This window comes from Orcinus orca, chromosome 3 (genome assembly GCF_937001465.1).
Source record: "Orcinus orca chromosome 3, mOrcOrc1.1, whole genome shotgun sequence".
NCBI lineage: Eukaryota > Metazoa > Chordata > Mammalia > Artiodactyla > Delphinidae > Orcinus > Orcinus orca.
In genome coordinates this window covers 80,832,766-80,976,944 of record NC_064561.1, presented here as the reverse complement: position 1 = coordinate 80,976,944, position 144,179 = coordinate 80,832,766, and the positions used below count along the sequence as shown (strand labels likewise).

General features: G+C 41.1%; 1 protein-coding gene, 1 long non-coding RNA gene and 1 pseudogene across 7 annotated transcripts; 2 read left to right on the top strand and 1 right to left on the bottom strand.

Moving 5' to 3' along the window:
* The first annotated feature begins 26,385 nt into the window (after positions 1-26,385).
* Positions 26,386-26,796, top strand: LOC101278752 (60S ribosomal protein L27-like; annotated as a pseudogene).
* Positions 26,797-36,890: 10,094 nt separating this feature from the next.
* On the top strand, positions 36,891-142,005 carry GRAMD2B (GRAM domain containing 2B). Of its 5 annotated transcripts, XM_049707264.1 has the most exons (15): positions 74,029-74,317; positions 116,883-117,002; positions 119,669-119,788; positions 119,886-119,997; positions 122,047-122,113; positions 123,221-123,324; positions 127,597-127,692; positions 129,580-129,651; positions 129,766-129,846; positions 132,563-132,674; positions 133,326-133,448; positions 134,057-134,144; positions 135,051-135,155; positions 137,644-137,737; positions 140,751-142,005. In XM_049707264.1, the coding sequence occupies exons 1-15, from the start codon at positions 74,235-74,237 to the stop codon at positions 140,790-140,792; spliced, it is 1,419 nt and encodes a 472-aa protein (XP_049563221.1). In that variant the 5' UTR covers positions 74,029-74,234; the 3' UTR covers positions 140,793-142,005. The 5 variants fall into 5 exon arrangements, with proteins under 5 accessions (XP_004279902.1, XP_004279903.1, XP_049563221.1 ...); XM_004279854.3 differs by lacking the exons at positions 74,029-74,317; positions 119,669-119,788 and adding an exon at positions 36,891-37,075; XM_004279855.2 differs by lacking the exon at positions 119,669-119,788 and having other exon boundaries at positions 73,805-74,317.
* On the bottom strand, positions 118,553-125,816 carry LOC125963809 (uncharacterized). Of its 2 annotated transcripts, none has more exons than XR_007476219.1 (3): positions 123,788-125,816; positions 119,860-119,933; positions 118,553-119,756 (listed from the first exon to the last, which is right to left on the bottom strand). It is a non-coding gene; the product is annotated as an uncharacterized LOC125963809 (long non-coding RNA). The 2 variants fall into 2 exon arrangements; XR_007476220.1 differs by lacking the exon at positions 123,788-125,816 and adding an exon at positions 120,294-120,839.
* Positions 142,006-144,179: the final 2,174 nt, after the last annotated feature.

Below are 144,179 nucleotides of genomic sequence, written 5' to 3'. Positions count from 1 at the left end.
TTTCATCCAACTACTTCAACCCTAAAGGTAGTAATCTACTTTGTTGCTGTCTGGTTCATTTAATGTTCCAAAGTACCTTATAACACTGAGCTTCCCAGAGTACACAGAAAAGGACATAGTTTAAAATTATAACCACATGCTAGGAGAGTGACAGGTTGGAGATGTATGTAGATAAACTTACAGAAGGGACAGACTGAAGGGAAGGCGATCAGACCATCACAGGACCCCTCTGGGTATGAGGGTTTACGGTTCTGAACTAAAGCGAGATCCATAAAAATGGACAGAGAACAGCCCCAGTGGTACAGAGACTATAACAGCCACAGAGTACAAACCATGGGGCAGTTTGTACTCCCCCTGTTTGCCTCCCTGTTCCTGAGACCAAATATGAATGGACTGAGATGAAGCCTTTTTCTCTCTCACAACAGCTCACTAAGCACAAATTCTGTATGACCTACTCAAAGTCATTGTGCTGTTCTGGTTCCCTTCATTCTTTTTTCTTTTGTTTTGCACCTGGAAGAATCCCTCTTTCCCTCCCACGTTACATACTCATTTCCTCCCCCATGACATCCAAGTAACAACATCCTATTGGTTTGGATTATTTGGTTGAATGCAACAAAATGTTTCTGGCTAACTTTAGGAAAGAAAATAATTTTTAACTTTTTTTGAAGGAAATGAGGTCGTACATCAAATGGAAGGGCAAGATGAGCAGCCAGATCTCAGGAAGGATGAAAACCAGGGTAAGGCTGGGAAAATAATGGACGGTCTCCTCAGAATCACCAGAAGGATGAGTCAAATCCAACTATTTTCGATATTATGTCATTCTGCTCAGATTGAGATTCCCATGGAGACTGCATGGAGTGGGGGAGTGCAAGGTCCCCAAAGCTGGTACCAAAGGAAGGTAGACTGGAGGCTGGGCAGGCATCACCAGTGGCCATCCACCACAGCTGTACGTAGACGCACTTGTACACGGATGCACTTGTACATGCAGCAATGGCATGAAGCTTAGAGCAATGACATATCAGGGTCTGCTCCTAAAAGCATAAGGCTTCATTCTGTGGCGAAACACATTCTGCTTCAACACCTGCATTTGGTGCATTTTGTTCCTTCCTTTAACATAGAAATTTCTCACTACCATATCTAACTTTCAGACTGAACATCCCCTGGCTTTAATTCTCCACTCTCGCGCATTAAGTAGTTCTGATTAATTCTATTTATCATGAAGAAAAAGCAATATAAGGCTACGGGAAAGGTCTCAAAAATAGGCATTTTCAACTACATCAATGCTGCCCATAACAACTTTCTATGATGATGGAAGCATTCTATATCCGGGCTGTCCAATATGGAAGCCATTGGCCATATATGGCTATTGACCACTTAAAATGTGACTAGTAAGACTGAGAAACTGAATTGTATTTATTGATAATTTCAATTAATTTAAATCTAAATATCCAAATGTGGATAGTAGCTACAATATTAGACAGTACAGAATAGGTATATCATCTCCAAGAAATTCCTTGTTCTATTTATTTGTAATCTATGTGGCTTTTATGTCCTGCCACACTCATGTGTGCCACGCATGTAGGATGTTAAAAGCCAACTTAAATTTTTTTCTGGGAAAGTTAAAAGGAACTCTGAACCCACTGTATAAATATGACAAGTAAGGCACCTGTGGCTAAATGACTTGCATCAGGTCACCCAAAATTGAAACCATTCCCAGGTAAATACACAAAGCTGCAGGAAGTCCTGAACTCTCGCTCTAGGTCTCCCTAAGCATGTGACCTTGGGCAAGCCAGCTTCCTCTTTCACTTCTTGGAAGGAAAGGGGGTAGACTAGATACTTTCACGTCCCTTTATCAACACTAAAAGCCTTAATTTCAGTTTTTCTCCCATTAAAATCTAGAAGCTGTAGACACAGTCCAGGCTGGTGAGTAAAACTTGCCTGGTGAGACCTGGAGCAAACTGAACAACATACACTGTAGACAGTCCTACAGCTGGGAATGTTAGCCCATCATCTGGAGATGCTGATTTCCAAAAAGACCTCAGAAATCCTTTTTTTATTGTTGGAGTCTAAAGCAATTTTTAACAAAATCTCTGTGAGCTAAACAAATCTCATCTGTGGGCAGGGTGTGACATAGCTTGCTTCAGATAGGTTATAGCTAAAAACCTGGAGCTCTCAAACTGTCCCTTCAAGTGCCCCCCCCTTCAGAATTTTCTGACGTTCTCCACACCCCCATATTGTTCTCTGTTTAAAGCTCCTATTCTCTATTTCCAAGCTCCTCCTCTGGGTTCCAAACAGGATTTAAGTTAAACTACCGATTGTTAGATCAAGCCATGACACTGCTCTGATTGTGAAGGTGGCTTTGTTTCTAATAACCAGCACAGAGAGAAAAGTTATCATAATGTGTCAATGATAACTGGCAGATGCCCCATCTCTCCTTTATCATTTGTGATGCTATGAAGGGAATTCAAGTCTTTTTTGATTCATTAACTTTGTGTTTTATGGGAAATACATTCAACTCATTCTCAGATAAAATTGCAAATAATTACTGTCTCGAAAATTTAACCTTTCCCTGAAGCAGTACTTACGTGTCATCTCCACATATCTTACTGCAGTAAAAGAGCATAAACACCAGGTGGCAGCATTGTATCATTAAAGCTGCTCAGACCTTGAAATTGAGGTATGTTTATAAATCTTGCCTTCTAGATCTCTTCTTAGCTGATAAACTTCTTTAGAATTTATTTTTAATCAATTATTGTTATTTGAAATTTATTGTTATGATGGATTAGCCATTAACCTGAAATAGGCCTTAAATATTTGGAATGTTCAGTTACCAACAACTTTGGGTTTAAATGGTATAAAACTGCCTAAGGAAAATTTTTTTAATGAATTTGTTTTAAGCAGTGCCCTTGCTTACTTTTAACCTTATTTGAGTTATAGCCTCCTGGTAATGATGAATATTGCATTTTGGAAGAGAAATTCTGGATGGTTAAGATTCATGTCTGGAATCCCAGTACTGCATATTAGCTCAGGAAACAGCCTAGATCATAAGCAAAGAATCTCTTTTAAAATCCAGTAGTTGCACTTCCATGTATTCTGGAAATAAAGCCTAAATTCAGATCTCAACTGTAATGCTTAAAAACTGCTCTCCAGCCAACTGAGGATCAGTCTTTTCTTCCATCCCCGCGCCATCACGCACTCATCCTCAACTTTGCTTTCAGTCTGCCACGGGAAACCACCTTCTCCTCGCAATTGAAAGAAAATATGTATTTTACCACAATAAAAAAATTGTGTATGTGTGTGTAAATAGAAAGATAGATATCCATTATGCCATTTTCTAGTTAATATCATCAAATATCCAGAAGGTATTCTAATTTTCAATTGTTTCATAAATGTCCTCAATTCTTTAAAAAAACAAAACAATTTTGCACACATTTGATGCTTGCTGGCCCTCCCCTTACACAGTTACATCTGGCTGAAGTCTCACATTTGGACTAGGGAATCCCTTGTTAGGAGGAGCAGGGCCAAGGCCAGAAGAAGGTTTTGCCTTGGGCTGTCTGACCCTGAGGGCTAACTCCCAAAGTGACCTCTCCCAAAATGAAGGGCAAATCTCCCCCATCTCCATTCTTAGAGGAGGCGCAGAAGCAAATTCCTGGCAATTGTAGAGGAGCCATTTTTATCCCGGATTCCAACAATCATGAGTCCAAAGATAACTCTCAGAGCACCCTGATACAAATTAGCAATATTTTAATTATAAAGAGAAAACCATCTCTCTCTTTTCTTCTTTTACTCTCCTTTCATTTAATGAGTCAAGAAGCTAATACATTGACTCATTCATTCTTGCCAGTCCTATAAGCCCCTTAGAAAGTTAAGGAAGTTATGAACTCTCTCTACACACACAAAAAAAGTTGATGTGCCCTAGAGCAAAGAGTACGTATTTTCAGAGGACTGAGGGATCAAGGACCCACCGCTGGCCCCAGGGTAAGACTCTTTAGCACTTTCAACCTCTGTGGCCCGTGAAAGCTGTGCTTTGCACATAGGACAATGAAAGAATGCATTAAACCAAGCAGACTGACAACCTCTCCTCAAACTAAACACCATTTCCTAGCAGGTTTGTTTGTTGTTTGCTTGTCATTTTATTTTGCATTGTTCTGTTTTCTCCACACAAGGTCTGCGGGGGATCTGTATCGTGTCTGAGAGCCATACAGAAAACCATATCCAGGAAAGCAAGTCAGAAAGCCAAGGCAAAGTGCCAAGCTCTCAGATGTTGTCGGTGGGTGACAAAATTGGGCCACACATTCCACAACGGCAGTTTGGAAATCTACCAAGAGACTTCAAATTCTGCACATGCCTTGACCTGGCCATCCCAATTCTAGAAATTTAGCCTAAGGAGATCATTGTGACTGTGCAGGTGATGTAGCCAAAAGGGTAGTCCTTAGAAATAAACTGTCTGACCATGTTGAAAACATTAAACTAATTATGCTACATCCATTACACAAAATAATATTCAGCCTTTTATACTGGTTTGATAAAGGTTAGGGATAATATGGAAATGTGTTTGCTATATTAAGTAGGAAAAGCAGATTCTAAAATAGTTTATGCGGTATGACTCTTTTTGATAACATATCCTGGAATGATATACACAAAATGGCTAATAAATGATGGATGCCTCCAGATGACAGAATTATGGTGGGTTTTATATTTTCTCCCTGTTTTCCTTTGATTCTTAGTTTTTCTCACCTGTATTTTTCTATCATACATATTGCTGTATAATAAAGAAAGGTTAATAAGTATGTTCCAGACATAAGTATGGTCTGAGGATCCTTGCTCATTAAGGTCAGTGGCCCAGAGAAACAGGAAATTTGGAAAGCAAGAGAGGTAGGCACTTGTTAAGCATAAGCAAGGAGATTGAAACCAAGGCAACCCCTATCCCAACACAGCAAGGTTTCAAGGTAGAGGCCAGAAAGGAGAAATCCCAAGAGCTGCAGGTCATGTCAGAGACCAGAGATGCTGCAGGTAAACAGATGTGATAATATTGACACCTACCCACCCCCTTATTTTCTCCTTCTCCTGAAGTGATTCTTGATACATAAACTCTCTTTGTGTGAAGCTAATAAGGAAATAAATCTGAGTTTCTAGAGCTTTATAAAAAGTGGTTCCCAAAGTCTTAGCCTGGGGAAAAGAAAATTTTTATTTTTGCATGCATATCCCTGCCCAAGTCCAGAGAAAATTGCCATGTATAGAGAGAACTCAGCCCTTTCCCAGATAAAGAAGATTAATAGCAGGCTCCAGCTTTTCTGTCAATGGTACTTTTAAAAAAGGTACTTTGTTTTATGTAGGAACATTTGAACCTATTCCTTTGTAAGTCTGAGCACTTTTAACTCAGACACGTATTAAATTCTCAGAATAGGTCCCTTAGATTTGTGGGCCTCGCTCCTATAATCCATGTTTCTAGTCTTGTCTGCCTTTTCACAATGGGCTCAGGTGCTCGAAGACTCCATCTTCAAAGCATGGACCTCTGCAGAGACGATCCATAAACCCATCAATGACACTCTCTTTTTAAAAAAAAAAAAAAAAAAAATCAAGAATTCCTCATTTCCATGAGTTAATGATTATCCCTTGTGAAAACATTAGCTAGGACCAAAAACTCAGCGTCAACATTATGGGTATAGTAATTTGACTTACATTTTGAGCTCCCATTTTGCTAAGATGGTAAAAATTCAGTTGTTATTAATTGGGAATTCCATCCTTTTCATTAGTTGTATCTACGGTTGGAAGAGATTATATAAAGCCAAGGCCGTGAGAGGCGTGCTCCTGGCTCTTGCATCATCCGCCATGAAGGTATCCCCCAGGCTGCTCCCAGCTGCCCCAGGGCTGGCAGGAAGGAACTTCCACAAACTTCGACTCACTTCGTCTGGGTTTCCAGAAAGTTCATCAACCTTGTGCCAATGGTTGTCTCCTCAAACCAAATATCCAATGGTCTAGCCACGTCTGATGAATTCCATGAAGGAGGGAATCTTTACCCTAGACAGAAAAAGAAAAAAATATATATAATTCTGTGGATTCCACAGCGAGTATCTATTGTTTTCTTTACCCACGTGTTTTTCCTAGGTCTTTCTGTGCCAGAAAGCTAGTTTTAACTCGTCTTTATTCAACTCTCTGAAATCTTCCAAGATTTTTACATTTTAATGATTCTAAATTACACACTCTGGAATATGATTAATTTAGACTTAGCCTGTACTTATCTGGCTTTAAGTCACACGGGTATGTATGCCATCTTCCCAAATGGATATATTATCCCAAGCCTAGCACTAGGAACTTTATAGGACATTTTTGTGCCTCTGTTCCCCTGTCAATCCACACTGTAGTAGATGTTCAATAATCACAGGCCATGCTGTGATTCCCTTGTGGCTAAGGCAGCAGCAGAGAGCACCTGTCCAGAGTGTGGCCAGTGAACTATGAGGGTTGGGTTTGAACACCAGCTCTGCCACACTACCTGGGCAATCTTGAGCAAATTACTTGTGTTCTCCCTGCCTTCGTTTCCTCTTCCGAAGAACGAAGTAATAATAGTATCCGTCACGTAGAGTTGTTTAAAGGATTAAATAACATAATGTACATCAAGTACATAGAAAAGTGTGCAGCCACAAATATAGGCCATTTTTAACATTTCCATGAAATCAGGTTATAAATCAGACCATTATAAAAGGAATCATGTTTTCTCACTCCACAGAAGTGCTATACACCTGTATACTTTTCTTGGTTTGGGGGGTTGTAAGGGATTGGGTGTGTTTTTTCATTTGTACAAAGACTAGCATCAAATGGACTAATGGCTAGACCAGAAAAATTCTACAGAAACAAAAATGTAAACCTTTGCAATTAATCAAAATAGTAATATGACTCAAATTCCATACTAATACACCAACCAAACCTCTATTTCTGGCGGTAAGTAAAACTTCATCTTAACAAATCTTGCCACCAACACCCCACTCTCACTAGATGGCAATGCCCATATATACCAGGAGTGTCTAAATATAAAAAGACCCATATAAAGGAAAAGGCAATAATCGTGCATGCCTTCACTTAACAGCACACCTCCAGAGTGGAAAAACTCATATATCTTATATAGAGTGTACCAGACTGGTGAGGAGGGCTTACCCTTTTGACAAAGACCCTAAGGAATTATAATTTGCAAGATATATTCCTTTGACAATTTGGATACTGACTCTTTCAGGCTTGCAATATACAACGTTGGGGTTTTTGTCTTCTGAACTCTCCTATGAAAAAGTCACCACTCAGAGACAAGCAAGGGCTTCTTAGCCAGGTAACTATGTGTGTGTTGATTTAAAATCCTTCCGAAGATAACCCTCTCTGCTGTGAAGATGCCTTCTTAGCACTGCACAATTCATTCATCATCCTTAGCTTCTGCTGAAAAAAAGTTAGCTGTTCACCTCTCTCTAAAGATCAAATCCACTGTGTTCAGGACAAATTGCTTCCTTCTTAGAACTTCAGAAAAATATAGTTACTTCTAAGTCCTAATGAAGATATATTACTTCAAAAGCTATAAAACAGAACTCCCAGATACAGCTTTTGAGTGAATCCCAAGAAAGGTCAGTTAGGTTGTAGACATAAGAGGTTTCTGCTGCCGCAAATCAATCCCTTAAAGTGTTCCTCCAAGATCTCTGCAGTCTGTGCTAACCAGCAGCCTTGGAGGGTCAAGGAAGGGCCATCCGTTGGAAACGACTTGCATCTCTGATATAGCAACAGAACAATGAGATGATTCTTTTCCTTAAAGGAGGACACTTCTACACTCCTTTCATTCAATATGTTCAGAGGGGAGGACCAAAATGGCAGCAGAGAATGCTTTCCACAAAAGATGCAATACCAATTCTCTTTACTCAAGCCCTTAGAGGGGAAGTAGCTAAGAGTTTTCTACCAGACAAGGAGACACTCAGAGACATCAAGGTCCAGAAGAGTTCAAATCTCCTCCACTCAATCAGGTACAAAGATACCACTTTGAAAGACATATACCAGCTCCCTCTTTTCTCCGAGAACTTCAAAGTGGTGTACATCCCAGTCGGAGGTCTTCACAGCACCTTTATGGAAAAGTGAGGGGGAAATAAAGGGCGATCCTGAGCAATTTTCAAAAGGCCATTCAGCAAGACAGTGGCAGATAAGGAAACAGTCTTCCTGATTCTGATAACTCTATTTCATTTTCTCTAACACAAAAACTGACCCTGGGGGCCCAACCATTAGATGACCACAGTAACACAAATTGTTCTTTTTAAGAAACCCAGCTGAAAATGTTATGGGAAAAGCAAAATATCATCTCAACAGGGTCTTTACTGTCCTTAAGATACTCCAGGCCCCAGTAATCTCTCCTGACTCCGGGAAGTACAGAGTCAGGTCAGTGGTTTTCAAACTGGGTTCTGTGGAGCCCCTTTAGAGAGCGCTGGGAGAGTAAGAAGAGCCAGATGGAGCTCTGCCTTTCCACCCCAACTTCAGCCAGAAAATCTCTGTTTATCTGCTCAAAGGGTTCCATGATTTTTAAATATCTTTTAACAATCTAGGATTACTCTATTCCTTTAAAAATGAAGGAACAGGGCTCCCCTGGTGGCGCAGTGGTTGAGAGTCCGCCTGCCGATGCAGGGGACGCAGGTTCGTGCCCCGGCCCGGGAAGATCCCACATGCCGCGGAGCGGCTGGTCCCGTGAGCCATGGCCGCTGAGCCTGCGCGTCCGGAGCCTGTGATCCGCAACGGGAGAGGCCACAGCAGTGAGAGGCCCACATATCGACAAAAAAAAAATGAAGGAACAGAAGCAAAAAGAAGTTAAATAACCAGAGAGAAGCACTGTTGAAAGAATGAGTGGTGAAAATCAATATGTAAATCAAGCAACCAATGCCTGGGTGTAAAGAAGAAAAGAAGGTGAGCTTGGATGGTCCTAAGACCCAGGAGGATGAGCACTTTCAAGAGGTGATCTTCACAAGGGCATAGTACAAACCCAAGAGGGACTTTGCTGATTGGCTTAACATTGCTTAACATTTGCTGATTGGCTTAACATTAAAAATCATGGAACCCTTTGAGCCTCTTCCTTTGAACCTCATTTTCTTATAACACTGAAATAGCAAACGGTACCATGACTATTGACCTCTTTCATCATAAATATATTTATCCTCCTGCAAATTAACCTCAGTGATTCTTTTCCTTTTCTTCTGTTTCAATTCTAAACTCCTCCTTTCCTTGGCTACCTCTTCAAACCCCAACCCTTCTATGAGGTTTTATTCTGAATTAGTAAAGCCAGTTTGGTCCCAGACAATTGCATGTAAATTATATTATCCAAAAGCATCAATTCAATCTTGCATCTGTGGCAAATTCTGTCTTGTGAAAAAGTCAGGAAAGAATACTTACAATAATACTGTTAGTTCCCTTCACACACTGGTACAGTGGAACCAGATGATACAAGGAATCATAGAGCTGGAAGTGTCCCTAAGAAACCATTCAAACCACCACCACCATCTTCAAAGAGCAACATCCTAGACTCTTGACAATAAGAAACAATTTGAAACACATCCAGAGGTAAACTTTAACACACACTTTAGATAAAATTGTTCCCATGCCTTCTCTTCTCAGTTCCCATTTCTATATTGTGTCCTCATATTTTTTTTTTTTTGTGGTACACGGGCCTCTCACTGTTGTGGCCTCTCCCATTGCGGAGCACAGGCTCCGGACGCACAGGCTCAGCGGCCATGGCTCACGGGCCCAGCCGCTCCGTGGCATGTGGGATCCTCCCGGACCGGGACACGAACCCGTGTCCCCTGCATCGGCAGGCGTACTCTCAACCACTGCGTCACCAGGGAAGCCCTGTCCTCATATTTTTATTTTTTATTTCTGTTTGTTATCTTTTGACCCCTCTTTATACTCCTCTTGGTTCTGCATATCCCCCCCTCCTCTTGAAATGCCAGACCATCCACCAGGTTTCAGTGAATAAGAACATTTTTCTAAGCTTCTACGTACTAAATTCTTAACTGGGCATCTGAGTTGCTTTTTCCCAAATTCCTTGAAAGCCTACTAGCAAGTAAAGAGTATTGGTAACATTTTAGTATATTCTATATAATCTTTCATTTTGTTTTTATGTAGAAGGACGGATGGATACATACATACATAGATTCAGAATCTTATTGCTCATGTTTTTGTAAACTTTTTTATTCAACAATATCTTTTGGACATCTTTCTATATTAATAAGTCAACACTGTTGTTTTCATGCTTTTATAGTATTCCATCAACTGTGTGCAATGACATTTAAATAGAGGATGAATTCTGCCTTCCAAGAAGTTGCTTCCTTAGTCTAGTTCAGAGTTTTGATTATTCCAACAGTTCCTAACTGACCTCCTTGTCTGCTTTCCCCTCTATAACCCACCACCCGTACCATTGCTGACCTTACCTTCCTAAAACACAGGGAGGATCATGCTTCTCCTCTTCTTACAATCCTTCTGCTGCTCTTTAGGTAAAATCCAAACTCCTTCCCAGGGCATCCAAGCCCCCAAACCTGTCTCTAGCCTAGGTTTCCTGCTCCATTCCCAGCCTCCCATTTCCCCCAGCCCCTAACATAACAGACTTTTCATCATTTACTGCTCACTGCATGGAAATTCAAGCCTCTGTGCTTTTCCTACTACTTATAAAGTCCTCCCCACCTTGTCTACCTGTTAAATTCCCGGTGCTCTTAAGATCTTCCTCTATAGCATCTGTAGCACCAGGATAGTCACTTTTTTCTGTGTGAATGAAGCCATTCCTAAATTTCTATATAATGGCACTTATATTGTGTTATAATTTTTTATGTATATGTTTATCTCTCCCACAATTCTGGCTTTATCCCTAATGTTTTATACAGTAACTGCCACTCAATAAAAGTTTATTGAACTAAATTCAATCCCTCAACCTGTGGACCAGTCTCACAAGATAGGATAAAGCATTCATTTTACCTTAAATTCTGGATCCCAGGGATGAATTATATTTCCACCCATCACAGTTGTATCCCTGATACAACAGCAGCAATTGAAATTGCTAATTTATTTTTCATCCTCCAATTTCCAGCTTGAAAGTAACACCCCAGATATGCAGGGGATAGAGTCTTAAGGACAGTGTCATTGATATTATTTCCACTCTTTCTACTAGTAGGAGGGAACAGTGAATTCAGGCATTATGTCCAACATTCTATTACAATCCACAAATGTCCTGGAAGAGGCAGCAACTGTGGGAGCAGTCAGTACTGTTCTAGAAAACAATAAAAGGACGTATAAATAATATTTAAATGTGAATTTTGGCAAGTATGAAGTATTTCATTAGTTTTATCAGTATATATGACTTCCTTTTCCCTTTCCCTTTCAAGAAAGAATATACACCTCTCTGCTGAACAGAATCAACCAAGAAATATCAAATGGCATCGTCTTAGATTATGTTTTCAGGGGGGGAACAAAAAGAGTGGTTGTCTAGATAACATTGGCTTCCGTGATATCAATGTTTAGTTTTCAGTTTCCTCTTAGGGCTTCTTGGCTTAGTGGAGCGCGGCGATTCTTCTTTCAATAAAATACAGTCCTACGGCACTGCAATACTAATCATGCTGTATTTTGCTTTGCTTTGTATTGTTTTCATTGTTTCTGATTGCCACTGATTTACTGGATGTTTGACCTCCTAAGTGTGGTTTAGATGGAGACCAAAACCCAATAAAATCAAAATCAACACTGCAATAAAGTGGGTCTGAAAAAATAAATAAATGTTGCCAACTTAACGATTCTTTCCTTGACAAACCACTAGAGATACCCAATCTCAGATTTCCCTTGAGAGTCAATGAGAACCATTTTTCCTTTAGTGTTCTATTTTTTAAAGAACTGTAACAAAGAAATAGCAAAGCGCAAAAATCATAAATGCACAACAAATTTTCACAAAGCAAGCCCACCAATGTAACCAGTACCTAGCGAGGCACCCCAAAAGCCCCATTGTGTAACCCCTATTCTGCTCAGACTATAGATGAACGTTGCCTATATTCTCATTTTACGTAAATGGATTCATACAGTGTATACTCTTTTGTGTCTGGTTCCTTTCACTCCAAGTTACACTGGTGAGATTCGTCTTTGTTTTCACTTGTGGCAACAGTGTGTTCACTGTCACTGCCATAGAAAACTACCCCTTTTTTGTTATTGTTTCAGGAGCATCTAAACAAACAAGTGCTCTGAGGAAAACACATGGATCCCAGGGTTAGAATACAAGAGCTTTAGTCCAAAGAGGAAACAGTGACTAAGATGACCTTTTGAAACAGCTTGAAGTCAATTGTCAAGAAGCAGCTGTCTGAGCAGAGAAGCAGAATAGTAAAAAAGCACCCTGTGAGATAAGCCAGAAGAGCAGGTTTGGAAAGAAATGCCCAGAACTGAGCCAGGGATCCTGGTTCAAAAGAAAATAAACGTTGACCTTCTGAAAAGGTTTTGATCTAGGCTGGTTCTGCCTCGTGTCTTCAGCACAGTCTTTCTTTCTCCACCTGTGGGGTTCTCCCTCCAGAGCCCCGTGGTTGTGAAGGCAGCACCTCTGTAAGGGGTCAGATTTTACCACACCTTTTCACACACTGTTTGATATTTAACCAAAAAGTCCTTGCATAAAAAGACATCTGCATTCTGTTTCTGCCTCTTTTAAACACAGGTGATCAAAAACTCTCTTTGCAAGTTTTAGATATTGCCATTACGGTGAACTCTCGCTTTATGAAAGCTTATAAATTACTAAACCATTGTTACCAGCTAATTCCGATATTTAAGATACTGAAATTTGGGCTTCCCTGGTGGCGCAGTGGTTGAGAGTCCGCCTGCCGCTGCAGGAGTCACGGGTTCGTGCCCCGGTCCGGTAATCCCACCTGCCGCGGAGCAGCTAAGCCTGTGTGTCTGGAGCCTGTGCTCCGCAACGGGAGAGGCCACAACAGTGGGATGCCCAGGTACCGCAAAAAACAAACAACAACAACGAAAAAAAGATACTGAAATTTTTACTAGTGCTTTTTTTAAAAACTTTTTTCTTTTGCATTTTCTTGATATGATAATCTTCCAATTCTCTTATTACTTCTGACAGCTCTTTTTTTAGGCCTCAACGACTTTTTTTTAAACATCTTTATTGGAGTATTACTAGTGCTTCTTAAAACTCCCTGCATTTAAAACATTTTCATTCTGTTATGAAGATGTTTATTAGAGCAATTATCAAAACATTCCCATAAATATTGATGCCATATTCTGAAAACAAAATATCCTTTTCTTCCTCCTTAAAAAAAAACAAAACCCAATTCACACACACACACAAAAATAGTCTAAAAAACAACTCATTTTAAGTACATTTGCTCTAGTTTTTAAAAGACAGTAATTGATTCCAGTGAATCTGGAAAATATTTATTCTGAGAATCTAAGAATTTCCCCTACATCTTTTCACGTTACACAAGTTTACCTAAACCTATCAGAGATTTCAAGGGTCCTGGCTTAGAATATTTATCAGGAACACGAATAGAGGCATTGAGGGCTTCCCTGCTGGTGCAGTGGTTGAGAGTCCGCCTGCCGATTCAGGTGACACAGGTTCGTGCCCCGGTCCGGGAAGATCCCACATGCCACGCGCGGCGCGGCTAGGCCCGTGAGCCATGGCCGCTGAGCCTGCGCGTCCGGAGCCTGTGCTCCGCAATGGGAGAGGCCACAACAGTGAGAGGCCCGCGTACCGCCAAAAAAAAAAAAAAAAAGAATAGAGGCGTTGGAATATTTGCCAAGGTATTAGTAAAAAAGAGTAGAAATGATTTGTGCCAGAACATGACTAATATGAATTCTAGTTTTAAAACCAAATCCACATATAAGAGGATATGACACCCAAAATTCACTTCAATGGCTACTAAAATATGCTAGATTAAATTAAAAGTGGTTTTAAGTTATTTTAGCTCCTTCAGATGGGAGTCTCGGGCTTCCCTGGTGGCGCAGTGGTTGAGAGTCCACCTGCCGATGCAGGGGACACGGGTTCGTGCCCTGGTCCGGGAGGATCCCACATGCCGCGGGGCGGCTGGGCCCGTGAGCCATGGCCGCTGGGCCTGCACGTACGGAGCCTGTGCTCCGCAACGGGAGAGGCCACAGCGGTGAGAGGCCCGCGTAACACACACACACACACACACACACACACACACACAAAGATGGGGGTCTCTTTCCTCACAATGAGAGACTGAGTCAGCTTGTGACTGCTTTGACCAATAGAAGTAGGCAGAAGTGACACTGTGACTCTGAGCTCAGGCTTCTAGAGGCCTTCTAACATTGCTCTCATTCTCCTGTACCCGCTGATTCCACGGGAGATTCCATTTGAGCCCACCTGCTGGAGGAGGATGTCGTGTGGAGCAAAGACAAGCCCTCTCGTCTGAAGTCCCTGACTGTGATGGGGAAATCCTGGTTGAGTGAAATCCATTTCTCCTGTCTTCACTACTCAAGGTCATTTTAAAACTTGCATGTCCTTTAAGTAGCACATAACCTAAGCAGTAAGACGTTTGCTTGCCTCACACTCCAGGAACGTGCAGCCAGCTGTGTCTAATTCCAGCTGAGCTGGTTAAAACTGGATAGGACCTCCTAACCTCCAACTGAGCCTGCGCCGGTGTCTGCTCCGTGCCCGTTTGAACGTGCAGAGGGGTGGAGCTGACTTAACGCCTGCGCAGAATGGCAATTACGGCACGTTTTTCCTATCAGCGCTCCCCACGCCTCAGATCCAGCCCATGAATACCCCGTTACTTTATCACATAAATACCCTCGGGGTGGCATATTTAAGATTTGTTTGGTCTCCTTACTTGGCTGCCTTTTGAATAAACCCAGTCCCTGCTGCAAACCTCACTGTCTCAGCATTTTGGCGTGCTGTGCATCGGGCAAAACAAACCTGCTTCGGTAAGAATGATTAATGTACATGTCAACTCAACTGGCCTAAGAGATGCCCAGAGAGCTGGTAAAACATTATTTCTGGCTGTGTCTATGAGGGCAGCTCTGGAAGAGATTAGCATTTGATTCAGTAGACTGAGTGAAGAGATCTGAGCTCACCAATGCGGGCGGGCATCCTCCCCCGTTGGAACTTAAAGGCAAAGGAAGGGCAAATTCTTTCTCTGTTTGAACTAGGACACCCATCTTCTCCTGCCCTCAGCCTTCAGACTCAGATTGAATTATACCACTGGCTTGCCAGGTTCTTCAGCCTGCGGGTAGCAGATTGTGGGACTTCTCGGCCTCCATGGCTGTAAGCCAATTCCTATGGTAAATCTCCTCCAGTATGTTTATATATATCCTATTGGTTCTGTTTATCTGGAGAATCCTGACTAACGTACAGTTGATCCTTGAATGATGCGAGGGTTAGGGGTACCGAGGCTCCACGCACTTGAAAATCCACGTATAATTTAAACTCAGTGCTCCACATACACTGTTCCTCTGCAGCCGAGGTTCCTTCACATCCTAGGTTTAACCAACCTCGGACACGTAGTACCATAGAATTTACTACGGAAAATATCCACGTATTAGTGGACCCCCGTACTTCAAATCCATGTTGTTCACGAGTTATCTGTACTAACAAGCCCTCAGAAGACTTCTTGAATATACCCCAGGTAAGAGCAGCAAAAGAATTGACTAGCTGAGCCCAGCCCAACTTTTTGAACAAATAAGTTTTTGATTTAAGCCACTAAATTTGAGGAAGTGTTGTTTTGCAGCAAGAGATAACTGAGACTAGTACCCACAGCCCATCTCAGTTACCTCTTGTTTTGTTATGTAACATAACAAATGAGTAAGGAAACTGGCTGGTGTATTTTAGGTTACTATCATGTCTCCAACTTTAAATTTCTACAACACTTTGCTGCCAAATTTAGGCCCAATTTATTTCTAATCAGGACAACTCTAACTGACTCCTGGTATCTGTGTCTGCCCGCATTTACTTCCTATACCAGTCGAATCTCCGTGTTGCCACCAAAGTATTGAGGATCCAAATTAAAATTCTCCCTGCTATCACGCTTCGTTTAAACACTTCTGTCTGGGGGATAAAATTCTGAGCCTGCCTTTCAAAACCCTTTATAATGAAGCCACTATCCCACCAGCTAGGGTTGCTCCCAAAGGTGTTAGCCTCACTGTGCTTCCATGCTGGGCACATACCATGGCCTAGAAAGTTCCTCACAACACGTGTAACTCCAAAGAAAACCCCGAGGCATTAGGTGAAGCACTTAATGGGAGACAATGTCACCTTAAAATTAGTGGAAGCCTGCATGGAATTGTCCAGTACAGCCACAGGTGAAATCACAGGGCAGCCAACCAAATGTGAATCAATGTGCCACTGTCGCTGCTGTTCCATGTCTAAGGTCATATCTGAAGATCCATTTCCTTGGGAAGTCTTAGGAAGCCTTATATCAAAGGTCTCCTGGGAAATTCCAGGAGCTCCCAAGGTGGTTGTGCAAATGCCAGATTCTCATGAATCAGTAATGGGATAAATTGACATCATGTGTTTCATGATGCAATGCAGAGAAGAACTCATCTTCTTGCCAAAACATCACTTCTTGCCAAAAATGGATAACCTGAACTTAGTCAAGAGGAAACAAAAGCAAAAATAAATAAATGGGACCTAATTAAACTTAAAAGCTTTTGCACAGCAAGGGAAACTATTGACAAAATGAAAAGACAACCTACTGAATAGGAGAAAATATCTGCAAATAATAGGATCAATAAGGGGTTAATATCCAAAATATATAAGCAGGTACTTCCCTGGCGGTGCAGTGGTTAATAATCCGCCTGCCAATACAGGGGACACAGGTTCAATCCCTGGTCCGGGAAGACCGCACATGCTGCTGAGCAACTAAGCCTGTGCAACACAACTACTGAGCATGCACTCTAGAGCCCACGAGCCACAACTACTGAAGCCCGTGTGCCTAGAGCCCGTGCTCCACAACAAGAGAAGCCACCGCAATGAGAAGCCCACGCACTGCAAGGAAGAGTAGCCCCCACTTGCCACAACTAGAGAAAGCCCGCGCACAGCAACAAAGACACAACGCAGCCATAAATAAATTTATTTAAAATACATATAAGCAGCTGATACAATTCAATATCAAAAAATGACCCAATTTAAAAATGGGTAGAACACCTGAATAGACATAATTCCAAAAAAGACATGCAGATGACCAACAGGCACGTAAAAAGATGCTCAACATTGTTCATCATCAGAGAAATGCAAATCAAAACCACAATGAGACTTTGCCTCACACTTGTCAGAATGGCTGTCATCAAAGAGACCATAAATAATAATGTTAGAGACAATGTGGAGAAAAGGGAACCCTCCTACACTGTTGGTGGGAATGTAAATTGGTGCAGCCAATGGAGTTTCCTCAAAAAACTAAAAATAGAACTACCATGTGGTCAAGCAATTTCACTCCTGGGCGTATATCTGAAGAAAACAAAAACATTTACTTGAAAAGATGATCCCCAATGTTCATAGCAGCATTATTTATATTTGCCAAGATACGGACGCAACCTAAATGTCCATCAGCACAAATGGATAAAGAAGATGTGGTATATCTTCAAGACATAGGGGTAGGGGATTAAGAGGTACAAACTGCTATGTATAAATAAGCTACAAGGATATATTGTACAGCACAGGGGATATAGCCAATATTTTATAATAACTAAAAATGGAGTATAATCTATAAAATTTTTGAATCACTATGTTGTACACCTGAAACTAATATTGTAAATCAACTATACCTCAATAAGATAAAATTTTTTAAAAACACAAATTGATATTCTAAAAATAACTGTTCAGTATTTTTCAAAGGGTCAAATCAAGTTTAATGAAAGACTAAGACTAAGGGGCATCACAGATTGTAGACTAAGGAGACATTAATTAAATACAACATGAGAATCTGGATTGAATTGCAGACCAAGAAAAGAGCATTAGTGGAACAACTGAAAAATTCAAATGAAGTCTATGTGCCAGGTAATAGTATTGTATCAATGTTAGTTTGCTGATTTTGATCATTGTGGTGTGCTTTTGTAAGGTATTATCACTTGGGGAAACTGGATGAAAGATTATGAAAATTTTTGGTATGTTTGCAAATGTTTTGTAAATCTAAGATGATTTAAACCTTCAAAATGAGAGGGTAAAAAGTTTTAATTATTAAAATCAATAGGACAGAAGATGATGGACAATTGAAGAGGACCCTTGAAAATAGGTTACAAATGACATCTGTCCCATTTAGTTGGCTATTGGCTGACCAGAGCAATTATTAGCCACGCTGGTTTGGGGCCACCCTACCCCAACCCCCATACACACACAACTTCTCAACTCTGGTTTGATTTGAATATGTCACAAAATCCTCAAAATTTCACAACAGTATTGCTCAAAATTCACTTTGATCTTATCGTGTAAAATATCCTGTATAAATACTTCTTACAAGAGAGAAAGGAAAGGAGAGGGAAAGTCATACAAACAAGTGGCTATTTCCAAAAAGGTAGTTTTAAAACCATCAGCTAAAGTAGAATCACCTGGGTAACTTGTTTTTAAAAACTCTCATGCCCAAGACCCACATCGAACCTAGAGAATCAACATCTATAGGAGTGGAGTATTTGCGTGAGTTCACTGTATGATTCTGAGACATACCAGGGAAGTCTGAGAACTACCATTTAAGAAAATGACTGGTCTCTAAAACAGGATTCATTAACCACTAGATGGTGCCAGGATTCTGAAGATGGAACTTTCCGTGTATATTTCCCTTTGAGTAAACAGTATATTCATTTTCCCTTTTATCTCTCTCCTCCACATCGCCCCAACTTTTAGAAGAAGGGTATAACACACCAAAATCAATACTCAGCATCAGTGTGAAACTTTCTCCTTGAATTTATTTTAGCTGTAATAGTCTTGCTCTGAGTAGGTCTTGGGGAAGGCAGATCTAGGGCTTGTTTTTCCCTTAGCATCTTCCTTTCTGAGTGCAAATGTTTTGAAGAAGGAAATCCACTGTGAGTAGTGGCTTCACCAGCAATGAGTGATGGACTAATAAAGAATTATGTGACAAATTCCTGAAAGCTGTATTTAACCATTTGTAGCTCTTATCTCTGCCCTTTCCCAAAAAACCATGACTTCAAAAATATACCAGAATCATCAATTTATTCTGTCCTAACTCCCACTGCCTCTATGCAAAAGTATTTAACTTTTTTAACAGTTTATCCTTTTTTATTTCCAGAGTTTCTTCCCATTAAAAAATCCTGTGTGACAATCTCATTTCAGAATTTTTCTGAAGAGTACATTTGTTTGAAATCTGCTCGAGGACATGTACGTAGCCTTACACGTGTTTAAGTATTTTTAAATGTGTACTGAACAGAAAAAAAGCTGGAAAGCTGACCAAGACAACGTATTTCTTTTATTAATCCTGCAAATACCTACTGAGTAATGATATATAGCAGGCACTGTGATACCTACTAACGTAGATATACAGGGTTGACCAAAACAGACAAGATAGAAATCTCATGGACTTGCATTCTACTTGAGAGAAACATGTAAATCAACAAAATAATGAGAGAGTGGCAACTCTTTGAAAAAATAAAGCAGAGTGATGTGACAGTTTCTACACAAGGTAGGATTATTTTTGACAGGGTGGTCAGGGGAGGCATCCCTGAAGAGGTGCCATTTGGACCAGGAGTGAATGATGACAAGAAGAGCTGGAGATCCAGCTGTCTAGGCAGAGGATAGAGCAAGTGCCAAAGTCCTGGGGTAGGAACATTTGCTATGTTGCAGATCAAGAAGAAAGACAGTTGAGGGAAGCGTCAGCCAAATGAGGTTGAAGACGTGAGCAAAGACCTGATCAGGACCATACATTGCAATTTAAAGTTGTTTTTTGTTTTGTTGGATGTGGACCATTTTTAAAGTCTTTATTGAATTTGTTACAATATTGCTTCTGTTTTATGTTCTGGTTTTTTGGCCACAAGGCATGTGGGATCTTAGCTGACCAGGGGTCAAACCTGCACCTCCTGCATTGGAAGGTGAAGTCTTAACCACTGGACCACCAGGAAAGTCCCTAGATTGCAATATAGATTGCTTTTCTCACATAAAATGGGAAATCATCAGAACGTTTTAAGGAGGAAATCAATACTGTTTCTTTTTCTTTCTTTTTTAAGATCATCTTGGTTCCTGTTGGTAGAGGAGCACAGTGGAAGAAGAGAGAACAATTGCAATACTGCTGCAGTCATCTAGATAAGGGATGATGATAGCTGGATTAGAGATAAGAGTGGAATGGAGAGAAGTGGTCAAATTCTAGATGTGCTCTGAAAGTATGGCCAATCAGGCTTGCTGGTGGAGTGCTTGTGGGGAGTGAAGGGGTAAGAGAAATCAACAACACCTAAATTGCTGTCTGATCAACCAGATGGGTGGGGAAGCAACTTACTTAGGGTAAAATGGGACAAGCAAGGTTTGGAGGAGAGCTGTGACTTTAAGATTCTGGTTTGCTAACAGTAAGTCTGAGATCATTATTTAATATGGGAAAAGTTAGGAGGAGATTATAAGATTTGATAGTCATCAGCATACAAACAGAATTTAGAGCCATAAGGTTGAATATCACTTAGAGAACAATATTGATAAGCTGAGAATAATAATACTCCCTATGGTTATTGCAAGGAATAAATTGAGGAATATTTAAAATATCTAAGTGCCCAACAGAGTAGACAATCAACAAAATATTTTTCTTCCCTATTTCATTCCTTGGTAAAAGTGGACTCTGCAGTAAATTACAACAGAACTAAAATCTTTCCATTAGCTCAGATGTCTTTACAGTCAAAGGAAATCTTAATAATCATCTGTCTCCACATTTCCAAAATGAGGTTCTTCTAAGGTGTTCACAGGTTTCCAGGATCTCTGTTAAGCCTGAGTTAATAAAGTTTAACAAATTTCTTACAACAAGGACCTATTGTATAGCATAGGGAACTATAATCAATATCTTGTAACCTATAATGGAAAATAATCTGAAAAAAGATATAGATATATAGATATATATGTATGTATAAGTGAATCACTTTGATGCACACCTGAAACACTAAACTGACTATACTTCAATCTTAAAAAATAATAAATAAGGGCTTCCCTGGTGGTGCAGTTGTTGAGAGTCCGCCTGCTGATGCAGGGGACATGGGTTTGTGCCCCGGTCCAGGAAGATCCCACATGCCGCGGAGCGGCTGGGCCTGTGAGCCATGGCCACTGAGCCTGCGCGTCTGGAGCCTGTGCTCTGCAGCGGGAGAGGCCACAACAGTGAGAAGCCCGTGTACCGCAAAAATAATAATAATAAATAAAATTTTAAAAAATAAAGTTTAACAGATTTCTTAAATGTAGGTCCTCACAAAGCTCTCTAAGGAATGGAACTTGTACCCAGCATTTCCCAACTTTCATACAGGCTGGAGAAAGTGTAACAGGGAAGAACAAAATCTGACACCATGTTGGATCTGTTTCTTTTACTTTAATCTTTGCTCTCAGTTACTTTTGCTACTATAATCACTAAAATGATGTTGTCTATAGCTATTGGCATACATAATGGCCTCCCTTGGGGAACCCTGCCCCTCTACCTAAATGTTAAACTAAAGTGCCTTTGTTCAACTCACAGGGAAATATTTTGACCCTGCCCACCTGTGAATGGCTTCAAGAAAGAAGAAATTAATGTATCCCCTCCCTGAGGCTGGCCAAACCATGAGTTGTTTTGCAAGACTTATGGCCTTTTTACTTTACTTCCTCACCTCCTCCCCCTCTCTGTTCTATAAAAGAAACTAGCATCCAGACCCTGATAAGATGGTACTCTAGGATATTAGTCCAGCATCTTCATGGACGCCCGGCTTTCTGAATAAAGTCGTATTCCTTGCCTCAACACCTCGTCTCCCGATTTATTGGCCTGTCGTGTGGTGAGCAGAGTGAGCTTGGACTCGGTAAAAAAAGTGTCCATAGGAAAGCACGGATTTACTCCAAGCTCACATTTTACAGATGAGACATCTGAGGACAAGGGGGATAAAGTCTCCTAGCTTGGAACTCGTTATAACAGAATATACCATTGCTAAGATACTGCTATTGTTACTAACATCACCCCAACTTTCCCACCAGCCTTCCCCTCTGCATAGTCTGTTTATGAGGTGTCTATAGTAAGCATTCAGGTTGCTGAGATGCCTATAGAAGGCCTCAAGTTCCTTTATATGTCTGAATAGTACCCATGTGGTTTATGAGAAGTTGCCTAAGATGACTGTGTTTCATATCCATAATACAGAGTGGGAGGTAGATTTTTTTTTTTAAGTACCAAGTAGATGATCAAGTTGTTACTATATTTATGGCTTCACCTGCAGTCACGTGTGTGACTTTGGATCCTTCACATCAAGTAAAATTCCTGAACTTTCATTTATCTGGCTGTTAATAATAAGGACAGTAAAATGAGGGTTAATATTTGCCAAAGCTTTGGCTCATAACTCAAAGTTTCTAAATCAGTAGAAAGTATCTTTTACCAGTGGCCAAAAGTACATTGAACTAACTTTTTAAAAAGCAATAGCTTCTGTTTTTCCCTAATTTCTTTCCCTAAATGTAAGGTTAAGCCTTGGAGAAAAAGAACAGAGCTTTGACGAGGGCCCTTTCTCATTACAGTTTTGCAGAGAAGAAACCTGGAGCACACAGACATCAAACCTTAGCGTGTCTGAGGGCCCATAACATGGCAGGCATGAGCTGGCTTGGAAGCCAGCTTCGTCTTACACTGAAGAAGGCGTGCTAGACTCAATGCAAAAACCTGGAGAGCGGTCGAGGGAGAGGTGAGAAGCACGTCTGGAACAGACCTGACAAAAGTGAGTAGCCGGCTGGTGCTGCTGTAGGCTTTCCATGGAGGACTTTCCATAGGAGGACTGAAGGGGAGGCTGGGGAGGAGGGGCACGTGGTGGCAACAGTGTGCAGGTCTACCAAGTACGATTTTAAGATCTGTAAAAGATGTCCTCTACCCACCTTTCCTTATTTCTGATGACAAGAGGCTTCTGAAACATATTCAGCTGTTATCCCAGGAAGATTCCACTGCACTACCTAAGTTCCCCCTGCTCACTTACTGAAACCGAAGCCTCTCAGAGTGACTTTCGTGTAGCTCAAGCAGTTGACAACAGTTAAAATAAAATTGCTCCTAGGAGGCGCTGTTATCATCTTACCGCGTTAATAATATGAATGTAGAATCTGAAGCGGTTAGCTATTGCTCTATAACAAACCATCTCAAAACATATGGGTTCAAAACAACTACTTATTATTTATGGATCCACAGCTTAGCGGGTAGTTCTAGTCATCTAATCTAACTAATCACTAATCTAGTGATTAGTTCTACTGATCTAGACCAATTAGATTTTGGCTGGGCTCAGTCATGTGTCAGATGGCAGGTCAACTGGGAGCTGAGTGGTCTGTGAAAGCTGGAATGACTCATCTCTGCTGTACGTGGTCTCACCTGGAGCATGCCCCTAATTCAGGCATGTTGTCATGGTGACCATAGAGAAGCCAAAGGGGAAGCAGAAACACGCACGGCTTCTTGCCTCAGACCTGTCACAATATCACAGTGTACTGGCCAAAGCAAGCCACAAAGGCAGCCCATGTTAGAGGGGCAGGTACTCCAAAGTTATCAGACAAACAGTATGGATACAGAAAAGCCATTAATTTAATTGAGATCATCAATGCCTTCAATCTAACACAGGACAGAAGAGCACATTCTGCTTGAAAGAGTAGGAAAAGGAGGATAGAGAATAAAAGTTATGTGCATTTTTAATCATCTCATGCATAGAAGTCTCTAGTTCTAGTATCTAGTCTTGAACTCAAGCAAATTGCAGTCTGTCTTCTCTATGTAAATCTTCATCTTAGTATTTCCTATACAAATAAATCTTCTCCCCACATACAGTTTGTTTTGCAATGGTCTTAGATTAAAATGAATTAAATATTTAAAAATATTTACATTTGAGTTCAGCCAATTAGACTTTTGTTTGAAATAGAGTAAAAAGAAATGTTCGTGTCATTTTATTATTCTCCTGGTTAATGAGCAACTTCAGTGTTTGCATTAGTGTCATGGTGGAACAGCTAAAAAGAAGGAAGAATAAAAAAGATCAACTCCTATGATGAATACAGTATAAAACATGTTCTTTAAAAAAAGTATATTCTGATTATAGAAAGCACAGATGAGACATGGACGATAAAATATTGATATTTTATCAATATTTTGATAATATCCAATTTGTTATGTTGGGTATGTTTAATCCAAATGAATATGAAAGTTGTTATATTTGGCATGTTTAATTTAAATAATGTACAGTCGTGAACTTTTGGACGTAAACTGAGGACCATTTAGGGAGAATTAGGGTGGAACCTCTGAGGTAGCAGATACTCACTGTCTTCTAAAGTGAGGAAGGACATCAGGATTGTAGTAAGACATAGATCACCGTGAATAAGGGGTCAATGAAAGTAACCCCACAGCAGCCTCAAGATAAGATGAAGCTCCTGAGGTGAGAAGTTATTATCTTAACAGTCCTATAGAATGTCTCTGTGGTCAATTGCTCACCTTCACATATAGGTTTCAGGTGTGGCTGACCCGTCCCTCTGACCGTACCCTGAAAGCGAAACCTTCTGATATAGCACTTGTGAGGGAAGAACAGGCCACTTGGCTGAAAGGTTGTTATTGACCAGATCAGGAGTAAACTCAAAGTTCCTTCCTGGCACTCCTCAGAGCTTCTTGAAGATCAGCTGGCCTCTGGAAGATGTGGAAAAGACAACAGGCCCTGCCAGCAAAGAGGAGCACCCGGCAGACATTCCGAGCACAACGCATGCCCTAGGAGAGTAGGCTCCAGGTGAAAGCAGTGAAGCCCATGGATCCAGACCTAGAACTGTAAGTGACAGGTCCCAGACCTGGAAAAGGTAGTTGAGAGTAGAGTGTTGCCTCTTTGCTATGTAAAATGTCTTTTGGGTGTGTCAAGGACAGAAAGGCTCCACATGGAGATCTGTGGTTGCCCATTGCGGGCAGTTTCTTTTTTTTTTTGTGGTACGCGGGCCTCTCACTGTTGTGGCCTCTCCCGTTGCGGAGCACAGGCTCCAGACGCGCAGGCTCAGTGGCCATGCTCACGGGCCCAGCCTCTCCGCGGCATGTGGGATCTTCCCGGATCGGAGCACGAACCCGTGTCCCCTGCATCGGCAGGAGGACTCTCAACCACTGCGCCACCAGGGAAGCCCCAAATTTTGGTTTTAAGTTCCTTTTAATCTAGAAAGATAGGTTAGGTTTTAGGTTACCTTCTTTGACTTCCTTGTAAACAGACACTGTAGATTAGGCTTTTGGTTTTTTGGCTTTTACTGTGTTTTCTAGTTTAAAGTTTGTAAAGTTACTAGCAGCACACCATGTATATGGAGAGGTATTGAATTTTTTGAAAATTCCTTTACAATTCCAACTACAATTGCTTAAACATCCCTCAAAGAATTTTATCTGCACAAGATTCTTTTATGGGAAGGTGCTCAGGCTCAGCTCAGACGTGGGGCAATAAATAAAAGGTCTCCAGAATGACTTTTGAAGGCATCGCGGTAGGTACACACAGATACCGTGAAAGCAAACACTGTATGAGTCATGCAGAAAACATAATATAATATGTAAGTAGGTTGAAGAGACTAGGAACCATGTGTTCTATTTTCCTTTAGCAGAGAATGTGTATAATAGTGAAAAGACATATGGCTTTGGATTCTATACGCTTGCATTTAAATTTCAGCTCTGCTGCTGTTTAACTGAAGGTGTAAGCTAGGAAAAGAAACTGTTTCTCTTCAGGTTGGTTTCCTTATCTCCACAATGGTGAGAAATTACCTGTTTTCCAGCATTAGAGGAAGATTAAATAAGTTTCTATATATAAAGTGCTCGGCATATAGAAATTACACAACAAATAAGTTCGCTTCCACTCTTTACCCTCCCTCCCTGAAAACCTAATAAGAACCACTGGAACACAGTTTCTCAGAAAAACAGTCTGTTTCTTCAGCCCCCATGATGGCCCAGCCCAATCACCAAACCACACCTTACTCTGCAGAGTTTTCACAGGTGCATAAGGCAGAATGCAAACTCTGGTTGACCAGAAATCTCACCATGACTTCTAACCAGTCTGGGCTAAAGTCTCCCTGTGGCTATGGAGGGGTTGGTCAGTAGCTATACCTAGGTTTGAGTCTCAGCTTGGTGACGTACAAGCTGTGAGACATGAGATGGCTTCATGAAACTTGCTGAGCCTCAGCGTCCTCCTCTGCAAAATGAGGGTGAGAACTCCTTTATGGAATCATTTCCAGCATTGCACACATGCATGTTAAAAAGCCTACCACCGGCTGTAGTCCCAAGTGGTGCTGCTGAAATGGGCAAGTTCATGAAACCCAAGAATGTGGTTCTGATCCTGGCTGGATGCTACTCCAGACGCAAAGAAGTCATTGTGAAGAACACTGATGATGGTACCTCAGACCGACCCTAGAGCCATGCTCTGGTGGCTGGAATCGACTGCTATCCCTGCAAAGTGACAGCTGCCATGAACAAGATGAACATCACCAAGGGGTCAAAGATCTAGTCTTTTATGAAAGTTTATAGTTATAATCACCTCGTGCCCACAAGGTAGTCTGTGGATATCCCCTTGGACAAAATTGTTGTCAACAAGGATGTCTTCAGAGACCCTGCTCTCAAACACAAGGCCCAGTGAGAAGCCAAGGTCAAGTTCAAGGAGAGATACGAGACCGGCAAGAACAAATGGTTCTTCCAGAAGCTGCAGTTTTAGGTCTGTCTTGTTTCAGTTATTAAAAATACCAAAACAAAACAAAACAAAAAGCCTACCAACCATCATCACAAATGTGGTGATCTTTATAAAAAACTCTGCCAATTTGTTTCCCAATTGGGTCATCGTCTGCATTTTTTTATAACTAGTAGAGAATATTTTCACTTGTTTATTAGCCATGAACATTTCTTCCATAAATTGCATGCTTATATCCTGACTCACATCTTAAAAGATACCATGAAATAAATTTTTAATACTAAACTATCACAGACGGTACCATCACAGTCAGCTGTTGTAAATTCGGCCCAGCCTCACTATTCGTCACTATTTTTTAAAAAATTACAAGATGAATGCTAAATTGAAGAGAAGTAATCAACAGTAAATAGAAACATATTAGTAAATGAATCTCTTTCTCTTTGCCGGTATTTAAGAGATAGTAGTTCATGCTCTTCTAAATGCCTGAAGATTTTGTAGAGAATCATCATTATTAATATTCTTTGTTATACCACTGTTACAAACAGGTGAAATAAACAACCACCTAAAAAACATGATTTAAGGGTTACCAAGAAGGATAAAGGGAAAATACCAAATATCCTGGCCCTGGACTTATGTAGACTATGTGAAAAATATAAAAACACATGTCTTCAAAAGAAACAGTGGTGATCAAATTAACCAATTGTGAATAAGCTTCTAATAATATTGTTAAATAGTTAGCCAGAAATAAACCCTAACATTTATGGTCAATTCATTTTCAACAATAGTGTTAGGAAAACTGGCAAAAGAGTTAAGTGCTAGGACAACATGCAGAAGAATGAAGTTGGACCACTACCTCATAATACACTCAAGAATTAACTCAGGGACTTCCCTGGTGGTCCAGTGGTTAAGAATCTGCCTTCCAATGCATGGGATGCAGGTTTGATCCCTGGTCGGGGAACGAAGATCCCACGTGCCGCAGGGCAACTAAGCCCGCGCACCACAACTACGGAGCCCGAGTGCTCTGGAGCCCACATGCCACAACTAGAGTGAAGCCCATGCGCCACAACGAAGAGCCCACATGCCACAACAAAGATCCCGCATGCCGCAACTAAGACCCAATGCAGACTAATTAATTAATTAACTTAAAAAAATGAATTAACTCAAAGTGGATCAACGACCTTACACTAATGTAAATGCTAAAACTCTTAAAAGAAACTCTTAGAAGACCTGGGTTAGGCAATTATTTCTTAAGTATGACACCAAAAGCACAAATGATAAAAGAAGATTGATAAATTGGATGTTATCAAAATTAAAAACTTTTGTGCTTCAAAGGACACCATCAAGAAAGTGAAGAGACAACTACAGAATGGGAGAAAGTATTGCAAATCATATTTTGGAAAAAGAACTCATATCTGGAATATATGAAGGATACAACTCAATAATAAAAAAGATGACCCAACTTGAAAATGGGCAAAGGATTAAATAGATTCTTCTCCAAATAAGAGATATAAATGCACAGAAAAAATGCTCAAAATCATTTGTCATTAGGAACATGCAAATCAAAAGGATAATGATACACCATTTCAAATCCACTAGAATGTTTATAATCAAAAAAAAAAAATAGTAAGTGTTGTCAGGCATATGGAGGGATTGGAACCCCCATCTATTGCTGGTTGGACTGTTAAAATGGTGCAGCCACTTTGGAAAACAGTTTGGTAGTTATTCAAACAGTCAAACATAGCAATTTTACTCCTGGGTGTACAACCAAGGTAATTGAAAATATATGGCCACACGAAACTTGTACACAAGTTTCCATAGCAGCATTATTCATAAAGCCAAAAAGTGGAAACAACCCAAATATCCTCCACCTGAAGAATAGATAAATACAATGTGGTATAGCCATACAATGAAATACCGTTTGGTCATAAAATGGAATGAATTACTGACGCACGCTACAATGTGGACAAAACCTGTCAGCATGCTACGTGAAAGAGGCCAGCCACAAAAGATCACATACAGTATGATCCCATTTATATAAAATACCCAGAATAGGTACTTTCCCTCTCTATAGCTGAGATATGAAATGTCTCATATAGAGCAATTACATTAATAGATTAGCTGTTGCTGAGGGCAGAGGAAGGAGGCGGTGGGGGGATGGAGAGTAACTGCTAATGGGTACAAGGTTTCTTTTTGGAGTGTGGAAAATGTTCTAAAATTAGATGATGGTGGTGGTTGTGTAACTCGGTAAATAAACTAAATTATACACTTTAAACAGGTGGACTTTACATTCCGTACATGGTATCTGAGGCTGTTTTTAAAACCTTCAAAAACAGATAATTAGTTACTTTTTATAAGGCCCTATGATTTTATTATAAATGTTGGTAAAAATAATTATAAATGTTCGTAATAATTATAGCAACTTACTGAGTGCTTATTATGTACCAGACAATATTCAAAGTCTTTGCAAGTATTAACTAATTTACTTTCCCAACAAACCTATTAGGCAAATACTATTATTCCCATTTTACAGATTAGAAAACTGAAGCTATTAAGTTGCATCATAAGAATTCAAACACGGAGAGTCTGTGTTTTTAAATAAAATATTTACTAGCCCTGGAATCCAATAGCAAAATATGGGGAGAAAATCCCTAAAATTCAGAGAACTGGGGACATTTTTAAATATTATGATTAATGACAAAGCCTAAAAAAGTTAATACCTAAGAGTAAAAGAAAAATTGTTACTTCACACAATAGCAGTGGAAATGAAAGGCTGTAGATTATGTAATCGTGCTCCTCTCTTGTCCTGTATAAAGACAATAGTAGACACAGATGGGCTGTTGCTGAGACTCCCTCATATGTTTTCATTCTCCCGTGAGTGACAGGAGGAGGAATTCTACAGAGCCGCACGGTGGGAACAGGAGCCAGATTACCAGGCCAGGAGTGAAGAGAGAGCCAGGAGGGCAGCCCCAGCTCTGCCACTAATTATTCACGTGACCTTGGGTGGGTCATCTGACCCTTCTGAACACAAATGATACATCTATAACATGAAATATCTTTAGGTCCCTATTTCTTTCAGAATCTCATTATGTACCATTTAGTTTCTAGACTTATCTCAGAAACATTTTGGCCAGTGTTATGTTTACTCCCAAACAAATCTTGCTCAAATCTGTTTCATGGACTTCTCCAAACATGTCTTTTCTGGCCCTATGTCAACTCCTCTGGCCCCTGGTGCTCCAGCTGTGGGGAGGGAACTGAGAAGATTGTCTGTTCCTCACTTTGAGTGCAAGGCCCCTTAAAAATAATAAAAATCCGTTTAGTAAATGTTGGATGTATTTCCAGGATTACCAAACAATTTGACATTCCTTTAGAGTAAAACATAATTTTGATGATGATGAAATGGTCATTGTGATTATCTCTGGGAACTGAGGATTACAGATGATTTTTAAATTTTCTTCCTTATATTTTGTGTATTTTGTCTTATAAACCAAAAAAGTATGTTTTTAAAACCTTATGGTAGGGGCTTCCCTGGTGGCGCAGTGGTTGAGAGTCCGCCTGCCGATGCAGGGGACACGGGTTTGTGCCCCGGTCCGGGAGGATCCCACATGCCGCGGAGCGGCTGGGCCCGTGAGCCATGGCCGCTGAGCCTGCGCGTCTGGAGCCTGTGCTCCGCAACGGGAGGGGCCACAGCAGTGAGAGGCCCGCGTACCGCAAAAAAAAAAAAAAAAAAAAAAACCTTATGGTACAACATTATGAACCACATTATTTAACCACACTAAAAATAATACCAAAAAATCCCTTATGGGGGCATTAAAAAATCGTATGATGTTCATAAATATTTCTCTGGAAATTATTACCAATTTGTGTAAAATCAAACAAGACAGAATATACTATAACTCCTATGCAATTTGTCAGATGATAATGCTATTTAAATCAAAGGACACAGTTTTTTAAATATGGTAACTCTAGGGCCATATTCATACATTTACCATGCCCTGAAGTTGAAACATTTAAATGTTTACTGCGGAGTGAGGGAGTCAGCTTGTACTGGCTCACAAGAGCTAGTGGTCAGCACCTCTTCCTAAAGCCATGTTCAGTGGCATCACATTGGTAGCTTAAAATCAGCCATGGTGGGAGTGTTTACACTCTGGAAGTTGGCAGATGCTGCAAGTCAGAGAACTTGGGTTTTCAAATTTCTTTCCCTAATATGACAGAGACCAAATGCATGAAAAGAAAGATTGCCTTAAGTCTGATATGGCCATGTTTACTGGAACAGCAAGATCACCTTTCTGGAACAGCAAAATCAACTTTCTAATCTTTCTGGGAGCAAAACTTTCTTTAAAATGACCAAACTATTACTATTACTTTCTTTAAAATGACCAAACTATTACTGCAGACAGTAATAGTTTTCCATCATGGGCAACACAGTCAGTCTCTCTATATCCTCTCAGAGAAGGGCTCACAACTTTAGGGGAGGAACTAACCCCTCTCCAATCTTAGAAACCACAGAATAAAGGAGCTTGAAGCAAGAGGAAGGGACTTTAGATATGACATCATCCATTAGTTAGACTGGAGTATTCTAGGCTGCTTGGTGGGGCCATTAGCACCAATGTCAACACTCTCCCGCTGGAGTTAAGTCTTCCACAAGCCACGTGCAGACACACAGCTGATGTGACATTCTGAAAAGGAAATCATATCTTTCAATTATATTATAATAATCCACTCAGCTTTAGAGAAAATATGACCAGCTCAAATTGTAATCTTCCCTCCTCCTCATCAGTAGCATTTTCTGAATGCTTGCTATGCACAGGCTTCATGCTTGAAGTTTACATTATCATCAAGTTCTCACAATAGTCTTTTAATGATGCTATTTTCATTACCATTTTTACGGAGGCTTGGAAAGGTTAAGTACCTTTCCAAAGTAACACAGCAAGGAAATAATGGAACCACCCTTCTGATCCAGGCAACCTGACCCCCAAACCCACACCCTAAACCACAACATTACACAGCCCACTCCAGGAATGTGGGTAAATTCACATTACACCCAACACTGGTTTGCCATATACGGCTATTCCACGATGAAGTCTGAATCTCCATGTAACTTCACCAGGCCATATGTTCCTTTGCTCAAATGGCAGCAGTATGTGTGTAGAGTATACAAACTAATTTTTTTAATACTAGCCTGAACAAAGCATAATCCATCAGATAAATCTTAAAGCACAAATATTTATGTTACTTAATTGTAGAGGAAATCTAGTTTATTTATAAATGGAAATTTATATTCCATTCCTTGGAAGGCTGGTTTTCAAGCTCTGTTTATCTGGTAGTTTCAGTTTGGTCTTGTGCCTCAAAATCCAATTCCCACAGCTCTAGGAGGAGGAGAATATACAGGCATGAATCCCCATCTCCTATCTAGCCTGACACCAGTAGGCATATTTGTTCCTTATTTGTGGACTTCAGAATGGTTGGATGTAATAACTGTCGACTGAAAAAAACAACACGCGCAACGTAAAAGTCGAGAGTTAAGTTTTATGCAGCAGCAATTTTTAGGACTTCAAGCCCAGAAGGCAGCACCTCAAGTAACCCTGAGAGAACTGTTCCAAGGAGGCAAAGGGAGGAGCTAGGTTATATAGAAGTTTTGCAACAAAAGGCAGGTAGTCTGGACATCAGAAGATTATTGTAAATTAAAGAAAACCAGATATCCCAAGTTAAGGAATTTAGCACTTTTCTGTGTATGGGAAGGTGCTAGAGTCTGGGCACACTGAAATCATTCCTCTGATATGCACCTCAGCTATCTGGGGCCAGTATCCAGTGTTTTCACATCCTGAGTTTCCTCAGGGCTCACCAGCTCACCATCGGTGGTGGCTGCAATCTCTGATGACTGTGACATCCTTTGTTTACTGATATGGCAGGAAATATTCCATTTCTCATAACCAAAGGTTACCATCATTGCACAAGATGAAATCCTTGGAACTACGGACCTTGTTTCATTGAAGAAAGAAAAAAATCTTACAGGAAAACTTTAATGAGCCAGGTTTAAGGAGAGAAAACTAGAACTAGAGAAGACTTTCAACATCATCTAGGCTGGGGCTTTCAAACTCAAATGCAGGTTATGAGAGTAAGTGAAACAAAGCAAGCAGAGTGAGGCCCTGAGGAAGGCTGGAGACTGAGGCAAACTACAGAGGTCAGCCCCATCACAAGGGACCTCTACAGCTTAGTACCAGCCAACTATTGCCATACTCTTGTCAGGTCTGATTTTCCAGGCAAGGCCAGATAACCATGTTTTCTATGAAATGTATAGGAAATTTCTACTTACAAAACATGGTAGAGGCCAAACAGAACATGTCAGCAGGCCAGATCTAGCCTACTATCTCTTCACGTAGTAGAAGAGAAAAAAGTCCAGAGATGTTAACTGAACTCACCACGTGGGAGAGCCCACATTGCTTGTTCTCTTTTCTATGTCAGACTCTTCTACAGTCTCTGTTTATAAAGACATAGCACTGTGACTTATTGGAGAGCATCAGAAAAATGAGGTGTTGGGCTTCCCTGGTGGCGCAGTGGTTGAGAGTCCGCCTGCCGATGCAGGGGACACAGGTTCGTGCCCCGGTCCGGGAAGATCCCACATGGCGCGGAGCGGCTGGGCCCGTGAGCCATGGCCGCTGAGCCTGTGCGTCCGGAGCCTGTGCTCCGCAACGGGAGAGGCCACAACAGTGAGAGGCCCGCGTACCGCAAAAAAAAAAAAAAAGAAAAAAAAAAAGAAAAATGAGGTGTTTCCATCATTGCTGGTCTTACTTAAAACTGCCTGCTAGTTGTCAGTTTTTGTCTTGTTTGGTCTTGCTTATTAATCTCCCTTTCCATGGAAGGCTATAAAAGTTCTCTGCTACCTTTGTTTTCATTGTATTCTGGTTGTTATCATAGATTATTCATTCTTTTGCCAGTGTCTCTGCTCCTTTTATAGCTATATTGACAAAAATGTCCTACTCCAGTTATTTCTCTTTGATCACCTGGTCTTTGTTTTAATTTTCACACATAAAACTGAAAGCTGTGGCAAAGGCTCGAAGTGCTTTGATCGGAGGCCACATCTAAACGGTCAAAGGGGTCAAACAATGGCAGCTCTGTGCCTGCAAGTGTAGACTGATGCACAGCAGTCAACTGCCATCCATTTAAATAAAGCAATCAGTCAGTCACATTTTCTTTTAGTGGCCATGTGCCATCAGAACCTTATTCCTGTTTGAACATAAAGTCCAGATGTTAACTACTAGCAAATTTTTAAAGATTGCTCATGGGCATCTCATATCACGAAGTGAAATCCAGTGGAAAAGCCACACCTGCCTTCAGACCCTCCCATCAGTATCTGTAGTTTAACACTGACAAGCTCTAGGGAAGGCACGAGCACTCCTCTTTTCCTAGCACTTTCTGCTGACTTCTATGCCTCCCTCCCACCTCACGGTTTTCCTTACCTTCTGGCTCTTGAAGACATTTGAGTTTGTGACCCATGCTCTAGAGTTTCAGCAAATCTTATCTCTGGCACAATTTCTTATGATAAGGAATGAACTCAACATCTTACATAAGAGCTCAGTCAATACTGTTTCCACTACTTCGAAGCTACCTCCCCTAGACTGCCTTCTTCCCTCTTTTTTTTTTTTTGCGGTATGCAGGCCTCTCACTGTTGTGGCCTCTCCCGTTGCGGAGCACAGGCTCCGGATGCACAGGCCCAGCGGCCACGGCTCACGGGCCCAGCCGCTCCGCGGCATGCGGGATCCTCCCGGACCAGGGCACAAACCCATGTCCCCTGCATCGGCAGGTGACCTCTCAACCACTGCGCCACCAGGGAAGCCCTTCCCTCTTTTACTGTTAATTAACTTTTCAATTCCATATATTTTATCTTCCTAGCTCCATTTTTGGAGCAAGGACCTATTTCTTAAAATATTTTTGTATCACTCACTGCAGCTAGCATGGAGCCTTACTGATAAAATATTGTTGAAAAGAAAGCTCCTCTATTGAAAAATATGTCCAAAGATTGGCTGCTGGCCCTGGGATTTCCTCCTTCAGAGACATTTTTTCCTGAGCTAAGCACTGCCCCCACTTAAAATCTAAACCTGCCTGGGAAACAGTAACATGTTTCATTAGTTATAATATCTGTACTGATTAGACTTTTTTGTTTATAAGGAGCAGAAACTACCTTATAGGTTGTTGCTATTATATGAGGTATGGTGATGGGTCTGATTTTTTTTTTGATTGAAGTATAGCTGATTTACAATGTTGTGTTAGTTTTGAGCATACAGCAAAGTGATTCAGTTTTGTAGATAGATAGATGATAGATAGATAGATAGATATACTCTTCCATTATAGGTTATTACAAGATATTGAATATAGTTCCCTGTGCTATACTGTAGGTCCTGGTTGCTTACCTATTTTATATACAGTAATGTATATCTGTTAATCTCAAATTCTAAATTTATCCTTCCCCCACCTTTTCCCATTGGTAACCATAAGCTTGTTTTCTATGTCTGTCTCTTTGCTTTGTAAATAAATTCATTTGTATCATTTTTTTTAGATTCCACATATAAGTGATATCATGTGATATTTGTCTTCTGTCTGACTTCACTTGGTATGATAATCTCTAGGTCGTAATGGGTTCGATTAATACACTTTAGTATAATTTAGCTTACCTAATATCTTTCCAACATAATTACAACACAAAAGGGGAACATAAGGGGAAATATAAGGGGAAAAAGAAAAATACATATACTGCACCATCAGAAAAGGATAAGGAGGGAGGCTGGGTGCAATGCACCATCACAACTGCAGCAAGACAACACCTGGAACCAGGGTGACCACCTGCCTTGATTGGCCCAACCCTAAGAGGTTCCTAGAATGTGGGGCATTCAGGGCTAAAATTAAGAATATCCTGGACAAACTGGGATAAACTGATCACCTTATTAGGCATCAGTAAAATCCCACTGAAACATACACTTTATCTAATTTCAAAAGTGTGCTTAGAGTCAGTACTACACACGGAGCAACACAAACCTGCCCCTGGCTGGTTATCAGCTGGTTAGAGCAAAGTGCTAACAAGAGCAAGGCTAAAGGTTTGATTTCCCAGGAAACTTTGCTCTCTTCCACTATCAGAATCTGTGTACTTCACTTAAGCCCGTTGTTCTCCAATGTCACTGACTAATCACAAAAGGAGGAGAAGAGAGAACACAGCTACATCAGACCAAATCCTTCCCTGCCACTAGTAACACTGGTGAAAAACCGATGTTTTTCTTGTGAATAAACATTAAGTGATTGAAGAAGCTGAAGATCATCTCATAGGAAATTTATTTTCCTTCCTGCTTTTAGTAGGGTTATAAATAACAATAATGATAATACATAGAATATTCTGCTATATGATTTCATTCGAATCTAGTGAGAGACACATGGCTGATACCACGCTCAGCAGGGCTGGGATCACCTGTGGTTAGACAGGCAGAAGCAATGGATGGAGCCTGAGCCCTTGCCTCCTAGTGATTTTTTTATTTGTTTGTCTTCGTTGTCATCACCATTTTGGTAGAGGGCTCAGCCTCCTATAACCAGCAAAATATACAACCTGAATGTTGAGACTCCCCGAACTTTGTACATATCACTTCCATAAGAACTCCAGAACTCTTCTGGTCCCAAAGACCAAGCAGCACAGCCTTAAGGCTCCCATGTGTCTTACCAAATGTGGGTTCGTTATTTCCTATATGGTAAAGGCATAAAGCACATCCACATTCCTTGCCCTGTTGTTCAGGCTCAGGAGGTTAAAGAAAGCACCCCTACTTTTAATGTTTAGATCCTGCCTGGCTCTGCATCTCGTTGTCTTAAGTTTTTCCTTTTCCATAGACTTTTCTGCCTAAATCCAGAGTTATATGGTGTTCCTATTAGTAAACTGAAAGCTGAGTTTGCCAAACATGTTTATTTCTCCTTCAGAGCAAATGGGTAGGATGAAAACCACTCTTGTCATACTTATATGTTACTCATTAACTGACTGCAAAAAAAAAAAATTGCCTCAGCTAGATTAGGAGTCATGTGAAGAAGTAGCTTCCTGCAATGCAGGAACTGAGAGAGGCTGAAACGCAGAGATTTTCACATTATTGGGGAGGTTGAAAAACGAGCCCTTGAGTTTATTTCTTGACTTGGCGATTGACAAGTCCACAATGGTGAAGAAAATGTTGTCATCATCCAATGACACAGTGTTCCAGTCTGAGATTCCAGGCAGCCCAAGCAAGGTGGGTGCGGAGGCCCGGAACAGCATCCCTGACAGCCCCGGCTCAGTGTTTCTCAGGTGGGTACATCCCGTCTGCCCCCCTGATGGCCTCAGCCACCCAACAGGTGTTGCTTGGAGAGCCCCTTCCTCATCCCCAGAGGGAGGATTCTACCAGGTAGAAAGAGAAGGCACAGCCCAGGCCCCTGGGCTGGTGGATTTTAAGGGGGTACATAGCAAAGGACATGATCTGCTGAGCAAATAGGACTCTTACCACCATTAAGGGACAATAATTGTTAGTGCCTTCTTCAGTACTTTTCAGTACGTACTAGAAAACTGGTCAGCTATGCAGTTACTCAATTCCTGACCCACTCTCAGGGTCATAGGAAGTGAAGCCAAATGGTTAAACCAAAAACCTTACTTTGGTGTCAAAATTACTGTATTATTGTCAAAACAGTAATTATTAAAATATTAAAATAATTTTCTTCTTTGGACCTTTCTAAATTAAATATTAAAATAGTACTGGCTATGCTCTGATCCAACAACTTACTGTACAGTGATTTAAAGCAGCTTTGACTAGGTTCAGAACATATCTTCTTTAGCTGTAAGTATTAATATCTACATGCACACCACTCTGATAATTATATATTTTTAATGAAAATTCATTTATCTACTCTTTTTCATTTTATCTCATAATAATTCTCTAGCAACTTATAAAATGTAGAAATCAAGTGCAAGTGGAATCAATTACAAGAAAAAGTTCCTTATGCAACTCTTTTAAAATTGAGGTTTAGTTGATTTACAACATTATATTAGTTTCAGATATACAACATAATGATTCAAATTTTTATAGATTATACCTCATCCAACTTTGGTGTAAACTTTTTTTAATGGAGGTGACATTGGTCTATATCATTACATCGGTTTCATGTTTACAACATTATATTTCTACTTCTGTGTACCTTACAGCATGCTTACCACCTAAAATTTACTTTCCGTCTGATGTAAACTTTAATGTAACTTCCATGTAAATTAAGTCAAGGCAGAGGAATAGCCTCCACACCTGAACTTCACTTTTCCATATTATATCCAGAAAGTCAATCATTTGATTTATTTTTTAATCATTTTAAATCATTTACACAAAAAAAGCTCAAAATTATAGCGTTTAAAAATTAAATACAAAATAACGAAATCACACTTCATTTAATAGCATTCGCACATCAGACTGTCAAGTGAGGAAAACAAATTCAATAATTTTTAAAAAGAAGTTTTAGAGATCAAGAGTCTGAATTTATGCAAAATATTGCTTAATACATCTATTTAGGTTGGCTTAATTTTTCCATCCATCATTAAAATAAATCTACATAACTTGCATTATGGTCATTTGAGCAAGAGCACAATTCCAGTGATTGAAAATGTAAAACTTTGCATTATTTCCATGTTTTGCTGAACTTCGAGTGCTTCTTTAATTGCTTCGTCTGCCTAATCCTCCTCTTACATTGACTGTAATGCAAACTCTTCTTGGAACTCAAGCTCTAACGAGGAAAAATAAAATCAAATTAAAATGCATAGGACTTTCCTGGGGGCGCAGTGGTTAAGAATCTGCCTGCCAATGCAGGGGACACAGGTTCGAGCCCTGGTCTGGGAAGATCCCACATACCGCGGAGCAACAAAGCCCGTGCGCCACAACTGCCGAGCCTGCTCTCTGGAGCCTGCGACCCAGAACTACGGAAGCCCGCACACCTAGAGCCCATGAAAAAAAAAAAAGAAAGGAAAAAAAAAAAAAGACAGAAACCACAAGGGCCTACTATATAAGCACAGGGAACTACACTCAGTGTCTTGTAATAATCTATAAGGGAAAAGAATCTGAAAAAGAATATATATATATGTATACATACACATATAACTGATTCACTTTGCTGTACACCTGAAACTAACACAACATTGTAAATCAGCTATACTTCAATTTTAAAAAAACAACAAAAAAAGATAAACACTTCCCTTTACCTTAACATTAAGAATTTATGTGGCTGTTGTGGCATTCCATTATCCTTCCCATGAACTACAGCAAATCATATGTACCCTCAGATCAGCAAACCACTCAGATAGGCACAGATACAATTTATGCAGTCTTTTTATTCAACCATTCAATTCAACATAGATTTGTTGAATAACTATTATATGCCAGGCTATGTGGAAGGCACAGCAAATATAATCATAAGTGAGATAGATGTAGTCCCTGTGCTTATGGAGGTTATTAGTTTAATGTCAAAGACAGGCAAAAAAAATTATGAATGAATGCATATATACATACATAATTCAAAATATTAATGTATATTTTTATAGGAAAAAATTACAGGGCAGATATGGAGAATAAGGTGGGAAAAACTAATTTAGATTGAGTGGCAAGTCAGGGACTCTCCAAGGACGTGATATTTAGGCTGACTTCAAGGATGAAAAAAGAGCCACAAGCATGACATGATCGGGAAGCAGCAAGTCGCCCTGAAGAGGGGAGTGAGCTGAGTCCTGAGGAACCTCAGCGGGGTGGCACCTGATGAAATCAGAGAGACAAGTAGAGGATGAAGGGGTTTAGAATTCTGTTCTAATCTTGGTGGGAAATCACTGGAGGGTTTAGAGTAGGGGAGTATCATGATGTGACGTTCCCTTTAGAAGGGTATTCTGGCCTCTCTGTAGGTTATTTCTAGTTTGTTGCTCATTCAAGCAATGCGTAGTCTTGCCCATGTCTCCAGTGTGCTTGTACAAGAGTGTCTCTAAGATATATATACCTAGGAGAGGAACTGTGGGGCTATAATATGGACATGATTAACTTTACTGATTATGTCAAACTCTGTTCCAAAGTTCTGTGTCATTTATGCTATTACCAGCATTATTCCGCTTCCTCAACATTGCCATTGTTTGACTTTTTAATTCTTTCTAAACTGGAATGTATGAAATGGCATCTCAGTGTAAATGGTTTCAATGTGTATATCCCTTATTAAGACAAAAGGAGCATCTTTTCAACATGTTTATTAGTCATTCTCATTTCCTCTTCTGTTAAATTCCTGCTCGTGGATTTATGAACCTTTGGGAAAGCAAAGGGGGTGAGAGAGGGTACTATCTTTTCCTTATTTGTAGATAGTTTTTGAAATACTCCAGATACTGATCTTCTGTTAGCTACGTGTGTTGCAAATGTTTTATTCCAGCATATGACTTGTCTGTTCATGCTCTCCATTATATCTGAGTTCTTACTTTCAATTTATCAGTTTGTTTACTTTTATTTTTCATTGAAGTATAGTTGACTTACAGCATTATATTATTTTCAGGTGTACAACATAGAAATTTGATATTTTTATAGATTGTACTCCATACAAAGTTACTATAAAATATTGACTATATTCCCTGTGCTATACATTATATCCTTGTAACTTATTTTACACCTAGTAATTTGTACTTTTTAATTCCCTTCACCTATTTTTCCCCTGCCTCTACCACTCTCCCCTCTGGTAATCACTAGTTTGTTCTCTGTATCTGTGCATCTGTATCTGTTTTGTTATATTTGTTCATTTGTTTATTTTTTAGATTCTACATATAGGTGAAATCACACAGTGTTTGTCTTTCTCTGATTTATTCGACTTATTTCGCTAAGCATAATATCCTCCAGGTCCATCCATGTTGTCAAAAATGACAAAATTTCAATATTTTTATGGTATATGAATAATATTCCATTTTGTGTGTGTATATGTATGTGTGTGTATATATATAGGGTTGGCCAAAAGCTTCATTTATGTTTTTCTGTACATCTTATGTTAATGTTGTGTGTGTATATATATATATATATATATATATATATATATATATTAAAAAAACACCTTCTTTATCCATTTATTTGTTGATGGACATTTAGGTTGCCTCCATATCTTGACTATTGTAAATAATGCTGCTATTGTAGTGCATACATCTTTTCAAATTAGTGTTTTTGTTTTCTTTGTATAAATACCCAAAAGTGGAAATACTGAATCATATGGTAGTTCTATTTTTAAGTTATTTAAGTAACTCCATAGTGTTCTCCATAGTGGCTGTACCAATTTACATTCCCACTAACAGTGCAAGAGGGTTCCCTTTTCTCCACACCCTCACCAACACTAGTTCTTTGTTGTCTTTTTGTTAATAGCCATTCTGACTGGTGTGAGGTGATATCTTGTTTTCTTAATGATTTGCGCTTCCTGTGACTTAAGAATTCCTTCCCCACTCTGAGGTTATAAGAATGTTCTTATGTATTTTCTTCTAAAAGTATGTTTTCTTTTAAAACTAGGGTCCGTTCTGTATTTGGAATTTATTTTTGTTTCTGGTGTGAATTAGGTCCTCATCTAATCTTTTATATGGATAAAGAATTCTCCCACATTATTTATTGAATAGTCTTTCCTTTCCCCATTAATCTGCAATGCCAGCTCTGTCATATATCACTGTCTTCATTACTATCACCTTATAATAAAAGTTTTGTTATCTGATGAGACAAGACTTCTTACTCACTTCAGAAGTGATTGTCTACTCTTTTTTTTTAATTTTTAAATTAATTAATTAATTTATTTATTTTTGGCTGCATTGGATCTTCGTTGCTGCACACGGGCTTGGGCTTTCTCTAGTTGCCGAGAGTAGGGGCTACTCTTTGTTGTGGTGCACAGGATTCTCACTGCGGTGGTTTATCTTGTTGCTGAGCACAGGCTCTAGGCTTGCAGGCTTCAGTAGCTGCAGCTCGCGGGCTGTAGAGCACGGGCTCAGTAGTTGTGGCACACGGGCTTAGTTGCTCCGCGGCATGTGGGATCTTCCCGGGCCAGGGTTCGAACCCGTGTCCCCTGCATTAGCAGGCAGATTCTTAACCAGTGCGCCACCTGGGAAGCCCTGATTGTCTACTTTTGACCCATTGCTCTACCATTTAAATTTTAGAATTTGGCTTGTCACATAAAAACTTTTTTTAAAAGTTGAAATTGCATCAAATCTATTGCTCAATTTGAGGAAATTTGACATTTTATGGTGTTAAATATACCTATTCACACACATGGTGTGGCCTCCATTTATTTAGGTCTTCTTTAATATCCTTTGATAAAGCTTAGATTATTCTACACAAAGATCTTACACATCATTTGTTAGATTTATTCCGAGATACTTTACAACTTTGTTGCTTTTGGAAATATATTTTTAATTTGATTTTGTTGATGTTGTGCAGAAATGTAATTAAATTTCTAAATTGATCTTATATTCCACATTCTTACTAAATCTTCTTATTAATTTTAATAATCTGTAGACTGAGTTTTTTGTAGACAATAATATTATTTGAAATTTAAAACTTTTTTTACCTTTCTGAACTTTGCCCTTTTAAATCTTTTTTATTTTATAATACAAGCAAGGAACTCCATTATAATGTTGACTATAAATAGTAATTCCAGGCATTCTCATTTTGTTCCTAATTTAAAAGGGAATGCTTTTAACATTTCAGGTTTTATCAGCCTTTCTCAGATTAAAAAAGTTTTCTGGGCTTCCCTGGTGGCGCAGTGGTTGGGGGTCCACCTGCTATGCAGGGGACACGGGTTCGTGCCCCGGTCTGGGAGGATCCCGCGTGCCGCGGAGCGGCTAGGCCCGTGGGCCGTGGCCGCTGGGCCTGCGTGTCCAGAGCCTGTGCTCCGCAGCGGGTGAGGCCGCGGCGGTGAGAGGCCCGCGTACCGCAAAAAAAAAAAAAAAAAAAAAAAAGTTTCCTTCTTATTGAGGTTTTCTAAGAAGTTGTAGAAACTATTGAGTACTTTCCTGGCCTCCACTAAGATGATCCTCATTTGAAAATCTCTGGCACTCATAAAGCGCACAGTACCTCAACATTCAAAGTTCACAACAAGTCATCATTTCCCAAAATACAGAACACTGGACAGCCTTGAAAAACATGAATTGCTTTAAGCTTTATAAACAGACTGGAAAAGGCTGTGGAGAATTAATAGTTCCATAAATTAGTCATTCGGCAAATAAAAACCAGGTATTTTTTAAAATTAGTTTTTGGAGATTTACTATGCAAATTACCATTAGAGCTATTGCTTTTAATAAATTTGTTTCTCCAAAATATTTCTTTTTAGAGTATCAGTCTATTTCGGTTTTAGGTAAAGATGAAAGTTGCCCGGTGGAGCTAATGTGTTGAATGGGGTGCCATGGGCTTTGGGAGGCACAAACAAGGTCCAAGATGACAACCAAAGAGGGCAAATATGGGGCAGTACCAAGCTGGAATGTGAAACCAGGGTGGGACCAGCCCAGGCCTACTCATACTACCCGTGCTATGGTTTGGGGACCACTCCAGGCTGCTGCAGTGGACAGTGACCTTGGCAGGTCCAAGACAGCCTTGAATCACATTCACTCTGCCTCCTCTTAGTGGCTCCAAAGATTCTGCTTCTACTCCTCTACTCATCCAGTTGTCACCAGTGAGTAGAAGAGGAGATGCTGGCCCTTCCTCCCCTCCACTCTACCCTCCCAAGAGCCTTGGTTTTTTTTAGCCAATCCCACTTCTGATTTTAGGGAAAGGATAGAAGCACTATTTGGTACCTGAAGAACAGGAACACAGTAGACATCATATCTTGACCCATTTTTACTGGGTGAGCCCATGGCCTCAGCTGGTGTTCATCATAGGAATTGTAGGGTTAAGAGTGATATTTAGAAACTGAAGGGAGGCTGAGTTCTGGGAAATGGGCTTCCTTCTCCAGGAGCAGGGATGAGGGGTAGCAATCAAAGAAAGTAAGAGTGTGTTAAGGGGAAAGATAATAGTGTCCTGAGCACAAGGCAGGTATTTCAGTGAATGGACTAAATCTGTTCTTAGTGGGTGAGGTCAGGGTAGCAGGACGGGTGAACTCTGCCAAGCCTTGAGGCTACCAGGGTGTACTGAAGCGGGGCTGTGGAGGTTAGAATAGGAGGTGACATACAGAGGAATAGGCCTCTTTGTTAGGAGAGTTAGAACTTTCCAAGAAGGAGAGCATAGCACACCCCAGTGCTAACACTGCCAGGAGAGAAGGGACCTACAGTCTCCTTCCCAAACTGTGCCAGGCTCTTCTCCACAGTCTACTAATACAGAGCACTCAGTATTCTCTCAATACACATGTTTGATCGTGTCACCGGGCTTTTGTACATGCAGGACGTCTGAAAATTCCTATTCATCTTTCCAGATGCACCTCCTGAAAGGTCTAGTATAACATCAAAGGAGACTCCCCTTTGCCCCCTTACTTCCACCCTCAGAACTAGCAGCCTTTTCTTATTTGTCGGTACCATATTCCATATTAACCACTTACCAGCATGTATTGCCATCAGGGGAATGTTTATTATAAAACCAAAGAAGCTTCAGCTTCTACCCTCATTTATTTGGGCCCCTTCCAAGGCCCTGGGAATGTCCCTAGCAAGATGTTCATGTAGTCATACATTTCCGTCAATTTTTCAGATAATATTCTAACTACAATTATAATTGCTCTCTCTCTCCATTCCAATTCTCCCTCTGTCACATTCCTCTCCAGTCAGGTAGCCAGGGGCATTTTTGGCACTGTGAGCTAAGGGGAAGTCGTTTGGAGATACATTTAATTTGAGATTAGTGGAATGTATTTATGTGATTTACCATCATTTCTATGTGCATATAAGTTATTGCTGGTTGTCCTGGCTTCCAGGAATACTCCAATAAGCAAATTCACCTTGCTCGGTGACACAGAAGTACAGGGCCGGAGATGGTACCACCGTCTAAACATGTCTGACAAGTGCCATGCATCGGAAGTATGAAGGGAATGGAAGAGAAACAAAGATGGAAATGTGCAGAGCCAGAAGGTGATCTCTGGCAAATTCTTCCCATCACCACACGTATAAATTATATGGATTCTGTTCTCACTAATGCCAAGTCACAGCAGAAATTCTCTCCTATTAGGACTTGATACTTGATGACGCAGCTGATAGAAGTATACCAGACTTTATGCTTATTGCACGATTTATCAGAATCCCTTGTTAATGGGGCACAAACCCAAGGTAATACTAAAAGCAGCCATTGTCTCTGTATACGTCACATAGTACATCTTAGCATGACATTATCAAGAATAGGCTTGACTCTGAAAGGAAATGTCTAACCTATCGATAAAACCTAAGCTTTTTCTAGAGAAAAGACTAAATTATCTCTTTATTGAAAATATTACAAAATTCTTGCCATATGAAGAGATCAACAAGTATCAGTTAAAAATAAGAAAATAGCATAGAGTATGGAAGGCAGTTGATTTATGAGTGTTACATTAGTTTTCTGGATTTGGAGGTATTGATGGAATTTGTCAGCTATTTCCAAACTAATAATTTGGTATCTTTTCTCTTTCTAAATAAATACTCCCTTTCATGCCTAATTTTTTATTCATGATTTTTCTTAAAGAAGACCCTAAATTTGCATAAGCTTTAGGCCCACAAAACATTGATCTGGGGCTTCCCTGGTGGCGCAGTGGTTGGGAGTCTGCCTGCCGATGCAGGGGACACGGGTTCGTGCCCCGGTCCGGGAAGATCCCACGTGCCGTGGAGCGGCTGGGCCCGTGAGCCATGGCCGCTGAGCCTGCGCGTCCGGAGCCTGTGCTCTGCACCGGGAGAGGCCACAACGGTGAGAGGCCCGCGTACCACAAAAAAAAGTCATTGATCTGCTGCTGATTCTAACTGCTTCTATATCTGTGTTCTCCAGCAGATCTGAGCCTTTTGGTTTTAAAAGCTCGTGGAAATCTATTATGGATGAGTTCAGCTTAAAGTCCCATTTTCATTAAAAGCTTTTTATTGTAACAGATTTTTAAAAATCAGGTTCATTTACATGCCTTCATCTCTCTCTCTCTTTCTCCCTCTCTCTCTCTCTCTCTCTCTTGCTCTCTCCTTCTCTTGCTCTCTCCCTCTCTCGCCTCCATGTTTAACAAAACAAAACCAGCCAAGGGTCATTGAAGTGGAAGTTCTAGGCTTTGGCTTCCATGTGTATCTGTATGGGCCTAGATGAGGGCAAATGGAAAGATCTGCCAACAAGTCCACAAGTGATGAATGAGTGTTTCTGTATCAACCAGCAGTAATAATAATAGTAATAATAGTCTCCGCTATTTGCACAGTGGCTTACTCGTGGGAACTTTTTACAGATGTGACCTTATAAACTTTGGTGGCTTTTCACTGTGGTAGATGGATTATGGCTACTCTCTATGTTGCTTAGGTGAGGAAAGCAAGTAACAGAAAAGGAAGAGAAGTTTTCTGTTGTTGCCGTACGGCATAATTGAACCGATGACATTAGTTCAGATAGTGAATGCACAGCCAGTTACATGACTGAAATAGCATTATCCAACCTCGTTAACCAATTTCTTCACCTGGCTTGGCTCAAATTATTTGGGCTATTTCCGAAAATCAAATCCATCTTCAAGGGTCATTTCATTCAGTTTCTTCATTGCACCCAAGGTGATTTTTACAACCCCAGAGGGGACACTTTGTTTCAGAAGTAGGCATCATTCTCTGAAAGACTGAAGTCTTTTCTGGGATTCTGATTTCTACACTGAGTCATTATATGATCCTGTGAGTTTCAGTTAAATTTATCTGTAAAAAGACAATGGTATTTGCTCTATGTACTTTTGAGTGGTGATAAAAGAACAACTATGGTGGGTAATTTCTTTTAACAGAAAGTTATGGAATACTTTCTATAATCTCTGAGTAGGGATGCTCTGTCTAGGAAGGACTGCCTGGTGTACATCTGGTTTCATCACTTTCTGAACCGTGCAATCTCTCTGTGCCTCACTTTCCTCAACGGCAAAATGGGGATAATCATAGGACTGTGGAGAGTATTAAGTGAGATAATACAGAAAGCGCTTGGCACACAGCAAATGTTCTGACACTAGCTGTGATTATTATAAGGCAGTGGGGGAGATCTACAGAGGAATAATGGTAATATTCACTTATCACCTAGCGCTCTTAGAGGCTAGGAATACATCCTTGCCTCTGTAGCCCCAGCACCTGGCACAAAGAAGAAACTCTACAATGAGGAGAGACTCTTGTGGAGTAAAGAAATGGCTAAAGACCCAGCTTCTGTTTCCAGGGGCTCCAGTCTCTGTTGGTGACAGACACACACTCGGGCAAACATAGAGGGTAGGCAAGGCACATGTACCCTGAAGATTAAATTATTAACCTAACTCTCCACATTATAATTTCCCACAGCATGTTTCCTCTTAATCCCCATGTTGCAATACTTAGATCTGGAAATAAACTGCACATTTCAAATGTTTAGTGGGACAAAATAAACTTTGCCAAATGTGGAAGACTCACAGCTGCCAGGATAATCCTGGAGAAAAAGAAACTTCTAGTTTATTCCATCCAATAAACCCATAGGGGCAGAACAGTGTGCCGTGAACAAGCCTCACTCCAAGCATGCTCCTGCGATAAAGAAACCTGACAGCAGGAGTGGTCAGGTCATACAAGTGCGTTCATTTATCTCAGAGCATTGTCCTTTGGACTGTGAGGGAACACTGTGATCTTGTCGGCTTCCCGTCACATCTCTTGCCCTCTTCATGCCCCAGGGAGATCACCCTCCAGCCACAAGTGCTAGTTCTGGACCTTTGAACCTTCTTTTCTGCCTACAACACGTGGGCAGAGTCAATTCTGAGCTGTCCTTCAAAGCTGGACCAGGTATCACTGCCTCCAGAAAGCCAACCCCACCCTATCTCCCTTTCTCTGGGCTCACATTGTACCTTTTGTTTATTTCCATTACAGCATTTATCACACACTGAACCTCGCTTGTTTTTATATCTGTCTTTCTTCCTTACTCTCTGCCTCTTATTCCTAACCAATCACTCAGCACAGTTCCAGGCACAAAGTAAACAATGTTAAGTGTTAGATGGATGAATAAATGGTGCTGGGTGGGGCTTCCCTGGTGGCGCAGTGGTTGGGGGTCCGCCTGCCGATGCGGGGGGCGCGGGTTCGTGCCCCGGTCCGGGAGGATCCCGCGTGCCGCGGAGCGGCTGGGCCCGTGGGCCATGGCCGCTGAGCCTGTGCGTCCGGAGCCTGTGCTCCATGGCGGGAGAGGCCGCAGCAGTGAGAGGCCCGCGTACAGCAAAAAAAAAAAAAAAAAAAAAATGGTGCTGGGTGATGGATGAATAAAGAGCTTCCCTGAGCTGGCAAGCACGGCTGACCCTTGCTGGGGCGCTGCTGACCTCACCCCAGGAAGGCTGAGGGGCAGCAGACCAGTCAGGGCAATCTGCTCAGTGCAGGGAGAGCAGCTAATGGCAAAGTCGGGTGACCTCTCAGATCTTCTGACTCCGAGTCCAGGACCTTTTCACTCTTCCACAGTGATTCATTATTAGATCGCAACTGGTATTTGCCTCACTGTGGTCCCAAGTGTTTCATCCTCGCCATTGGGAAAAGACAGGGAAAAATTACACAACTGAAAGGCTACAAGGAGCAATATAGGCTGAAACTCCTGTTTCCATAAATTTAAATATAAGTTTAATTTTAGCTTAATTCTACGCTGAATTAAAGTTTAAAAATAAACCTAATTACTATAAAATTGAATTAAATTAGATATAAAAGAAATAATTCCATAAAACATTGGTTTTTAATTTAATAAATAATCCCTCACACATGCCTCACATTTTCATATCTTCATGCCTCTGTGCCTGTTTTCTCTCTGCCTCGGATAACATTTCCCTCAAGCAATACTTAACCAACAAGTATTTTGCATTTTTGCAATATCCCCTCGGTTACACAGGTCAGCCCTGTGTATTCAGTGGGGATGGAGATCATAAAAGGGGGAGAAAATCAAGAGGAGGGGATCACATGGGCCATCTTGGAGGCTGACCACCACAAGAGCTGTGGGTGACAGCAAAACTACCACATATTTCTAATCTGAAAGGTGATACATGATGAAAGGGCAGTAGCCTTGGAGTTACTCAGACCTGTATTTGAATCACAATTCCAGCACCTACTGCGTCACCTTGGTCTAGTTATCTAACCTTTCCAAACCTCAGTTTTCTCATTTGTAAGATGGGGCAAATAACACCTACCTCTTAAGACTGTTGTGAGGATTAGGTATGCGTAATATACAGTGGCTGGCAAGTAGGACACTAAAAAATTGCTGTTATTATAGTTACAAGGTAGGCAAAGTGTTACTATAGAAACACAGTCGGAAGTCATAATCCACTGAGCCCTGTGTCAAACCTTAAGGGTTTTTTTTTCCTATTTGTTTTATTATCCCCATACATTCCTTTATAACTTACAAACGACTTAGTGAGTGTTAAACACGGGGCGGGGCGGGGATGAAGCTAAAAAAAATACTTTGTTATATATTTGAAACATGGAGAAACTTGAGGACTTTAAGGTCCAAACTTGAAGAGCCAAGCAGCAGTCGAGTGATTTCACTTCTCCTGTATGACTGACGTCTGTGTTATGATGATCTCAAAGAAATATGAAAATAAGGTAGGGGGAAAACACCCACCAGTAGTTTCCTCAAAGTAGTTTCCTCAAAATTACAGTTCTTCTAGGAAAAAAAAAATTAATTATCTCTAGAGAGAAAAGACAAGTTCAAACGGTCAAGTTCTGTCTCACATCAAAATGAAACATTTCCCCAACAGTGCTACCGGATTATAAGGTGAAACAATGTTCTATACTCAAGAATTCGAGAATTTGGGCTTTGGCTTTGTTGTAAATTTGTCCGACCTTAGCTTCTTCTCCAGTAAAATAACGATAAAGACACTAAGAGAAGAGGCTTCTTCATTTCTGATGAAAAATATTATCTCTCCAAATTCATCTGCTGAAAGAATAATGGAAAGAGCCCAGGCCTAGCCCTGACAGACTTCCGTGACCAGGAACAAATCACTGAGCCTCTCTTTTTCCTCATCTTACAAAATGGAGAGATCAGGATTTTTCCAGACAACTGAGAATTAAAAGGAGGAAAAAAAAAAAAATCAAATGAGGTGATATATATAAGTTTAAAATTACAAGCTCCTTCTGGGGGAAAAAAGTGAAGAATTCTTTTCAGGTATTATTTTATTTTTGTGGTATTTTTTTAAATTTTATTTTAGTTACTATCTGAAGTGGTGTTTTACCATGAAGCTAATAAAGCTGAAACTTTAGGGCCTATCATTTGAACAAAGCTCTCCTAATTCAATACTCACTCTTTGCACCTAATTATGTATTTTTTCTTCTGAAAGAATTCCGCCATATTGTATAGGCTTTAGGCCATACAAAACTGAGTCTGCCCCAGTTGCTGTTGTTAACATAATGCTTCATTTTTCAACCAAGACTAATTTGCTAAATGTTATCATCAATATTTCATACCAGGAAATGGGAAAGTACTTACTAACAGCTTAACAAATCTATGCAAGAAGCTATTGTGATGGTATGAAAAGGTATTTCCAATATGATTGATTTCTGAAAAATATGGGAATGAAACTTATCCCCTACATAGACATAATTTGGGGGGGACGTTCATATTGTCATTATACAAGCTGACCACATTATATAATCCATACATACTCCAGTATGTGACATATTTAATGTAGAATTTAATTTTAGAATAAAACATAAAGGTGGTAGCATCTTTAAAAGAGAGAAAAACTTATCAGATCTTTTATTTATATGCATTATTATATACCACATTTGGCAGGGGTTGAAGAAGTAGAGATTCCAGAAACCCAAAAACTACTCTACTAATAATAATTCCTCTTTGAGTTGAGAAGTAGCATAGAAGGGGAGTTAAGAACACCAGCGCCTCAGCCAGATTGCCTGGAGGCCCATCTCCTCTGAGTGGCTTGGCATGTCTGTGCTTCAGTTACCCCTCCTATTAAAGGTGGGGAGGGTGATAGCTCCTACCTCACAGAGCTGTTGTAAGGATTAAATGAGTAACTGGACTTGAGAAGTGCTTAGAACACTGCCTAGCATATATAAGCACTCCATAAATGTTATTTAATACACCTTTGGCTGATTTCTAACTTGGTCTGTCATCCCACAAATTGTTTTATCAACTTTGGTAATGATTGAAAATTTTTCATTGTATCCTACTGTCATTCTCCCATTAATGACAGCATGTTGCTTCTAGATCACCTACTGAATTGCCAAATTTTTAGTAAAAAAGACTATGTATCCCACTAAGGTTATTGGTTAGTCTTCTGTCCTTAGTAAGGACAGAGTAATCCCTAAATGTTTTTTTTTTTTGGATTGCACGTTAAGATAGGAACAAGTGAAAAAGCAAACTGTGTAGCATAACTTAAATATTTCATGGCATTGGCTTATTATGGGTTTTCTCAAAAGAGTTTTTAATGTTTGCTAAATTGTCCCCATTAGGAAATATAATTATGCCAATTACTGACCAAGAGTTGAACTTTTGATGATGAATAAAGTAACACAATTTTAGGTTGACCATTATCTGTGTTTATCATAATAAAACAGAGTATGTTTTATTGTGGCCCTAAACCACTCTGTTCATGTCAATACCAAATGATTGGGCTATTAATATGAAAGTTCTAAGGTAATGCTGTAAAGTATGATAAATATTTAATGAAGTTATCAAGTGACCTTTCTTAAAGTCCTCTACCTACGTGACAGGGAAGGAATTTTGTTAGTTTCCATGTAGTTATATAAACGGCCCTTAGTTAATGATAAATAATAAGAAACACATATCGTGATGAAACGTTCAGTTATGCTGACACCACAGTTTTTTGGTCTAGGGCTCTTCCTTGGATCCCAAAGAACAATTGCTTTTTTATTACTGAATTCGAAAGAAATAAAATTCTCCTACTGTGTGCCTATCGGGCTTTTCCGTAGTGCCAGAAAACCATACAACCACAAGCAAATCTGCAGTTCTATATAATTTTAGCAGCCTTTCCAAAATGCGCAATTAGGAACAGAGTGATAGCTTTACTTCTGTTGGGTAATTCTTGATTAGGTCCAGGCTCAGTTCCACCTTCTCTTAAAAAAATAACAACCTAACATTTATTAGATGCCTCCTGCGTGCCAGGTACAGTGCTAAGCTCTTTTTGCAAATTAGCGCATTCAAATTTTACAATAGCCTTATGAAATAGTAATTACCCCATTTTCCAGATAGAAAACTGAAGTTTGAAAAATCAAGTACCTAAATCCCATGACAGATGAGTTGGACTCAATCTTAAGACTCTAAACCCCATGCTCTTTTCTACCTCACTGTACTGCAAGCCCTCCCACCTTTAATCTCTTTCCATCAGGGAGTAAAGGAATTGGGCTAATGGATGTAGACATCCTAAAATAAGTGGGGTGATTAAAATCCCTACCAAAAGTGGGGAGTTAGATATGACACCAAAAGCCTAAGTTACAAAAAAAATAATAAATTGGACCTCATCAAAAGTAAATACCAAAGACACCATCAAGAAAGTGGAAAACAATCCACAGAATGAAAGAAAATATTTGCAAATCATGTATCTGGTAAAAGTCTAGTATTGGGATATATAAAGAATTTCTTACAACTCAATAATAAAAAGACAACTCATTTTTAAATGGGCAAAAGATTTGACTAGCTTTTTCTCCAAAGAAGATATATAAATGGCCAACAAGATGCAACATGGTGATCAACATTATTAGTCACTAGGAAAATACAAATTAAAACCACAACGTGATACCACTTCACATCTAGTAGAACGACTATACTCAAAAAAGAAAATAACAAGTGTTGGTGAGCATGTTTGAGGAATTGGAACCCTCATACGTTATTGGGAGTGTAAAATGGTACAACCACTTTGGAAAACAGTTTGGCAGTTCCTCTAAAAGTTAAACATAAAGTTCATATGATCCAGCAATTCCACTCCTAAGTATATACCCAAGATAACTGAAAACATGTGTCCAGGCCAAAACTTGTACATGGATATTCATAATAGCTAAAAAGGAGAAATAACCCAAATGTCCATCTACTGATGAATAAAATGTGGTATATCCACAGAATGGAATATTATTTGGTCATGAAAAGGGATGAAGTACTGTTACATGCCATGACATGGATGAAAGAAGCTAGTCACAAAAGACCACATCATTCCATTTATACAAAATGTCCAGAAGAGGCAAATCTATGGAGATAGAAAGTAGGTTAGTGGTTCCCAAGGGCTAGGGAGAAGGGAGAATGGGGATTGACTCCTAATGGTTACAGGGTTTCATTTTGTACTGATGAAAATGTTCTGGAATTAGTGGTGACAGTTGCACAACTCTGTTTAGTGATACTAAAACCACTGAATTATATAGACTTCAAAAGAGTGAACTTTATGGTGTATGAATTATATGTCAATTAAGCTGTTATTTTGTAAAATGCTAGTGAGAGATCATAAGAAATCATTTCTTTTTTTGAAAGTTCATATTCTGTAAGTACAAAGTATGTAAATAAGTTTTCCATGACTGATAAATATGGCTTCCTGACTTTCAAAAGGATTGGCATGTTTTTATTGAACCAGATCTTCTAGATCAATATTTTCTTTATTTGCCATTTAACTTTTAAAAAATGCTTCCCTTTTACCCTTTCACTGGAACTGTGTAGGGTTAGGATAGGGATGTAGGAGTACTGTAGGAAAGGGAGTTGCGTCAGAGGTCCCCAAGACCACCCCACACTCGGAGATTCACAGAAAGTCTCAGGAACTCAGCGTATGGTTGTACACATGGCTAAGATTTATTACAGTGACGTAGTAAGTTGGGCCAAAAGGGAAAAAGATGCAGGTGGAGTCAGGAATCCATGTACAGGCTTCCTCGTGCTCTCTCCCTCACATGGAGGGTCACAGGGAATGCACTTCTCGCCCCAGCAACCAAAATGTAGCAACATGTGTACGATGTGCCCAGAGGAGCCCATTAGAGACTCAGGACCCAAGGTTTTTATTGGCAGCTGGTCATGTAGGCACCCTCTGCCTAGTATCAGTACATACTCCAAATTTAAACTCCCAGAAAAAAAGCAGATGATGGGCATAAATCATATTATTTCCATAGTCTAGGCTCATGGAGCCACTTTTATCAGTTGGGGAACAGTGGGAACACCCCAGAATCCAAATTCCAAAATGCCAGCTAAAAGCCAACCTTGCCAACAGGTCTTTCTTAGAAGACCAGTCTCAGGCCTGCTGTGTTACCTCTTCTGTGCACAGGGGTGGAAAATGAAGATCTCAAAGTCACCATCCAATGAGAACAGATCCTCGAGGGAAAGAGGAAGAGGACTAAGAGACTCTGGAATAGACTCAGCAGGATTTCAGAGCCAGGGGGACACTGTAAGGTTTGGTTCTCAAGTCAGAAGTCTGCTGACACCCACAAACCTGGCAAGAGGACTGATTCAATAGTCTTAGGGCCAATTAGGCCTACTCACTTTGCAGTGGTCCCAAGAGTTTCTAGCTTAAGTCCGTCTATTACCACCATTATGGCCTTCCACTCTCCAGCCCTCCAAGTAAACCCTTGTTCCTTTCCTGCCATCAGCATATCTTCTGGAGGAGCAGTAGAAAGAAGGATAAATGAATCACAAATTCTTTGACTCTTACCTTTTGGCCCTGGTATTCAAGGAAGAATCCTCCCAGATGAACAGATGATGAAATTGTTATCACCAAGAACAGAGTTCATGACACACCCTTGAAATATTTATTAGCGCAACTGTTTCTTTTTTTTTTTTTTTTTGGAGTGTAGTGGCTTTACACTGCTGTGTCAGTTTCTACTGTACAGCAAAGTGAATCAGCCATACATATATATAACCCCTCTTTTTTGGATTTCCTTCCATTTCGGTCACCACAGAGCACCGAGTAGAGTTCCCTGTGCTATATAGTAGGTTCTCATTAGTTATCTGTTTTATACATAGTAGTGTATATATGTCAATCCCAATCTCCCAATTCATCCCACCACCCCTTTTCCCCCTTGGTATCCATACATTTGTTCTCTATGTCTGTGTCTCTATTTCTGCTTTGCAAATAACATCATCTATACTATTTTTCTAGATTCCACATATATGCGTTAATATACGATAGTTCTTTTTCTCTTTCTGACTTACTTCACTCTGTATGACACTCTCCAGGTCCATCCACATCTCTTCAAATGATATAATTTCATTCCTTTTTATGGCTGAGTAATATTCCACTATGTACACGTGCCACATCTTCTTTATCCATTACTCTGTTGATGAACATTTAGGTTGCTTCTGTGTCCTGTCAGCCCAGCTGTTCTCATTAGCCCAGATGTGATGGCCAAAGATGTAACCTTGAGAAGTAAACCCTCAGCAGGAGGACTCTAATTTAGTCCTTTTCTTTCCTGCAAATACTGAGTAAGAATTATCTTCTATCTCATGGAAGCATGAAAGGATCTGTTGGTTGTCCCAGCTCTTTTTGGAACCAATAACCACCATAAATCAACTAGAATACATTCAAAACAGGAAGTGGAAGGGATTTTTTCCCCCAGAACAATACATTTCTATTACATAAGAATTATTTAACTTTGACCAGTGAGTTACCAAATATATCATAGTGCAAGACTCAAAGTGCACACCAGGAAACAGGTAACGATTCTGTGCCCACTTGGAAATTCTTAAACATTCTGCCTTCTCTGTCCCCTTTCCCTTTCACACCCCCCCACTCCTTTCCCCTTCCCTGCCTTCGCCCATCAGCTTTCCCCTCTTTCTTCTCCCACTTTCCATCATCCCTACCTCCCCCCAAATTATAAACTGACTATAATTTCAGAGGATTCAAATAACTTCAAAAAATTTTGTTTTCTTTTACAATTTTCTCTACCTAAATGTAAACATATTATCTCACCAATCAATTATTTCTAGTAAAAATGCTTACATATTTGCATATACATGTACCTGCATCTTCCACATTAATAGTTTGATTTAAAAATTATCTTCAGGCAATACTAAAGTTCATGAAAATCAATAAATTCTTTTTGCTAAATTGTACCTTTAGCCCTATGAGAAAATATATAGTAAATTCTTTTTTAGTAGCAGCCTTTCAAAATCTTCACAGTTCTGCCTTAACTATCAGGCAACCACATGGGGAGACCTTAGTTTCCCAGAATTAGACTTGGCAGTCCCGATGATTGGCTTGGCTGCCATGGAGGGAACATTCCTGGCAGAGATCACCCAGGGAGAGATGCTCCATCTAACTCTCTATGTCTAATCTTCACAAAGAGCCAAATTATCTTGAATCCACATAAGTCACCTTGGAAACAAGACACAACAGATGAACCATTTAGCAGGCTAAACCTGCCTCCAAGATAATAATTATCTCCCATTTAATTTGCTTGCCTTTTAGGTAGGGTTTGCTAAGACTGAATTAGAAGTTCTCTCTGAAAAGCTGAAAAAATTGATTCCTCCAAAAAATTAAAAGTTTAATTTGATATCAAAAATCATCAATAGACTCTAGAATGCAGAAGGTAACCATCCTATGCAGGTCAGGCCTTCTCTGACCATCCTGCCTACTTCAAGGCGATAATCTAGAGCATGCTCAGAGGGGAGTATCTGAGAACACATGGGGACACTCAGATCTATGCGGCTTGTGAAAGAACTAGGCATATTAGCCTGCAGAAGCAAAGCTCAGAGGCCAGGTGGAGAGAGTGGGGCATGAGGGTCAATTCAGATATTTAAAGTTTTGGCACGTGGTAGAGCAAGTTTGTGCAGCCTGAAGGGCTAAAATGGAACAAATGTGTGGGAAGAGATGACAGTCCAGTCATTACAAAAGAGAACTCTGAGCAACCAGTATTGCCCAGGCACGAACTGGGCTGCTTTGAACAGTAATGAGTTCCTTGTTCCCAGAGGTTTTCAAGTCTTTGATAGTTTCATTCAACATTCTGCATTCCTTTTATCAACAATTACTCTGAACGCTCAACATAAGCTACACACAGGTGAATGAAATAGCCATGGTTCCTGCTCTCATCCCACTTAGAGTCTGGTGGGGTGACTGGGTCAGAAGTATAGAGGGGACTCAAACATACATCTAGACAAGACCTGTGAAGTTTTTCCTAATCTCAAGAAACTGATTCTATGAAGTAAAACCCATGGGTTTTTTTCTACATTTGAAGAGCCCCAAATATGTTTTTATTCTTACCAAGAATGAGCCAGCCAGATTAATAACCCTTAGCTATGAAACAGCTTAAGGCTAGCATAAAGAATATTTGGGATACTGTTGGGATAAAGCCATTAGAGTTATAACTGTGGGTCTCCAAAGTACATTAATGAAGGAGCCTCAAGTCCATTTTCCTAAAGTGAGCTATTTGGAATCATCCTTTTGCTCTTGGTTACTGTTCTCATAATAGAGTTATATATCTTTCATGGTTAGAAAATAGTTTTCCTTTGGAAAAATGGAATAACAGTATTTTGTAATTAGGAAAGAAACACAGGCTGGTATATATTGAAGAGAAGGATTTTTTTTTAATGGTTAACATTTAGTCTCAGAATTAAATTCTGTAATAAACAAAGGTGGTTAAGTACAACCTATTCTTGCCTATTAATTTTAATTATTGAAGTTCATTTCTAATTACTTACCTAATCAGCACATTTCAAGATATGATTACTTTATCTTGATCTGAATTTAACAACTATGATCTTAGAGTTGGATCACATGATGTTTTGGAAAAATGACCTGTGGTAGCTAAAAGGCCCCTTAGAGTTTGCCTAGCTTGACAGGATGCAGAGGAGAGAAGCTCTGGGGAAATTCCAGGTTAGACTCACTGAACCTCCCAGCAAGGCTCCAGGCAACAGAGAACTCACAAACATGCCTTCATGGAAAATACACTGGCATTAACAAAAGCTCAGTTCATTTCATTTCTTTTTTTTTTTTTTAAGCTTTTTTTTTGTTGCTAAGACTAATCCCCCAAAAATCTATTAGCAAACCATGTATTAATCAATGCTAGAATGCCAGAAGTTTAAAAGAGAAGAAAAAAAAAAACAAAACAATGTCAGGGACTGAAAAGTCAAAAGCAGCAGGACAGAGCCTGCTATTCAGTTTCTAGAATGAGAGGGAATGTTTTATGGAAACTTCCAGATTCAGACCTTCTTTACTGGTACTTAAACAGGAAAGTTTACTATCAAATAGAGCTATGATACTTTACTATACAGTTTTCTAAGGGCATGTCTTGGGTAGACCATATCTACTCGAAATAGTCCAGATATCTCTGCTGCTGGTTATGCTCAGAAAACTAAATACTGAGGTAACCCATATGACCCCACTGTCATCTGCCGAGGTCAGACACTCTAATCCCAGCAGATGGCACAAATGTGTAAATCGTGGAAGTAAGATAATAAGGACCATTGGGCCAACAGCAGATTGGAAAGTTCCCAGTTCACTGTTAGGCTTTCAGAATTCTGACAAAACACACTGGTTGGTCATATTTAGCTGAGAGTCACTATTTTGTGACTGCTGAACCAGCCATAGGGACAACCAGAGCTAGGTGGGGATCCCAGGGGAGTCAGGTTTCAGGCCCCACCCTGCCGCAGTATTGGCCCTCCCTTCCAGCACCTTCAGTAGCATCCTCCCCCCCACCCTTTACATGTATCTGTGGGGCTTCTGCCACCATCCCCACTGGGGGCCAGGGCCATCCCTGTGCCTTCCTGTCGCCCTTCCCCAAGTGGAAAGAAGTCTTCTCTCTAAGAGTGACAGTTCTTTCGGCCAACTCAGAAAGCCTGGCTTCATAAGCAATGGGCCTACTAGCAATAAACTATGGCTAATGAATCCAAGGGTTGGCTGAGCTAGGAGGCATTGGTAAATACCATCCCAGGGGCTAGGCCAGCCTTCTCAAAGGAGGTAATTCTCCCAATCTTCCCAGAGTAGGAGCCCTGCTTCTTGAGAACCCAGTCCAGGATTCTGGGATGGGGACAGCCTCTTTTTTGAGACATAATTTCTCCAGTATTACAGCTCCACAATCCCCTACCAGCAGTTCTGAGTTAGAAAGAGCTCTGAAAACCAAAAAAACATTTATGACTTTGCTTGCAGAATCTGAATTGAAGTGATATAAGGTTATAAGCAATATCTATTTATCTCACTTAGTGGGAATATTCACACATTTAGCTGAAGAAATATTATTGTGTTGAATTCCAAGCTGGGGATATTATATAACCTGCAGCTTATGTGTCATATTGCCTTCCTAAAATTCAAAAATCTCTCTGAATTACAAAGTACACCTGTCTTCATGGGTTTTGGATAAAGGCCTGTAGATCTGTAGTGGCTTCAAAACTAGTTCCAGAGTTTTTTATACTATTTTCCTCAGGGGGCTGAAGTAATTATACAGGATGTGTGGCTAAAAGGAGAAGGTCATGTATAGAAATTAGAAGTCCTCATAATTGAGTGGGGAATTTAATGGAAAGAGAGTACCTCTGTAGGGCCAGGGGTTAGGGTAGCGTCTCCCCCAAAGCCCTGGAGAAGACAATGTTTACCCCTTAACAGCCAGTTCCTCATCTCTCCAGAGACCTTTGACTAATATTCACCCAGGAAGGAAATTACATAGAGGGAAACCTATTCTTGAATTCAGTGCAGAGTTCACTGTAGGATAAGAAGTTCCATCACCACATAAATAAGTTTTAAAATGATGATTTGATTCCTGAGCTAACCCCAAAAAAGTTTGCTCCTAGCATAGCTAAAACAAGAATTCACAATATGGGATAAGCTCAACTTTAGGAGTGAATCTAGGGACCTAAGTTCTTCCAAATTACTGTTTAATATGAGAAAATATATTCTGCATCCCAAATAATAAAATGCCATTTAGAACACAATGCATTTCTACATCGGATGTTCCCTGTAATATGTAGTGTTTTTCTAGTTGTCATCATTTATTGTTCAAGAAATAGTTACTGAGCACTAATCATAGGTACTAGGAATACCTAAAGGGCTCAACAAGAGACAGCGAACCAGTCTTCACACAGTTTAGACCCTAGGGGGAGAGACAGCAGGAAAAAATATACAATACGGACTAAAGTAAACTCATCTTTTTTTTTTTTTTAAATTGAAGTATAGTTGATTTACAATATTGTGCCAATCTCTGCTGTACAGCAAAGTGACTCAGCTATACACATGCATACATTCTTTTTTTTATATTCTTTTCCATTATGGTTTATCCCAGGAGACTGGATGTAGTTCCCTGTGCTATATAGTAGGACCTTGTTGTTTATCCATTCTAAATGTAATAGTTTTCATCTACCAACCCCAGACTCCCAGTCCATCCCTCTCCCTCCCCCATCCCCCTCTGGCAACCAGAAGTCTGATCTCTATGTCTGTGATTCTGTTTCTGTTTTGTAGATAGGTTCATTTGTGCCATATTTTAAATGCTATATATAAGTAATATCATATGTTTGTCTTTCTCTTTTTGACTTACTTCAGTTAGTATGATCATCTCTAGTTGCATCCATGTTGCTGCAAATGGCATTGTTTCATTCTTTTTTATGGCTGAGTAGTATTCCATTGTATACATGTACCAAATCTACTTTATCCATTCATCTTTCGATGGACATTTAGGTTTTTTCCATGTTTTGGCTATTGCAAACAGTGCTGCTATGAACAGAGGGGGTGCATGTATCTTTTTGAATTACAGTTTTGTCCGGTTATATGACCAGGAGTGAGATTGCTGGAGCATGTGGTAATTCTATTTTTAGTTTTCTGAGGAACCTCCATACTCTTTTCCACAGTGGCTGCACCAATTTACATTCCCATCAGCAGTGCAAGAGGGTTCCCTTTTCTCCACACCCTCTCCTGCATTTATTGTTTGTAGACTTTTTGACGATGGCCATTCTGTCTGGTGCGAGGTGGTACCTCACTGTAGTTTTGATTTGCATTTCTCTAATGATTAGTGATGTTGAGCATCTCTTCATGTGCCTACTGACCATCTGTAAGCCTTCTTTGGAGAAATGTCTATTAAGGTCTTCTGCCCATTTTTTGATGGGGTTGTTTTTGTTGTTGTTAAGTTGTATGAGCTGTTGTATATTTTAGAGATTAAGCTCTTGCCAGTTGCATCATTTGCAAATATTTTCTCCCATTCCGTAAGTTGTCTTTTCATTTTTTTTTTTTTTATGGTTTCCTTTGCAGTGCAAAAACTTGTAAGTCTGATCAGGTCCCATTTGTTTATTTTTGTTTTTATTTCTATTGCCTTGGGAGACTGACCTAAGAAAACCTTTGTACAATTTACATCAGAGAATGTTTTGCCTATTCTCTCTTCTAGAAGTAAACTCATCTTAATGTAAAATTAATATTCAATAAAGTTACATTTCTCTTGTAATTTTATACATCAGAACATTTGCATGATGAGTTTTATCTTATTTAAAAGCAGCTTCATATTTCCTGATATTGAGTTTGACACACCAAAAGATTCACATTGAATGACTCAAAAGTCTCCAAACCTTCGCAGAGGTCAGGGAGGCTTTCTAAATATATTCATCCCCCTGGTTCTGCTAATAAGGAAGTGGCTATCCGGAAGGGAACAACTTATGAAATTCACAGTGGAATAACAGCATTATTTTTCCAAAACTCAGAGATGCTGAACAATATTTGAATCTTAAAACAATAGCGCTGAATTTGTCATTTTAAAAAAAAAAATCCACTACTCTGCCAGAAGAGGATGGAATGCTAATGTCCGATTGTGGCAGTCCACATTTTTAGAAAGCTGGTCACGACGTTCCACATATCATACTTTGGAAAACAATAGTCTCGTGCTACCGAAATGCAGAGGTAAAATTTTCTGACTGTAAATCAAAAAACAATAGTGACCTTCCCTGAAATCGGGACATTTCAGGATTCCACAGTCTCGATACAACTCAAGGAAAGGAAGCCTTGGACTTCTCTGTGGTGGGAATATTTGATAGAGAGCAGAATGTGAAGGGAAGCAAAAAGAGAAAAAGGCCTTACTTTTCCTCCTGGCAGCTCAAAGGGGGAGTTGAAGAAACAGTGCGATGGAAATGGGAAGCTGCCGGTAGAAAGCACGTTAGGATTTACTTGCTTGTTACATTAGCCCAGTTTGCATTAACCACATAATAGCAAGGCCAGAAAGGCAGTCCATGCTTGATGTTAATCCCCTAAAGGAATAACAAAGAAATAACTAATTCCTGAATTGAATCATGGGCATATGCAACTACCCCTGTACTTTTAGATTTCCAAAAGCAATGAAGAACCCCGGGGATAAATGCCAGCTGGGAAATCAATAATCAGGATTGTCAAGTGTAGCAGAATAATGTTTGGGAGGCTTGGATTCTGCGCTTGACGGAGTCGCTAACTGGTGAAATTTGGAAAATGTGGAAAATTTGCAAAGTCATCAGCTAGGTAAATGAAATCAATCCAAGGGGCATTTGTTCCATGTCTAGAATTGTTAAACACTGATCTTGGCACTGAGGGGAGAATTACCAAGATGTGCCAGACACCATCTCAATCCCCCTGGAAAGACGAGCCTGTATACATGTAACAATAAATCAAGATAGAAGTATTATGCAGCATAATAACAAGAACTAATCGCTAACATTCATGAGACACTTATTACATGCCACACCCCATTCTAAAGGGCTATCCATGGCTTTTTTGTTTGTTAGTTTGTTTTTCTGATAGAGACTGATTCTGTATCTCCAGGGCCCTTAAATTTCTATAATGTCTATCACTAGGAGTCTTCTAAAGGGAACGAGAAAGGGAAAGTATGATCTAATGCAATGAATCTTTTAACCACATGTCAGTAAATTGTTCCACTTGTAAATCAAGCAGATGAAACATATCATAAATATCAATCTACCTGTTTTTTTCCACTGTTAGTGAATGTATGCATGGTCTTGAAGAAAGGTCTTGTATATAGAGCCTGACCAGAGGTATCCTGAAGCATGTGAGCTAGGTTGTACTGTGGCAATGAATAACAACAAAATTTCAATGTCTTATAATAAAATTGCTTGCTCACTGCACATGTCCAACATGGGTTGATGGGGGGAAGGGCTATTCATGTTTTAATTCATTTAATTATCACACCCACTCTATGAGACAGGCACTATTATTCTCTTCTTTTTCACTATGAGGAAACTGAAGCTCAGAGAGGTTGAGTAACTTACTCAAGGTCACACAGCTCATAAATAGTAGATCAGGGATTTAAATCCAGGCTCCAGAAGCCACTCACCCTTGCATACCACAAAATATATACAAAGGATTTTAATTCTGACTATGGTAGGTTAGTGGGGCAGGATGAGGTGGGGAGGTGAGGAGAGAAGTAAAGGGAGCTTCCAGGAGGAAATTGAGCTGTGTGTTGCCCAGATGGACACAATATAACCTCCCTAGACCCAGTTTCTTACCTCCCAACAAGTGGGACTGATGAGATTATCTCAAAGGCCCTTGGAATCTTTTAATCACTTCAGAATTCGCCTCTTGTGGCATCACCAGAAATAGCACAAAAAGAGCAAGCTTCAGAAATCAACACACCTGAATTATTAGCTGTGCGATCTTTGTAGAGTTGTTTGCTTTTTCTGAACCTTAGTTTCTTCATTGATGCAATAAGAAAATCCTCATGGGGTTGTTGTAAAGGTTAATTAGTCTATGCTAGGCACAGTGTATGGCACATAGGAGGCACTCGATTAATTGTAGCCTCTCCTTCCCCCTTACTTTTTCTTTAACTGAATATAATCTCAGTCCTTGAACTGACCTAAATCTTAGATCATTGTATGCTGGCTACACATTAGTAGAGTACCATTTGGGGGTAGATAGCAAAACAAAAGAGGATATTTGAGGGTAGCAAATATTTTCTAAAATATCTGTTCTAATTTGCAGAGTATTTATTTTATAGTAAATGCCATTTGCTTCTCTTGATCCTTTTGATTATATAACTCAACTAACTTATTAAACAATCACATGATAAACTGGAAATCAAGAGGTGAAGCTACATACTATTCCTAAGCTGTGACTGGTATTGCTCAGGAAGCTTTTGGTAGCTATTTCATGGGTTATGCAAAAAGTGCATAGTTAAAAGAGTTTAAAACTTTGTAATGTCGCATACTGAAATAAACATGTGACTGGAAGTAGGAAGAAAAAGTCTTATTCAAAAACTCTTTTGCCATAATTTGCAGTTTAATTATCAAAGACAGAGATAATAAGATATATATCCATAGAAAGAAGTAGAGACAAAGATCATATTGATATACAAGAGAAAAAAAAGAGATAAAATCTTTAGGTAAGTAGGTGTTTCGTTTCTTCTTTCTGTTATTTTATTAACCAGAATCTTTTTTTTTTTTAACCAGCTCTGGCTAAAAAGATTTGAGGCTTTTCTTTTTACTTCTTTTAATTGAGGTTTAACTTCAATACATTAAAATGCGTACACTCAAGAACTTTTACATATGCATACGCCCACATAACCACTACCCAGATCAACATATAGAACATTTCTAGCGCCCTTGAAAGTCGTCTACCCCCTTCTTCGTCCATACCCGCAAGGTAACCACTATCCACATTTTAAATAAAGCAGGTAACAAAAATAGAAAATGATAAATAAAAAAGTAAAGGAATCCTAAACCTGATTTTTTTTTGTTTTCTGGTATGTGCTAGGGTTTTTCTTTACAAAGTTTACATTGGCGGTTTACTAACCATTAGGTACCCAAGGATCTAAGGAATTAGCTCACTAGGTGGTAAACTGAAAACCATAGCCTGCAGCTTAAGAGAAGCAGCAGCCTTCAAATTCTTACTGTAGAAGAGTCATATGACCCATTTCTTTCTTCTAGAGCAAAATGATTAAAGAAAGCATCTGGAGAATTAAATCAGATTGTTTACCACCTCAGTATCAACATAAGTGTTGACTCAGTTAGGTCTAAGCAAAAATTCTGCCTTGTGGTTGGCGAAGCCAAGATAAGTAATAACAGGGAGTCACTTAGACCTAAACTCTTGGTTGGGTCATGAAGCTATCAACTCTGCGCAGGCCCCTGATTTGACACCAATGGAGCATGAGCTTTGAGTTATTTTTCAAGTAACTGTGGTCATTTGACATTCTTGCATACATTGATTTTCACCCCAGCATTCGGTAACTTTCAGGTCATTTAATAAATTTGGGAGTACAGTGAGTGACAGAGGGTACTCAACTGAGCAGCCAATCAGATCCAAGAGTCCGGTTCATTAGATGCCTAGCCCAACAACTGAACTAACATGCTATTTCACTTTGGCCAGTACTGTGCACTGGCTATCAATAAATTATCCAAACAGGGACACCTTTGGAGAGTGAAAGGGGCACTATCATAATTATGCCAGAACCGCAGGACTAAATCAGGACTGACCCAAGCAAACCAGGACATACAGTCAGTCACCTTAGCTATCTCAAGCCTCCAGTCCATAAGAGTTCACATTGATTAACTCTCAATTCCATTGTCTCCTTTAATGGTTAAGCTAAAGCTTTTACAGTGGCAAAGACATCTGAGAGAGAAAAAAAAACCCCAAGGACACATGAGAGACTGTAGCTGAGCTCCAGCAAGTTAAACATATCAGTGCCGCTGATATAAGGTTGTAGCCTCAGCTTCTGACATAAGGAAATCAACCTGAAGAGGGCTGAGGACTCAGAGGAAGAGAAGGTACATCTCTAGCTTTTGTAAATCTGTCTAGCATGTAATAATACTACACACATTGTCTTTACATACTGAGGGCTGATGAACTAAGGGAGGGCAATACCCTCAATTTGTTAAAATATTATCCTGGTCAGTAATAAAGTAATAATGATAATTAGTAGTTTATACGACTTGAGTGCTTACGTTGTACCTGCATAGTGTACTAATTCCTTTATATATATTTTCTCTTTAAACTCCCCAGTGGTCCTATAAGATAGATACTACTGCTATTCCCATCCTTTTCCCACAGATGGGGAAATTGAGGCTTAGAGGAGATTAAGTCATTCTTCCGAGGTAGTATGATGCATATTAGGACTCCAAGATCAGTCTGAAACCGGGCTCCTCTACTCCTCCCAGGGCTCTTTAATTGCCAGATAAACTCACTCAGCTAGCTCAAACAAGGGGATTTGTTTACTGACAGGATACCACAGGAAAGCCCTTGGATGCCAATAGCAGAAAAGCAAATACTGTAGGACCACCTGGTGCAGGGGATGGGGTGGTGGACAACTGAGAAGCTAGGAACCAAGACCATTCCCACCAGCTCTCATCTCCTGTTTCTTTGCAGTGTCTACTACAAATTTATACAATATGTTTTTGAAATCTGGGAGATTGGGACTCTATAGCACCAAGCATTTCCAATGTCTGAATCTCCCTCTATTATGTGTCTTATTAAAGAACTTATATATTTTTTGATATGGAGGAAGGATGAACTTTTCATTTTGCTGACTACTACTAAAAATAAAAATTAGATTCTGATTTTAATTAGCCTGTGATCCTGACACACAGGGAAACATTCTGTTTTCATCTGGTATGCTTTTAAAAGTAGAAATGAATGCAAAGAAGCACAAAGCCCTCCAGGAAGGAGGTCAAGGCCTTAGGTTCCCAAAGGAATAGATTTGCATAATTAGTCTCTCCTCATGAAATTTATTTAAAATTGTCATTTTGCAATTGGTAAATGCAACATTTCTGTGTAAAAGATGTTTTGTTTTGTTTTCCCCCTAGTTCTTACAGTTAGTCTATGTAAGGCAGAAAGTGATGTAGCTAGAACCGTGAGGTTTAGGGTCCTTCCCTTGAGGCCAGCGTTCTGTTACTTCAATGCCGTGTTTCATGAATAGATTCATATTCTGGCACAAGCAAAGTGCTTGGACTAGAGCCCAGTCCTCCTGACTTCCAGTCTAGGGCCTTTTCAATAAGTTGTGCAGATGTCTGGGGGGAGGGGCGGGGGAGGGGGTGGCTCATGTGTGACCCAAAACAGTAGAACCTGAAGAATCAAAGGGCCATCTCCCGCCCCTCCCACCGTTTTACAGAATGATGTCACTTGGTCCAAGTGTCTGGTTGTGACATATGAAGGTAGCAGTTTTTGACTAAGGTTCTGTGTATGTATGTTTTGTAAATATCTGTATATTGAACTCTCCCATTGGACTGCAAACTCACTTATAGCAAGCAGGTGCTTATTTATTTTTATATCTCCACCACCCAGAATATAGCCTAGCACATAAAAGGCATCCAAAAAGTGCTGATTGGAGGAAAGGAAGGAAGGGAGGGAGGACAGACTGCACAATTTGCCTCAAATGTAGGGTTTATTTATAAGGTTCAGCCACAAAATAAAAGCAAAGTGAATATGTAGCTATTTGAGAGAAATAGAAAAACTTTCTTATTTGCCTGAGGTATTTGTTGGTTCCTTCTCTCATGTTCCTTCTTTGCCAGGTTATTTGTTGGATAAATTTTTGAAATGAATGGTGCTACATCGAGAACAGGTTGGAAGATAACAAAATGCTAATAGGAATTGTCAGAAAATATGAAAGTATGTGAAAAAGGAATGAAAAGCAATTAAAAGTGTGCAATATTGGTGACATAAAGAAAAATGTAACTTGCAGAAACTACTTTAACAATCATTAAATATTACCTGCTTCAAAACAATGTGCTGATTGCCCCGCATGGACTGCCTTGTCAAAACATTTCACAGGGAGGAAAACAGAACATGCCAAACCAGGGTGCAAGGAAAGAGAAAGGCCAGTCCTCATATCGACAGCATGGCCATTAGTTCCCAAAACAGGGAAAGGAAGTAGCTGTATGGATGTTTCTCTAAGAAAATATGAGCGATTCCATAACTTTAAAGTGTTTCCTGTGGGTTATAAACAGTAATTCTTGGACTTGCTCCGGAGCTAGACTATCTGGGAGTCATGGGACCTCTCTGACCTGTTTGAAGCACTTGCACTCAACTAGCAGACAAGTGAGAAGTAGCACAGGCCAAAGGTTTTCCTTTCTAAACGGGGAGGGAGGGCTCAGGAGAGATTTAAGTTATATTTCTTTTTCATGCACTCTTTTTTTCCCCGTGATAATTGAAAAAAAAAAAAAAAGACCAATATTATTCAAATCAACATCTCAGGTCAGCTAGAGTTCCAGATGAGTATGGTTGAGAACCTCTGGTTGGAAACAATCACCCAACGATTCATTCATTCATTCAACACATATTTATTGAGCATCTAACATGAACCAGGCGCTGTGGCTACAGTGGCTAACACAACAGACAAGTCCTTTATTTTTGAGAAGATTCCATTCTTGTAGGAGAGGACAGATAATAAACAAATGGGCAGAGGACATAGTGTCTCTCTGAGACCATTCCCCACAACCTTCTCTTCCCTCCTTATACGCCAGGCACGGTGTAGAACAGTGGCCTTCTTGCTGTTCCCTAGCATACGCCAAGCTCAGCCCTGCCTGGAGGTCTTTCCCCATGCCCTTCGCTCTGGCTGGCAAGCTTTGCTCCCAGACTTCACATGGCTTCCTCCTTCCCCTCCTTCAAGTCTCAGCTGAGATGTCACCTGTCAAAGAGGCTTCCCTGATCATCCTATGTAAAACAGACCTCCCTCACTCTCCCTGATGTTCTATTTTATTTTCTTTATATCTCTTATCTGTTGAAACTGTGTTATTTATGTGTTACTTTTTTATTTTTGATAAAAAAGTAGAATGTAAGAGCCACCGCAGTATGGGTTTTTGCTTGTTTTGTCCATTTCTATATCTCACATGTTTAGAAAAATGCTATTAGAAATGCCCACTTACTCACGTGCCCAGTGACGAAGTGTCTGGAGTCAGAGGACCTAATCTCTTATCTGCACTGTGGTAGCTGGTCTCCAAAAATGGCCCACGGTGAGCTGCACTCCTGGTATTCACACCTTGGGTAGTTCTTTGCCTTGAACCTGAGCTGGCCCTGTGGCTCGCCTGTGACCGACAGAATGCAGCAGAGGTGAAGACGCCTGATGTCCTAGGCTATCTCATAGGAAGCCTTGCAGATTCCATCTTGATATCATGGAACATATGCTCTGAAGGAAGCCAATCACCAAGTTAAAAAGTCCAACTATACTGGGACTGCCATGCTGTAAGGAAGCCCAAGCTAGCCATGTGGGGGGCCATGCAGAGAGACTAAAATGCTCAGATAGCCCCCAGCTGTTCCAGCCATCTCAGCTGAAGCATCAGATATGAGAGCGCACATCCAGTTCAGAAGAGCATTCAAATAATTGCCGTTGGGGGAATTGCCCCCCCCAACCTTGGGGGCCCTCTGACTGCATCTGCATGAGAGCCCCCAAATGAGAACTATCCAGCTGAGCCCCATCCATCCACTGTACCGTAAGAGACAATAATACATCATTGTTTTAAGCCACCAAGATTTGAGGTGGTTAGTTTCGCAGCAATAGGTAACTGCAAAATGCAGCCACCAAAGGTAGTTCTAGATTCAAACATTTCTTTCCCACAAATACTACATATGTCTAAGGATCCTTGGGCTTTGCCCCCCTCACGCACACCCTCCTCTAAGGCACACGTCTCTGCCATTAATAAGCTTTGTTTTCACTGTTCACTTTCCTACTACCCTTTATAAGCACCCACTGGGAGTCAGAAAAGCTGGGTCTTCATCCTCATGGGACCACTGTAATTTTGGCCAAGTCGCTAAACTCTCTGAAGCTTGGGCTCAGAAAAATGATGGCAGGGATTTGATATTTTAATTCGGTTGGATGTGTGGCAGACAACCCCTTCCCTCAAACTGAAACTAATACAGAACAGAAATAAATGAGAGAGATACAAGTGGAAGAGTTCTGACTGAAGCAGGACAGGCTGTATATTGGAGTAGTGGTTAGAGGTGGGGACTGCAGTCAGAAGACCTAAGCTCAAATGCTGGCCCATCCCCTCACCAGTCACCCCAGAATCTGGTGTGAAAACCACTATCCTGGCTGGTCTCAGAGGCCTCCCCACTTCCCATTGTTGTGATCTGTAACATTTACCACACAGAAAATAGACATCTATTTTAAAACTTCAGTGTAGATTTTAATTTATTGTTTATATGGTGTCATTTATTTTAATTTAAAAACAGAGTATTGACCTGGAAGAGTTTTTTATTGCTTCTGCTTTCTCACAAAATCAGATTTATACTAGTTTTTCCCAACTACCATCTGCCCCTAGAGCAGTAAGCCCTTACGATCTTGCCTCTTCCTCTCAACACAGGTGCTAAACTTAGTTCTTGCTTCATCCCTAGAGAGAGAAATAGAGTATTTCAAATTTCCCCATCTGCAGTATAACTTGGCTTGGGAAATACTGGTTTAAAACCATTCTCTTTGATTTTTTAAGATTTTATTTTCAAAGGCCTCTGTAGTAGGAGATACAGTAGGAGATAGCCTACTAAAGTTTCCCATTCCAATGTTTAATGGCTGTATTCATTTGGAAATTTTCCCTCATATTTGACAGAAATCACTCAATAAAGTTCCCCTGCATATAATGCTTCTCAACTTTCATTTCTACAACTTTTAAAAAATGTCTTATAATTAAGTTCTTCAGTGTCACCGTACAGCTCTCTTCTTTTTTTTAAATTTTTTAAAATTTATTTATTTATTTTTGGCTGTATTGCATCATCGTCGTTAGGTATTCGTTGCTGCTTGCGGGCTTTCTCTAATTGCAGCGAGCAGGGACTACTCTTCGTTGCAGCGTGCGGGCTTCTCATTGCAGTGGCTTCTCTTGTTGCTGAGCTTGGGCTCTAGGTGCATGGGCTTCAGTAGTTGTGGCTTGCAGGCTCTAGAGCTCAGGCTCAGTAGTTGTGGCACATGGGCTTAGTTGCTCTGCGGCATGCGGGATCTTCCTGGACCAGGGCTCGAACCCGTGTCCCCTACACTGGCAGGTGGATTCTTAACCACTGGGTCACCAGGGAAGTTCCATGTATAGCTCTCTTCTGAACTCTCTCACTTTTCCCCCATTTTCTCCTCTGCATAGTAACCTTAAATTGAAAACAGGAATGGTCTGAAGAGTGTTCCTGGATTCTATGACTTATGATGTATATTAAATATTTTGTGTAGTTAACTTATTACAGCACTTCCAGGTTTCATCTTGGTAAGAGCATCAACATTTTCTAAAACATATGTCATCAGACAATATACATAAAATTACAGGCATGTAATGACACTTTACATGTACTTATATTGGCTAATAAACATATACCCCGCCCTGTGTTATAAATTAGGTAACTTCTTGACCATACATTGCAACCAAATAGCCACTCAAATCTCCAAACTCATATTTGAACTCTGCCCCAAAACTATGGACAGATGCACAGTGTTTCTGATCAATGTTAAAAAGAGATCACAATCTGATCAATATTGTTGACCGAAGAAAAACTACACAACCTAAAAGTTTCAAGTTGAGTTTTATTCGAGGATCTTACTGAGGACTATGGTCCAGGAGACAGTCTCTCAGATAACAATGAGGAACTGCTCCAAAGAGATAACAGAAGAGCCAGGATATATACAAGTTTTTTTGCTGGGAAAAAAACCCCCAAAACAACATGTAGTCGAACATCAAAAGATTACTGCTAATCACAAACAGATATCTCAAGTTAATGATTTTAGTGTTTTTCTATGTATGGGGAGTTACAAGATTCGGGGTTTACTGAAATTATTCCTTAGATACACATCTTAACTATCTAGTATCTAGGGCCAGTATCCAAAGCACAGATAGCTTCCTGGTTTTCTCCATCCTGAATTCCCCATAGGGCACACCGTAAGTGGGTACCTGCAGTGGCTAATGGCTTGATCCTTACAGAACAGGGATGGCAGGCAACATACTTTGTTTACTGGAATGTCAGGCAACATTCTCTGTTCACAGTACTCTAAGCTGTTGGATAGAAGCCCCTACCTCCTGAAAGGTTGTGGGTTAGGCATTTTCTACTAGAACTGCTTCGATAACTGGAAGAAGTATTGGCTAGAGCTTTGATGTCAGAAACAAGAAATTATGTTCCCAGAGGCTTGGAGGAAGAAAAATAGAGGGTAGGATTTTTTATTGGTGCCAAATCAAAGAGTCCCCCAAAATGTATTTTAGACATAATCTTATGTCTCTATTTTATCACATGACAGTGAAGTTTCCCTATCATTTTACTGCTGCTGCCTTTTAAATACTGCATTCCATTTTACTGTAGAATAGCCCAAAGAATAAACAAATTAGGAAGCTGTTTGACAATGTCTTCTAAACTCAAGCAAATGCCACTAAGTAAAATAACGTTGTGTACTAGCTCCTTTCTAGTTCCTCCCCACTAGGAAAGGGCTATTGACTACTTCACAGGCTCCGGACGCGCAGGCCCAGCGGCAATGCTCACGGGCCCAGCCGCTCCACGGCACGCGGGATCCGCCCAGATCCGGGCACGAACCCGTGTCCCCCGCATCGGCAGGCGGACTCTCAACCACTGCGCCACCAGGGAAGCCCTGTAATTATTCTTAAATCTAAAATTAATTTTAGAAGAAAATCCGAAGGCAGCCCCGGAGCGTAATGTTAGTAATTTTATCCCAGCCATAAAGTTAGGCCTCCAACAATAAGGTTTTATATTAGTTATTCTTTATTCTCAACTACTCTGTAGCAAATTACAAATCTACCAACACATACGTTATTTGCTATTGCAGGGGAGCAAAGTTGGCCACCCCAAAATGCATCCCTTTGGCATGCAGATTATTTCAAGCTAAAAAGAAGCAAGGCCCAAAAGATTGGGGAAGAATCTTTGAACTTTCTCCTAACTGCCTAAAAAAATTTAGATAGAAGACCTGTTCCAGGAAGGGAGCTGTCACCGTAGATTACTACAGTATAATATGAACTAGGTGTGTAGACAGGGAGGAACCTAGCAAAGTCTGCTTGTTGAAATTCCTCTCTGTGTTCCATTGTTTCTGTATGACCCAGCAAACAGTTTTTGCCACCCATTTGCTCATTTTCATCTTCCTGTGAATTGCCTTCTTTCCCTCAAACAATGGAGCCATCCACAACTGTGCACCCTGAGGGGATTCAGGATGGAAAAAAGCAGGACACTGGCCCCAGACAGTTAAGGTGCATATCAAAGGAATGATTTCAATAAGCCCAGACTCTTGCATCTCCCCATACATAGAAGAGTGCTAAATTCATTAACTTGAGATGTCTGGTTTTTCTTTAATTAACAGTAATCTTTTGACTACCCGGTTTTTGTTGCCAAAACTCGTATATATCCTGGCTCCTCTCTTACCTCTTCCAGGCAATCCCTCAGAGCTCTCCAAGAGGCTGTCTTCTGGACTTAAGTACTCAGCAAGTCCGCCAAATAAAACATAATTCTCAACTTTTAGGTTGTGCAATTTTGTTTTTTTTTTTCAGTCAACGCTATGAAGTCCCAAACCCCTGCCCCATTCTCTTCTCTCAGGTGGCACATAAGCCTCGATTGCCTAACTTGTCCTTGGGCCTCATTTTCTTAGGGAGCCCCCTGGACGCAGGTAATTAAATTTGATTTTCTCCTATTAATCTATCTCACGTCAAGGTAACCCTTAGACCAGCCAGAAGAATCTAGAAGGGCAGAGGGAAGTTTCTTCTCCTTCCCCACTCTACTAAATGGGTGTTTAGAATAATGGCTAGAACATGGCAGGTCTCAAAGTTCCTTAAATGAGTCCGTGGATGCTTCAAACACAAAACGTGACAGAACCAGCAAGGCGGGAAGAAGTGGCTTCATTTTATTGGTTGGGCGCGTAGCAAGCAAGTTGCTGGTGAGGTTTTGATGGCTGCTTCTCCACGCTCCCCTCCGCCCCTACCAACTAGGAAGGGTCAACCAGGAACTACCTCTTGTTGCCTCAGTCACTGAACCGACGTATTGTTTAAGCTCTGACAGGCAGTCCTCAAAGAGACTACACCCTGCTTGAATAATTTAGGCTGGGGCACAGGCCAGACCACAAAGCGCATCTGTGCGAGAGAGAGCCTCACTCAGTCCTGTCGTTTCCAGCATCTACAGCCGGCCGCCCATTTTTCATACCCCATATTTACAGTCGGGGTAGAAAAAAAGCCCAGTTTACCAGGAGGCTACTTATACGGCGCCGGGTTAGGCATATGTTTCACCTGCTTGGCCAATTAGCTTCCTCTGCCCGCAAGACTAGTTCAACAGGTTTCCTTTTTCTCTTCCTCCGCCTCCTGGGTTGGAGAAAGAGGTTGTCACTTCGCTTCGACCCTCCCCTTCCCTCCCTCCCAGCTCTGCCCCGCCAGCTCGGACCAATCGCGCCGGCTCGAACGTGTCCAGGTTGGCGGACCCCGGCAGGGCCGGCCCGGATGCGCCGAGCGGCCCAGGGCGCAAGGGAGGGCGCGGCGGGTTCGCTGGGCCTGCGCCCCGGACGGTGGGAGTCGGGGAAGCGGGAGGAGGAGACTGTCTGAAGGTGCCCTCCAGACGCGGCCCTGATGACTGAACTACAGCAAGATGTGGACGACACAAAGCCTGCCAAAGTGCTCGGGAAGAGAGAGAGCAAAATTGGCTCAGCCCAGTAAGTACCCTTCGCTGGATCCCAGCCGCGGCGGTAGAACGCGCGCTGCCCGAACTTCTCTGCCAGGGAAGAGTTGGGAATGGGAACGGTTTTCTGGAACTTTTAACGTGGACAGAATTGTGGCTTGAACTCTTCCTGTGGCGCCCGGTCTCTTTTTTGTCCCCGATTCTGTAGTAGAGAAAAGGCACGGCAGCGTTTCAGAAACGCACTGCAGCTTGCAGTCCGGTGGGGATGGGAATTATTTGAGCCGAGAGCACGACCGGTGTTTTATAAATCCCAAGGGAGGTCTGGGGCGACTCTTCAGAGCTCCAAGCCACATCAAGAAGCAGCGCTTAACATTTATTCTAACTGTCTTACATCTTAATGACTTGTGTGAAGATGCAGCTGTCCCGTAGATGTCGTCTGGTCACTAGCTTCACAAAGATGCGTATTTTGTCGTTCAATTCGGAGCGTGAGGGTGTTTTTTTCCCTCCATCCCCTTCACTGTTTCCCCTCACGAGAGAGGAAAAGTAGTGGAAAATATGAAATACGCTTTATCTTTCTCCCTCAAAGACTGCCTGCCTTTGTTGAGTACTTAACACAAACTTGTTATACGCTTTTTTTTTTTTGAGGGAGGGTGTGGGAGTGGGGTGAGGGAGCATAGTGAACATAAAACATCAGATATTGGGTTGTGACTATCCTCCCAAAAGATTCACGTGCGTAATAGGATTTGCACATTGTTTGACCTATAAACTCTTCTGGTTTAAGAAGCTGAAAACTCAAATATTTGATCACAAGGATTAGCTTCCTGTAATGAAATTTATTTATCTTACGTACTTTTTAAAATCCAGAAGTATGGTTATTTATGTGATTGTTATTCCCAAACTTTTCTTTTAAAAAAGAAAAGAATCTTTAAGTGTTTGGTCATTTTCTATATCACTATAACATTAAGTGAGACTAAGGTAAATATCTAAATAAGCCCAATTTTAATTTTTATGGTACCAAGCTGTTGGGTATCTAAAATGCTTTATTGCTACTAGTATAAAAAAGATGACAGACTTTTTTAATAGTAAAGATTCAATCCCCAAAAAAGATTTAAAAAATTCAATCCTCATCATTCATTATTTCAGCATTTACTCATTTTTAGGAACACAGCCTGGTTGCACATAAAGACTTGTGTTGGTAAAGCATATTCCACCCATTTATTGAAGTTTGGGCCGACCTTTTAGAAAAAGAATAGCTTTTATTAGCTGCTTTGAATTGTGGTTTCAAAGGCTTTGGTCATATTCTCTTCAAGTGTCTGCTTTCCTTGGCTACTTCAGCTCATGTTCTTTGCACTTTATTGACTGAAAAAAGATGATTGAGGAAAAATTGCTCTAGGTATAACTCTCACAAAATGTTCTTGTTTCCTTACCCAGAAATAACATCCTTACTTTATACTAATAATTCAAGCCCAAGAAAAAGATGAACCAGCAAATGACATGTATTTCCTTAACCATTCTTTTATAAACTTTACCTCCCTGAAGAAGAGGTGTTGTGGCTAGTCTGGTCACCATTTCATAGATGTTTGAGGTGACAGGAGTGGTAAGTGGCACTGGCAGGACTGGAACCCAGGACTCTAAACTCCTGGATCAGAACTCATCCAGAGGCACTATTTATTATTTTCAGCTACACAAAGCAGAATGATTCAAGCCCACCCAACAGCTGTTAAGTTTTAAATCTTCACATTCCCTCCCAGTCCTCAAGATACTCAGTCAAGGAGAGCATTCTGATTGATTGAAAACATCTGCCATAGCATTAGACTAATTTTGTTAAATTAAAATTCTTTAGATGTTGAGAACATAATTATGTAGAAGATACACAACCACCTTGAAGCTCAAGGCCCCGAACAGCCAGCCCTTCATTTGGAACATTCAGTTTCACAAATTCATTTCAGTTCTACAAATGGGAATACCTGCTATTTGTTCAATAATGGTGGGCAATACAAGAATGAATGTGATTTGGTATCCGTCTTTCTGTAACTCCAAGAGCACTGTTGAGGGGAGCCATGTATGTATATTACAGTACTTCAAGGGACGATGGTGGCCATTGCCACATTAAATACACAAACAAGATATTATAAAAAGTTTGGCCTATAACTGAATCTTCTCCACAGTTAGGATATGTACCCATTTGGCAGTCTTTGGTTTATTGAGTCTTTGGTTTTTCCCCCGCAAAGTGTTAATTCCCAGGCCTCCTAAAGTCACTTCTGATTCAATCTAAGATTTTAGACCCTCTTTTTTTCTGAGCTCTTAAACTCCTGCTCTGGTAACAGAATAAAAGTAATTTAAAGACACAGGTAGACACATTTTCACAGTGATATATTGGTGTGATAATTCCATATTTGAAATCATGTTGAGTAGCAAAATTTTTATGCTTGGAAACCCAGTCTAACTTGTCTGTTTTGATCATGTTGAGTAGCAAAATTTTTATGCTTGGAAACCCAGTCTAACTTGTCTGTTTTGAATTTCATCTTAGATTAATCATCACTAAGCTCAAAGTTGTTGAAGGCTAAGTGTCCCAAGGGACATTTTCTTCAAGAGTGTTAGAACGGCTTGCTCCTCCCCATTCTCTGCACCTGTAACTTCACCCACATGGGCCTCATCACCTAGGACCTTAGCCTCTTAATTAATAATGGCTGCCAATTATGGAGGATGCTTGCTATGTGACAGGCTGTATGCTCAACACTTACTCATTGTCATACAGAATCCGGTCGATACTATCGTTATCTCCATTTTACAAGTAAGAACACTGAAATTCTGAGAGGTTAAGTAACTAGCCAGGCAGAGACACAGTTAATAAGGGAACAGCTCAAATTCAAGTCCAGGACTCCTAACTCTAGAGCTTGACCTTGAATCTTTATCCCTCCTCCTATGCTCTAGAATCTATGATGGCCCTCCATGACCTCCTCTTAAAAAACAGCCTCCTCTGCCAAGAATCTAAGACCCGTAATGATCTGGACACACATAGACCATTTCAACCTCATTTCCTAATCCTGGTCAGCTTGCACAGCCTCTGTAGCCAGCCACGCTAGCAGCACTGTAATTCAGAGGCGATAATGCAGAAGAATAAGGAACATGTGTGCCAAACGTAGTACTGAATCAGGTTCCCTCATTCTTCCCTCCTCAGCTCTCTATTACTTTGCTCAAGCAGTGCCCTCTCTTGTCTCTCTTAAGATACTTCTGTAAATCAACTCGAGCTTTCCTTCATTTAAAGCCTCTCCTAATCACTGGCCATACTCTCCTCTTTCTTACCAGTGCTCACCCTGTATGTATGTGGTCAGCCCAGAGAAGTTCACCGCTACTACTGTTACTATATATTAACAGTTAATGTTTATGTAACGTTTAGTGTGTACGAAATACTGCTCTAAGTTATTAACATATACTCACACAGTAGTCCAGTGTACATTAGTTAACGGTCCCCAAATAGATTGCAAACTCCAATCACGTTTTTTCCTTATTGAATTTCTCAAAGGACTCAGCAAATAATCACTTTCAATAACTATCTGTTGGTGAGCTGTGGAGGCTGGGATCCCATCCCCCGCTGATTAAGGTATATAATATGCTTACAGCTGACTTTCAGTTTGATGACCTCAGGGGAAGTTATACTCTCAAATCAAATTATCTGTCAGTAGCAGTAGAATTTTTTTTTTATTGTATCACAAGAATCTTTGATGTTTACTTTAAAGTTTACTCATGGTGGTGTAAGTAGCAGTAGAATTTTTAGGTACATTTACTTGCCCAAGAACTGTGACTTATTTATTCATCTTTGTGCTGGAAGTGAGACTGCACATTTACTCACCACCAAAATACATATTCAATTTAAAAATAACAGCCCCCCTTTTTTTTAACCAAGAATTGGTAGTTCTAGCTGCATATTTCCTTTCGAGATCCTAGTTTTTCCCTACTTTATCTTTTTCTTTCTTAATTTTGTGTTCACGTTGCATAGATATTTCTAACATAGCCTAACTTTTTTGACACACATTTTGTTAGATACACTTATTTCTTAAAGTCTCTGGCGGATCTTATTTAGTAATGGCCTCGTTACTTTTAATGAATTTCAAAAAGTATCTAAAACTAATACTGATAATACTTCTGGGCAGTTGATTCATATTTCAAATAATGAATTATATCACATGCCACATACACTTGTAATGCAGTTTGAATTTTAAAAATTTAATAATTTGGGATGTAAGAATTCTAGAAATTTGTTCAATTTCATATGTGTGGAGAAAGAGAGGGTGGATGTATGCAATATAAGCAGTTTACCTTAAAAGGAAGTTCTCTGGGATTATCAAGAAATAATAATGATTTGGGGCACATATTTTGACTTTAAAGAGTGAATTCAAGCAAAAATAAATTACCTTAGTCTTGTGCATATTGTGGGTACTTGACAAACAGAATAAGAGTTGCAGTTGGGGACTGATCTTGCATTGGAAGCAAGAGGAGCAAAGATGAATAATTATTGAGTATAGCTCGACTTCTTAGTGCTTGCTGAAGTCCAAACATTGAAAGTGACTATTTAGCAAGAAAAATCTCTGTAAATTATCTATATATTATATATCTTTCCATATGTGTGTTTGTATATTATTTTTCTTCTTTAATTCTAATTTCCAGCTCACCAACTCTGACAGATTACCCAGCATACTTTTTTTTTTTTTTGGCGGTACGCGGGCCTCTCACTGTTGTGGCCTCTCCCGTTGCGGAGCACAGGCTCCGGACGCGCAGGCTCAGCGGCCATGGCTCACGGGCCCAGCCGCTCCCCGGCATGTGGGATCTTCCCGGATCCGGGCATGAACCCGTGTCCCCTGCATCGGCAGGCGAACTCTCAACCACTGCGCCACCAGGGAAGCCCCCAACCAGCATACTTTTTAATATAAACTTTGGGATAAGAAGAAAAAATTACAGCATTAGAAAATATTAAAATTATATTAAGGTAAAACAATCGAGGAGTTTGAAAGGATGGAGAAAAATAGTGTTCTGGTTTTAAATGTTTTGAAAAGAAATTTAATGAACCAAATCAGCTCCATGGCTCAATGTTAATATCATTGGAAATTGCTGATTTGTCAAGGCAGTACAGAAAGAGGTTAAGAATGCTGGCTCTAGGAAACTAGGATCTGAAGTCTGACTTTCCTATCTCCTAGAAGTTTGACCCTGGTGAGTTGCTTAGCACCTCCAAGCTTCATTATCTGTAAAGAATAATAAAGTCAGCTGTGGGAACTCCCTGGCCATCCAGTGGTTGGGACTCCACGCTTTCTCTACCGAGGGCGCAGGTTCAGTGCCTGGTCGTGGAACTAACATCCTGCAAGCTGTGCAGCGCAGCCAAGAAATAAATAAATAACTAAATTTAATTAAGCCAGATGTTTTGATTAGGCTTGCCTTGAAGTTTCAATGCGAAATGTCAGAAATTCACTTCACCTAGTGCCTGACATGGTCAGCGCTCCATAAGCCATAGCTGTGGTGGTCCTCACTGTTGAAGGTCTGGGACTGTGGTAACCTAAATGGGAGGGAAGTCCAGGAGGGAGGGGATATCTGTATGTGTATGGCTGATTCATTTTGTTGTGCAGTGGAGGCTAACGCAACATTGTAAAGCAACCATACTCGAATAAAAATTAATTTAAAAAACAAAAAAAAGAAAGTATAATTAAACAAAATAGTCAAAATTCAAAAGGCCTAGTAACTCTTAACAGTCGCAGGCACCAGTGTCCTATTAAGTGAGCCTCTGTTGCATCAGCGACACCTACAGGGCACTTTGACAGCCGCTGTGCATTTCCATGAATCCAACATGGCATCTTGGTTTTTAGTTTATGCTGAAAGGATCTCATGCCATAACTCTTTAGTGACCTACCAGCTTATTTAAATGTTGCTTACTGATTTGGTGTTCTCACATCTGTCGTCCAGTGCTTTTATCTCTGATCCATTGATTTCTACATCCTACATCCTGGCGCTGAGCTTTTCTTTCATGGCTCCTCAACTTTAAACTGCTGAGTTGTTTCCATTTGCTGAACTTCAGTAGACCTCCCCTTCAACATCTTTCTAGTTCTTTAAATGCCCAGCTTTAGGCATTTCACACATTTCCAAGTGGCATAAAGCACAGGTCCTGGAGACAGACTCCTCCACAGCCACCTGAATGACTGTTCTTCCTTCTTAAAGAAAAGAGCGTGTTTTTATCCATGCTCTTAAACTTGATCATATACCCTTAGGAGAGAAGCAGAACCAACTTAAACTCCATTCCCTAAGGTAAACTAGTCGATATGTTCTCGTTGGTCATTCCACGTGTGTCAGAGGTTCCCACATTCATGATGGGACATGATGTCCCAAGAGGCAGATTATTCTTAACAGGCTTATTGAGACATATTTTACATATCATAAAATTTATCCATTTCAAGTGTACAATTCAATGACTTTGAGTAACATTACTGAGTGGTGCAGCGTCACCATACCCAGTTTTAGAACATTTTCACATCCTCTCTCCATTATGATCCCTTGGGCCCATTTACACTAATTCCCATTAGTATGACATAAAATGTACTTAACCAAAAGAGTCAAAATTCACCCCCTACCCCAGCCCCAGGTAGTCACTAATCTGTTTTCTATCTCTGTAAATTTCTCTTTTCTGGGCATGTCATATAAATGGAATCATATATAATATGCAGTCTCTTGTATCTGTCTTCTTTCACTTACCATCATGTTTTTGAGGTTCATCCATGAAGTAGCATATACCAGTGGTTCATTCCTTTTCATTGCTGAATAGTATTCCACTATACGGATAGACCACTTTTTTTTTATTCCCATAGGTTTATTTTTTATTTATTTTTTAACATCTTTATTGGTGTATAATTGCTTTACGATGGTGTGTTAGTTTCTGCTTTATAACAAAGTGAATCAGTTATACATATACATATATCCCCATATCTCTTCCGTCTTGCGTTTGCCTCCCTCCCACCCTCCCTATCCCACCCCTCTAGGTGCTCACAAAGCACCTAGCTGATCTCCCTATGCTATGCAGCTGCTTCCCACTAGCTATCTATTTTACATTTGGTAGTGTATATATGTCCATGCCGCTGTCTCACTTTGTCACAGCTTACCCTTCCCCCTCCCCATATCCTCAAGTCCATTCTCTAGTAGGTCTGTGTCTTTATTCCCGTCTTGCCCGTAGGTTCTTCATGACCTTTTTTTTTTTTTTGAGATTTCGTATATATGTGTTAGCATACGGTATTGGTTTTTCTCTTTCTGACTTACTTCACTCTGTATGACAGACTCTAGGTCCATCCACATCTCTACAAATAACTGAATTTCATTCCTTTTTATGGCTGAGTAATATTCCATTGTATATATGTGCCACATCTTCTTTATCCATTCATCTGTTGATGAACACTTAGGTTGCTTCCATGTCCTGGCTATTGTAAATAGAGCTGCAATGAACATTTTGGTACATGACTCTTTGAATTATGGTTTTCTCAGGGTATATGCCCGGTAGTGGGATTGCTGCGTCGTATGGTAGTTCTATTTGTAGTTTTTTAAGGAACCTGCATACTGTTCTCCATAGTGGCTGTACCAATTCACATTCCCACCAACAGTGCAAGAGGGTTCCCTTTTCTCCACACCCTCTCCAGCATTTATTGTTTGTAGATTTTTTGATGATGGCCATTCTGACCAGTGTGAGATGATATCTCATTGTAGTTTTGATTTGCATTTCTCTAATGATTAGTGATGTTGAGCATCCTTTTATGTGTTTGTTGGCAATCTGTATATCTTCTCTGGAGAAATGTCTATTTAGGTCTTCTGCCCATTTTTGGATTGTGTTGTTTGTTGTTTTGATATGAAGCTGCATGAGCTGCTTGTAAATTTTGGAGATTAATCCTTTGTCAGTTGCTTCATCTGCAAATATTTTCTCCTATTCTGAGGGTTGTCTTTTTGCGGATAGACCACATTTTGTCTGTCTGTTCACTTGTTCACGAACATTTAGGTTGTCTCCACTTGATTATGATGAATAATGCTGCAATGAATATTTGTGTGCAAGTCTTTGTATGGGCAGATGTTTTCATTTCTCTTGTGCATATACCTAGAAATGGGATTGCTGGGTCATATGGTAATTCTATGTTTAACTTTTTGAGGAACTGGCAAACTTTTCCAAAGCAGCTACACCCTTTTACATGCTCACCAGCAATGCATGAGGGCCCGTGGTGTAGATTTAAGAGAAAGTTCTTTCACATAGCAGGGAAATAAGATTGGAAACACCTTAAAGATAGATCAGTACCTTACACTTTAGAACATAACAAATATCTGTTGAATTGTTGACTGAGTGAAATTCATACTTAGGGTTTTGAAAACTCCCTCAAACTGCAGTGTTAAAGATAACTCAGACTGTCATACTTGGGTACTGTTTTTACAAGCTCTTAAAATTTTGCATGTAACATTTGTTACTGGTTTTTTTTTTAATGACAGTAATACAAAGAAGAAAATTTTAAATGAGACCGTAATCTTCCCCTATCTGTGCTGACATATTTTAAAGGCTAGAAAATTAAAACAACGTAGATAGGTACAAAATGAAAAAGGAAGGTCTTCTTCTCATCTCCCACCTGACAGTTCCTTGTCTCAGGGGTAACCACTTGCCAAGGGTTTGGGTTTTGTTCTTACGGTCTTGTCATTTAAGGCCAGAGTCAAGTTTTTTGTTGTTTTATTTTTCCTTAGAACCTCCACCTTCCAATATGCCTCTAAGTGTGTTGGACTTGGCACAATGAAGCACCTTGTGAGGTCAGGAAGATTAAGTGTGATCCTACAGTATCTGGACTGCACACTGTAGGAGAGCTCGATAAAGGGCAGACTTTATTCCCATAAACCACTGTTTTCCCAGACTTCTTTGCAGAAGAATTATCTACCAATAAGTTGACCTACACAGTTTTAATATTGATGAATAAATAAATCCATCGGAACAGAGGTTTCTTAAGTGACCTTAGCCAGGTGGACTCAGAGTGTTAGAAAGAAGGGTTGCTGTCTGACTGGCCCATCCTCAAGTTACCCATTCATCTTCTAATCTCTTCTGTGCCCCTGTCCAACCGGATGATCCTAGACAGGCCCCCAGTCAGACGAGGCAGCAATAAATCTGGGCCACCCTGTGAACAACTAGATAGAAGTCACAGTAGTGATGAGACCTGTTTAAGAAGAGCAGAGACCAAAATGGAGAAACGGAAATGTGACGTTGGAGACAAGGAGTAAGGAGATGGGGGGAGAATAGAAGAAAGTTAGAAAGAGAGGGGGGGAAGATTGAGTCATATTGAAAAGATGAAGAAAAAAATGCTACTTCACCATTAACCTATGTGATCTCCCCCTTCTCTCCTGGCGGATGGTCCTCCTCACCTCTCCCTGTGCTCTTCTGTGTCCTATCACTGAAATCTCAGGCACTGAGCTGGGTGGCTGACGTGCCTCTTCTTCCCCAGTGGAGATGCTGCTGTATATAAACGTTGGTGTTTTCTTTAAGTCCATATATGTCAGGCTTATGATTATATCCATAGTTGTCATCTTCTAGACTTTTCAAATTATGTCTTCCATCCTGTGCAATGAGTTTAAAACTGGGAAGAACCTCAGAAATACTCTAATTTTTGTGTCTTTTACTGTTAAGGATTCTTATCTGAAAACAGTTATCTTGTGATCCTACAAATTATTTTGAAACCCCTAGCGTGTAGTGCTGTAAAAGCTGTATTGTGAGTTGAGTTGCCATATGTCAACGGTGAAGAAAAACTCTTCATCATGACAACTTTTATTATCGCTGTACTGTTTCTATAATTCATTAGAAAATAGTTCCTCATTGGATCCTAACAATGTAAATGTTGTGCTGGATGCTGTGTATAACAAATAATGTAGTCCTCTGAGAGCCCGTACAAACTGTCAAGAATATTTTTTCCCTCCCTCTTTCCCTTCCTCTCTTCTAAAGTTGGACTAGTTTTGATGTGAAGTTGGTAGATTTCTTATACTTGTTGTTGATTTGATCAGAATCTTTTCTGAAATTTTTACAAAGAATCACAACACATTTTCTAAACTCAAATTCTGAAATAACAAAATGTCACACCTGTCATCGGAACCTGCGATGAGAGAATAATAAATGGCTTATGAGCTGGGAGAAAGGCAATATTTAACAGTTGATAAGGACCAGAGAGATTGGCTCGTGTGTCAGCTGACACTTACTAAGTAGTTCTCTGTACTGGGCACCATGCTGAGTGTCATGGCGGTCACCAAGGTGAAGAGGAGGCCTTTGCCCATAAGAAAAACAGAGTAGAGGAAAGGAATATTTTATTTAGAGATTTGATCTTCTTTCAAAGAAGAAACTAGGTAGCTCCAGAAAATATATCAAACCAGGTAGCTTCGGAAAACATATCAAATATAGCAGTTGATATATTTAGATGAGATGAGGTAATATCATTGTTACATGCTCAACCATTGTTCAAAGTTTTAAATATATACATGGAATGAGGTAGTTACAATATCATTGTTACATGCTCAACCATTGTTCAAAGTTTTAAATATATACATGGAATGAGGTGGTTACAGTTATTGTCACGTTTTGTGCATAACAGACACAGTGACTTGCCCAAGTTTATAACAGCTGTTGAAGTGTTGGAGCCAGAATTCAAAGGCAGGCAGTCTAATCTGAACCAGCCTCCTAAAATGATTAATTGTATAACCTCACTTGGGAAGAGCAAAGATGAAGAAGGCAGAGTGGCTCCCATTAGGTGTCTATGCATCCCTGCATAGGTCTCTTAACTTTTATAGGTCTGCTTTCTCAACTATAAAACCGAGACTCGTTTCATTTCTTTCTACAGTTCTTACATTGAAAGGATTTCTAATGATCTATAGAGGACAGAGTAGAGAGAACACCTTTAGCTACCAGTTGGGCACTGGTGCTTTCTCTGTGTACTGTCAGACACAGGTGCCTTTCTGGATACTTTTGTCTTCATCTGTGCTCAGACCTGACCATAGGGAACTTTGTTTCAATTGCAGCGTTACATGGTGATTTGCACAGCAGTCACTCATGGATTCCAATTTTTAAAAACCGTGGCTGGGTTCTTCTTTGCACAAGTACAGAGTGTTTCTGTAAAGTAATGTGACCAATTTTGTTTCTAAAAACGAACGTTGTTGTTGTTGTTTTTTAAAGTAGTCACCTAAGGGACCCAAGAACTTTTCCAAAAATGCTGCAGTTGCACGAAATCTTCTTGAAATTCTTCTTGCGGGGTACTTTCAGAGCCTGGAGCTCATTCTTTTTTTTTTTTTTTTAAGTCTGGCCAGGATTCATTAGGAAGCTTATTAGTCACAGTGAATAAAAAGCCATGAACAGAAGAACTGAGATCTGCACAAATTCTGCCATTGGGCTTACAACACTAGTTAGAAGCTAATAAACATTAAGGATGTCCCAAGAGGAATCTTATGTAAGTCCCAATCTTACCCCGACCAGGATACCCACAAACACAGAAACGATGCCCATGCTCTCCTCAGACTGCTTACCTGGTTAGCAGGAAAAAAGACCTTCTCCTCAAGCTATTAAGCATCAGCAGGAGATTCCTGCTCTTCTAACTATAACCATGGGACACTAGTGCACGACAGACAACTCCAAGCTGTGCAACTTTTTTTTTTTAAGAAGATGTTGGGGGTAGGAGTTTATTAATTAATTAATTTATTTTGGCTGTGTTGGGTCTTCGTTGCTGCACGTGGGCTTTCTCCAGTTGCAGCGAGCAGGGGCTACACTTCGTTGCGATGCGTGGGCTTCTCATTGCAGTGGCTTCTCTTGTTGCAGAGCACGGGCTCTAGGTGCACAGGCTTCAGTAGTTGTGGCACGTTGGCTCAGTAGTTGTGGCACATGGGCTTAATTGCTCCGCGGCATGTGGGATCTTCCCGGATCAGGGCTCAAGCCCGTGTCTCCTGCACTGGCAGATGGATTCTTAACCACTGCACCATCAGGGAAGTCCCAGAAAACAATTTTTGAAAAAAATTTCCATGAGTTTAAGCAGTGAAGTAACTGAAGGTTCAGCTATCACAATCATCTTGTTCTTTGTTCCATTTCATTACACACTATGGGAGTTTGTATACAAATTACATTTCTCTCAGGTCCCCTCCCCATATCCTAGTTTTATACCAGATGGACTTTTCCACTGGTATATGCAAGGCACTACTCCTGACTTTCCCATATGATAGCAATCCATTAGCTATGAAGCTAATGAAGCTTTCCTTTTTTTTTTCCCCCTATTCTAAGTGTTATCTGATAGTTAATATCTGTGAGCTGATTGGTCTACTACCTGATCAGTCCTGGAGCCTACTAAAGACAAGCATATTTTCCTGTTCCCTTTTCTTGACTTTTTGGTCGGAATGCATTCATTAGCATAGCATATCTCATTTCTGATTTTAATCCTGTATTGTTTGGTAACTTCTCTGTGACATATCTCCACTCTTCTCTAATCCAGTGTAATTCAGCAAGCGTTTCTTAACCGCTTACTCTATGCTGAGAACACATGGCTGAGTGAGGTGTGGGCGACGCCCTTTAGGAGCTCCCCGACTGGGGAGAGGAGAGTGGGACACACACACACACACACACACACACACACACACACACAAATACTGTGTAATAAAAAATTCCACAATAATTATCAAATGCTAATAGAAATGGTGTAGGGCATGACCTCCGGACAGCTCCCTGGGAGATACTGAGGGTCATGTTCCAGATGCAGCTTAGTCACTGAATTGGGGGCACCATGGTAAGGAGAGTTCCGGCTCACTTCTTCTCCTGCCTTCTAGGCAGTCTGCGTTTTTTGAGGTGAACTGAGCTAAGTGGTGATATCTGAAGTGAGGCTGATGGGTAAGAAAGAATTTCGCCTCAACTGGAGGGAAAAGTTATTCCAGGTGAGGGATGAACAAGGATAGGGTACTTGAAAGTCCAAATTCGTGTTTTTGGTGAACCCTTAGGGGTCTGTGGCTAAACTGTTGACCGGTTGGGACAGGAGAGCAGAACACAGGAGGACCTGGATCCCCCATTCAGAATTCTCCTTGCTTGGCTCTCTTTGCTTCACTTCCGGCTTTGACTCTACTACTGATTCTTTGAAACTTTAGGGAAGTCGTTCTCTCTGGTCTTCAGTTTCCTCCTCTGTAAAGAGAGAGGGCTGAATGACCTGATTTGTTAGATCCCTTCCAACCTGAAGCGTATGAGTCTTTGAAGAAACTGCCCTATTTCTCTGTGCTCTTCTATAGCCTTTGTGTAAAGAATTCTTTCAGGCTGAACAAACTGAGGAAAGTGTTTTGAATATGAATAGAATCCTTGCTTTCTGACTTGGTTTGGCCTCTTTTATTATTATTATTTTTTTTGCTTTTATTTCTTCCCCTTGGTAAACTTTTACCTGGTTAAGGCGGGACTGCCGCTGGAACATACCTCAGCTCTCCTCTTACGTATTTTTAGATACGTATCAGCATTGACGTTGCATTTGGACAACTCTGCTTTGCCCTTTGGCTGCAGGTGACAGGGCCACAATGCCTTCTGGACAACTCATAGTAGAAAGGTCTAAGCAAGTAACAATTTTAAACCTATAACACAAATGGGGAGCAAATTCATTACCAATGGAATTGCAGGTTTCTCTGGTATACTTCAGGTATGAAAATAAACATATTCCATTTGAATACAGAATACAGTTTAAAGTTAAAAAGAAAAAAAAGCATACATGTAACTGATTCACTTTGCTGTACAGCAGAAACTAACACAACATTGTAAAGCAACTATACTCCAATAAAAATTAATTTAAAAAAAATAAAAAGCCCTTTTCCTCAGATTTGAAGTCGGGGATACTATCTTACCACTTCAACTTAATAATTATTATAGCATTTATAAAGCACTTTATATTCTTTAAAATACTTTTATTTATATCAAAGGTTGGAATTTAACACATTTTTTGAGGACCTACTATTAAGCACTATAGTATGTTACAGGGATATTAGGATGTATTAGACGTGGATCTTGCCCTCAAGAACATTACAGCATATTTCACTATAACTTGAGCAATATCTTACCATGACATTAAATATGAATTTCAGTCTATTGTGATAAATAAGAATATGTACAAGCATTTTAAGAGAATAGTGGAGAAGCATCCAGCCCAGGGTGGGGATTGAGTAAAAGTCTTCTTAGAAGAAATGATGATACCTAAATTTTGAAGGAGGAATAGGAATTAGCCAAAAAAAAAAAAAAAAAAAAGAGGTCATTTTATCCAGAAAGCATAGCCTAAATGAAGACACAGTGATGCGAAACAACCTGGTGATGATGGAGAACTAATATTACTAGAACATAAGTTATATATTGAGTAGCAGTACCTGAGCAGGTGCAATGCATTGGAGGAAGGTTACAGAGGACGACCTTTTATGCCATGAGAAGGAGCTTGGTCTTAGCTATAAGACATAGGGAGTCACTGAAGGGACATGATAAAGTCAAGTTTGAGTTGTTTCAGAAATGAGTCCAGTAGCAAGGTTTAAGATAGATTGGATGGAGAACAAAATAGGAAGCAGGGATTCGCTGTCTGTGAAATAATCCAAAGGAGATTGTTTTAGTAGGAAAAACGGGAGAATAGGTTTGAGAAATGTCAAAGGGATAAAATTGGAAGAACCAGGTGACTGATTATCATTGACAGAGAGAGGAAGGTAGAATGACTCTTAGTTTCTCTCTCCAGGTGAAAGCTGCATGGATTGTGATGCCATTAATTAAGCCATGGAACATAGGAGGAGAAGGAGACTTAGGGTCTAAAATGATGGGTTCCCTTTTATAAAAATTGAGATTGGGGGCTTCCCTGGTGGCGCAGTGGTTGAGAGTCCGCCTGCCGATGCAGGCGACACGGGTTCGTGCCCCGGTCCGGGAAGATCCCACAGGCCGCGGAGCGGCTGGGCCCGTGAGCCATGGCCGCTGAGCCTGCGCGTCCGGAGCCTGTGCTCCTTAATGGGAGAGGCCACAACAGTGAGAGGCCTGCGTACCGCGAAAAAAAAAAAAAAAAAATTGAGATTGGGATGGAGGTGTGTACTGTAATAAGAAATATATTTGGTCTTTGTCCCCAATTCCTGGCACAGAGTTCCTAGAATTGGAATTTCCTGAGTGCTAAGAAGGACTGTCTCTTGTTATTCATAATGACCCCTTTTGATCACACCTGAGTTTATACTAATGAGATGGTTTAGGGTAGAACCCTTAGACAGCCTCAGGATGGGGCTGGTCACCAAAAAGGCCAAGTGATTAGAACTTGGGAGCTTTTGGCCCCATCCCTAACCTCCTGGGAGGGGAGGGCACCAAGAAATTAAGTACTACAAAAACTCTTGAACAGTAAGATTTGATGAGCTTCCAGATTGGTGAACACACCAAGGTGCTAGGAAGGCAGTGCACCCAGAGAGGACATGGAAGCTCTACATGCCCGCATACCCTGCCCTATGCAACTCTTCCATCTGCCTGTTCTTGACTTGTCTTTTATAATAAAGAAGTAAATGTAGGTTAAGCATTTCCCTGAGTTCTGTGAGCCATTCAACAAATTATCGAACCTGATGGGGGATGGGGGGGAGTCATGGGAACCCCTGATTTATAGCCACTTGGCCTGGGACTTACAGCTGACATCTGAAGTGGGGGCAGTCTTGTGGAACTAAGCCCTTAACCTATGAGGTTGGCTCTAACTTTGGGTAGTTAGTGCCAGAATTGAATTGAATTGTTGGATACCCAGTTGGTATCTGGAGAATCAGAGAATTGGTTGTTGGTGTCAGAAAACACCCCAAGGACTTCCCTGGCGGTCCAGTGGTTAAGACTCCACGCTCCCGACGCAGGGGGCCCGGGTTCGATCCCTGGTCAGGGAACTAGATCCCGCATGCCGCAACTAAAAAAAAAAAAAAACATCCTGCATGCCACAACGAAGATCCTGTGTGCTGCAACTGAGACCCGGTGCAACCAACCAAATAAATATTTTAAAAAAAGAAAAGAAAAGACCCCAGAAGGTCAGAGTTGGGAGACAGATTTGGGAAATGTCAGCATATAGGTGATAGTTAAAATCATGAGACTGGATCGAATTTTCCAGTGGAGAGAAAAGTAGAGGACCAAAGAGAGAACCTAGGAGCGATGCTATGTTGAGATGAAGGTCAAAGAAGATGCTACAAGGTTGATGGAGAATAAATAGCACAGCAAAAAATAAAACAAAAGCAAAATCAAACAAACAAAATGGTATAGAAACAAAAAAAAAGGGAAGAAAAAATCTCAAGAGATAGTCAACAATATGGACTACCAATAGCGGCATTAAGAGAACTCCTGAAATGCCCTTGCCATTTAGCAACATAGAGATCATTGGTGAACTTTGCCAGAGAAATATTAGTGGAGCAGTGGGAATGGAGGCCAGACTATAGTGGACTGGGTTGATGCGAAATGCGGAATCAGAGACATCACGGGTAGACTATGGCTCCGAGAGCCTTGGCTGAGAAGTGAAGGAAACACAGGAAGGCAACTCTAGGAAGTGAAGTCTAAGAAAGGTTTTTGTTTTTGTTTTTGTGGTACGCGGGCCTCTCACTGTTGTGGCCTCTCCCGTTGCGGAGCACAGGCTCCGGACGCGCAGGCTCTGCGGCCATGGCTCACGGGCCCAGCCGCTCCGCGGCATGTGGGATCTTCCCGGACCGGGGCACGAACCCGCGTCCCCTGCATCGGCAGGCGGACTCTCAACCACTGCGCCACCAGGGAAGCCCAAAGGTTTTGGTTTTTTTTTTTTTTTGCATTACGCGGGCCTCTCACTGCTGTGGCCTCTCCCGCTGCGAAGCACAGGCTCCGGACGCGCAGGCTCAGCGGCCATGGCTCACGGGCCCAGCCGCTCCGCGGCACGTGGGATCCTCCCAGACCGGGGCACGAACCCGTGTCCCCTGCATCGGCAGGCGGACTCCCAACCACTGCGCCACCAGGGAAGCCCAGGTTTTGGTTTTTTGATCAGAGAGCTTTGTGAGCCTGTACATAAACTAGGAGAAAGAACCAGCAAAGAAGGAAAAGATGAAGATGTGGCACAAAGATGGAATAACTGATAGAACAAGCCCAGAGGTATCAGAAAGTGGGCTTGAACATCAATAAGAGAGAGACCTTGTCTTCTGAAACTGGAGGAATGTATGATGCAGTAGATGCAAGGTGATTGTAGGTCAGGTGAAGACGTGCTTGTCTGAATACTTCATTTTTCAATTGTCTCAGCAAGGTAGTGACGTGACCCCTTTCATCAAAAGGGATGAGTAGTGTTTGGTTAGGGGCTTGAGAGCATGGACAGTGTGTGGCATGCAAGTTGAAGGAATAGGAGAGGACGATGTCCAAAGACTGCTGAAGGTCCTGCTGACAGCAAAGAACCAATCCACCATAGGGCTAATTTTTCCCCCTTTGACGTCACTCAGAATCTAGGGATTAGAAGTTTAAAAGGCTAATTTTGAGCTGGTCTTGGGGTGTTTATGCTGAATGGCTGTGCAGAAGAACAGGCATGTCTGAAAACTGAAGGTGATCCATCACATACATATATATATATATATATATATATAAGTCCAGGAAATAAGTCCAGAAGGGATTGATTCAACTAGAAGAACGTGGAAATATCAAGGACTGTGGTCTGTGTCTGAGGGCAAAAAGCACATGGTGGGAAACGGAAGGAGAGGTTACAGGCTGACAGTGGGAGATTAAAGATGTCTCACTGACAGAGGATTTCTGGTTGGAGCAGTCTGAGCAATGATGAAAGCCAGGCATTGGCGGTGATTTATGTGAAGTGAAAATAAAGATCCCTGGACTTAATGCCAAGTTGTTGGATGCCATCCTCCTGGACACTGAAGGATCTAGGTGTCAACATTCTCAAGAAAGGGAACATGATCAGTATGTTAGAGGATGAAGACAATACGGAACATTAAATGCAGCTAGGTCAGTGTAACCCACAGGAGGTTGGACTTTCTGTACGCTGAGTGTAGGTGAAATTTTATTTTTTAAACTTAAGTGAACTATCAAAGTTAGAGACAAGAGTATTCAATAAGTTGACTGATTATCTGAAATACTTTAAAAATTAACAACAGAAACTAATACAACATTTTAAGTCAACTATACTCGAATAAAAAATTTTTTAAAAATCAATTACCGGGACTTCCCTAGCGGTGCAGTGGTTAAGAATTTGCCTGCCAATGCAGGGGACACGGGTTGAGCCCTGGTCTGGGAAGATCCCACATGCCGCGGAGCAACTAAGCCTGTGCACCACAACTACTGAGCCTGCGCTCTAGAGCCCGTAAGCCACAACTACTGAAGCCCACACGCCCTAAAGCCCGTGCTCTGCAACAAGAGAAGCCACCGCAGTGAGAAGCCTGCGCACCACAACAGAGTAGTCCCCGCTCGCCGCAACTAGAGAAAGCCTGCATGCAACAACGAAGACCCAACACAGCCAAGAATAAATAAATAAATAAATATTTAAAAATCAATTATCTTTCTTACTAATACTAATTTAAAAAATAAACTGTAGGAAAAGACACTGAAAAGCAACAAAAAATAAAAATTCCCAGAAATAGATTTAAAAGAACTTAAAGTAAAACAATACAACTATTAAAGGAGACAACTTAAATGCAGAGGCTTACCTTCTTTAAAAGGAAAACTTCACATTATAAACATAGCTTCATGCCTTGAATGTATAAGTTCAGTGCAACCAAACAAAATCTCAATGACTCTCTTAAGAAAACATTACAGAAGGATTCTAAAATTCCTCTGAAAGAATAAGCCTGTAAGAATATCCAGCCTAAATCTGAATGATAGAAGATAGACTCATAGCTTGTCATGATGTATTGTCAAGCTATAGGATTTAAATTTAGCGTAGTAACCCATTAACTCCTGATCTCATGTTCAACAGCTTTCTTTACCTGAATATTTACATCAGTCATAATTTTGAAACAAGCTCATTCAAAAGCCTATTTAAGATGCATTCCCAAGGTGTATTCAAATGTATGTTATGTCTTCTAGATTTTCTTGTATGCCTACGGCTTAAAAATCCCCGCTAAACGTTTACTTGAAATCTACTCTAGTTTAAGATATTGTGCGTAAGTAGTGTCTCAGAATCTGATGTCATCCCTTTTCCTTTTTCTCTTTTTAAAAGAACTTTTAAACAAATTAACATCTATGATTATAAGAAGCTCGCTGTAGTAACCTTGAAAGCCATAGATCGAAGCATAAAAACATGTACCGCATCTTCTTTATCTATTCATCTGTCGATGGACATTTGGGTTGCTTCCGTGTCCTGGCTATTGTAAATAGTGCTTCAGTGAACATTGGGGTGCATGTGTCCTTTTGAATTATGGTTTATCAGGGTATTTGCCCAGTAGTGGGATTGCTGGGTCGTATGGTAGTTCTATTTTTAGTTTTTTAAGGAACCTCCATACTGTTCTCCATAGTGCCTGTATCAATTTACATTCCCACCAACAGTGCAGGAGGGTTCCCTTTTCTCCACAACCTCTCCTCCAGCATTTATTGTTTGTAGATTTAAAAAAATTTTTTTAAATTATTTATTTTTGGCCGCATTGGGTCTTCATTGCTGAGTGTGGGCTTTCTCTAGTTGCAGTGAGCGGGGGCTACTCTTCATTGAAGTGCGCAGGCTTCTCATTGCAGTGGCTTCTCTTGTTGCGGAGCACGGGCACTAGGCGCACAGGCTTCAGTAGTTGTGGCACAGCGGCTCAGTAGTTGTGGCTCAAGGGCTCTAGAGTGCAAGCTCAGTAGTTGTAGCACAAGGGCTTAGTTGTTCCGCGGCATGTGGGATCTTCCCGTACCAGGGCTTGAACCCGTGTCCCCTGCATTGGCAGGCAGATTATTAACCACTACACCACCAGGAAGCCCGTTTGTAGATTTTTTGATGATGGCCATTCTGACTGGTGTGAGGTGATACCTCATTGTAGTTTTGATTTGCATTCCTCTAATAATTAGCATTGTTGAGCATCTTTTCGTGTGACTCTTGGCCATCTGTATGCCTTCTTTGGTGAAGTATCTATTTAGGTCTTCTGCACATTTTTTAATTGGGTTGTTTGTTTTTTGATATTGAGCTTCAGTAGATAGCTAGTGGGAACCTGCTATATAGCACAGGGAGCTCAGCTCAGTGCTCCGTGATGACCTAGATGGGGGTGGGTGGGAGCGGGGGTGTGGAGGGAGGGGAGGGAGGTCCAAGAGGGAGGGGATCTAGGTATACATATAGCTGATTCACTTCATTGTACAGCAGAAACTAACACAACACTGTAAAGCAATTTTACTCCCAATTAAAAAAAAAAATAAGAGGAAAACCACCAGTAATTGTGTCTCCCAAAGAAAACTTAACATGGTTTGTATTTTGATTTTGGAGAGTGCATTTAACTAATATGGAAACCTCATTCCTGAAGTAGCATTGCATATTCGTCATTAAGGGGCAGTATTTTTCCAGAAGTACTGGTTTGTGCTGATAAATTTACCACACTCAGTACTCCTCATACAACGGCTGGGTGAAAGAAACAAAAGTTAATGGACTTGCTTTCCACTTGGCTCAATAATCTTGGTGTGGTTGGCACCCGGTTCAGTGGTTCCAAGATCGTAATGGGTATAAGACTTAAAGTGGTCTGAAGTTGGGCTAATAATGTGCGTTTTTACAAGGCCCCTCCCCCAACCCCAGGTGGTTCTGAAATAGAAGGTCCTTAGGTCCCACTTTGAGAACCACTAATTTGTGGGGTTCACAGACTGATCTTACCAGAAACTGTATGGCTCAAACTGTACGCCTAAAATGACACGTCCTGGAGGTGAGAAAAGTTCTTCAGCCTGATTTGTATTCTCAGTCCTGGTTTTGGTACGTGTTGTTTCAGCCTGTGTATTTGTGTCCTGAGCCAGGGTGCTGTCAGTTAAAACAAAACAGGGTCCAGGCAAAACCTTGAGGGCACAGAGTCCTCCCACAGCCTCTTTCACATTTCTCTTCCCTTCAGTCTCCAAAGACATCCTTTACCCAGTCACCTACTGCTGTCCCAGTGGTGGTATTGACACAGCGATGACTTTCCTGCACAGTAACCTTGCTCTCTCGCTTCCGTAAAACCGGCTTTCTCTCGGCTGTGACGGAAAGATGCCATTAGTTACTGCATGTATCGGTGTGGTTACATGCATAAAAGTAAAAGCTAGGGCTTCCCTGGTGGCACAGTGGTTGAGAGTCCGCCTGCCGATGAAGGGGACACAGGTTTGTGCCCAGGTCCGGGAAGATCCCACATGCCGCGGAGCGGCTAGGCCCGCGAGCCATGGCCACTGGGCCTGCGCGTCCAGAGCCTGTGCTCCGCAACAGGAGAGGCCACAACAGTGAGAGGCCCGCATACCGCAAAAAAAAAAAAAAAAGTAAAAGCTAGAGATGCCTTCCAACATCTTCCCCCTCCTCAGTCCTCGGTTATGTGGGGCACGCGGGGTGGTGGTAAGGGGATTCAGGGACACTACAAAAGGGGAACCCTGCCCGTGATCTCGCACCATTGAGCAAACCATACTACGCAGATAGCTGCCTTAAAGACAAACAGTCTTTCCAGCTTTGAAAAGATGTTTCCTCAGTGTCTTTTCTAAGGTAACCTGCCTGTTTGGTACCTGAAGCCATTCAAGGGAGAGGGTAGGAATCATTGTTCCATAAGAGCTGTTCTTCCTGAACAAAATGCTATAGGTTTTTGTTCTAAGAATTGGCAAGAACCTCTTGGAAAGATACGGAGGCAGGTACCATTTGTGGTGTATATTTATGATGGACAAATTCTGAGAATCTAATACTTTTGAGAGCACTGAGCTTTGCACCTAGAACTCCAGATTTTGTTTCAAACCCACATGCCGCTTGCTTTTTAGATGGGTACAGAATTGACACTCTTCTGTGCTCAGGAGATGTGACCTAACCCTGGAGATTCTCAAAGGCAAACGAGCATGTCTGTGGGAAAGCCCAGACAGTCTCGGGTGCCGGCACAGCCTGAGGCTTTGCTGACACCTAGTATTGATGGGCCAGAGGAAATGGGCAGTTTCCCTATCACATCACCACCTGTGTCTGCTCTGCTCAGGTTTCTCTCAAGATTGTCCTTTGGATGTGAGCCGGGAGAGGTTGCAGAGGAGCAGTTGCTGCATGAGACACAGGCAGGATACAGGTGTGGCTCCATCATCCCACCTAGAGTTATGGTAGCTCATCCAGTTGGATATGCTCTGCTCATAATTACAACTAGCTTCATGTTGACCCACGTAATTACGAATCTGTTTTCCTTCACCCCCAAGAAAACCTAATCTGGCCCAAGTATCGAGATTAGGGAGTGTCATGTCTGTTTCTGCCTCTCCCCAGAGTAACCAGGGCAGCTAGGCTCCCAAGAGAAAAGGCACCCCCAGCAACTGGAGATACCAAGGTGGGTATCTTCTATTGCCAAGCTGGCGACAGCCATGTGGACTCATACAGGGAGTATGAACTCTCCCAAATCCCATATTGGATGCTCAAATATTCAGCTCTGTTTCAGAGATGATTTAGTCCACTGCAGTCCTAAATACTGAACAGCAAGAAAAATAATTTCCCCTCTACCCTTCTGAGTTCTTAGCTGAGACCCCTGTAATTAATACAAGACAGATTAACAAGAGAAAAGCAAACAGAAGTTTATTAACATGTATATCTCATGTATACATGGGAGATTCCCTGGGGGAAAATGCATAACTCCAGGTGGCTATAGAATTTAGGACTAAATACCATCTCAATAAAGAAAGAGGAGAGAAGATACAGGCCTCTCAGGGGAGAGTAAATGATTTTTAGGAAAGGTGAAGGGCACATAGAATAAAGGGGAGGTATGATAGTTTTGACAGTTTGTGTCTAGGTATGGTTTGAGCTCCTAGTCTCCTCTCTGTGATAAGAGTCCATCCTCCCTGGTTGATGAAACTTGGGGAGGGGATTTATGACAACTGAGTTCCTTCAGGAGGATCTGTCTTTAGGCAGATATGTGACATTGAGAGAAAGCCTCCCTGCATTTGCTGTTCTTCAAGTGCCTACAGCTCAAAATCAGTATACCAAGTTGGCATCTCTTAGAATTGCCCCGCTATTCTTCAATAATAATTTGTAATGCTAAGACCTTCCCCAAAGAACAGCTAGATTTCACATGTTTTTTAGTTAATTATAATTGCTAATCCTTTTTGAGTTTGTTACTGGTATTGTGCTTATCTTTTTTTAAAAAGTCCTCATCTTTTAGAGCTACATATTGCAATAATTACAGACGTGAAGGTAATGGGATTTGTTTTAAAGTAATTATGGGGTGGGAGGAGTGTGCAGAGATACAGGTGAAACAGGATGGGCCATGAGTAGATAATCATTCTTCCTACTCTGTGTCATAATATTTTCATAGTAGGTGGTTGGAAATTTTTGTAATCATTTATGAAAGTAAGTGGGTACCTTTGATTACTCATCTATGATGTGAATTAAGTATTAATCACAAGACGTAGACAGTCTGAGTTTTTCTGATGAAATATATGCCTGATCATCAAACATTGCACTGTTCCTCTTGTCAACGCCACCTAGCTTCATTGGTCAAATAGAAAATGCATACATGTTTCTAAGTTCCTTTAACCCCAGTTTTTTTAATGAAAAAAATGTGTTTTCTAAAATCAAGTTTGATGTGACAGAGAGCAGCTCTGTGCGGTACAGCTCTGTAACACATGCTGTGAGAGCGAGGACCTGGTGTGGAGGAGAGAAAGCCAGGCTCTTACTAGGACACTGAAATATGATAAATATCCCTGATGAAGACGCCACTCCCAGAAACTGTGCATTGGGCTACTCTTAGAAAGCCACAGGTCATGGAGTTGATTCTTCTCCCGGAGGCTTATCCAGTTCAGAGGCATAAAATGAAGAAAAGCAATCCTGTTTTCTTCCTGTTTCTCGGAATCTGCAATAACCAAGTGTTGCCCTTTAAACTCTTACGGTAAAGCCAGCTAAGGTGTAATGGCCCCTCCCAGCAATAATGTCAGCTCTTTTGGCCTTCCTAAGGCAGACTCCATTACCTGTCACCCTGTTTAGTGAGTGAAATGGTGACGCTTCCTCAGTGGAAGTGTTTCTTCTTTGCCCCCAACATTTGCAGGATCAGTTTGTCAGATCTTTGTCTGGCAGGATTGGAAGGGCAGGCGATTGCCTCACTGAAACTGCCCCTGACTAGTTTAAATTTGCCAAAACATGACCCAACCCCCAGCAGAAAACTTCTCTGGCCTTTCCCATGCCAGTCTTCCTGAGTCCAGGAATTCACAGTGAAGTACATCCCTTCCTGTCGCTATTTATAAGGTCTGGTGCGGTCAAAAAGGACTCTGGGCTAGAAATCAGAATGCCTGGCCTCTGATTCTGGTAGAAGGAACATGAAATACTTAAGGGAAATGAGTAGAGCACCTCCCCCTCCCCCCAACACCCCATACAGAGATAAGACCCGGACCCTGCCCTCCGGGGCTTATGCTCTAAGGAGAGTAAAGATGAGCAAATTGTAGCCCATTCATAATTCTTAAACAAACCCCATATTAAAGCATAGAGTTTCCATGGCAATCATACCTTTGAGAGTACTGGGGAGAAACATTAGATAAAGGAGGGTCAGTCCTCAGGGCACAAAGAGGGTTGGAAAAGGCTTCCTATAGGAGAAGGCCCCAGCCAGAGCTAAATCCTGGAAGGTGACCAGTGCTTACCAAGGCCACAAGAGAGGGCTCGGGCAGCCCAAGCACAGGGCTGGGCAAAACATGGCAAGAGCTTAAATGCCACTGAGGAGGTTCCAGATTGCAGAAAGAATCAAATTCAGCTTTATCCTGTAGGTAATGGAGAGCCAAGAGGGTTTTAAATGGGGTGGGGGTGGGGAGATGATGTGAATATCATATCATATTTGGGCTTTTCAAAGATCACAGGGCAAAGTGATCTTCCATGTAGATGGAAGGAGGTGTGAGATGGACAGAGGAAATGTTGCATATCATTCAGATGAGGTGGGGAGGTTTAGGGGTCCAGGCGGGAGACACTGAGGACCCTAGCTAACGCGACAGAACTGCGAAAGAGCAGGAGGGGGCATAACTGGAAAAATGTTAAGGAGGTAGAAATCCACAGGTCTTGGTGTCTGACTAGGTTTGGTAGGAGACAGATAGTCAAAGTATGAGAGCAGTTAGCTTATTATTCTTTGGTCGCTCAAAGCTCTCAACTTAGTTTCCTTATTTATGAAATATGGATAACACCTGTCTTACATACCTGCCTCATAAGGTTGGCATGAGGGCTAGTATGGTATCGTGGTATGGGTGTGAATGCTCTTTGAGAACAGCAATGCAAGTGTAAAGTCATCTAGAAAATCCAGTAGGAAGGAGTGGCAAGGAAGAGGGAAGGGGCCAAGAATAGATGTCTTCCGAAGATCTATATATATATATTTTAGGACAGGTAGAGAAAATGCATATTTGTAGTGGGAGAAATAAAGGACAGGAAATAAGGATATCAGATGTAAGATTTATTAGACTTACTGCTTACTTCCTTGAAAGAGGTACTAATTATCATGTATAAATTACATTAATTATAATTCTTCTATCCTGTGAAAGTTAGCTGTCATTAAAATACTAGGATAAACATTTCTTTTCAGTAGAGTTCTTAGTTCTACAATTATTCCATATTTTGATATATATAATATCAATTATATATAATGATATATCAATGTATGATTTTATGATATAAATAATATTCTGATATATGATATATTATTTATATCATATATGATATGATATAATTATGGAATTAATTCCATATTGAAATAACTAAAAATGTACTGTTTTATTTTCTGCCGTAGGGTAGCATGAACTGTTCTTTCCTTAAGTGTATCTAGTTTGGAAGTGTTTTGGTTAAACCAAAGCCTTTTACAGAAAATTGTTTTCTCTAACGTAGAGTTATCCCATTTTAAAAAAGTGATAGTATCTCTCTTCTTTAGAAATTGAGTCCCATTAATTTTTCATTAGAAAGGAAATCCTGAGTTTCAATAATATTACTCTTAGCGTTCAAGCAAAGAGAATTGTCACGTGTGCTAATAACGTCCATGAGATTCCATGTCCATTTTGATCACTGGGGATGATGTGGCATAAGGTGTGAAACTGACCTCTGGGAAATTCCTACACAGCACATCCTGAGCTGCCCTCATACACATGCAATGAGATCAGACTACAGGAGTCAGGAAATGGTACTGCCAAGTTTGTGTGGGGAAAACAAAGGAGACACGGGTTTCTGGATGGCTCCCTGGTGCTATTCTGGACTCTTGTGGAAACTTTTAACTCTGCTGCAGTGCCTACGTACCTCGGTCTTTCGGCTCTTTGGCATTTGATCTTTTTGTTTCCCACACAAAGACAGAGTTCCAGGAAATGAAGGGTATAGAGGAAAGAAAGCACTTAAGTCATCACAGATGGCAGCCAGGGTGGTGGGAGACAGCTCATATCTCCAGTGCGTCAAGTCCAAACGCCTCCTGCAACAGCTAAGGGCCAAAGTAGTGCAGCTCGTCTCCACGGGGACCAGGGCTCCTCAAAACAGAAGCAAACATTTCTCTCTTCCCAAGTCGGCTCTGATGGCCTTGGGTATTTTTACTGTTTTCTTTAACCTTAAACATTACTGTGCTATTAATAGGTAAAATATTCCCTTCTGGCTAAATACATGTATTTCTGACATGATACATTCTCTCTCTCTCTCCAAGTAAAAGTTATTATCGTAGGTATGGTAACAAGAGAAAGGAAGTCTAACTCAAGAGGAATTTCTATGAAGACAAACGACTGTTCTGTCCATGAAGTTTACTAGGACTGTCTCCCTTTGGGGTGTCTCTCCCTCATCCCTTTTCCTTTTGCTGGAAAAGGAAAAGGAAAAGGGTCCTCATTCCTTCTTTTTCCGGGAAGAGTATCTCTAAGTTGGGTCCCCCTGACATGACTCTCTTCTAGTACCCCTCCATCAGAAAATACACAACAGACTTCCCTGGTGGCGGAGTGGTTAAGAATCCGCCTGCCAATACAGGGGATACGGGTTCGAGTCCTGGTCCGGGAAGATCCCACCTGCCATGGAGCAACTAAGCCCATGCGCCACAACTACTGAGCCTGCGCTCTAGAACCCGCGAGCCACAACTACTGAAGCCTTCGTGCCACAACTGCTGAAGTCCACGTGCCTATAGCCCATGTTCTGCAACAAGAAGCCACCACAGTGAGAAGCCCATGCACCGCAACAAAGAGTAGCTCCCGCTCACCACAACTAGAGAAAGCCTGCATGCAGCAAAGACAACCCAATGCAGCCAAAAATTTAAATATATAAATAAATAAATTTATAAAGAAAAAAAGAAAATACACAACAGTTTTCTCAGGAGTAGCATTTTCATAAAGCTGAGCCTCATTTCAGGACTCAGTTTCTCTGCTCAGCCTCACCCTCATCCCTCCAGCTGTAAGGACAGCACCTCAGACACTCAGTTCCTTGTATTCCTACTCACTTCCCAGGTTCTTATACTACAAATACCTTCTTATTGGCAATCCTGATATACAAGTGACTTGTTCTTTTTTTCTCCTTCTTTGCATACTGTAAAGTTTTTGTGAATTTTGCCTGAAATCTTCATCCTCCCAATTTTGTGCTATTCTTGATCCTCCGTTCCTTTAAAATGGGGCTCCAAATGGATCATTTCTGTGATGGATTCCACTTACTTCTGAAAAACCCAAAATTAGAGATCCTAACATTTTTTTATTCTGGGTTTTAATGGGGTTGTTTTGACAGTGGGTTTTGTTTTTTATGTGTGTGCTTAATCTACAGTACCTGAGGTACCTTTCAGTCTTATTTGATGTTTATGATATTTTGAATATTTGCCATAATAGCTGACGATCTGTTAATATTGTACTTCCTCTTAAAAAACTTTGTTCCTGGATTTCACGCCCCAGCCTTTTGCATTCTTATCTTTCTGTTTTGGTAAGTTTCTCATTACACTTTTTTTATTTTTATTATTTTTCAAATATTTATTTATTTAGGCTGCACCAGCTCTTAGTTGTGGCATGCGGGCGTCTTAGTTGCGGCGTGCACGTGGGATCTAGTTCCCCAATCAGGGATCGAACCCAGGCCCCCTGCATCAGGAGTGCAGAGTCTTACCCACTGGACCACCAGGGAAGTCCCTCATTACACTTTTAAAATCTAGGTCTTTCCCAAACACTTCCTTTTGGCCAAAAGCCTTAAGTAGATCTCCTCTAATGTATCTTAGGTACATGAAAGGCGGCTTATTCTGACATTCAGCAGTTGCTGGTGGAAGAACACCTTCAAAAAAGGTGTAGAGATAGAAATACAAAAAATATTTAAAGGCCTTGCCCCTGAGAAAATTACTAACTTGAAGGAGATATATATTTTTAGAAACTTTGTTCGTACTGAGCAATGCATTATACAAAATCCTATTTACATGCTGAGGGTGTAAATAACAAAGCGGAACTATCAGCAGCGTCAATCTACCTTTCCTGGAAATTGGAAAAGTCAGTTGCTGTCTCCTTGATGCATTTTCTTGTCATTTTCCTTTGTTGTTTTCCAATTGTGCTTGGCCTCAAAATACAACTACTGAGAAGTTATTTAGTTTGATTATGATTTTGCTTACGACTGTTGTTTCTTCCAGCAATGAAGACAGTCTATTCAAGTTTCCATATAGTTTCAAATTATTACTCACCTAATTAATGGTCAGTTTGAAAGATAAGTATGCACACAATGCTGATTCAGTGAAAGGGAAAGTGGAAAGACGACCTTTATCCCCCTCTTCTACCTTCAGCATGGCCCTCTTCCAATAGGACTTGTAAATCACACTTGGGAAGGAGTTTACTACATAGGTCTTGAGATAAAATTTTAGCCCAAGCCCTTTTTCAAATGCTGATTGTTGTTCCGAACCCCATATATACTCAAAGTTGTCCAGTCAACAAGTATTAATTGCATCATTTCTTATATCCAGACATTGGAAGTAAAGAGATGGGGGCTGGTATCAAGAGGGTGTATAACTGGACATGTCCTGGGCATGGAACAATGGATAGTTGTGGGTAGTTAAGAAGGCACAGGGGCTTCCCTGGTGGCGCAGTGGTTGAGAATCTGCCTGCCAATGCAGGGGACACGGCTTCGAGCCCTGGTCTGGGAAGATCCCACATGCCGCGCAGCAACTTGGCCCGTGAGCCACAACTGCTGAGCCTGCACCTCTGGAGCTTGTGCTCCGCAACAAGAGAGGCCGCGACAGTGAGAGGCCCGCACACCACGGTGAAGAGTGGCCCCCACTTGCTGCAACTAGAGAAAGCCCACGAACAGAAACGAAGACCCAACACAGCCAAAAATAAATGAATGAATAAATAAATTAATTAATTAATTAAAAAGGCGGCACAGAGAGGATAGTCCAGGCTAGAGGAGCCAAGAGGCACGCACAGAGGGAGGATGAAACACGATGTAAGTGAGGCTATGGTGAGAAGATCAACATGGCTGGAATGGAGAACTCTTTTTAGAAAGTAGAGGGAGACTGCAAAACTCTGGAGGGTCTTGACTCATAACCAGATACCTCACTGTGATGCTCAATAGAAAGCCATTGTTGGTTCTGGAGCAGGGGCATGACATAATGGAGGCAGTGTCTTAAGAGGATGAATGGGGGCATTGATTGTCCAGAAGACTTGGAGAGGGAGACCCTGGAGACCACTGCTGAATGTTCCCGATGTTGAGGGGACACGTCTGCAGCTGCAGCTGTTCTCTGCTGTTGACTTCATCTTAAAGTAGTGACAGAAGCCCTTGTGGGTGGTTTTTATTAAAAAAAAAACAAAAAACATAAACCAGTTTGAGTTGGGTTTCTGTCCCTTCAGAATCAGAATCCTGATATTTGAATACTCTTCGGAGTTACGTGACTTGCCTTAGGCTTTGAAGGAAAAGCAATGATTTAGGAAAACAGAATTGGGAGTAGATATAAAGAAGGTAGAAATGAATCCCATGATTGTTCATGGGACCAGGTTAAAGGGGCATGTTGGGGCCACTGATGGCTGTGCTAAGCCACTCCTCCAGCCCTGGTATTGCAGCTGAGATTTAGGCACCGCTCTCTGCTATTGCAATGTGCTTGGGACTCAACAGAAATCGTTTCCAACTGGCAGAGCCCTTCCTCTGCAAGGACAGTATATTTTTGTTGTTCTTTGGGCTCTTCTGGTTTTCAAGTACAGTTTTTTACCTGCTAACAATATGTGTCTATTATATCTCAAACTAGATTTGCAAAGTCCCTCCCACCAAACACAACTTTCCTCTTGTGTTCCCTGTAACTATGCACGGTGGTGCTAATCTCCATTCCCCAGATAACCTTTGGGTTATCTTGAATGTTGCTCTCCAGTGCTTGCTCTCCCACCCATCCTGGTGTTATCTCTGGATTATCTCTCCAGTGCCGTGTCTGCTTCTTGCCTTCAAACTCCTCCCCACATCTGCCTCTGCATTTTCTGTCTCTACTCTCCATCCCAGCACATCCCCATTCTTATACACTGATGCGAGTGTAACCCTCCAGGAGCACATATCTCATCAGGCCTCTCGTGATGTAGGTACAGGAAGAGGTGGACACTGAATAATATCTCATCCTCATCATTTCATTCCTTCTGTCTAAAAATCTTCAATTAATTCCTACTGCCAACCAAATGAAGTCTCAAAGCAGCGCTTTCTCATTAGGAATCAAACTTCACAACAATTTAATTTGCTTCTTTCTGCTGCCTTACTCCAGAAAAAAAATGCTAGGTTTTTCATCTGCCCCCCCCACCACTGGTTTTAACTATGCCTGATTTTAGTGGTAGTGGTACTTCATTATCTATAAAAATGTATTCATCCTGCTCTTTCTTGCTTACATATTCTAATCTTTCTGTCTCAACTTCCTGTTTTAATGGAACATACGAGTCAACTCACTTATACTAACGCCCTGCTTCCCTCTCTTCCTCCTCCCTATTTTAAATAGGCATATCACTCTTTCTCCTTCCTATTTTCATACATTTGCCTCTTTAAATAACACGTTGACCTAAATCTCTTGTTAAATTAATTTGACTCCCAACTTTTGAGAATAAGAAATTAGTAACCTCTGCCCTTCTTTCACCTTTTTACCACTCCTGTTTTTTCTTTAATAATAACTTCTCCTTTTTTTCCTGTTTAGAATTCCTACTCATTTGATATAAAAGTGGCTGGCTTACGGTGGTTTGTGACCACCTAGAGGGGTGGGATAGGGAAGGTGGGAGGGAGGGAGACACAAGAGGGAAGAGATATGGGAACATATGTATAACTGAATCACTTTGTTACACAGCAGAAACCAACACACCATTGTAAAGCAATTATACTCCAATAAAGATGTTTAAAAAAAAAAAAGTGCCTGGCTTAAACACGTCTTGTGTTTCCCTCTTACTTTTTCTCTCTTTTGAACTTCTGTATCTTGATGCTATTTTCCAGCCCTTTGATTAAATAAATAGGTCTCGTTGAGAAGGTAATATTCGAGTAAAGACTCGAAGGAAAAGAGGGAGAGAGCCACATGGCTTTATGGGGGCAACAGCGTTCCAGGCAGAGGGAATAGCCAGTGCACAGATTTTCTTGTGGGAGCGTGGAGTGAGAAAAGGGGGTCAGAGAGATGAGGTGGGGCAGACAGGGCAGGTCATGAAGTGCCTTGTAGGCTATTAGGGATTCGGACTCTGAGAGAACTGAGGAGTCAAGGAAGGTTTCCTTTTCCATAATATTGTGATCTGTTTTAGGAGTTCTATCTTCTTTCTGAAGATATTAATTAGAAGGTTTGGGGGTTTTGTTTTTCTTGTTTGCTTGTTTGTTTTCTGAAGTCAATTTTCTAAGGGTTTTACTTTCTTGTTAGTTTATCTTGGTCTTTTCTTTAAGACTTCAGATTTTCTTCAAGGGTCTGGCAATCCTTTGCTGTCATTTCATATTTAAGAATGAGGGACTAGAGGGAAAAAATAAGGGATTAGAGTAGTTTTGGAAGAATATGAATAGGGAGTTGGTACTTAGCTTGGGACCACTTTATTCAAAATGGAAGGAAGAGAAGGGATTTACTCTGGAGTTCCAGCCCCCTTCTTAGGTACCCTGATTTTCTGCAGCTAAGTTATTCAGTTTTTTAATTGACAACCCTTCTGATATGTTTTCCTCACAAGCTAAGTAGCTGACTGTCTGCCATTTGTGTCTTGAGGATGGGGGTGTGGGCAAGGTGAGTGGTGGGCAGAAATTTCTCACACACACACACCTTTAATTTAGTCTAATGTTTTCGGCAGCTTCTTACATCGTCCTCCTATAGCACCTTATTGGACTCTGTCAAACAGATCAGTATTCTCTTATCTTCCACTTATACCCAAATTCTGAAATACAGCTTCCTCTGCTTTGCTGCATGAGTTAATATTTACTTTCTACTTTCCATTTTTCAGAAATTTGGGGAAATTACTCTTCTGCTGATGGTTTCCCACCATAATTGTAAGCAGGATTACTAGTTCTTTTATAAATCCTCATCTTAACAGGCCTCGGAAAGGAGAGGCAAACATCTGTGCTCCTGTTCTCCATTCTGGACTGGGAAGCCTGTTGGGTTTTCATCACAGGTTTTGACAAAACCAAAGAATACTGTGTTTTCGGCATTCCTTTTTTAAAAAATCTGCCAGTAAGCCTATCAAGAGAAACTTAATTTGTCATTAACATTTTTATTTTAACGTTATGCTGGGCCCTAATATCCATTTAACTTTTCTAAATGTTTATTTATTTAAAAAGTCAATTCTAGGATATTGCCAAGAATTGGTGATGCAGTTATAAGAATTGTTTTCCCTGAATGTTTCAATCAGCAACGCATTAGAAAAATTGGCAAAATGTACATACGAACAGCTAATTTACAAAACAGGAAATAAAAAACACTCTTAAATATAAGAAAATACACTCAACCTTACTCATCAGGAGAGAGATGTAAATCAAAACTATAATGGGACTTTTTTTTTTTTTTTACCTCTTAGATATGTAGAGATCAAAAAGTTTAACACTAATCATTGGTAAAATTGTTATTCTATGTGCTAGGTACTCTGCTAAGCACTCTGAATTGTTTTTTGGGTTTTTAAAAAATATTTATTTCATTTATTTTTTCCTTTTATTTATTTACTTATTTTTTGCTGCATCAGGACTTAGTCGCCGCACACAGGATCTTTTTCATTACGGCTCGCGGTCTGCTCGGGTTTCTCTCTAGTTGCAGCACGTGGGCTTCTCTCTAGTTGTGGCGTGCGGGTTTTCTCTTTCTAGTTGTGGCGCACAGGCTCCAGAGTGCGTGGGCTCTCTAGTTGAGGTGCACGAGCTCAGTAGTTGTGGCGCGCTGGCTTAGTTGCCCCACAGGATGTGGGATCTTAGTTCCCCGACCAGGGATCGAATCCACGTCCCCTGCATTGGAAGGTGGATTCTTTACCACTGGACCACGAGGGGAGTCCCTGAATTGTTTTTTAAGTGTAACACTTTAGTAAGAATGTGTAAACACTGCTACATATTATGGGTGTGGGTCACAAAACTTTTACTAAAGGCAATTTGGCAATAACTATAAATTTTTCTTTAATTTGTGTACATTTTAACACAGCAGTTCCATTTCCAGGAAGTTATCCTAGGGATATATTCACACATAATAAAACATAAGGACATATGTCACATAAGGACATTCTTTGCAGTGTTGTCTGTATTAGTGATAAGACTGAAATCACCTAAATGCCCATCAATAAGGAACTGGTTAAATTTTGTAAGCCATTACAGTGGAACTCTATGCAGTCATTAAAAAGAACGAGGAAGCTCTATGGTACTAATAGGGAAAGAACACCAAGTTAGTTTCAAAAAAGGGGGTGGGGGGGTGTCTAGAATAACATGCTATCACTTGTGCTTAAAAGTACACTCATATGCATTCAGACTCCCTGGAAGTACACACAGGAGCTGGGAACAGTAGGTGCCTCTGGAGAGAAACAGGGCCAGCATAAAACAGGGGTGGGTAGAAGGGAGATTTGTTTTTCCGTTTGTAACTTTTGAATTGTGTTGTTGTGCTTCTAGTACCTATTCAGAAATAAATATGTAGATCAATAAATACAATGTAAAATTTCCAAAGATATCCTTATATCAGAATTGTAAATGAAAGACTGTTCTTCCTGATTTAGAAAAATCTAGCTGGGAGACTGAGCTGACTTTGCAGTTGGAGAGGCTTAGGGGTCTTGGAGAGGTCCTGGTCTCTATCACCAGTTCCTGCACCTTCTGCACCCCATTCTGCTTCCTGCTTTTGGTAACTGTGTTGTCTCTGTTTCTACTGTGGCTGCTGTGCAGCAGCCCCCAGAGTCCTCCTCTGTCCCTATAGCCCATCTCTCAGCTTCCCAAGTATTGCCACCCTTGCCTGCCAGCCAGAGAGCCACCAAGTGGGCAGCACACCAAAAACAAGAGTCTTTCAGGCTACAGATCTTGGCGAGTCCAGGTGCAGCCTAGTTTTCAGTACAGGGTTTCCATCCCATTTCCAGGATTTTATCTTCTGGGGATCCTCTGGTGAAACATATCCTATCTTCAAGTCACTTCTTAACCTTTGTTGGTCAAGACTGTGGTTTTGAGTAATGATAATCAGGGAGTTTTTTAAATGATAGTGGGTGTAAAACTATCTCACTGGTACTACCATAAAGGAGTTTAGTGACCTATTTTATGCCTAAGCTTAGACTAATTTAACTTGAAGGTAGACAAGCACAGGTTTATCACTGTAACTAGGAAGGAGCACAGCTTCCTGGACTGAACCACAGTGAGGCACTTGTTTGCATTTACCTGAAAAACAGCTTATTCACTCACCTGAGATAGAACCTAATTATCACTTACACGTGATGATGCCTGAGTACAACACATCTTCAACAGGAGAGGCAAAGGGCCTGGGAGATGGATATGACAGAACAGAGGAGTGTTGAGTTTACTCTAACTCAGAGAGACTCTTTTCAGGAGGAATGATAGTTGACCCCATGTAAGAATTCTAATTCTGAAAAATTGTGAAATCTGAATCAAGTCATCATCAGACTAATCACGTCTAGGAAGTGAGGAATATTGGACTGTTGATAGGGATCATCCAACCTGTTTTTTATTTATAGATTGTGGTGCAACAGTGTGTGGCAGTGTCTTGTTGAAACCAGCAATTCCTAGCTGGTAATAAAAATGCTGTTGCCTAGTTGGTAAAGTCAGGCTTGGTTGGTATAAGTGTGTCTATCTCACTGCTCTGAAATTCCTACTTAGAAGCTTTCAGGGCCCATAACTGGTGCTTACATTGGGTTGGAGATAGGAGAAGAAATAACCTGCCAAAGCCAAGGGAAGGTGGATCCCGTGTTCCCAGCATCTTCTGCTGCTTCTATGCTTCCTTAAAACTGTCACTCATTTTTTTAAATAAATTTATTTATTTTACTTATTTATTTTTGGCTGCGTTGGGTCTTCGTTGCTGTGAGCGGGCTGTCTGTAGCTGCGGTGAGCGGGGTTACTCTTCGTTGCAGTGCACCGACTTCTCATTGCATTGGCTTCTCTTGTTGTAGAGCACGGGCTCTAGGCGTGTGGGCTCAGTAGTTGTGGCTCACGGGCTCAGTAGTTGTGGTTCACGGGTTCTAGAGCGCAGGCTCAGTAGTTGTGGCTCATGGGCTTAGTTGCTCCGTGGCATGTGGGATCTTCCCGGACCAAGGCTCGAACCCGTGTCCCCTACATTGGCAGGCGGATTCTTAACCACTGCGCCACCAGGGAAGCCCCCAAGCTGATTTATTTTCATGACTTAAGTGAGATCTGTTATTTCATCTCCCTTGTCAATGAGAGTTCAGCTTCACTGCCAGTAACTTTAAAGTTACTGAGAGGCCTTGCAAAAGTGGTCTGTTCCTTCTCCTATGCCCTCCTCACTCAAACACAGGTGAGCCTCTGCTCTTCGGATCCTAGCAGTTTCAGTTTGCTGCCAACAAGACCTCTGTGATAGGGGTGCTCCAGGAATCATCTCGCCTGTGTTGGTAATTAACTTGCTTGAGTTCCGTAGCATCTTTGAGTAAACAAAAACCTAAAGTTGAATCGGCCCATTGATGAATTTCACTTCTGTTTTGGATGCCACAGAATTAATCCCTCATCAGTCAACACTAATAAATGACCACACTGAGCAAAATGCTGAGCTGAGTGCTGTGGAAAAAAACAGAAGTTCCCTGCTTCTCGTAGTTGGATCATTAATTGATGAGGGGTCTAGTGAGTTACAGAGCCAGCAGCAGCAGAGCTGAGGTGATGGGATGGGAGGCTCTGTGGAGCTTGTGCCCGCTGGGGAGGGCTTTCCAGGGCAGAACCAGTGCTAGAGACCAGGAGCCAGTCTAGGGAAGAGAAAGGTGGAGACTCTGTACATCATTGGATGAATGGATAAAGAAGATGTGGCACATATATACAATGGAATATTACTCAACCATAAAAAGAAATGAAATTGAGTTATTTGTAGTGAGGTGGATGGACCTAGAGTCTGTCATACAGAGTGAAGTAAGTCAGAAAGAGAAAGACAAATACCGTATGCTAACACATATATATGGAATCTAAGGGGAAAAAAAGTGTCATGAAGAACCTAGGGGTAAGACGGGAATAAAGACACAGACCTACTAGAGAATGGACTTGATATGGGGAGGGGGAAGGGTAAGCTGTGACAAAGTGAGAGAGTGGCATGGACATATATATACACTACCAAACGTAAAATAGATAGCTAGTGGGAAGCAGCCGCATAGCACAGGGAGATCAGCTCGGTGCTTTGTGACCACCTAGAAGGGTGGGATAGGGAGGGTGGGAGGGAGGGAGACGCAAGAGAGAATAGATATGGGAACATATGTATATGTATAACTGATTCACTTTGTTATAAAGCAGAAACTAACACACCATTGTAAAGCAATTATACTCCAATAAAGATGTTAAAAAAAAAAAGTCATTTTAATCTGCACATACCTGAATGCTCTGTCATTGAAAGACATTGTGTGGGTGGGTTGACCTAGAGGCAGGCTCTGTAATCTTGTCAGTGCTAAGCTAGGGGCGCTGCATCAGGACCACCCACTTGGTGAGGGCTGAGTGCCCAGCACTGCACACAAGTGCCTGGCCAGGAAGGGCGGGGCAAGGAGGGGCTGAAATCCAGCCACTTCGCTTCCTCTGCTCCTTGGTGCTGGGCTCTTCCTGCCCAGAGCAAGAGGCACCATTTCTCTGCCAAGTCCTGTGTCAGTAGGGCTACATCCAGACGGCACCTTTTCATGAGTGCTTCTGGCCGGGCATGGCTCTTCCTGAGTCTTCAAGGGTGCTGTGCAGGACAGCTACCGTGCTGCCTCTAAGTCTGAATCTGACCCTGCAGAGCATAGAATTCTGTAAATATTTGAATGAATGCTGAGGTGGATTATTGAAGTTACACACACACTTCATCTCCCTACTTAAAGAGGGACTCGAGTGGATTTCTTTTTCTTTTTTTTTGTGGTTTATTGTATTTCAATTTACTTGACTAGTTTGTGGAAACTTGTTGAAGAGATTTTCTGATTTACTTTTTTTTAACCATTTTTTTCCCTTGAAGTATAATTTACAATGTTGTATTAGTTTCAGGTGTACAGCAAAGTGATTCAGATATATATATATACGTACGTTTTCAGATTCTTTTCTGTTATAGGTTGTTATAAGATATTGAATATAGTTCCCTGTGCTATACAGTAGGTCCGTGTTGTTTATCTATATTATATATAGTAGTGTGAATCTGTTAATCCCAAACTCCTAATTTATCTCTACCACCCACCCCTCTGCTCCCAATGCTATTCCCTTTGGTAACCATAAGTTTATTTTCTGTCTGTGAGTCTGTTTCTGTTTTGTAAATAAGTTCATTTGAGTGGTTTTCTTTTCTTTTTTTTTTTTTTTTTTTTGGTTTATTGTTTTCAATTTACTTGACTGGTTTGTGGAAACTTTTTTTTTTGTTTTGAAAAACCTATTTACTTTTCCAAATATTATTCCAAATACATGCTTTACAGGCTACTATGGGTCAGAAACATTCTGTAGAAGAAATTATTTTGATAGACATTGGAAATAATTTTAATAGAAGAAAAAGCTCATATTTCTCTAGATGTGGCTATGTTCCACAGGAAGATTTCGACGTCTAAGGTGCAAAGACAAAATGACTGTGGCTTTCCTTGCCACTCAGAATATTGACAATCTTCCCTTAGAGCCTACTCTTTTTTTTTTTAATATCAAAATCTAATAAGCCAAATTTATTCAAGAAAAGTTATATCCATTTTCCTTTAACCTTCTTAATCTACCAAGGACCGTAACTTATGTAAAAGCATGCCTGTTTTTTCCTTTAGAGCTTCTTTTTTCTTTTTTTAATTGGAGTATAATTGCTTTACAATGTTGTGTTAGTTTCTGCTGTACAATGAAGTGAATCGACCACATGCATACCTATATCCCCTCCCTCTTGCCCCCTCCCCCACACACCGCGTCCCACCCATCCAGGTCGTCACAGAGCACCGAGCTGAGCTTCCTGTGCTTTATAGCATGTTCCCACTAGCTGTCTATTTTATGCATGGTAGTGTATATATGTCAATCCTAATCTCCCAATTCGGCCCACCCTCACCTTCCCACCCTGTGTCCACATGTGCATTCTCTACATCTGCATCTCTATTCCTGCCCTGCAAATAGGTTCATCTGTACCATTTTTCTAGATTCCACATATACATGTTAATATACGATATTTGTTTTTCTCTTTCTGGCTTAGTTCACTCTGTATGACAGACTCTAGGTCCATCCACATCTCTACAAATGACCCAATTTCGTTCCTTTTTATGGCTAATATTCCATTGTATGTATGTGCCACATCTTCTCTATCCATTCATCTGTCTGTGGACATTTAGGTTATTTCCATGTCTTGGCTATTGTAAATAGTGCTGCAGTGAACATTGGGGTACATGTGTCTTTCTGAGTTATGGTTTTCTCAGGGTATATGCCCAGTAGGGGCATTGCTGTGTCATATGGTAGTTGTATTTTTAGTTTTTTAAGGAACCTCCATACTGTTCTCCATAGTGGCTGTATCAGTTTACATTCCCACCAATAGTGTAAGACGGTTCCCTTTTCTCCACACCCTCTCCAGCATTTGTTGTTTGTAGATTTTTGATGATGGCCATTCTGACTGGTGTGAGGTGATAACTCACTATAGTTTTGATATGCATTCCTCTAATAATTAGTGATATTGAGCATCCTTTCATGTGCCCCTTGGCCATCTGTATGTCCTCCTTGGAGAGATGTCTATTTAGGTCTTCTGCCCATTTTTTGATTGGGTTGTTTGTTTTTTTGATACTGAGCTCCATGAGCTGTTAGTATGTTTTGGAGATTAATCATTTGTTGCTTCCTTTGCAATTATTTTCTCCCATTCTGAGGGTTGTCTTTTTTATGGTTTCCTTTGCTGTGCAAAAGCTTTTAAGTTTAATTAGGTCCCATTTGTTTATTTTGCTTTTATTTTCATTACTCTAGGAGGGGGGTAAAAAAAGATCTTGCTGTGGTTTATGTCAAAGACTGTTTTTCCTATGTTTTCCTCTAAGAGTTTTATAGTGTCTGGTCTTCGATTTAGGTCTTTAATCCATTTTGAGTTGTTTTTGTTTTTTGTGGTAAGCGGGCCTCTCACTGTTGTGGCCTCTCCCGTTGCGGAGCACAGGCTCCGGACACGCAGGCTCAGCGGCCATGGCTCACGGGCCCAGCCGCTCCGCAGCATGTGGGATCCTCCCGGACCGGGGCACGAACCCGTGTCCCCTGCTTCGGCAGGCGGACTCTCAACCACTGCGCCACCAGGGAATCCCCGAGTTTATTTTTGTGTATGGTGTTAGGTAGGTGTTAGGTGTTAGTTGGGTGTCAAGTAGACAGTATACTGACCTTTAGAAGTAGGGCTCCAATGGACAAGGGGGTGGAGGATTGTCAAGCATCAGAATGAATTCAACTTAAGAACAAACTGGCTCTGATCCCAGCCAACCCCAAAGTCTAGCCAGAGGCCCATTAGAAATAAATGCAAATTGTAGTATCACTTTTACAAGGTTGTGCCACTCTACACTGTTAAATCTAATCAATCCATGTTAAAGCTAAGCACACTCCCATTATTAGCTCAGTCCTCACCGTATCCCATTTCTATGAAGGCTCCTATGGAAACTTTTTAAAGAGATTTTCTGATTTACTTTTTTTTATAACATTTTTTTTTCTTGAAGTATAGTTAATTTACAGTGTTGTGTTAGATTCAGGTGTACAGCAAAGTGATTCAGAGATATATCTATATATATACACACACATATATGTGTACTTTTTCAGATTCTTTTCCATTACGGGTTATTACAAGATACCGAACATAGTTTCCTGTGCTGTACAGTAGGTGCGTGTTGTTTATTTTATGTATAGTAGTGTGAATCTGTTAATCCCAAACTCCTAATTTATCTCCACCACCCACCCCTCTGCCCCCACTGCCATCCCCTTTGGTAACTGTAAGTTTATTTTCTATGTCTGTGAGTCTGTTTCTGTTTTGTAAATAAGTTCACTTGAGTGGATTTCTTATGCTTTTGAAGAATAGGAGTAATGTGTGTGTCTTGGGGGATAGAGGGAAAAGGCAGGGATGTGCTCAAAGGGCCCTTAACAGTTCTATAATTCTTGGAGTCCATAAATTAAATTAAATTCTTGGAGTCCATAAATTTGATATTAAAATAAATCTTCTAGGGCTTCCCTGGTGGCACAGTGGTTGAGAGTCTGCCTGCCGATGCAGGGGACACGGGTTCGTGCCCGGTCTGGGAAGATCCCACATGCCGCAGAGCGGCTGGGCCCGTGAGCCATGGCCACTGAGCCTGCGCGTCCAGAGCCTGTGCTCCACAACGGGGGAGGCCACAACAGTGAGAGGGCCGCGTACCACAAAAAAATATAAATAAATAAATAAATAAATAAACAAAATAAATCTTCTATTTTAAACCAAAGCCATGTTTTCATTTTAATGTTTCAAGGCTTTACATGTACCTTTTATCACATAATGCAATTCAGTTATGTACTGAGTCCTTTTAATGTACATAAGTGCTTTAAGTACTTTGAAAAGAACTGAAGAAATAGAAGGTTGGGCCTATGTCCTCAGATGTTAACCTACCTAGAAAAGGAGAAATGCAGAATGAGAGTATCAACCACTCGTAGGGATTATTACTTGGATACCTTGTCAGACATACCTGGTTTTGATTTTGACACGACAGTAGGACTCCCAATGTGGGCTGGAATTTCCATGCGCTGTGAAAAGTGGTAAGCAAGCAACCACAAAGCTTCAAGTAACCAATAACATTTCCTGTCTGCGAGGTTTTTTGCAGGTGAAGATACCAAATGGGTGGTAAGTTAGGATTAAAATTAGCTAAACTGTCACAGCAATGCTGTCTTCCTTTACACTCAGCCACCGTGGAGTTCTCATGGTCTAGAAGTATGTTTTGTGAGTCCTCTGCTGTGCAGGCTGACACCAAAGAAGGTCTGATCCATGCTACCACCTTGTGTTCTCCCTGGCCACATTCCTTCCTCTCCTTCCATGTTGAAATGGTTTCCCCTGATCCCGAGACTGAGGGAGCTCACCTGTGTCCACTGCACTGGCCATCCTCCATCTGTTAATGGTTCAGCGTGCTGACCCTCTGACTTACTGTCTCCTCTACTCCCTTTTTCACCAAGGTCAGACCTAGTTTTCCAAAAGCCTACTGAGTGCGATTATATACCCGCACTATCCTAGACCTCGTGGTCAGTATAAAAATCAATGAGATTCTTCTCCCCAGCCTGGGGCTCCCACACTGAAGAGCTAGTAAGAGGGCTCGGAGGATAGATGCGTGGCTGGGGGGTGGATGGATGCGAAGAAAGAAAATATGAGAATGGGCATGTACACAGAGGCCTCTCGGATGGGCAGACCTGAGTTTGAATCCCAACTCAGACAGGTACTAGTTCTGCAAACTCGGGCAAGAAATTCACTATGTGAGAGCCTCAGATTCCTAGTCTGTGAAATGGGAGTAATGATTCCCACCTAGCCTGGGTGGTGGTGCGGATTAGAGAGTGTAATTGCTGAGAGAAGCGCTTGGTGAAATTAGCAAGCACCCAAACCAGGACCTATATAGCTACAACAAAAGATGATAAGTGACGTAAGTGCAAACAGACGGGGTGGGAGCGCCCAGCAGAAAGGCTCACAGCTGGCAGGAGGCCGCATGTGAGCTCACGCACAGGTCAGGGGCCCTCCCAGCTTCTGGGTGATCTTCCACCTCCATGCTGGGCTGGGCAGAGCCAGGCAGCGCAGGGCCCACAGGCCGCATACCTGGGAGCCGGAAAGTCCCTGCGAAGTTGGACATTTACCTGCCCATAAACCTGCACGTGTATCTGAAGCAGGCATGACCCAGAGCTCCATCCCTCCAATGGAGGGATGGAAAGGGCACCGCTGTCCTTGTTGACTTCAGCCAGTCCCGGGCATTGAAGATCATTCCACTCTCCAGAAAGCGAGGTCACGTCATCGTTTTTCCCTCCTCCCCACTCTGGATATCTAAGGTGAAGTGTTTTCTCCAGCTCAGAGGCTGAGAATGGTGTGGAGGAGAAAAAGAAGGTCTGCAGGTCGCCAGCAGCCCTGTCCCCTGCTCTGTCCAGCGAGACCGAGTCCGCAGACCCGAAGAGAATCATTTCCCTGAGGTGAGTCCTCACCTTGACTCTGTTCTTTTGGCCTTTCGGGGAGGAGGGGTTGCTGGGAGGAGCTGGTGTTTCTAGTTTTATGGTGATGGTTAACAGTGAAGATCTCCTACAAGCAGATGACACCCCTGAGAAAGAAGTGGGGTGTTTTTCCTTGATATCCAGGCACTGGCACCTGCCTTCCTTTCTCAGCTCTTCCCGCCAGCCTCTCTTCTCCTTCCCACTGCAGCCTTCTGCAGAATTTCTGCCCCTTTCTGAAAGCACTGATTTTGCTACATGATAAAGCCCGGGTGGGCCCCTCTCTGGCATGGAGTTAGAAGCACCTGGAAAGGCTGCCAGGGTTGCTGCTGAGGCCACCCAGGTTGGATTGTCTGCTCGGCCTGTGGGTGTGCACACCTGCTGTCTCACTTTCCTGGCAGCCACGGAAAAGAGCAGAGGGAAACCCTGCCTGGGATCCCCGGGCGGGGTGTGCACATCTCCCTGGGCTGCCCATTTCCTGGGGCCTGTGCTGGAAGCCGGGCTCAGTTTGGTCGTGGGGCTGTGAGGGGACAGGCGGTTTGAGATGTGGAGCTCTGGTCCCCGTCACTCTCAGGGGCACCAATTATGTGCTTGCTTTCACTTGGAAGGAAGAAGTAGGAACTTCAAGTTGCTTTTGTTCCCTTAAAAGAGAATGGTTAAGCCAGTGATCAATTACAGGTAACGGTGGCCATTTATCCACACCAAGTGGAGGAGTACTAGCTCTCCTCCCCATATTAGAACTGTCAGAACTCCTACCTTCTACGTCTTTTGTCCTCTGCTAAAGGATGATTAAATAACTCCTGCTTTTCCCTTCCTTCCTGGCTACCCAGCCCACGGCTTCTCTGCAAATCTATGCCTCACTCAGGACCAAGCATAAGTCTTCACTCTGCCCCCAGATTTTTCTATTCTGACTATCACTCCCAATTCTGTCTCCATCTTTTCTGCATGACTGTTTTGATGCATCTCACTTTTTTTTTTTTTTTTTTTTTTTTGCGGTACACGGGCCTCTCACTGTTGTGGCCTCTCCCGTTGCGGAGCACAGGCTCCGGACGCGCAGGCTCAGCGGCCATGGCTCACGGGCCCAGCCGCTCCGCAGCATGTGGGATCTTCCCGGACCGGGGCACGAACCCGTGTCCCCTGCATCAGCAGGCGGACTCTCAACCACTGCGCCACCAGGGAAGCCCCAATTCTGAATTTTTGAATAAAAATGTTTTGCACTAGGTTTCAGGTCCTGCTCATAGTCATCTGTATGAAGTGAGACTGACACAGTTGAAAAGATACAAAGAAATAATGCATGTAAATGAGCATGCCTCCCACCCCTACCTCAGAGCCAATGCTGTGCAGACAAGCCCTTCTACTTGTGTCTCTTGAAATCATCAAGGGTACAGCTGCCCTTTTGTCACGTTTGCTTACAGTCCATTGTTCTTCAAAAGGTCTGATCATTGCCTTGACAGTACCATTAACATTTATTAATTTGAATCAGTAGAGGTGATAAATTCAAATTAGTGGCTAGTATAAATAATAGGTAATTTGACATTTGTAAAAACAATTTTATTTTCAAGTAGAGTACAAATGTCTACTCATAGTTTTTTTTAAAAAGTAATTCCTAGAATTCTAAAGAAATTTATATCTGTGAATTGGTTCAGTGGCCAGTAACTGAATCCAAATCTCTGTGCCTTGAATTGATGAGAGATATTTTGCCTCTGGTTTGAGCACTGTGGACTCAAAACTGTTGCGGGCAGCAGAGGCCTGGGACATCACATAGTCAGTCTCTTCACAGCTGAGAAAGCCAGAGTCCAAAGTCTCTCTAACTTCATTTCTGTCCCTCTGTCACACCCATATGCCACCCAAATTGCTTAAGAGTCTTCTTAAATTCACTTTGAACCAAACATTATTTTAACTGAGCCTCATTCTAGAGAATCCTATCGTGGAATCATGAATTTCATGTGCCATTTTTTCCCCCCAATAAACAGAAAAAAATCTACATAATTGTATCACAAAATTTTTCCATGTGTATACCTCTAAAAATCATGCATGCATTCCACTTTGAAATGGCTGGGTTTCGCTGTACGGTTAAAGATGCGAATTCTACTCAAAGGAAGAGCCAGGACTAGAATCGCCTTGGAAAGAAATCCGGGAGCTCTGACCTCTGCCCTTATGAGAACAAAGGAAGGACTTCCAAACATGTTCTTTTTTTATCCTGATTTTACTTCTATTTTCCCACTCTGGGATGTTCTGTCTCTCTTTTCCCCATACCCAATTCCTGCTCATCCTGTTAGGCCCAGTGTATTAAGCCCTCACTGACCTGCTGGTCTCTTCTCTTACCTCCTGTTGGACTTAACTGTCTCTATACCACCTCCTAACGCCCATGATATGTATTGTTTTGATGCTACATCATGTACTGCCTTTTTAGAAAGATGCTTGATATGCGCACAGGTTCCTTAAGGATAAGGACTGTCTTGTGTGCCCCGAGGCATTTAACATTATGCCTCTCTCAGTTAACACTTGTTAAGTATTCACAGAATTCTGGATTGAACTATAGCTGCAGTTTCAATAATCAGCCTCCAGTACTCCTCCTTATACTGCTTAAAATACTTTTGAGATGATATAATTACTTTCACAGCTCAATCGATACTTCTCCCTTCCAAAAGGTACGGTTTCTTCAGTTTGGGATCCCGCCTGCTGGAATCACCCCGTCCCCCACACCGTGTCCTTAGAGTCCTGAGGGATTATCGATGTCTAGAAGAGAAAAATCAATGTCAGGCTTTCTTGTGAGCTGGTATAATAATCAAGATGTATTACACTGTATACAATTAATGGTAGCGTAAAAAATTCATCTTACGGACTTCTTGGATTTTCTTTCCTCAGGTCGAAATCCAGTCTTGATGGTGCCTCTTTAGCAAGTGAGAAGAATGACTGTAAAACAGAAAGCAAGAATGACTCTAAGATTGAAAGGAAAAAGGCCTCATCTTCCAGCCAGGTAATTTGGGAATGAAATGTGTATTGTCTCAGAGGGTGACAGAAGCATTGAAGCCAATGGGAAGAGGGGACGCAAGGGTCAGGACTAAGGTAGGCACAGATTTTAGAGAATCAGGAAGAAAGGACCGGCTGCAGTTCCCTCGGGCGAGCTTTCATCAACATTATATTTCACAGCTGACCATGCGGCACATGCAGAGGGGCAGTGAGTACTGAGAGTCATGTGCTTGTCTAATAATTAGCGGAGACCAGGAGAGGTGTGACATCCTTGCACTACAATTAAAGAGTGTGATAAGGCACCTGTGTGAATAGAAGGCTTCCCAACTGCACACAGAGGAGGAAAACCTGGGAACAGGGTCATGATTCTTCTTTGGAAGCAATTTGGGGTCTGCTTCAAAATACACCCAGATGGGTAACAAAGCCCAGTTCTGTGTCATAGAGTATGACATACTTACTGGGGCCAACAGTTTGGGGCTTTTTGACACTTCACTCCTAAAATACTTGAATATGTATCTCCTAAGAACTAGAACAAGAAACTGTTGGCTCACCCAAGAAATTTAACTAAATAGTAAATATACAAAAATATTACTAATATAAAATCCATTTTCGATTTCCACAATTGTCCCAGTAGTGAATGTCCTTTATAAAGACTTTTTGCTCCCCCTCTCTAGAATCCAGTTGAACCATGCATTGCATTTATTTGTCATGTCACCTTTAATTTAGATCAGTCCCTACCTTTTTTTAAATTTTATTTTTATTAATTTCACACTTTTGAAGACTCCATGGCCCAGGATATTTTTAAATCAAGCATGCAACCAGTGCTCACTGTAGCCATTAAAAAGAAGATCTCGGCAAAGCCCTGATAGAACACCTAGCTTTAATCAAGGAAACTTTCTGGATGCAGGATGTACTCCAAGGAAGCAGCATGAGCTAACCTACTTTATGTGAGGTGTTCATCTATAAACGAGTTGACTTGAGGGGACCATCTGTCATACGCATGACCTGTCTGAAGCTCTTCTTTATGGCAATAGTAGGGCCATTTCTGCCACTGAGACTACTCCTAGTTTGAGTAATGCATCGTCAAGGGCCAACGTGTGGTATCTCTCTGTTCCGCTCATAAGACTCTGCCTGCTAGGATGCTTTTGAAGAAAAGTGGTCCTGTGGATGGAGGACCCAGCTCTACCTCTTAGTAGCTGTGTGGAGCCAGTTAAGTCGCTCATAATCCCTGAGGCACAGGGTCCTGAACTGACATCAGTTCCCAGGTTGCTGTGGGGCTGGGGGTGGTGTTTTGTGAAAGCATTTTACAAACTGTAAATTGCTGTCTATACATTGTTGTCACAAGTGGAAACAGATGAAAATGAAGTGATTTGCAGCATTTCAGACTCTTGGGCCTTCTACCGCCCTGGAGAGTTAAGTCTTTTGTGTGAAATCCTACTTGTCACCTCCCCCTGACACTGGTTAAGGGAACACCTTCACAACAGTAACAGTCACAGTGACAAACCGGAGACGTATTACCCCATTTAAGCCTTACGGCATCCCTCTGAGGCAGCTACTGGCACAGAAGAGAAAACTGGCCCAGAGAGGTTAAGTAACTAGGCCAGGATCACGTGCCACAGAAGAGGTGCAGCTAAAACTTAAACTCAGGGTAATCTGATACAGGGCTTTTAACCACTACCCTCTTCTGAGAGTACTCACTGGGACCTTTAGTGCCCTGGGATCCACTACCTGGTGAGATTTTATCTCATTTCTTATTAGGGACATCCTTGTCCAGCCACTTCTGCAGAAGGCTGACCACCAGCTACTTCACGATTATAGATATATATATGTCCAGTCAGCAAGTCACTAATCTTGTTGGAAAATGAAACCTCTGTGCCCTGCCTTCCACGTTTTTCACTGAAGGGTTGGGTTGGGGACTATGAGATCAGGGAGAATGAACTCCTAAGAGTCTCTGTTAAGGGTGGGGAGATTTGTTACATAATTTAGATTGAAGTTAAAATTCGTGATGTTTGAGAAGAACAAGAGCGGTGATGCCTGTGTTTTGTCGTCCTTGTAGGACAAGGCAAACATGCACTTCCACAAGCTGTTTCTGGATGTCCCCACTGAGGAACCCCTGAGGCAAAGTAAGTTCTGACTTGGTTGACTTTGAAAAGATGCTAATTGGTTTGGGGGAAGAAAGAGTCTGGGGACTGAATCACCAAGGGGAATAGGTTTCTGAAAGTCATGATGTAACAATAACACCGACCTCACTCAGCTTTCACCCAGCACCTTGAAAGATAAGGGAGTAGAATGGGAAAGGGACCTCCTCCACGTGATATGATATGGAACCATCCAAGGGGATTCCAGAATGTCCTCGCCTTGCATACTCACTGCTGAAATGTGTTGTGATTGGATCATGCTGAGATTTAAGATAATAAGACCAGAGCAAGAGAGACCACTAGAAGAAGACAACACAGACGTAGGTGGACAGACATGTCAACCCCTGTGCTGTGCAGGGCTCAGTGGTCACACCTAAACACCTGGCCCAGCACGATGTTCAGCACCTGCTCCGCTCCGCTGAGCGCATCTGGGGCCCAGGGTTCCATTCCAGCTTCCCTCAGTACACAAATGCTAAGGCAGCATGCTGGCTTCCTCCCACCATCTCCAAACAGGAAGGTGTGGGTCATGTGCTCTCCCCACAATGAGACCATCTATTTCAAAAGGAGTCATTAGTGACCATACCAGGGTAGAAAGGGCAGCAGTGCCAACATTAGCACAAGGATGACACACCTTCCCCACACCTTCCCAAAGAGAGGAGTTTTTTTTCCCCTGGTACGCGGGCCTCTCACTGTTGTGGCCTCTCCCGTTGCGGAGCACAGGCTCCGGATGCGCAGGCTCAGCGGCCATGGCTCACGGGCCCAGCCGCTCCGCGGCATGTGGCATCTTCCTGGACCGGGGCACGAACCCGTGTCCCCTGCATTGGCAGGCGGACTCTCAACCACTGCGCCACCAGGGAAGCCCCTTGCCTTTCCATTTGACGTTTATACTGAAGTTTGTAAGACTTGGAATTAAAAAACAAACTCTCATCTCCATAGCTTTATTCCACTAAAGATGACTGAAAAAGAGGTGAGAGATCTTTCGAGCATGTGAGTGTGTTATCTCTGTGCATCTCTGAGTCACCAACATATATACACAATTTTCATTTTAAATGGAAATTCTAAATGATGTTATACCTGTATATATTTTCCCAGGTTTTACCTGTGCTCTACAGAAAGAAATATTATACCAGGGGAAGCTCTTTGTATCAGAAAACTGGATTTGTTTTCATTCCAAGGTCTTTGGAAAAGACACTAAGGTTGGTATAATTTTTCAGAAAGAAAGCTAATCCTGCATTTCCTTATATATTGTGACTATTAATTGTTTTAAATGTAGCAAGTCTATAAATATTTGTGTCATTATTATTCCTTTAGACCAAGTTTCCTTTACTATAGTTCCAAATACTACAGGTTCTAAATGCCTCTAGATAACCCAAACTTCCCTTTTTCCCTAAACAGCACTCTCTCATTCATTTCCTTATATATATATATATATATATATATATATCTCCCACAATCCTACCTTAAATCCTTTTTACCAAGATGTCACCAGTACACTCTTAAAGTTTTTCATATGGAGAATGTGTCATAATTTGTTTCAAAGACATACATTAAACCCAAAACAATTCTTTAAAGAAATCTGAATTTTACACCATATTCACAGTTACCATCAGAGATATCTAGGCAAACAGGCCTACAAATAAGATACTTACTAGAGCTCACTCTGTCACCAGCACAAAATGAGCAGGATTTGGAGCATTTTAGGCCTGGTCTGGGGGAGTCACATACCCTCAGTCCCCGGTGAACACGGACATCTTTTCCTTCTCACTAAACACAGATTTGGGGGAGCAGAGGCCCACGATACCTGAGCCTTTAAGGAGGATAGCCTGAAGAAGTTGGCAGTTTTCCCAGGGCACCGCCTTCTAAAACGAGGCCCTTGGGACTTTGGCATGAGAAGGGAAAAACTAAGTCCACCCCACTGACATTCTTTCCCTTTGAGCTGTGATGTCACATCACACAGTTCAGTCAGGCCACCAGAACAAAGTGGCAGAGAAACACCTGGGGTTTGCGTGACCTCAGTGAGTTTTTGTTTGTTTGTTTGCGGTACGCGGCCCTCTCACTGTTGCGGCCTCCCCCGTCACGGAGCACAGGCTCTGGACGCGCATGCTCAGCGGCCATGGCTCGCGGGCCCAGCCGCTCCGCGGCATGCGGGATCTTCCCGGACCGGGGCATGAACCCGCATCCCCTGCATCGGCAGGTGGACTCTCAACCACTGCGCCACCAGGGAAGCCCTCAGTAAGATTTTAATCATTCTGATTCGTGATTATGAATAAGCAGCTTTTATACTCTTGAAGTTGCTGATTAAAAACTCCTTTTGTTTTGACTGGTAGATATATTTTATTTAAATATTCTCCCTAAAGCCACTGGCAGTCTTATAAATAAAGACCACTTAACAAATATAATGGAAATTCTTCATTTTGGTTTTGAGTCAGCAGACTAACATCAAACATGTAATTTTTATTGTACAGAGTTATGTTTAGATAAACATAGTTTAGATTCACAGTATTATTTGAATCAGTATAATGCAAAGCAATATTGAATAGTATTGCACCATATTTCTAGATTTCTGGATTATAAGCAGTTGTTCATGAAGTGGGGAAGGGAACTGGGTGTTACTGATCTCCAATTCCATGGGATAAAAACAATTCTCAGGAATAGAGAGAGCCAACACCTCTGACCAAAGCAGCAGGGGTTGAAAACAGTAGTGAACAAAGAATTAGCCTTGGGCTTCCCTGGTGGCGCAGTGGTTAAGAACACGCCTGCCAATAAAGGGGACATGGGTTCGAGCCCTGGACCAGGAAGATCCCACATGCCGTGGAGCAACTAAGCCCGTGCGCCACAACTACTGAGCCTGAGCTCTAGAGCCCGCAAGCCACATCTACTGAGCCCGTGTGCTGCAACTACTGAAGCCCGCATGCCTACAGCCCATGCTCTGCAACAAGAGAAGCCACGACAATGAGAAGCCCGCGCACCGCAACGAAGAGTAGCCTACACTCACCGCAACTAGAGAAAGCCCACACGCAGCAACGAAGACCCAACACAGCCAAAAAATAAATAAAATAAATAATTTTTTTAAAAAATTAGCCTTTGTTAAAGGATGGGGAATTCACAAAGCCAGTAAGTGATTTCAAGCTAATATGATTCTAGCAATGGTTTCAAAATCCTATCTCTACCTAAGAAAGAACTGACCAAAAACTAACAGGAGTGACCTGGTTTTTTAAAGACAAGGACATGTGGGATTGCTTTTGCATGTGCTGTCTCTAATCTAAGAGACAAGAGGGGTGGGAAGATAAGAACCATGATAGTGACTTGCACATTCCTTACCCACTGAGGATGGTGTCAGGGAGATGTGGGCTTCAGCTCTGCGGCAGAATTTGCTCACTGCCAACAGACCTTGGTCCAACATGATCCCACGTGAACTAAAAACAAGCAAGCAATCTGCTCTAGGAAGGGGAATTTTCTAAGCACCCTAAAGTGTAACTTTAATCAGAACCTTTTCCTCAGCCTGTTTGTATTTTTATTTATTTTATTTTTTTATTATTTTTTTTGCGGTACACGGGCCTCCCACTGCTGTGGCCTCTCCCGTTGTGGGGCACAGGCTCCGGACGTGCAGGCTCAGCAGCCATGGCTCATGGGCCCAGCTGCTCCACGGCATGTGGGATCTTCCCGGACCGGGGCACGAACCCGTGTCCCCTGCGTCAGCAGGTGGACTCCCAACCACTGCACCACCAGGGAAGCCCTGTTTGTATTTTTAGATGCTAGTAAAATTAAAGGCATGTATCACATTGCATCTAGGCTCAAACAGAGAAGTGATTCATGCTTTATTTCTCAAATGTTATCTAGTTGTCACTTATACTCATGAAGCAATTGAGAGAAACTCCTTCTTAAGGGTGTTCCATGCCTTACATTCTGCAAAAATCCAAATTTATAGCCCCTTATCACTGTGTGTGTGTGCGTTGCTGCTGAGAAACGAAATTAGGCTCATTTTTATATCATCATCTGTCTTGGAAGATCTTACATTCTTTTCCCCAAAGTAATCCCAATTTATCACTTCTGAATTATCTCCCCAACTTCAAAAGTTTCGTGGGTAGAGTTCTTTGGCAAAATAGTTTTTTTTCTTTAGTGTTTAATTTAGATTAGCCCCTCATTCTTTTTTTTTTTTTTTTTAATTTATTTATTTTTGCTGTGTTGTAGCCCCTCATTCTTCATAGTCTTCCCATCAGGAACCTGGAGGGGCAGTAGAACAACTCCATCTCATAAACCTAATATGAACGCAAACGTTCTAAATTAAAATGTAAGAAAACTGAAAGCTTAGTTTTGGTCCTTCAAGCTGGCAGTACTAACATAAACCCCTCCTCTTCCCCACTGACCTTGTTGATCTCTTTCAGAATATGTGAAGCATTTTTACAAAATGTATGTTCATGTGAGTGTGTGCACCTGTGGAGGGATTCAGGCCCTTTTCTTTTTACCAGGAGTGGGGGTGACTCTTTTCAGGGATCAAAGTGATGTGATCCATTTTTCTTTGAGATCAAACCTGGTTGAAGGGCTGTAACATAAAAATATCAGGAACATCTACTATTCTTCGCAGCATCTGGTACATTCTTGCAGTACCTTGTATGAAAAAGAATCCCTATTTTGGATCAGATTGGTTCAAATTCTATTTTGTAACTTATTTATGACCTTGAGAAAGTTATATACCTCTCTAAACAAACATCCTTATTTATCTCTTAGAATGTCTACATTATAGGACTGTCATATTTAAATGAAATTATCATCTGGTAAATAGGTATTGATAATGGTAGCTGCTATAATTGTCATTGTTGTTATTCTTTATTGTTTGAGCCAGAAAAGAACTTAAGGGTGCTTGTATTTCACCCATCCTCTTTTTTATGAGACAGATGAGGAAATGAATGACATTTTTATTGAGTGCTAGGCATTTTCCATCTATTATCTCATTTAATCCACAGAAAATCCTGGGAAATAGGTAAGACTGTCTCTATTTTATAAGTCAGGAAACCAAGGCCAAGAAAGGATACCTTACAAGGTTGAATAAGTCATGTGGATAGTAATAGAACTGAGAATTCAGGCCCCAGACTCCCTGTTCAAAAATGGGTCTACTATACCAGTGCTTTTCAGCCTTTTTCCCTAAGGACAGAAAAGAGGAGGGTGTGTGGAGATGAGCTCAAAGTAGATGACCACAAGCATGTAACTTCTTAAGAGCCTGGGGATTACCTTTAAAATGGCTGTACATTTTGCATTCTATTCGCATGTCCCAGGTCTCCCACCAAACCCTTCTGTAGACTTGATGATCCAGACGACCTCGGTGACACTCTTCTAAGATTCACTTTTCTTCATGGAGGCTGGAGAGCTTGCTGCTGGTTTTATCTTTTTTTATTTTTCCTTTAACATGAAGATTTGGAGTGCTGCTCTGTGAAGCCTGAACCCATGTTAACTCAGTGATTCTGTTTCAGATCTCTATTCCGGCTTTCTCGGTAACCCTGATAAAGAAAACCAAAACTGCCCTTCTGGTGCCAAATGCCCTGATTATAGCGACAGTCACAGACAGGGTGAGTACGCAGCAGGTGCGGGCACCCTGCTTTGTCCTACTCTGGGTTTCATTGCCTTAGGGGCTTCTTGCGGAGGACCAAGACCCTGAACCATAATACCATGAATCAGGAGTTACTCTGTAAGACGAATTTTTGAAATCACAGCCTTTAGACATTTGTGTAGTGTTGTTTCCCCTGACAAGGTGATTTATTCTAATGTAATAGTTGCCAATTTTGAATTTCCTGCTGACTTCATTATACTTACCTGACCAAAGTCAAAAGAGTAAAATTCTTTCCCAACTTCCTTTTCCCTAACATCTATGAGGTCAGGTCAGGCTACAGGGATATATTTCATTTCTTTATTATTATTTAAAACGCCACCATCACCACCACCTTATTCACAGGGTGCGGCAGGGCAATATGAGGAGTCCCTGGGGCGGGGTTGACCAGCCTCCCCATAACCTCCATTGGGTGCCTCCCCAGAGCCAACCTAAAGACGTAAAACTTGGGCTTGCTATTCAAGTTCAGCTTGAGGACCAGTTCCTAGGCCCTCTTTGCCTCCAGGTTGCCTTAACTACCCCTCTTCAGTACAGAAGTTCCGGAGCTGTCATTGACTGTTGGGCTACCCCAGACATGGGCAACCTGAAATATTTGCATGGAGAGCGATGTGTGTTTCACCTTGGCAAGAGAGAGAGAGTAGAATGGTTTGGTTACTCATGTTTCACTTGAAATTCTTTTTTAATATTTTACCTACTATTTTTATGAAAGCATAAAAGCTACAATTCATTTCTAATCATACTGAATAACTTAAAGGGGGAAGGAGAAAGAAGGAAAGATTAAAAGAGGCTATTCTGATGAGCTAGGAAATATGTTAATATGTTTCTAGATTATTATTATTTTTTAATACGAATGGCTAACAAGCATCAGGTACTTCTTGCCAGGCGTACACAAAATGCTTTCCTTATATTTAACACGTTTATTCCACACTACCATACTGTAAGGGATGGGGATTGTTAAGAAAACTGAAACTAAGAGTTTGCCCAGTGTCACCCACTTGGTAGGTAACAGAGCCAAAATTTGCAACCCGGTCTGTCTAATGCCAGAACCCGTAATGTTAACTACTTTGGAATACAGTATTTGCTCGGGAAGTGTATCGGTTTCTCTCATGGGAATGCAGGAGAGGGTAATCACAAACTTTGGAAAGGGGGCGTGAAAAGATGCTGTGGCTCAAATAGATGGAAAAAGTGTGAACTTTTTTATTTCTCTACGTGTGGTTTATGGTAAAATCATTTTTCCTTGTGTTATTTGTCTCCAAATTACTTGTCTAGCTCTGACTTGACTTCTTTCCCATAACTTATTTATAAGCATTCACCAGAAAATCTCCATATTTGTACAAGAAAGAATCTGGAAGTGGCTTGAAAAAGAATGAGCCTTTTAGAGTGGCTGGGACATTTTCAATGGAAATCTAGGTCAGAGCAGAGAAAGCAGACCCTTGGGAATTGTTAAATACCTTCTAAAAGGGGGGCGGGGAAGGGAGGGAGAGGCTTAAAAGAGGACCTGGCGAATACAACTGGCCTTTCTTCACTATCCAGGTCTTTTCCATCCATGCTTGTTTGGGGCACCTATGTCAGAGCACCGGAGATTTCATTTTGCTCTACATTTCTGTATTATTTAAGTTGGGTTTGAGAGTTTTGTTGCTATTGTGGGAGAATATATTCACTTTATTCCAGGAATGGAATAAAAACGGAATGTGTGGCTGGGTGGAATGAGAATACAGACTTGGTATAGAATATAGTCTATGGTGTTTGAAAATGAAAAAATATACAGACAAATTTTTTAACTCTGAACACTCACTTCTAGTCGAGCAGTATCTGTTAATAATTAAATAATTATTATTTTGTTTTTCAGTACATATTTGTCTCCTTACTCTCCAGAGATTCAACTTACAAACTACTGAAGTCTGTGTGTGGACACTTAGAAGTGAGTACAACCTCTCTGAGCCTCAATTGCTGTCTCTCTTCTGTATTTCTTATGGTTTTGTAGTTGATCTGGTTTTTTCATTTTGTAAAACTAATTTTGTTTCGATAATTTCAGAATACAAGTACTGGCAACAGTCCCAATCCGTCTTCTCTTGAAAACAGTTTCCAGGCAGACCGCCCTTCATCTCTGCCTCTGGTGAGTTGCCTACATAACTATCTAAATGCAAAAGAAAGTGAGTAGGTCCCACAATCACACTTCTCCTTACACCATGACCAGGGTGCGGGAGGAGCTTAGGACCACAGTATTGGAGGCAAAGTTGAAGAAACAGGGCATTTCTGTCCTGAAGAAGAGGGGACCGTAGGAGGTCATCAACTTTTTCAGGTAATTAAAGAGTCATCCTGCAAAAGAAAAGAAACATGATAGTGCGCTGTTTTAGCCAGTTGCTGGTCCATGGAGGTATTCAGCAAATCTTGCTCTGTTTGTCTGTCAGCGTTGTTTTAGAGGGATTCACCAGTCTATTTAGGTAGGGCATGATTCATCCCACAAGTCGTTGAATGCCTTCTATGTTCAAGGCACCATGCTAGTGTACCCATAAGGACACCAGGAAAAATCAAAACTAGTTCTTGCCTTCAAAGTCTTTACAGCTTAGTAGAGAAGATGAGGGATACCCGGAAATAACTGTAAAAGAAGAAAGCTGTAATGCCCAAGAGGTAGAGATTCTTTGATTCCCTTAGACTTTCTGACTACAGAGTAAATCTCGAACGGGAAGTAGCTCCCCCGATTTGTACAAGATTTATACCTGTGATGGTATCATGCAAGCCCAAGAGAGTCCTAGCCGTGTTGTTCAAACGGTTGTTCCCAAATTGATAATCGTTAAACGTGTTAATACCTTTGGTGAAGCAGTATGAGCCCAGAATTTCAACATCTACAATTTTTTTTTTTAACTTTATTTATTTTTGGCCGCGTTGGGTCTTCGTCGCTGCGCACAGGCCTTGTCTAGTTGCGGTGAGCGGGGGCTACTCTTCGTTGCGGTGCGTGGGCTCCTCATTGTGGTGGCTTGTCTTGTTGCGGAGCACGGGCTCTAGGTGCGCAGGCTTCAGTAGTTGTGGCGCACGGGCTCTAGAGCACAGGCTCAGTAGTTGTGGTGCATGGGCTTAGTTGCTCCGTGGCATGTGGGATCTTCCCGGACCAGGGCTCGAACCCGTGTCCCCCGCATTGGCAGGTGGATTCCTAACCACTGCGCCACCAGGGAAGCCCTACAAATCTTTTTTTTTTTTGAGAGCTGTTAAAAAGTATAGGGATTGAAAACGTGTTCACACAAAAACTTAAACCAGAATGTTCATAGCTGCATTACACATCATAGCCAAAAAGTGGAAGCAGCCCTGATAGCCATCAGCTGATAAATGGATAAATAAAATGTAATATATCCATACAGGGAAATATTATTTGACCATAAAAATGAAGAACTACTGATACATAATACAACACGGACGAACCTTGAACACATTATGCTTAGTGGAAGAAGGCAGACGCAAAAGGCCACATGTTGCATGATTCCATGTATATGAAATGTCCAGAACAGACAAATCCATATGGGCAGAAAATGCACTCGTGGTTGCCAAGGGACGGGATTGGGAGTGAATGCTAACGGGTAAAGGGCTTCTTTCTGGGGGGAGAGGGACGTATTGTGAAATAAGACAGTGGTGACGGTTGTACGACAATGTAATTATTCTAAAATCCACTACATTTGTATACTTAAACTGGTGAGTTTTATCTCAATTTTTTGAAAAAAAAAATCTACCTTAAAAAATAGTGAGAAACAGTACAAAATAGAATGAAACACTTACCCTCAAACATGGTTTCGAATCTGGGTTCCACCCAGCTGAGCTATGCCATGGGGCAAGCTCTTTAACGGCTCTGACTCAGCTTCCTCACCCAGTAAAATGCCAGGCTCCTGACGTGGCTGTGGAGATCAGGCGCAGTCATGTGTGTTTGGAGCTTTGCATACTGCCTGATCTGTAGTAGCTGTTCAATTAATTATTAAATTGAGGAGACTGGAATTTTAAAATTTTCCTTCCCCTATAACTTCTTGCATGACATTGAAATGACTATTGAAATGATCAGGAGACAGCTAGTTGAAGGTGAAAGGTTGGTAATTTGGTTGGTAATTTGCTTACAAGATATGTCTCCTCTTCTTCACTTGGCAGCTAAATAAACTGTGAAAAGCTCGCCGAATTGTGCCTTCACCGCGACATTTTAGTGACGCGTCTTGTCTCTTCATTTCCTACGCACTTTGGGGAACAAGTGGGATACACAGTAAAAACATCCTGCTTTTTCCCCGACTCCTCACTCCTCTCTCACCCTTTTGTCATTTAGAAGTAATGTTACTGACCCTGTTTTGATTTGTTCGAGGGAATAAAAAAGCTAAAACTTTCCTTTCGGTGTCTAATTTGCTAAAGCCATTTTCCCTTTTCTATTTCCAATACCTTTTTAAAACTATAATTTGAGAAAACCTTTCTCTGCATTTAGAACATGCATCTAGAACTTTCTAGCTACTTATTTGCCTTGTGTATGTCTGTTTTGGTCATGTTTTCTCATTACAAAATGCTAATGAGACTTCTCTAGCTTTACCCTAGAAGCTTTTCAAACAACAGCATCCCAGTTTTTTTCCTAGACATTTGTTACTTCAAACGAGTTGGCCACTGTTTGTTAACAGAATTCTAACTGCCCAAAAAAATCAGTAACCAGATACTCCGTGATCTGTTGAGGAAACCCAGTAGTATGGGGTAATCCTTCCTTCTTTTCCATTTTTTATAGGTCAGGCCTAAGTGAAAGGCCTGGAGGTTACAAAGTTCTGTCTGTTGAATAAAGGAAAATGGGCCTCTCTCTTCATTTCATTATTTCCCCTCAGGATTTCAACGACGAATTCTCAGATCTGGATGGAGTGGTACGGCAAAGAAGGCAAGACATGGAAGGATACAGCAGTTCTGGATCCCAGACTCCTGAATCTGAGAACTCTCGAGGTCTGGGAGATTTCTGTATCTTTACTGAAATTTAATTCTCCACAAAACATCCTTAGCTCAACCAAAAGCCAAAAACAACCAAAAAACAACACACCTTCTGAGCTAACAATTAGGAAGGGACTCTAAACAGAGGGTAGTTTGAAAGTTCAAGGAAAAGGAGTTGCCTATGTGGTAGTACGCATTTAACAAATGTCTCTTTGGGAATTCCCTGGTGGTCCAGTGGTTAGGGCTCCACGCTCTCACTGCCGAGGACCCAGGTTCAGTCCCTGGTCGGTGAACTAAAATCCCACAAGCCACATGGTGTGACAAAAAAGAAAAAAAAAGTCTCTTAAATAGACATAATATTGGAGTGGTTGAAAGGCAGAAACATGCAGTATTTTCTTACCTCTTCTTTAGTAATATTATTAATTATTATAGCTGAATCGTCCCCATGAGTCAGTGGGATAAGGACAGACTGCCCTTCTATCATTTTATTTTTTATTTGCTTGAACATTGGATTTCATCCCCAAACCACTCAACCAGCTTGTAAGAAGATCCATTTATATTCTTTGGCGATTATGCATATTAAGGGATTGATTTGCTTTGTGGTTGATCCTATGTGTTTAAACGCACTGGGGAGAAAGCTTACCCAGCCCCGTTTCATCTTGGTAGATTTCCATGTGACAGAATCCCAGACAGTTCTGAATGTCTCCAAGGGAGAAGCAAAACCAACTCGGGCGGATGCCCTTGTGAACAGAGTGCCTGAAGGAAAAGCCAAGAGTCTCCCTGGGCATGGTAAGGAATGGATTATTTGGGGGGCAGGGGTGGGCATCTGCCTGTAATTTTTAAAGGGCCCTCATGTTTCACTTTATGACTGCCTTTGCTATTCCCTCCCCCTCCCTTCCTGCTGTAGGTCTTGGCATGTTAATTCATTTATTCACTCAACAAACTATACCCAGTTCCATGCTTTACTGTGGGGCATACAAAGGTGAACAGCCTTCGTGGAAGACCTTTCATTATTCTGAATACTTTGAGGTTGTGATTCAAAAATTACCAGTAAAACTCACGTTATTTTATTATTATTTACTGATTATTATAATAACTGCTTACCAGTTGTACTGGTAGGAGATCAAGGATGGGGTCTGTATTGTTCACCAGTCACTCCATCGCAATGCTTGGCACAGAGAAGGCTCTCAATAGATATGTATTGAATGCAACATGTGGGAAGGAATTGTAACTACTGGTTAAAATGAGAAGCAAAGGCTTTGGTTAGTATTTCCTCTGATTTTTATTACCTGGAAATAATTCTGTCTCTCAAGTACTTCTTCCCTATAGGGATACTGCTGCGCGAAGGAGATGTGTTATCATTTTTAAACAGAAGCTTTTTGTTTTCCACCCAACAGGTCAGTCAGAAACCATTGGAATCATACCCAGAGTAAAGTCTCAGAAATGTCCGACTCTCCACCATATTCTTATATTCTATGCAATTGTGTAAGTAAGTGTATTTATTATGAATGACTTAATGATTCATTTCACTACAGGAATAATGTCATCACGTTACCAAGAGCCATTGTGAATCTCAGTTGCCTCTAATATGACCCAAATCTTTTAGGGGGAAATTTTTGTCTCCTACTTCAATACCTTTTTTCCTAAACTTAGGTCACCTTTTCATATTCATCCCCTTCTTATTTAAATAAATAGTGGGAAGGAAGGAAGGAAAAGCAAAATATGCCAAATCCAGCAGAAGACTAAGTTCTAAGTAGATACTCTTAGTTAGGAAATGGTTTCCTGGATTATGCAGCATCTTTGTTCATGTTTATTTTTCCATCTATCCCGTGTCCTCTGGATAGAGACCAAAACAACTTGAAAATGTCATCCCCTTTATTGAAAACTTAGGCATTGACTTTTTTAAGTTCCCTCTCAGCTTCTAGCCTGTAACTAGCCTGTAGCTTCTAGCCAGTTGTTCTTCTGAAAATAACCTGACCCAGTTCTAGGCTGTTCCTCGGAACCAAGGAGGATCTGCAGTTTGGTTTCCAGATAAAGCAGAGAATGTGAGTCACAAGACTGGACACTCGCTGGCCAGGGCCTTCGACAGTACCTGGTGGGAGGAATGAGCACCAGCTCGGGAATCTACATTGGCTGGCCTTGAGCGAGACTACTGAAATGCCATTATTTGTAAATTGAGGAAATAGAGAATTTTCAATATCCTTCTAGTTCTAAAGTTTAGTGCAAGCATCAGTCTGTTGAAAAAAGACTTTTGAAATCTCTGTGGCCAAGTTATTTTGGAAAATACCTTGCCTCAAATGTACAGTGTTGCCTCTGAGGTTACTGTTTTATGAACATCAATCCGGTCCTGGCCACTAACCTATTGGGAATTTCTCTTTTATCCCTTTCCAGTGTCTGTGCACTAATCATCTCGACCTTCTACATGAGATACAGAATTAATTCTCTGGAGGAGCGGCTGGGGTCACTAACCTCCATTGTGGACACCCATCAGACTGAGTAAGACACTTCCCTCCAGTGCTGTCTTCTGCTTGCTGTTCACTTTAGTATAATGTTTGACCTGAGCTTGGCATCCTTCTTAGCAAGCATTAATTGAGGATACATTCTGTATGAGACATTTTGTTAAGTGTATATATGGAAAGAAATGACCTGACTCTTCATGTTCTTGAGTTGCTACAGTGTCGCCAGTGATAAGGCAAGAAACAAGCCTAATTTTACATTATCTTGTTCTCTTATCCTAAGACTCAGTTGTGACCTTGGCCCATTTATTAAGATAGTCAAGTTTATCTTCGTACAATGGCAATGAGTCAAAAGACATTCATAGAAAAGAAGCAATTCAAGTAACTCAGCACATTTCATCATATATAACTCTTTGTATGAACTCACTTATTTACAAAACTCTTGACCACTATAAAGATCCATGTGACTAGTAATTAGTTGAATGTGTCTGTGAAGATTTTCTACCACGTATTTTCTACCATGTATTTTTAACATGCCTAACCTAATTAAATCTATTGCCATAGTGGTCTTTCCTTTAAACCCATTTACATGAGGATTTTGACACATTCTCTAAAAAGTAAAATAAAGTATTCCATGTTTAGAGCATACTTTTACCTGAAGTTTTAAAAGTAGAGATATTTCTTTACAGAGTAAGTACTGTGTGCTAGAGATCTATTACAGTAGATCTTTTACACAGATAACAGTTTCCTCTCATAGCTTCACCATAACCTTATAAGATAGCTATTATTCCCATTTTACAGATGAAGAAACTGAGACTCAGAGAAATAATTTTAACAGAATCAGGTTTCAGGTCTATATGACTACAAAAACCTAGTCACCAGTGGTTGCTTACAAGGAACAGCAGAGAAGTGAGTCAGGATATTTTCAGTGTGTATCAGAATCATCTGGATGGCTTGTTACAACAGATTGCAGGGCCCGTTCTCCAAATTTCTGGTGCTGGCCTGGGGTCTACACTTTGAGAACTATTATGCTATACAATTCTAGGGCCTTTCTTTACAGTCTTAACAGTCACCTAAAAGTCTTGTTCTATGGCTTATGCAATGCTGGTACACAGATTATTTCTGAACCATAAATATACATTTGAAACAGTAATAAGTCTAATGAATGGTTTGGGATAAATTCATACCCTGCCCTTACTCTCTCACGTGTTGTTCAAAATGTTAATAATACACTTAAAGCTAGGAGGTAGCTCTACATTATTGCAAACTATTAGTTCACTACCATATAAGGGGTTGATTTTATTAGGAAAATGTACCTCATGTCCTGTTACCATTTAATTAACGATGATGATGAGGGGGAAATTCCACTAATGGAAAGCAAATGGAATACTTATTCTACTATTTAAATAATCAATCCAGGAGGAGATGCAATTTGAAAAACAACCATTTAAAGGGAAAATCACAAAGATCACATATTATATGAGGTCAGGGAATACCCATGACGGGAAGGTCTGGATTGTCAGAATTCCGTGTGGATAAATCAGTACTCTGGGTCTCAGATACCTCGATTAGAAATCAGAAGGTTTAGATTCAGTTTCCTTTTTGGGATCTAAGATTTTGATACTATGGATCAAGGACAAAGAAAAAACTGTTTCAGAACTACTCAGTGAAAAACATCTGATTGCTTTCTTAATATTTAGATAATCATCGATAAGTTACCAAGTACCTATGTCTCAAAAATGGATCCTATGTAAAATAAATTAGACCAGTCAATGCCATCTAAAAACTTCACATCTAAAATTAAATTACAACCAAGAAATAGAAAGGAGATAACAGACCATGGTTCTTAACCTTAACATGAAAATCTAATCACTGGTTTTAGAGCAGCTCTCTGGGAAAATGTACACACATCTCTAAATTTCCTACAGTTTTAGCTGGTATAGGACCCCAGTGGACCTCAGAGTAAGAGCCCATGCCTTTAACAGTCAAGTGGTAAATAGTGAATACATCGGTTATATTACTAGACAAGGGCAATTATGTTTGTACCGCAGGTCTCAAAGAAGGAACTGCAAAAGTCACACATCAACAGAAGTTTGACTAAAGACATTCCTAAACATTAGGAAAGTTCTAGTGTAAACGGTTGCTTCTCCTATAAACAGTACATACGTGACTGAGAAGAGCAGTAAGCCTTGCACATGCGTGCAGTTGTGGGCAGAGAGAGGGTATCGGGAGTCAGTAAAAGTAGTCTAAGAATAATTGTCTGATTTGTGTTTGGAAGCTGAGGCGCAATGTAGCCACTTAAACAAAAATAGCTTAAGAGATTTCCAGCTAAGCTTTGAAGACTTAGTCCCCTAAACATCTAGTCTGAAGTTGAGGATTACTGCAGGGCCTTTCTGATGTGAACAAGGTAAATGCACACTGTCTTCTATTATAACCTAGTTTTCTGGTCAGATAAATTTAAAATGTGTTCATTCCACTTCTTTCTTTGCCATCCCTGCCCACAGTAATTCTTCTCTGTGTTCTTACAGACAGACAGCACCATCCAGCCCGGGGTCACACGTACAGTTAAATGTGGAGGTCCTGTGCCGAGAGCTTACAGCCAACATAATGAGACTAGAAAAGGTGACAGGTCTCTTTCCTGGGTTGGGGGCGTCGCAGTAGTGCCTGTCCACTGCCACAGGGCAGGGGTTACACACGCATGGCTGTGCAACAGGCCACCTAAATGACCATACGCAGCCAGGGGGTTTTCCACTGAGAAATAGGTTCCAACCCCATCTTCCTTGTTGGTTGACCTTGTGGTTTTCCCACTTGGTTAGAAATCATTCTCTGTGCCATAGGGCCCAATGGTAAGTGTCGGCTGACACAGGGCTCGGGGAGGGGCACGGTCAGGAGTGCCCGCAACCAGAGAGGGCAGCCCCCAGCTCCACCCAGGTTAGTTGTCGCCATACAGAAAATATTTGCATTCAGTCTCTCTATGATACATGCCATTGTTCCCATCTGACAAAAGAAGCCACGTTTCAAGTGAACTTGCTCCGGGAGACACACCCAGAGAGCTGGCTGGACAGGAATTTGAACCAGGTCTGACTTCAAAGTTGTGCTTCGAAGCCCTCTGCTTTTACTGCTCCTCAGAATCCAACCTTAGGCCTGGGGGATAAGCCCACTGAGTAGGGAGGTGAACAGGAGAAGGTAGGCACCCAGAAATATCCCCAGAGTTAAACCTAGTTAACATTTCTTATTTCTCCTTTCAGCATGTCTGTCCCTGTCTCATGCTTTATTTTGACCCTTATCCTTAAAGGAAAGGTTTAGAGTGAGTTGTTCAATTCGAATTGCTGCCACAAATGCCAAGTATTTGGTGGCTTTCCACAATGGTGCAGTTATGCTCACTTGGGAAGAAACATGAAATACAAATGAGTCAAATTATGCTTGTCTTGCAATACTAAATGGTATCTAGCATTTAACCACTGAAGTATGGAGAGCAAAGGAGTCTGCATACTTCTGTTCTAAACCAAGGCATGACAGATAATTCCCACTGAATCACTGTATCGGTGGGCAAGCTTGGAAATTTTCTTTTAAATCCACAATTAAGCTAGAGAAGGTATGGGATAGCAAAGAGAACTGTTTTCCCTTCTAAAATGTCAGTTGCTAAGAATTGAAGATAAAATTTTTTGGATGAAATGCTTAGAAATGTTTGGCTTCCGTGCTGACCTAGAGAACGGGATGGTAATTTTCTCTCTCGTTCACTCTGGCACACAGTGGTGTTCTTTGGACTGGAAACACACGGAACCCTGCTGCCCTCCCGTGCATTTCTTCCCACTCCCCTGCCGGGCCCGGCTGGGACACCACTTTCTGTAATGAGGGACAGGAAAACAGGAGAGCTCGTCCACAACAGGCAGACAGCTGGCCATGTCTTGTGCAGAGCCCAGCTACTTGGCTAGGAGGCCTATACTACCAACAGAAACCTGTGTCCCAAAGCAGAAGAAGGGAAGAGGGGATTTAGGGTCAAAAGGAATGTGTTGAAGTTGTAAAAAGTCGTAAGTTGCACACATTGCTCATAGGAATCTTAGTATAAAAATAGCCACCAGGCCACACCCATGCGCTGTTGCTCCATCTGCACCCCCAAGCCTAAGGGAAGCTGGTAGTAACGCAGCAGCGCATGGTCGGGGGACAGCAGCTGTGTGCTGCGGGAAAGTCAGAGCCAGGTCTCAGCTCTTTCTACTCAGTACCAGCAACTTCCTTCTACTCTCCTGCAGGGACTGGTCATGTCTCAGCCTCCTGATCTGCCCTCTTGTAACTTCCCCATTTCTGTTCATGGCATCACTGCCCTTTCCGTCGTCCTTTTCACTTGACACTGACAGGTTACGCAGGACTTTGTCAACTAATTAGCTTCAAATGTCTCCTCAGTTTCTCTAAGATGGGCACCATTAGGCCATTCTGACCCCCTACTACCTCCTAGTCTAAGAGTATGAAGTCCAATCTCATTATGGTTTGTATTTGCATTTTCCTAATTACTACTGCGGTTGAGCATCTTTTCATACATATACTGGCCATATGGATTTCTTTCTGTAATATTCTTTCTGTAAATTGCCCATTTATCTCCTTTGTTTTACTTTTGGGGTTTTTGTCTTTGCAGGTTTTTAAATATTTTGGATATCAGTCTTTTATTTCATTTCTTTCTCTACCTCCCCACTCCTGCTTTTCCATTCATCTTTGGTCCTGTGGGAAGCTAGGGAAGATATGAAGTAGGAATTTGGGGGATGAAGGCAATGCCTCTTACAGGTAAAGAAGTAAATACTTATTTTCTTAGTACTGGGAATGGCATTAATGGTGGAGCAGTGCAGAAGAAAGAGCATGAACTTTGGAGTCAGATGTCTGTTCTTTTCCCTACTCTGCCACTTACTGTGTGACTGGTCTTGTTACGTAGCATCTCTGGCCCTTAGCTTGGTGTATAAAACCTCCCTCTGTGTGTGGTGGTGTGTGGTCAAGGTGAGCACACATGATGTTCCTGGCACATACTGATTAGATCTCTAGGACATCACAGAATGTTCTTCCAAAAGAAGACCGTTCTCTTTCTTTTGTTCCACAGGGTTCCCTACTCCCTCACAGTATTGGCTCTTGAAAATCCCTTGCTCTGAATTCTTTAAAGTTCATTTACCCAACAAACATTTACCAAGCACATTTTCAATGCCCAACACTATACTGTGGTCTTAAGATCCACAGATAGGCAGGGTCAGTGGGAAATGTCATGTCTAATAGGAGTGTTAAACATTATTTGTGGTGTTTGTCCGATTCAGACCATCACATGGGCTTTGTCAAACCCGGTTTCTCATTGTCTCTGAATGCATATGGGTCACACCTGGTGTTGCCAGGTCTTCTGTTTCTCTTAGTCTCTACCGACATTTTCATCTTTGTGCCACTCTTTCAAAAAATTTTTAGCCTTTTTTCATTTTAAAGTGGTTTGTCAAACAGAATTCTATGCCACAATCATGCATTTATTTGCCTGATCTAAATTGAACCCATGTGTAGCTTTTTATTCAAGATAGAAGAGGTTAAGCTCAAGCATTATATAGACCATAGCAAATATGCCCTTAATATACTCCATTCTATGTAATAACAGGAGCTTTTCTCTTATTTCAAGATACAAAACAACTTACAAAAGCTACTTGAGAATGGTGACTGACCAGCCAGAAGCTTGGACCAATGCAAAACCTCGCACTTCCCTTGAAGTAGGTGCTCCCCAGGCATTCTGGTGGAGTGCTCCCTGCTGGCCAGAGGAGCAAGCAGATGGGCAGCCCCAGCCGTGCTTGCCCTTGGAGGTCTCCAGCTCAGGAAATGGGGGAAGGGGAATAATTTTGGTTCCTGTGCAATAAAATTTGACCTTGACTCTCTGAGGAAGTTTTCAGGGCTGCTGCCTGAAAAAAACAGACCCATCTCTGGAGGTCTCAGGAAGGGCCTGGCAGACTTGGACGACTGTGGTTCAGTGGGTTATCGTGACTGTGTCAGCGGTACTGACATACTCCTCCACTCCATGCCTTTTCAGTCCTACCCACCTGCCTTTTCTCTCCTGTACACCCCTCTTAACCAACCTTCAAACTAAGGGATATATCGTGTGCCAACAAACTCGATAGGATCCTTTAAAGAATTTGCCATGACTCTCCCAAAAGATAAAAAGAAACAAAAAAGCCCTAATGGACAGACTTGCTTCAAACAAATAACATTTTAGTTTTTGGTTTTCTCCCTTCTGCTGTTATGTTCTGGTTTAAGTCACCTGTATATCATCTTAACTTCTCAGTTGAGTATTGGCAAGAGTACTGGACAAAGTGGATTAAACTATCTCATTTTATGTTTTGTTCCTCTAATAACTAATAGAACTGATTCTCACCCACCCCAGGTCAGGAATTTGTGAGACATGAGACTAAAGTACTAAATTAACTTATGTTGAAACCAAAACTAATCTTTAAACCAAAAAGTATGATAGTGATTTGATGCAGGATGAAAAACACTGCATTTTTAAGATTGTAGGTGGACTGTGTGTGTTTTGAAATAGGATGTCTGTAATTAATGCTGAAACCCATCTCAGCATGATGATAGCATGCTTTTCTCTTGCTGACTAAAATATTTAACTAGTGGTTTTGCTAACTTCTATTTACCATATGGGTTGGCTGGTTTTTATTCATAATTATTTAGGTACCCTAATATCTGTAATATAAAAGATATTCTGTTTATCTATGATGCATTTTATAATCATTTCTATGAAATGTATTTTGTTTAATCAGATAAGCTAATAAGTGAATTGGTTACATCATTTGTATTTGTTGGCCTACTGGACAAGAATTGTGCCTGGTGCACCCCTAGCTTTTAATAAATACTCATTGGTTAAAATGCCCTGCCAACGCTGTATTTTGTCAGTTTGTAAACTGTTTTAACAGAGGCAATATGCTTTTTAATTGCTTCTCACCTCCTCTCTACTACTTCCAACTTACCCATACTTCTTTCCTCCCAAGTATTCACTTCCGAAAAACTGATTCAAGTTCTTGGGTTGCAATGATATAGGGGAAAGAAAAATTAACTGTGAAATCAGAAAACCAATGCTTGATTCCTGGGTCCTCATTTTATGAGTTATGTGACCGTAAGCAAAATATTTGGTCATTTTCCCCCATTTTATTGATGAGGATAAAAGTACCAGGGGAAAGTGTCATTGTGAGAATTAAATGTTACAAAGTTTCTAAAGCACATCTGCCATGTGAGGCAAATTGTATACTCTCCTCTTAATAGGAACCATATTCATTATTTCTTAAAATGTTTGCATGTCTGACAGTCCAGTTTTATAAAAGTTCTATGTCAATGCTCTATAGTTAAAACCCATTAGAGATTCAAGAGTGGGTCAGCTACCTCTGGAGAGAAATTCTACAACTGTGTGAAGAGCCTTTAAATGGTTCAAATTTCACTGAATTAGTAATCTTCTATCCAGGAATTTATACCAGAGCAATAAGCAGAGATCTAGTCAAGGATTTATATACAAGAATATTCTTTGAAGCCTTAACAGCAAAATATTAAGAGACTATTCAATAGCAGAGCACTTAAATTATGACACTATTTAGAATGGTATTGTCAAAAAATGGCATAGAAAATAGCACTAAAAAGGTAAGCATATAGAGAGGATGTGGAAAAGGGAACCCTCCTACACTGTTGATGGGAATGTAAGTTGGTATAGCCACTATGCAAAACAGTATGAAGGTTCCTCAGATAACTAAAGATAGAATTATGATATGATCCAGCAATCCCGCTCCTGGGCATATATCCAGACAAAACTATAATCCAAAAAGATACATGCACCCCAATGTTCATAGCAGCACTATTCACAATAGCCAAGACATGGAAACAACCTAAATGTCCATCGACAGATGAATGGATAGAGAAGACGTGGTACATGTATACAATGGAATACTACTCAGCCTTAAAAAAAAAAAAAAGAATGAAATAATGCCATTTGCAGCAACATGGATGCAACTAGAGATTATCATACTAAGTGAAGTAAGTCATAAAGAGAAAGACAAATACCATATGATATCACTTATATGTAGAATCTAAATTATGACACAAATGAACCTATCTATGAAACAGAAACAGACTCGGGCATAGAGAACAGACTTGTGGTTGCCATGGGGGAGGGGGTTGGGGGAGGGATGGAGTGGGAGGTTAGGGTTAGTAGCTAATAAGCTATTATATATGGAATGGACGGATAACAAGGCCCTACTGTATAGCACAGAGAACTATATTCAGTATCCTGTGATAAGCCATAATGGAAAAGAACATAAAAGAATTATATATATGTATAACAATCTCTTTGCTGTACAGCAGAAATTAACACAACATTGTAAATCAACTATACTCCAATTACAAAGAAAACTGTTAACTTGGTGTTGTAACTGAACAGGGCCCTATGGAGCCTTCCCATAAAAGAACCCCCACGTCCTCTGCCTGCCTCCTGCCTGTAGAAAAACCTTAGCCTCCTAGGCCTTCCCCGAGTTCCAAAGAGTAACTTTAATCAGAGAAGTGAGAAAATGCAGAAATAAGGGAAAACAGTCAAGCAAGACAATAATAGTTCAGCCATTAAACAAAGTCAAGGACCTTAGTTCCTCCTCAAGGGCTATAGATAATATTCTGAGCCATGTCCTTTGAGCTGTTTTGCAGATACTGAAACCCCCACCAGGTGGAAGAAGTTAACTGTGTGCTGCCCACGAGCACTTAGACCCCAGACCTGTTGGAACAGAAGGCTGATGATAGTGACCCCCAATTAACCTCACCACCAGCCAATCAGAAGAAAGTCCAGGAGCTGATCACACACCCCATGACCCCCTCACTCACCCTGTCTTTAAAAACCTTTCCCTGAAAGTCTTCAAGGAGTTTGGGCCTTTTAAGCACTAGGTGCCTGGACTCCTTGCTTGGCCTGCAATAAACACTGCACTTTCCTTCACCACGATCCAGTGTGGTGTGTCAGTAGATTGGCTTTACTGCACGTGGGCAAGCAGACCCAAGTTTGGTTCGGTAACAGTGACAGTAAAGG

Bases quoted from the DNA above. Each gene is read 5' to 3' on its own strand.
- GRAMD2B (XM_033405813.2), top strand. From the start codon at position 74,235: ATGACTGAACTACAGCAAGATGTGGACGACACAAAGCCTGCCAAAGTG. The intron at 119,789-119,885 runs GTGAGCTGGTAT...TTCTTTCCTCAG, and splicing joins AATCAATGTCAGGCTTTCTT to GTCGAAATCCAGTCTTGATG. The intron at 129,847-132,562 runs GTGAGTTGCCTA...ATTTCCCCTCAG, and splicing joins GCCCTTCATCTCTGCCTCTG to GATTTCAACGACGAATTCTC.